Below are 104799 nucleotides of genomic sequence, written 5' to 3' on the forward strand. Positions count from 1 at the left end.
ATATCATAATGTACAGAATTTTTTTTTTAAATACAGAATGTAAGCATGAAGATAGATTTGAGGAAATCTCCCTTAAAATGTTGTCACAGGACTTTAATAGACTCCTGGTGTGTGTGTGTGTGTGTGTGTGTGTGTGTGTGTGTGTGAATTTGAGCAACATATTATAGGTAAATGGTAAGAGATATTAAAAATGGAGATGAAAATATATAAAGTATTCTTTTAATGTTTTCAAGATATTTGATTGTAAAAGGAAAAATTGTAAGTAATAACAAGAGAAAGGTATAGATTGAAAACAGATTTTATTAAAAGCCTATTCAAGGGGCTGGGCATATAGCTAACTTGGTAGAGTTCTTGCCTTCCATGTACAAGCCCTGAGTTTTAATCCCTAGCACCACAAAACAAAACAAAACAAAATAGCCTATTCGATACATAAAACTATCTTGGAGAGTAACATTTCACACAAACATGGACCTAAAACTATGCTTGATGTGAAGCCCAAACTCACAATTCTAGATTAAAATTATGTCACCTCGGCATTTTTTTTAAAGCACACATAATATGGCTGGGGGTTTATTTCAGTGATCAGTGATCAGGCAATTTGCTAGCAGGTGTGAGGCCCTGGGTTCAGTCCCAACACCACAAACACACACACACACCATCAAGAATATTTTATGTAAATAAACCAGATTAAGGTAGATTATTAGGTCTCCCCGACAATGGATGACATTCTTACCATATCACATGTTTGATCCCAGGATAAATTGTCCTTTATGGCTAATGGAGTTGTTACTAGGCAGGACTGCAAAAGGAAATTGAACACATTTAAGGGACTTAGCACAAAAATGTAATCTAGTTTGCAATTTATGATTAAACTTTTCTCAAGGATCTGCAAATGTTTGCCAATACAGATAAGAGAAAGTAGGTATGTACTATAGATCAACAATAAGTTTTCCTTCCAGTGTTCCTTCTGTCATCATAATAAGGAGAATTTTCTAGTGTACTTGTTTCTCACATAACTCTGAAGGTCAAAATGTTGCATAGTGTCTGGGAATATAAGAACTGATTTTTTTTTCTGCACTGGAGATTGAACCCAGGGCTATTCTACCACTGTGTCACAAAATTTTAAATGTATTGTATGACAGAAGAATGCATTATAATTCATATTACACATATAGAACACACTTTTTCATATCTCTAGTTGTATACAAAGTATATCACATCATTTGTGTCTTCATACATGTATTTAGGGAAATGATGTCCATCTCATCCCACCATCTTTTTTACACCCCTAGCCCCCTCCCTTCATTTCCCTCCACTTTGCCCTATCTAGATTTTTTTCTAATCTTCAAATGCTTCCCCTCCCAACCCCATTATGAATCAGCTTCCTTATATCAGAGAAAACATTCAGCATTTGGTTTTGGAGGATTGGCTAACTTCAATTAGCATTATATTCTCCAACTCCATCCATTTACCTGCAAGAATTAAAATCAAGAATTAATAAATGGCAAACTAAAAAGCTTCTTCTCAGCAAAAGAAACAATCAGAGAGGTGAATAGAGAGCCTACTGTAAGGCGCAAATTTTTTTCCACTTGCACATCAGACAGAGCACTAATTTTTAGGCTATATAAAGAACTCAAAAAGCTAAACACTAAAATAACAAATAACCCAATCAATAAATGGGCCAAGGACCTGAACAGACATTTCTTAGAAGATGATATACAAATCAATCAACAAATATATGAAAAAATGTTCAACATCTCTAGCTACTAGAGAAATGCAAATCAAAACTACTCTGAGACTTCATTTCACTCCAATCAGAATGGTAGCTATTAAGAATACAAACAACAATAAGTGTTGGCAAGGATGTGGGGGAAAAGGCACATTCATACATTGCTGGTGGGACTGTAAATTGGTGCAGCCAAATATGGAAAGCAGTATGGAGATTTCTTGGAAAATTGGGAATGGAACCACCATTTGACCCAGTTGTCCCTCTCCTCTGTCTATACCCAAAGGACTTAAAAACAGCATACTACAGGGACACAGCCACATCAATGTTTATTGCAGCACAGTTCACAATAGCTAAACTGTGGAATCAACCTAGATGCCAGACAGTAGATGAATGGATAGGGAAACTTTGGTATATATACACAATGGAACGTTACTCAGCATTAAAAGAGAATAAAATCATGGCATTTACAGGTAAATGGATGGAGTGTCACAAACTTTTTTATTTTTCCGTTTGAGATATGGTCTTGCCAAATTGCTGGGGCTGTCCTTGAACTTGATATCATCCTGCCTCAGCTTTCAAGTAACTGGAATTACCCGTATCTGCCACTGTGCCCAGCTGACTTAATTACTCTTGAGGGCTTTCATTCATTTATTTTTCATTTACTCCTATAATATAGTTATTGCATAACATTTAGGTAGTAGGTACTAAGAAGCAGAAATGGAATAAGCAAGAAGAAATGGGCCATGCTCTCTCAGAGTTAACCATCTACTGGGAGACACAAAAAATAAGCAATAAATTGCAATGCAGTCTGCTTACATTTCACTAGGCCAAGCAGCTCACCAGGCCACATCTATAGGCCAAGGGCATATAATCCCTGATGTATAGGAAGAAGCATCACAATAATATGATCTGAACTTGACAGAAAAAAAAAACATGGAACAATGGTATAAAGGGTGAGATGCAACAAATAATTTGTCATAACTTGAGACTTGAAATGAATTATTTCAATGTCTCTCAAGCTTACATGGGAGGTAGAGAGTGGTGAGGCCTGAAGCTGGGTCAGTAAACAAGAGCCAGGTCAAGGAAGTTCCACAGATCACTTTAAATTGGTAAGGCTTTACCATACGTGCCTTGGGTAGCCATTGATGCTGACTGTAAAATGAAAACCAGATTAAAGAAAGGCCAGGTTTGAGGAAAAGGGGTCAGTTAGGAAGCATAGGCTTTAATCTAAGTTAAAAATCATGTGGGCCTGACCTAGACAGAGATGGTACGGATGGAGAAAGCCAATGGGACTTAAAGGTGTTTAAAGGATTGTGAAATGCTGGGAGGTGGAGGGCCTAACAGTGAAGAAGGAAGGATGCAGTTCAGGTTTTGCTCTGTTGGTAAGGGGTGGGACCAGTCCCAAAGCCGACAACACTGATGGTGAGCAGGTGTGGGAAAAAGATGGCAAATTTCATTTGAAGCATTTGGAGTCCAGCATTCTAGTATAGGAGGGGTATCCTACAGGCCTAAAATTATGGAATAAGGGAAAGGTGAACTAGATATATCAATATGAGAATCATCAAATATAGGTTTTAAACGAAGCTGTGGAGTAACTAACTGCTAGGGTTTGGATATGTTTTGAGTGTGTCCCCCAATGTTCACAGGAAGGAAGTTTAGTTTCCAATGTAATTGAGAGGTAGTGAAACTTCAAGCAGTAGGGCCTAGTGGAAGGTGATTAAGTCATAGGCAGCACTGTCAGAAGGGATTAATGTGATTTTTGCAGGACTTTCTTCTTTACTCTCTCACTGTGTGATATCTAATGCACACTGCCACTATGTGATTCCAACCGTGTGCCATGTTGTGGCACAGTCAGAAAACTATCACCACAGGCCCATAGGATTGGGCTTTAATCTTTTACTTTATAAAACACCCAGTCTCAGGTATTTTGTTATTGCAACATAAAATGGGCTAAGACATCGATGGCATCCAGGGAGATTGTATGAAATGAGAAAAACAGAAAGGAGAAAAAAATTATCCTGAATAATACCCCAAATTTTCCCATGGAGAGATTTTCTGGAACTTTTATTAAGAACACAACAGCCTGTAAATTTATTACTGTCAGTAGAAGAAGAACATTTGTTCTTGAGGAAGGTCAGAGATTGTGCTTCCTCAAGACCTCCCACAGTTCTCAACATAAAGTGGTCAGAAGAACAATTAAGTAGTGAGTCAGACCGTTTGAGTTTTAGTTTCAGCTTAGTCTTATAGCAAAGTTGTGCCCTTGGAAAAAAAAATTCATCTTCTATGTATTAATTCTTTCATTTGTAAATCAAGGGTACAAATATCTCCGCTCCATACACAGGAAGTTTATGCTAAAACTGCATAATCTAGTTGAGAAATTCTTTGGAAACTGAAGAGTACTTTTAAAATACAAGTTAGTGTTATAATGTTCACGTTAGTGCAGGGGGGAATTCCTAAATCTATTTTGAGATCTCATAAAATATAAGGAAAATAGAAAGTCCTATGCCAAACCTCATAAAAGCAAAATTGACAACATTTTGGACATGACTCATTCTTCTTTTGAACACCAACTATCAGATAAGGGTCAACTCATTTTAAAAAGAAGCTTTCGGAAAATAAGACTTTGAAAAAAGCCTTTCTGGAGTCACACTTTTCCGTGTGGCTCATTTTGGGTGTGTCTATTATACATGAATTATACATGAATCTAGGTACTCCTAATCTTTATATTTTACTGCCATAAAATGCAGACACATTTTATGGTGGTAAAAATGATTAAAATTTCTAATTATATCACAACTATACAGTATTTCTTGTAGATCTCAGATTAAACAAAAGCTGAACATTGTTATGCTTACAGAAATATAAATTTCAGAAGACTTGTATAGACATAAGACACCAGGTATTATAGAGCTTACAATGCCAATGACCCTATTGAATGTATTCCCTATAATTGAGATTTCCAAACTATAATTATCATTTTCTTTTTGACAATTTTTAGTTATTTGAATGAGAGCCAAACTTCACTGTTACTGTGTATGTGTTTGAGTTCTTGTAACTCCAGTTTAAAAACTCTACTACTCAAGTAGTTTAAGGTAAATTTTTGACTCATGGTTGTATAGCAAGTCTTAGTTTAAAAATACTCTGCCAAGAATAGAACTTAGGTTTTCTATATCTCTTCATTTCCTTTGTACAATCAAAAAGTGTCCCAACGGTGAAAAAAAAAACAATAAAACAAACCCCAGAAAGCATCATGCACCACAGAAAGGAATAACTATGAATTAAAGAGAAATATTAATACAAATTTCACAACATATTTATATTTCTTTAGGTTGTATAGCATAAAATGTTAATTATGTATTAAAGAAAATACAAGGAATTGGATTTTTTTCTGTTCCATTAATTTCTAAGCTATATTTGATCCAGGCATAGTAAACATTAGATTCATGGGCCATCTTATGGTTTGGATAAATGTCCTCTAAAGACCCATGTGTTAAAGGCTTGATTCCAAACCTGTAGTGCTCTAAGGAGGTGTTGAAACCTTTAAGAAGCTGGGCCTAGTAGGAGGAAGTTAAATCATGGGGGAGGCATGAACAAGATATTGGAACCCCAGTCCCTTCTTCTCTCTTGCCTTCATCAAAAGGAGAGTAGCTGCTTTCACTTCATGCTCCCATACTTGATGGAGTATTCCATCACAGACCTAGAAGCAACAGAGCCAGCCCATCAATGACTGGGACCTCCAAAACTGTGAGCCCAAAGAAACCATTCAGTTTTTAAAATGGATTGGTCTCAGTATTCATGACATCAACAGTTAACTGACTAAAACAGGCCATTCCCACCTCAAACTTCAGTAACCTATCATCCACTTTTCCAATGAGCCCTCAGAATCATTCTGGACACAATGTTCCATGTAGTCACTTTCGATCGATTATAATTTTTGTCGGAGAAAAAACCTATTTACCACCTGGGAGGCCAACAGTCTGGATAGGTGATAAATAGCAAGAATCAAATGTATTTCTCCTCCTTTATCTACAATAGCTACATCTCGCAAGTAAATTTTATTTTTGAATATTAAAAAAAGCTTCCTGTAACTTATCATGTGCTACAATTACTTTAACACATAGGCTACTATCTCTTTTTCTATAGGTATTAACACTACTATGAGGTAATAATTGTTACCATCCTACAAGTACCCTATTTCTCTCTTTCACTCCTTACTACCATGCAAAATCGAGGAAGTGTTTACCAATTACTAAATGTTCATTTAGCAATTATCACTAGACATAATTTGAACAAACTGGTAATTTAGAGAGGTAAAAGTATGTCGGTTTTGAGATTCTATGCAAACCTTGTTTTATCACTTCCATGACTATAGACTATTTTTTTCAAAGTCTGCTAATCTTTTCATTACTGTGTGTAAAACAATAGCAAAGTGCATATTTATTATGCCCCTAATGTGGAAAATTATCATTATTCTTCCAGGATACATTCTTTTGACTCTTATTGGAAGGCATTTTTCTCTTTTTTATATTCCTCAAGAATCTTGTCCAATGAGACTGTACTAATTGCATTGTAAAGTCATACCTGGTAGCCTTTGAAATTATACAGATGTGTGTTGACAAAACAGATATTTCAAGTATTGTACATGGCCTTGAAAAAAGTGTCTTAATGACTAGGAATGGAGATCTGCTAAGGAAAACAAGTTGAGAATAAGCAGATGTTTCTGTTTTAAATGTTCCATCTGTTGGGCCACATTTAATGTCTGTTCCCTTTTTCAAGTCAAATCTTCAACAAATTCATTGTGGTCATTCTTCGTTTAATAGTAAATGTCTGGCAGTGTATAGTTTTGACATTTGTGATCACATGGTTGCTGAATGTCATATAATGCACACTACTCATATTTATTAGAACATATAGTTCTCATTTGACAGCATGAAATAGATGTTTAACTGCCATGGGTGGGGAAGATAATATTGCATTGCATCTCACACTATAATGTGTGATTTTACAAAATGAAGCTCTCTTAAACACCTGATGTGTTATTCAGCTTTTGGTTACTGCAATCAAAATATCTGACAAGAACAACATAAGAGGAGGGAAATTTTATTCCGGGCTCTTGGTTTCAGAGGTTCAGTCCATGTTCAGTGAACTCCAGTGCTCTGGGTCCAAGATAATGCAGAACATCATGGTGGAAAGGCATGGCAGAAGCACTGCTCTACTCATGAAAGGCAGGAAACAGAGGAAGTGGAGAAGGGGCTGCAGAAAAGATACATCCTTCTAGGTCATGCCCCCAGTGACCCACCCCTCTGGCGATGCCCCACCTGCATTTTATCTCTTAGCATTTCTGCACTGGGCACAGGAACTTTTTAGGGATACTTCACATCCAAACCATAAAGCCTGAGAATACTGGCATCTTCGGTGTTTTGTATCAGCATATAATCTCTCTTTTTATAACCGAGCCAATATCTGAAACTCACTTGGAGTTAACCTAATGAGTCCCTGCTATGAAAATCTTTTATGACTATCTATAAAATACCCCTCTGTAAGTAATAATAATTAATAATCAGTGTATTAAAACTTAATTGAATCAAAGTTTATTCATCTATGTAATTCTTCAGTTGACAAAATTAACTGAACAAATTAGCCTGCTGCCCAGTAACAGAGGAAGGAGAACCTCACTTATTCTACTGTAGAAAATATTCTGCCACCCACAAAGACTCAGAATCCCCAGCATTTTTAATCTCTCTTGAAAAGCCACATATCCCACTGGAGAATTAAAATGACTTATACTCTAATTGTGTGACATTGATGAACACCAGAGAACTAAAGAGGTTTAATTCCCATGAGTCAAGCATATTGTCTGGGAAAAATACAAGTTTCCCCTCTCAGAACCAGAAATCAATGACTTAATGGTTTCTAAATGAATTTTATGACATGCTATTAAGACTTCACTGGATAACAATAAAACTGGTGAAATGTCAGTACAAAACAATTATATGGGCAAAGAACCATTTTAAATTTTAGCAAAAAGTTTTAATATATTTACTGATGGATACAAATGAACTATAACCAATAATTTGATTTCTCCTCAAATAATAGTCTCCTCAATAAAATATAGAAAACAAATCTAATGAATGAATTCACAACTGTCTAGGAGTCCAGTATTCATACATCCATCATCAGTAACTTGACATCAACATACCACATAATAGCCTAGTAAAGGCCTTCAGAGCCCTTATGTGTAATGATGGGGTTAAACTTCACAAGTCAACAGCATATGTCACTAATTCTCCTGGGCTTGTGCAGTGTGCAATCAAGACAGCAATACATGGAATTCTGAGAGGCTGTAAGTGGTGTCATATTAATTTTTATTTTTTTATATATTTTTTTTGTACCAGAGATTGAACTCAGGGGCACTTGACCAATGAGCCACATCCCCAGCTCTATTTTGTATTTTATTTAGAGACAATATCTCACTGAGTTGCTTAGTGCCTCACTGTTGCTGAAGCTGGCTTTGAACTCCCAATCCTCCTGCCTCAACCTCCCGAGCAGAGCAGCTGAAATTACAGGCATATGCCACCATACCCGGCTCATATAAATATTTTGATTAAGAGTTTTGATGATAGAAATTATATTGTATGATCATGATGTGAGTCTCACTTTTATGTCAAGATTGGTTCTAAAATAAAATATCCTCTAACAATTTGGTAAGAGTTATTCCAATAGCAAATCTGCCCCAAAGTGCTTCTATTAAATGAGATAGAAGAAAAAAAAATGAGATAGAAGTTCTGAATTTTGTTGGCCACCATGTGTGAGGCTCTGGGTTCCATCTCCAATGCTATAAAAACACAATTTTATTTTGTCAAAATCAAACACATTTGAGAGATGTATGAAAAATATTACTAGCTTTAATAAAACTCTCAAGTATGTGAAAAAAATTTGCTTAAAGTACAGATTAGAAAGAATTCAAGGTTATCTACAAAAGTGTCACTGTTATTTGCATTTCAAAGTGTTTTCTTGAAGTTGAGAGAAGGAAGGACAGTCACAGCCATCACCTTGGGGGCTCTGCTAGCCTTGCTGTCTCTCACCTGTACCACAGTTCTTGTGGACACAGGGGAATGTGTGGAGCTCAGCAGTTTGTTTTCTATGTTCAGGGACAGGTACTCTGAGAATGGATTGAACTCCCACATGCAGAGTAGCCAGAGGACGTTCCTACTTCCATATGAAAATGGAAAAGTGAAAGAAACAACCCTGATACCCACAGGCACAGGCAGCACACGAGGCTTCTGGCCGGATGAAATGCCTCAGATGGCCACCTCTGGATGATGATAGCAAGATGAGACCACCTGCTAACTGGGCCACTCAGCTCAGATAAAGCCTAAAGGGAACAAATTCAACCTCTAAGTTTGGACTTTTGAGTGATCACATGACTTTCATTTATTTCCTTCCAATTAATATTTATTAATTGCTACTAAATAGTATATGATCCTTATCCTCATAAAGTTTAGAGTCAAGTAGTACAGATGGAAGTAAGCAAAATATGGCAATGAATCCTAAATACACACACACACACACACACACACACACACACACACACCAGACAAGAAATAAAATTTGTTTTTGTTCAAGGTGCACATATAGGAAGGGAGGAACTCACATTTGAGAGGAAGTGAGAGAAGACAGGTGGGATCCAGCAAAATGTCAATACCATCCTTGGATTCTTTTAGCTGTGGAGTATGAAAAGAGGAAATCTCCATACAAAGATCTGCATGGGCCTGGACTGGGCTTCCTTATAGCAGAGCAGCTTTATCTACATCCTGAAGGTGGCAGTGCCTTCTATGAAGAGTATAAGAATTTAGGGTATGACAGGGGTCCGGGGTGAGTGTGGTGATTATGAAAAGTGTCCTCCTGTTCCTTCCTGGACCACTGGACCTTACAAGGCAGAGCAGCACCAGAGAAGGCTGTTCTTTTCCGTGCCCAAGGCCATTCTTTTTCCCTGCAGATCCCACTCCAGCCACATTCATCTCCTCTCAGTTCTTCCAACATACTCGGTTCCCTTTCCTCATGGCTCTTGCATTTGCTGTTCCTTTGGTCAGGAACTTCTCTTCCCCAGCACTCCCTTCCATTCTCATGCACACTTCAAGTCTCAGCTTTGACTTCCATCTGCAGAGATCACCTTTGCCTTTAGAAGGTCTCTGTAGAATCTTTCCATAGAGCTGGGTGGCTATTTTTCATCATATGCCTAGTTTGGTTCCCTTCTCACAAACTATGGATCAGTGACCAAAATATGAACTGTTTTGTGCATCACTTCATATCTCCCACCTAGCAAAGAACCTAGCACGTAGTATGCGTTCAAACCATATTTGTTGATCAAATGAGTGAATGTGGACATTTATTCTCATTGTAGGAGAAATAAAGGAAAATGGGAGTATTTTTTAAACAAATTGTCATATTTTCTTAGTCTTCCTCCAGCTAATTCTACACACTGATTGGAAATTTGTTATCGATTTTTTTTCAAAAAAACATTTTTATCTTAGAATAGTTTTTAAATTACATATAATAGAGAGTTCCTATATCCCACTCACAGGTTCCCTTTGGTTGTTATTTGTTTTGTTTTGTTTGTCCCCCATGACTTACACTAACACCTTACACTAGTAGGGTATAAGGGTATATTTTTCACAACTGATTAATCAGTGCTGATACATCCCTATTAACTGAAGTTCATTCTTTATTAGAATTCCCTGTGTGTGAACCTAATGACCCTCTTCTGTTCCAGCATCCCAGGCAGAATCCATGTTACATTTCGTTCTTATGCCCCCTCAGGCTTCTCTTGACTGTGACAGGCTTCCTTTGCTTTTGCTAACCTTAATAATTTTGAGGAATATTATTCAGGTATTCTGTAGACTGTCCCGCAACTTGCATTCGTTGATGTCTTTCTGATAGTTAGATGGCAGTTTACAGGCTTTGGGGTGGAAGGCCACAGAAGAAAAGTGCCTTTCTCATCCTATCCAGGGTGCATACTACTGACATGACTTAACAGTGTCAATGTCAACGTTGACCCCTTGGTTGAAGTGGTGATTGCCACGCTTCTCCTCTGTAAAGTTCTCATATCTCTTCTTTCCGATTTTTCACATTTTGGAAGGAAGTTGCTATACATAGCCCATATTTAAGGGTAGGCATTATATTCTACCTCCTTCAGTGCTGAATATTTACATCATTTATTTAGGATTCTCCTCTATTGGACATTTGTCTACTGTCACTCATTTATATGTTTATCAGATTAATAATTTATATCTGCATGGACTCATGACTATTTTGTGCTTTGGGTTATAACCTAATATTAATTTTTAATTTTTTTTCAAAACTCTCCATGTTTGAACACTGTAAGATCTTTCAGATCACTCCTTTGACCTTCTGACATATGCCCACCATCTTCTTGTTTGAACACTTTCTCTTTGTGACCCTACAAGATGCTCCAGTCTAGAATATTCTCTGCCTTAGACCTAGCCACACTCTTTTCTCCATTGAGCTCTGGTTTGTTTTACTAGAGTGTCAGATTACAAATCCACATTTGGGCTCTAGATGAAGATTACTTTTTTAAAGACTAGTTTTAATTTCATCAAAACATTTTAATGTAAAAAGTCAATATTACAAAAATGTTTCCCTAATGTTGACATAAGATGGAGATGTTTGTATGTTTTGTTAACAAGTTTCTAGTCCCGGTCTTATTTCATAAATAAAGAGTATATGTTTCATTTATTTTTAAAGTTACTGTTGACATTCTCCTCTCTGGTTCTACTTTAGTGTAGCCTCCATTTATGAATCCCAATGGAAGATTCATACCAAATATGTTAGATCTGCCCCACTGTACCCTCAACACTATTTTCAAAAATCCAAAGTTGAAATATCTCTGCTTTTTAAAAATTAATTAATTATTTTTTTTGCATTACAATTCTTAATGCACCATTATATAATAATTTATCATATCTCTGATTATATATAAGGTATGTTGACACCAAATTCACATCTTCATACATGTATTTTGTATAATGATGAGGGTCTCCTTCCACCATCCATGCTATTCCCCTTCTCCCTCCTTTCCCTCCCACCCCTCTTCCCTATCTAGAGGTAATCTTCCTCCCTTGCTCTCCCTCCCAACCCCATTTTGAGTCATGGCCCCCCCTTATATCAGATAAGACATTCGGCATTTGTTTTTTGGGGGATTGGCTAACTTCACTTAGCATAATCTTTTTTTTAAGCATAAGATTTAGGGGCAGTGGTGGTGGGGGGACTTTAATATCAACTTTCTCATCTTTGCTGTTCTTTTGATTTATCTAACTTGGCAGAAATGAAAATTTTCTTCTGAGAAAGAAAAGACCTCTGAACCTTACGTCCTTCTAATGTGGGGCATAGGAAATTTCTCTTATAAACAGAGGAAGTCAGATGTTTCCTTTTTCCTAACTTCTAAGAAAATTATTATAGCTAACATCTACTCCCACCTAGCAATAAAAATAATTGAATACAAATCAAAGAAAACTCTTCATTTTAGAAGTTGATCTAATTTAGAGAAATAGACATTAAGCAATAGTATCATTAATGTGATGCAGAGATATTTCAACTTTGGATTTTTGAAAATAGTGTTGAGGGTAGTGTTGCCGATCATACCTAATACAGGCAAGTACACATTAATAGTTACAGAGTTTAATAATTAAGATATGATTGTATTAGAACACATTTAAATCTTGCAATGGTAACTAGGCAGTCTTTACAAATGGTTCAGAAGAAATTAAAGTCAAGCACTTATACAGGGAATTATAACTGTAGGTGTTTGATTCTTTCTGTAAAATTCATAGTTCAAATCAAACACTTTTAAGACACATTAATTCACAAGTCTGTACTAAATTCATTGAAATTGTATAATTCTAAGATGTATAATTATAAATTTTATAATTTCTAACTGAAAATCAACTACTTTTCTGGAAACCTTTCAGAGTACTAAACCTTGAAATCAGAAAGAGAGAAAAATTCAGAGGATCTCGGCCAGGATCTACTTACCATCAACAGAAGCCACTGGAGTTATAATCATGTAGGAACATTTAAAAATGGTAACTGATGAATTGCAGGAGGCTGAGTGTGGACTACAGTGAGAATAAGAAAGTCCTGGGAGTGACAGTTTTGTAAGGGTCCCCACACTTTAATGGATTTTTATCTCCAGGAATGTCATCAGATTTCATTATGAAGGTCCAAGAAAACTCCCCTCCTGGCTCTGGTAGGAGAAGGGAGATAGAAATCTTTGTGAAATAGCCACAGTGCTTTTTTTTTCTTTTTTTTTTTTTTCATAAGGAAAATTCTACTCTTAGTGAGAAAGGGTTTTCCAGAACCTGGTGGAAAAAGAAGAATGCTTTTCTTCTTTCTCCACCATTTCTGCTTCACCTAGGGAGAAATTAAAACTATGTCACAGTAGACAAACAAGATTATGGTGTTCTCTCCCACCTTCCACACCTTAACACCACACCAGCAGAGGTCCTGCACAATCATATTTGCTTGTGGTTGAAATTGCTGTAAGACATAGACTTTCACTGGGATGAGTATTTGGGGAAGCCCAGAGTCCAGGGGAGTGATAAATACAAGAACACTAAAGGGATTCGAAACCTCTGGAACATAAAGCTAAAGCAAACATCAAACACAACCAAAAACTTTCTTAACATAAATCCTCACACTAAATGACTATTTTCCTTAGTTCTTAATTACCCAATAAAACATGTCCAGATTTCACCAAAATTACAAGGCATGTCAAAACAGTAATAGAAAACACAGTCTGAAGAATAAAAGCAAGCATTAGGAGCAGACTCAGATGTAACACAGATGGTGGGGTCAAGAGATCTGAAATTTAAAGTAAACAAATTAATATGTTAGGGGCGCCAATGGAAAAAGTAGACAACATGCAAGAATGAATGGGTAATGCACACAGAGACATAAAAAGTTCCAAAGAATAATAAAAAGAAAATGGTAGAAACAAAAAAGACTGTAATAGAAATGAAGAATGCATTTGATTGACTCATTAGTAGACTAGTATATGAGCAATCAAATAATTGGGAAGTTTGAAGACATGGTGATGGAATCTTTTCAAACTACATATAAAGAGAAAAAAATAAAACTGGAAAAAATAGAACAGGACATTCAAGAACTGAGGTACAAATTTAAAAGGTATAACATATGTGTAATTGGGATTTTAGAAGGAGGGGAAAAAAGAGCAGAAGAATATATCTGAAGAAAAAAATATCTAATGTACAGGTTATGATTGTTCCCTAGTTATTGACAGATTCCAAACTGCAGAAAACACTAAGCGAGATAAATACCAAAAAAATATATACTTATGCATGTAATAGTCAAAATACAAATATAAAAAAAATCTTTAAAGTCTTTTTAAAAATCTGAGAAAGAGGAAGGACTATTATCAATATAAGATTAAGGTGATAATTATAGTGGTCTTCTCATGTGAATTCACGTGAGAAGAGCATGGTATAAAATGTTTAAAGCGTTTGCTTTGGTTTGCATAAGCAACCCCCTGTGTTAATCAGCTTTTTCACCTCTGTGACCGAAAGACCTCACAAGAACAAAGCTTGGCCTTTAGATTGGTACTGTTAGGAAATGGTGGAGCCTTTAAGTGGTGAGACTCAGTAGAAAAAAAAAAATCAGGTTATAAGGGACAAACACTTGCAGGTAATATTAGAACCCTACTCCTTCCTATTCTCTCTGCTTCTTGGCTGCTATGAAATAAGAAGGTATCCTCAACCACTTACTACCACAACTCTGTGCTGGCCTGACCGAAATGGGGTCAACTGAGCAGGGACCCAAATCCCCAAAACTTAGAGTTAAAACGAACTTCTGTGTCTCATAAATTATTTATCTCAGATATTTTATTACAGTAATGGAAAGCTTAAATTCCAACCTGGAATTCTATATTGCCAAAATTAATCTTAATGGGTGAAGGAAAAATAAAGACTTTTTAGACAAATGAAAACTGAACAATTTAGTTGCTAACAGATCTGTCTGCTAAAAACTGTGAAGTTATTTAGGGAGAAAGAAAATGACAGAAACTTGGATCTATATAAATAACATGTAAGAAATAGTATATGAAGGGCTTTTTTCTTTTTTTCTTGTTTTAATTGGTATAATAGAAAACTGCTTAAAGTAATAGTGTTAAGAGTTTAATGAGTGATTGTAACATGACCAGTGACATGAATGACATCAATGTCACATGGATGGGATGCAGGAATTGGCAATATTCTGTTGTAAGGTCAGTATACTACATGTGAAGTGATGTAGTGTTTTTTGACAATAAACAGATTAATTCAAAATGTATGTTGGAAACTTGAGGATAAATATTAAAAAATCTTTTAAAAATAAGTGTGATTGATAAGTTAATAAGAGGAGATCAGATGGAATCATGCCAAAGGCTTGTTAAAACTAGAAAAAGCAGAAAAAATGGGGACAACAATAATTAAGTGCAATATATATATATATATATATTGCACTTAATATATATATCTACAAATATGGTAAATATTAATCCAACTATCAATGAACACTTCAAATGTGTACTGTATAATACACTAATTAAAAGAGATTGTCAGAATGAATTTTTAAAAATACCCAGCTATGTAGTCTGCAAGAAATCCAGAAACACAGTATGAAGAAAAAGATAAGTTATAGTAAACTACAGAGTATGGTTCAGTAGAACATGTGCTCAGTATGTGCAATGCCCTAAGTTCAATACCAAGCAATCAATCAGTCAGTTAATAACAAACCTATGGATTAAGATAAATCATGTTAATACTAATAAAAAGAAAACTATAATAGCTGTATTAATCTCTGACAAATCAGACTTCAGTGTAGAGAACATTATCAAGGATGTAAAGACGCTTTAGATAATAAGAGGCTCAATTCTTCACAAAAGTTTATCAGTACTAGTGGTGAACATATGAATAAAATAGCAAAATATACAAGAATATGCTGTTAAAACCAAAAAGAAAAATAGACAATCCATTACTATTGCTGATAATTTTCAATGTCTCCATTTAAATAATTGCTATGTTCCCTCTAAAACTCATGTCAAATTTAAATCGCCTTTGTAACAGCATTGAGGAATGGGATCTTTAAGGGTTGCTGAAGATCCCCATCCTTGTGAATGAATTAATGCCTGTTTTATTCAGCTTTTTCACTGCTATGTCCAAAAGAGAGGACAATAATTGTAGGAAGAAAAGATTGCTCTGGGCCCAAGGTAAGGCAGAACATCATGGTGGAAGAGTGTGATGGGGCAAAGCAGCTCAGAACATGGAGCTAGGAAGTAGAGAAGGGCCGTTCCCCTCACCACAGACAGAATATAAATGCCAAAGACATGCTCCCAATGACCCTCGTCCTTTAGCCTCACCCCACCTGCCTGTAGTTAACACTCAGTTAATCCCTATGAGTGAATTAATGTACTGATTAGGTTAAAGTTCTCATAACCCTACCATGTCACTTCTGTAAGTTTTTGCATGGTTTCACACATGAGCTTTTTGGGGGACACCTCATCCAACCATAACAATGCCATTGTCACAGGAGTGGACTCCTGATAAAGGGGAAAGATAAGCCCAAATCTTCCCCATGTTGCGGGCATGCTCCCTCACCACATGGTGTCTGACCTCGGGTTATGACACAGCAAGAAGACTCTCAATGGATGTAGCCCTTCCACATCGAACTTCCCATCCTCTTGAACTGTACAAATAAATTTCTTTTATTTGTAAATTACCCAGTTTGTGGTACTCTGTTATAGCAGGAGAAAATGAATAAAGTCAGAAATTAATAGATTAAACAGGCAGAAAAATCAATGAAAATAGGCTTATCCTGAATAGGACTATTCATCAATTCAAAATTATTGTCACATATATAATAATCAACTCGTCTGAAGCCCCTGTGGACCATCCACTAACATAAAACACATTATTTGTCACAAAATGTACATTAACAGATTTAAAAGAATAGAAATCATAGAGCATATGTTCTTCTTAGACAACACAAAATTAGGAATAATAACAATGACAGCTTAAAACTTCCCTAAACATTTGTGAATTTTTTTGAGGGTTTGGGGTACCAGGGATTGAACTCAGGGGCACTCAACCATTGAGCGACATCCCCAGCCCTATTTTGTATTTTATTTAGAGACAGGGTCTCATTGAGTTACTTAGCACCTCACTTTTGCTGAAGATGGCAAAACTCTCAATTCTCCTGTCTCAGCCTCCTGAGCTGCTGGGATTATAGGCATGCACCACTGTGCCCACCCACATTTGGAAATTAAATAACACAATTCAAACTATGATGAGCCAAAGGAATTTAAAAATATATTGAACTAAATGAAAATCAAAATTTATCAAAGTTTATAAAAATTATATCAAAATGGTATGATGAAAGTATCCATAGAGGGAAATCTATAACATTAAACTCATATATTAGAAAAGAAAAATGATCTGCTAAAATAAATAACAGACTTCTATGCCAGGAGACTAGAGAAAGAACAATTTAAACTTAAATCAAAGGAAAAAAAATAAATGATAAAACTTAGGGCAGACATTGGTGAATTGACAAGGCAGCAATAGACAAAACCAACAAACTCAATAACCCATCTTCTGAAAGATAATTAAAATGGATAGAACCCTCTATCTAGTAAACCTAATGAAGACAAAAATGTAGAGATACAAATTACTAATATCAGGAAATAAAGATGTTTATTATTGATCCTCTGAGCATTCAAAACACTGAAGTACCATGAACAACTCTATATAGACAGCACATAACACACTTTTTGAAGAATTCATGTCTATGATATACTATTATTGCTTTTAATTTTTTATAAAATTGCCTATAATCTTCTTCAAAATAACCATCTATGATCTGAGTATAGGACTTTGTGAGCTAGTGCCTTTGAGCTTTGATAGGAGGATACCACTTACATTACAACTGAAGTAGGATACAAATTGTCTTTCAAATTCTTCTACATGTTAAAATGAAGTCTTTTTATTGCAGCAGGAGAAACATCACTATAAGGCAGAAAGGCAGAAGCCTTTTGCACAAAGTGATGGGCTGCTAAACCTCCCTCAGATCATTACAATGTAACTGCTAGTTGCAATGCTGCATTTAAAAACAAACAAACCAAAAACCTGGATTAGTTCAAATCCAGGTGTGACAGTGCAACAATAGGCATAAAGAGGAACTGTCCCAGGTAAAGTGGGCCATTTCTGGTAAACCTCTCATTGTTATCTCCCTATTCTTTAATTAGCTGAATGAGTTCTAGACATAGGCTGACACTAGCCATGTCAGCAGTATTCAAGCTATGAAAACTGGTTGAAATCTGATAGGTGCATTCTCTACTTTTGCTTGAGTAAACCCTAGTGTCTCCATGGTGGTGACTGAGTCTTGATCCCTAAATGGCTCTGTTTCCAACAGTGGGTAGAATTCTGGTTGCCTGAAGCTGACTATAATGGGAAGAGAATTCTTCTGCTAGAATATTTTGACATCTGCCACTAGTGAAACGGTAATGCCCAGTGTGGTTATATTATACATTCTAGGAGGGGAAAGGTAATCAAATTTAGAGGCTAGGTTATAAGAGCTGTTTTTGTGTTCTTTTGGTAATGAATATTTACACAATGAATACACAGTTTGTGTGACAAAATTCAAATGAGATTTGGTTTCATTATAATGTGCTAACGTTGTGAGGAAAAAAAAAGTTAAACCCCACCCACTTCAAGAAATAATTCAAGAGAGGAGTGGGAAAGAAATTTACAATAATGGTTTTTAAAGACATTTTCCATCTAAATAAATAACATTAAATGTATTAGAATATCTGAATGTGAGATTAATTTATTCAGCTGAACCTTAAAGAATGTGCTATAAAATGCCTTATATACATTTCCCAAATAGGATTACAAATATCATTAGAATAAAATCTCTTTTACTGATAATGTAGTGTTTTGAATCTTATATATAACTAAGCTCAGTAAAACACTACTTTAAATATGGCACAAAATCTCTACAATAGTAAAGTATAATTGGATATTCTTGAATCCTTGTCTAGAATTGTTTCACATTTTCCAAATATAGACAAGTATATGACTAATTCAAAAGGCTATAGGGTTTTTAAATGCTTAAAGTTTTAATTTTTTCCTCTTTTGAATACCTTTTATTCATGTTAACAATAGTAAATTTTTGGATGTCTTGTTAAAAGATAAATACAGGACCTCTTTAAAATAACTGTTTAATTAATAGTCTATAACATTCAAATTCTAAAATAATAAAACATTCAGAAGAGATCATAGTGCTAGACAAATATATTAGACAATTAATTGTATGGTTAACTAAAATACATTAGCTAAACATAAAGTCATCTTTATTTAAATGTTCAGTAAAAATTAAGTATCAATGATGAAGGCATTCATTACACTGAATTATTCATCTTTTAAGAACTGATATTGAGAAGTCCCATGGGAGATGTGATTTGGGTCTAATGCTATGTGTAATTTCTGAATGTATAGTTTTGGTATAGTCAGGTCTCCTTCACATCTAAAAAGGCAAGTTTTTAATGTATAAAAACCTCAGTTCTTCTGGGGTTTGTTATAGGTCCATTTAAAATTCTTCTGGTAGCATAAAACCAGTCTATTTTGGATGTTTAAACAAACTGGAAGGAAACCTATGTGGAACAAAGTTGACTTCAGGAAAAGTATTTTAAGGGATTCTTTGCTTCCCATTCAAAATTAAAATGACATTTTGGAGTCTCTAGGGAAGAATTACATTTTAATGGTACAGATTGCTTGTACTCGATTATATAATACCATTTTGTGGAGGAAATGTGTGCTGCTTTTAGCCAGACAACAAAATGTTAACTACTTACTCTCTTTTTGAGAAGAGGCCCCCATGACAACTTATTTTCTTATATATCCTTTATTGAGACTTTTAAAATTCACAAAAGTGATGTTACTAGCATCTTTTGATTTTTATCCTGGATGCAATCCTTCGCAATAGCTGTCATTACAGTTCCATTTTGTATATGGATAAACAAAATTTCAAATGGCTATGTAACTTTTTATGGAAACACTGCATGTTACGGTCCCTATTGATTTGGTGCTCTCTGCACCACATTCACTGAGTTCCAAACGCCAGACTCATTCTGGGGAAGAGAGATAAACAAAACATGTTACTGGATCCCCCAGCAATCTAGGTCTCCCTGTCTATAATTAAAGATATTTTTCATACTGGGCTTGAGCAGGAACAGACACGGGGCATTGTGTAAATAGGAATAACAGCAGCTCTTTCTGTGATGACCAGGTTGGGTGGCGGATGCCAGCTGGATCCTTCACCCTACCTAGTGCACAAGCACCTGCAGGAATACGGTAGGCCCATAACCCTTCCAGGTGGCCACTCCATTTCAACACCTTAGCCCTCCTCTGTAACCCCATGTATTTCATTAGACATCTCAAAGGTAAAGTGCCCCTGTGCTCAGTAGCTAGTGCCATCAAAAGAAAAAAAAAGGAAATAAATAAAAGGCCAATGGTTCTGTATACAAAGGCATCTGTTTGACTTAGACTTCTATGTAGAGTGCAAAGGAAAATGTTGGTAAGCCAAAAAAAAAAAAAAAAAAGTGAAAGAGAGAAAGGATAGGTCTTGCTGCCTGGTAATGTATTGGGAGAATAGGCTTAAAAAAAAAAAAACTGGTAAGAAAATTGTAAACCCCCCCCCACCACCACCAAAATCAAAGGTTACTTTGAGGAGACTAGCAGAAATATACATTTAAAAATAGGTGGCTGACCCAGGAGGATTGAAAGTTCAAGGCCAGCTTCTGGAACCCATTGAGACCCTATCTCAAAGTAAAAAATAAAAATAAGGTTGGGGAAATGACTCAGTGGTAAAGCACCCCTGGGTTTGATTCCCAGCACCAAATTAATGATGATAATAATTATAATGACAGCTTTTCTTAAAAGTTTATATTTTATTAGAGAAATAATAATTAATACAGATAAATACACAAATCTTTATACAGAAATATTTATATATGTCATATGTAAGGCTGTTATATATTATATGGAAATGATTATATATTTTTATATGTTGAATTATGTATAATATATAGTATGTGATATGTACATCGTAGGTGTTTACTACATGTCTTTTCTACATGGGGAAGAGAGAGAAAAATAATGCTCTGAGACAAAAAATTTTATTAGTGTGCAGTTTACAAAATATTATTTAATCTCAAATGAACACGGTATCATTAGTAAATTTGTATTATTTAAAGATCAGTAAATGTGACTACATACATATACATATCTACATCAATGCTTGAAAGAATATACCAATACAAGTGGGAATACAAGAATAAATTCAATTTTTTTCCTTTTTGGTACAGGAGATTGAGCATGCTAAACACATGCTCCAGCACTGAACCACATCTCCAGTTCCAATTTTCTTACACTTTCAAAAAGATTTCCCAGTTTAGTTTGCTAATTAGAATTTTAAAACTTTTTAAAAGAAGTTTCTGCCTAAAAGACATATGTAAGGCAATAATTTATTTTGAAATAATATAGAAAACAAAATATGCTGAAAAATAAAGCACAGACCCCAAATTTGATATTATTATAAATTTAAACAAAGCCACTTGAAAATACTATTACCTACTTTCCACGTTGAATATTTACTTTTGAATGAGAATTATAATAATTATTAAAATTAATACATTTTTGCTGTAGACAAAAAAAAAAATCTATTCCATGATCCTTTGTGTTGGGGTTCTCCATAGAAACTGAGCCAGTAGAATTTTTATGGAGATATATATATATATATATATATATATAAAGTTTTATTATAGGAATTGGCTCACATGTTTTGGAAGCTGAGAATTCTCACAATCTGTCAGCTGCAAAGTACAGAACCAGGAAAACTACTGGTGTAATTCAGTTCGAGTATAAATATGTGAGATGGAGGAGGGGTGGGCAGGGATGATGGTGTGAGCCCCCGTCAGAGTCTGAAAAGTCTCAGGAGCTCTGATATTCAGAGCAGGAGATGGCTGTCCCACTTCAAGCAGAGAGAGTGAGTTCACTCATACTGGGTGTGTTTGTTTATTTAGGCTCTCAAGGGATTGAATAATGACAGTCCACATTGGTGACAACAGTCTTTCTGACCAGCCCATTCAGATGCTAACCTCTTCCATAAACACACACACACACACACACACACACACACACACGATCATGGTTTAATTAATAATGGTTTACATTTGATGTGTAGAACTATTTTAGCCCCATTAAGTTGCCACATAAAATTAACCATTACAAGCTTCTTTATTTCATTAAAATGACGATGCTCTGTGAGATTAGGCTTACTGGGAAGATTATGAGCTTTTCAATAAAAATACAAACAATGTTAATAGAAGAGAAAAAAATAAATACCAGGTTTTGTTTCTGTTGTCCGTAAACAGCACAAAATGAAGGTCACATTTATGAGACCACACATGTTGCAAATGACATAATGGTCAGTGTGTTATGCAAGATAGTCCTGAAAACCCTCACTAACACTAATAGAATTTAAATAAAAACTGTGTCTGATTATTGGCAGCTCTGGTGTAGTATTTTGAATGGTGGCTGCCCCAAAATATGTTCATCTGGCACATCAGAATCTTACCTTATTTGGATGAGGACTTTTGCATTTGTAATTAAGATTAGACTCGGGAGATGACTCATCCTGGATTAGGGGAGGCATTACATTCTATGACTCTATAGTACACATAACAGGAGAAAATATGGAGACATAGAAGGGAAGCCCACTGGAAGCTACAGGCAGAGTAGGGAGTGATATGACTACAAGTCAAAGAACACCAAGCATTGCTGGAAGCAACTGAAGCCCCCGGAGAGGAATGGAGTGAATTCTCCCACAGTCCCTTTGAAAGAACCCAATCCTGCAGACACCTGGGATCCTGAACTGTGAGAAAGATGTTTCTATTGGCTTAAGCCATCAGATTTGTGGTAATGTGTTATGGTACCCAGTAATACATTTGTTACATATGGAAATTATTAGATGCATGGGGCGAATAGATGGCCTGTAGATTTAAGAATCTCTAGCACCTATTTTTGAGTGGCATGGAACATGAGTGAAGTTGAGTAGGCCTTATCTAGAAGGCCTACAGACATTGATCTTGTTTTCTTTTTAAATATGTAAAATGAGAGGCTGTTCTCAAGGAAATTTCCAATTATCTTGAGGCTAATGCTCATTTGATTAAATTTAGTTGACTGAGATGGATGTTGGGTATCTGGATGACTCAGTTTTGCTATCAGTACAGCTGAGCATTTGTATAATTTTGATATCTCCCATTTTGTTGGTAATGAGTTGACTTTGCCTCTCTTTTTGGTGGGACTTACGTCCTATGATTTGAAAAAGTTACAGCTCTCTGATCATCATAAGCTCAGCACCAAGCATTTACGTATCCTATATTATTTCCAATGTATTCATTGGAAATAATATATGTACCTTTGTGTTTTCACTATGAATTTCTGACTGTTAGAGAGGAAAACAGGAAACAAACCTGAGAACATTCAAAAAGATGAATAATGACCTTTCCTGAAATTAACAAAAAGCATTCTTTCTTTTCTGATAGCCATCAAAACATAAGTAGAAGAGAATTTCAAGGGTTTGTATGACTATTTAATTTACAAAGCAATTTAAAAAGCCCCAAGAGAATACAACTCTACAAAGGCATGATAATTTGGAAGGATTCATTCTATTTTGTTATGAAACAAAATCAGGCTTAAATTAAGCATGATCTAAAAATAAAGTTTATACAGAAAGAATAAAAATAAAATTTAGACTTAATTATAGATCCCATCTTAATTATTGTTTCACTAATTCAAGTTCAGAGTTGCCCCTTGTTTTAGTCAGGTTTTCATCACTGTGACCAAAAGACCTCATAAGGACAATTAGAAGGGGAAAAGTTTATTTTGATTCCCAGTTTCAGAGATTCAGTCCAAGGTTAGCTTACCCCACAGCTCTGGGCTCAAGGTGAGGCAGAACTTCATGGTGGAAGAGTATGATGGCGGAAAGCAGCTCAGGACACTACAGCCAGGCAGCAGCTATGGAGTGAAAGTCACAGGGACAGAATATAAACCAAAAAGGTACACCCCAGTGACCTGCTTGCTCCAGTCACACACTACCTTGCTTGTAGTTACCACAATTAATTCATATCAGTGGATTAACACCCTGATTGGGTTATATATCTCATAGACTAATCACCTCTGAAAATTCTTGCATTCTTTTACTGAAGTATATATTTAAAGGAAATGCAAAAGTAAATTTTAAACACGATTCTTCTTGGATTGGCTAATGTTCATAATTATCATGGTTATTTGGACTCTTCTTACTCCCATGAAAGAGCTGCATTAAAGATACACAGAGAGTATTTATTAAAGAATAATTAACTGCATGTGAAGAGATTGAATGATAATTTTTTTACTCCATCAATCCTTAATCATTTCCAAATTCTTTGAAACCCACATGGGAATTGGAGGTCCTATGTTCTATTTTAATGTTCATATAATAGAGTCTCTTATAAAATTTCCTTTAAAAAAGAAGAATTACTGTTAAATACTTCCAGTATTAAAGGGCTCTGCACTTTTTATGCAGGTTGAGTTCACTGACATGAGACCAATGATTAACAAATATGTTCATGATCAAAAAATTGGTAAATAAAATTTGCTTCTGGTGACAAAAGCATCGTTTACAAGTGAACAAATAAGATTTTCTGGAAAATATTTATATCCTCATATTTATAACTCAATATTTTGAAAATATTGAAATAAATATCTTATATAATAGGAGCATTGTTTACTTATTTTGGGGAACACAATTAAATTCAGAAGAAATGAACATTAAACTTGTTATCTTAACATTGGCGTAAATAATCTATTTTCTGGCCTAAACAAAAGGAACTGTTTATTCAGTACTGACCAGTTCTCAAAAGTGCATCAATGTTTTGTTGTTCATCTATCTGCTGAAGGTGTCTGTTTTCTGAAGTGTTGCCCTTTCTTCTTAGCCTAAATTTTATCCAAGGTTAAAACATCAGTAGGTAGCTGATTTTATGTTGCCCTACTCAGAAATTAAGTGACCAAAGTCTCTTAGTGACATCTGAACTTAGAGTTTCAAATTAACTCTAATATTTATACTCATATCCTTCATTTAATGGGTAACTTAATAAAGCCAAGATTTTTTTAATCTACTGACTGTACTTGCCTTGTTTTATTTCTCTGATATAAAAATTACAAGTTAGTGTTTATTACTAAGTATGTCAAATTATTTTACATGACAAATTATTTCTGTATTTCTGAGCTGATGGTGTTAAGATCCTTAAAATCAATTCCAGTTTATGGACAAAGATCATTTTGTGTGGTGGTAGGAAGGGAAAGTAAGATGTAACAACTCTACTTTATGATTTCTTTTTTAATCTATCTAACAAACAGTTGTTCTATAACATCGAATTTTATATCTTAGAATTACTTATATTTCATATCTTAATCATAATTTATATATTAATTATAATTATCTTAACTCTCAAAACAAAACAGAAATAATTTGTAGAAGAAAGCAGATAGATAATAGAATATAAATGTTCTCACTGCTCACGATGAATAGAATAGTTACGACCACTACACATCTTGTTAAAAGTGCCTAAACATTGTTATTTACTTTCCATGGCCTGTAAACCAAAAATTATTGTTTCATAAAAGGAATTAAAATAATTTAAAATCTAAGTTTTTATATTTTATCTTATATGCTTTAATTTAGATTACAAACACTGAGGAAAGCAGACATAAATTATTTAGGGAATCTTAATAATATTTGTTGAATTAATAAATAAAAAAACACAATTAAAGCTTTTGAATATACTTCTTGAATTTTCTTCAAATCTTTTCCCCTTTCTTCTGTTTTGTTTTGTGTTGTTTTGGTGGTGTTTATTTGTTTTGGTATTGGGGATTGAACTCGGAGACACTCAATTACTGTTTGCATTTTATTTAGAGACAGGGTCTCATTGAGTTGCTTAGCACCTTTTTTTTTTTTTTTTTTTTTTGCTGATGCTGGCAATCCTCCTGCCTCAGCCTCCTGAATCACTGGGATTACAGGAGTGCACCACCACACCTGGCTCCCCTTTTCCCTTAGTTTCCTTTTAAAAATTTAATTCTGAATTTAATTCTGTGTGACACTAAGCTGTTTTGTGTTTTGTTGTTTTTTACTGTTAGTATTGTTTGACATGTTCTTTCACAATAAGAATTTTACCTTCCTTCTCTTAAAATACATCTAGAGATTTAACAATAATATGAACCCATTATAAAGCATCTTATTTTCTGAAATTTAAAGATATACACTTTAGAAAACTTTAATGAAAACTAGAACACCCTCATATGCTTTTGTCTAGACATCAAATCACTCCTCACTCTTGCATTCACTTAACAAATTTTGATATTAAGAATTTCTATATCTTATCAGTTGTCACCAGCCAGTAGGGCTGGCAACTAAAAAAACACACAAACACAGAAATACCTTTTTGGGGGGTCAGAGATGGCTTTGAGACCTCAAGTGTCACCTCCCTTGCTGGAAGGCAAGGGGCACAAGGGAGGAGAGAGAGAGAGAACATACCTGAAACCCCCTCTTTAAGAGGAAAAGCTATTCATAGAATATTCCACCTCAATAAAGCAAGGGATTGGATTTCGAAGGGTAGAGTCTTGCTTGGTGATGTCTTGTGGTCAGCAGGTTGAATGACCTCTTGGAAAGCCATACCCATCTCAGGTGCTTTGGGGATCACAGGCAGATGGGGAGAAAAGTCACACATCTGGTCGCACAGCCCAAGAAGCACATAATACCAGAACAGTCGCCTCATATGCTCAAATGCGCATAGCTCACATACACAGCCCATGTATACAGTAGGAACATTATCCTGACAATCAGGCATCATGCTGGGCATTGCATAACTTGAAAAAGTTACTTAAGCTCTCTGAACTCCAAATTCCTGATCTTTACAATTGGAATAACAATTTGTACTTCAATTTGAAAAGTGACTAGGGAACCTTGAATTCTTCATTCAGTGATCTAAACTTTTCAAAATTACCCATGACCCTTCATGGTTTGCTAAGGAACCCTATGATTGTTTCTGTTTTATCATTTGTGTCATTGTATTGCAATTAATTTCCAATTTACCTTTCCTCCTCTAGACTTGAACTCCAGGAAAACCATGACTAGGTCACATATATTTATAATATTTAATATATTAATAAATGAAATGAAAAAAGAATGAATAAATAAAGGAATTAAAGCATATCATTAAAGGTGTATGTTCATATCATGAAAAGCTGAAATAAATGTTTAAATGTATAGAATACATAAATATGAAATATAATCAATTTAATTAGAGTTCATGCTACTCCTGAATTTTTTTAAACCTTACTTTATCTCCCTAACAACTCATAAAAGAAATAAAACTATCTTTCCCTTCAGTCTCATCTCTACTTCTCTACCTTATTCATCATTCAGCCTTTTCTTACCCTAATACCATCTCTCTATGCTCCAAATTTCTGGCTAATTAACTGAAAACCGGTGAATCTCTTTATGCTTCAATATCCTATAATAAACATGCCATATGGACTCGTTGGATAAAATTCAGTATACTATAAAGATACATTGTAGAGACTAGTTGGATAAAAGCAAACTTACGTTGTTTGCAGTAATAAATTCTTTTTCATGCTTTCTCATTGTATCAGATTATCTGTTATCAGCTCAGCCCCTTTCCTGCCCCTTTCTATGCTTGTTTTGCAAATAAGGCTGAGAGCATGGAAAAGGCAGCTCCTGGAATCCCTTGCCAACAAAGTGTCACTTAAATGGAAGAGAAAAGAAAAAGCACAATTCTACTTTGGCAGCAGTAGACACCAGCAGAGGAAAGGGGTTTTGAGGTTTCAGTCACCCAAGTGAATGCTGCAGGCAGCTGATGTCATCAGTGGTATTTTCCTCGCATCCCTGCATCCCTTTCCCAGGTCTTCTGATAGTTCTGTTAGCACCCATTTTTGTTTGAAATGCATGAAGTCATTTCTGCTTTTCTGAAGAAAAAGAAATCTGGCACAGGGATTATGTCAAAATATAAATAGTTTATACCAAAAAGATTTTAAAAAGTAACAACTTAATGATGGAACACATCCTACCTTACCATTCTCCTATCAATCATTCATCTTTGCTTATTTTTCTCGATACATCTATTTCCATCTGACATCCTGTCTTTTTAATTGTCTAGTGAAGGTGCCATGACAACAGGGATCCTTGTTTTTATTTTCCCCAGTTTCTAAAATCACATCTGGATGTAACTGTTATTCAATGAAAGAATTATAATGAATGAATTAATGTTTTAATACTCTCTTGTTCTATTTTTCTAATTAGTTATACATGACAGTATAATGCATTTTAACACATCAGACATAAATGGAGTATAACTTCTCATTCTTCTGATTGTACATGATGTAGAGTTACACAGGTCATGCCATCATGTAAGTGCCTAGGGCAATAATGTCTGATTCATTCATTAACTTACCACAGAGAATGTATTTTCCTTCTCTTTAAGTGTCAGTAGACAAATAGAAAAAGGACTCCAAGTGTGATAAGAAGAAGTACAGATGCATGTTTTCCTTTCCAATATTTTTTTCCTTATGTGATCAGTCCCCCATCTGTGTTCTTCCATTGTCCTATTCTGGTAGCCATAATATAAGTCTTTATTTAACTATCTGGAAGAGGTCAATAAGCCCTGCACTGAGCACTATGTTCTTTGATGATTTCTTCTTAATTCTCTTGTGATCTAAGGTTTGTTATAATATTAATTAAAAGAAATTCAATTTTGAGTTTCATTATTTTGATGTCTCAAGTAAATATTCTCAACATGTAAGATTTCCTTCAAATGAACTGGAAAAACACTACTACCTCAACAAGGGCAAAGGATATAAACTGATCATTCAAACAAATGTAAAAATAGCCAAGTAAGTGTATGAAATATTACAAGTCATTTATGGAATTGATATATTTTGAGATTTACTTTTCACAAAGTATAGCTAACATTAAGTAATTAAGAAAAAGAATAGCAAGCATGCAGTATAGTCTTTACACAAAACTGACAAGATTATAAACTGATCATTACTTATAAAGTGTTCTGGAAAGTGCTATCAGTCACCATGAAATAACTTATCTAAACTCTCAACTCCTGGGAATGTATCAAAGGAAATTATAAGGCACATGAACAAATCCATTTATTCATTTTAAGAAGTTAGCAAAGTTGGCTACCAGTCTAAAATATTCCCCTGTAGAGGAACTTACTTTTCTTGTTGTTTTTAAGAGTTCTTTTACCTTTGATTTTGTCACTTGGTCAAAAGAATTTATAAGTGGGTGTTTAAAACTTTAGTTACTCTTCTTGGAAATTGTTCAATTAACCTTAGGACGACTCAACTAAATTCTGGAAAATTCCAGCCTTGTCAGTTTGAATGTTGTCTTTTTCCTAAATTTCAATTCTCTCCTTCTACTTTCCTTCGTGCATCTTTACCTATCATCTATCTGTTTAAATTCTGGATTATTTTTTTAGAAGTATTTTCCAGGTCATTATTTTCTCTTAAGTTTTATGTAGTTTGTGATTTAGCTTATTCATGAGAATTTATTTTCAGTTATTGTATTTTCCATTTCCGGAAATTCATTTTGATTGTAGTTTCAGTCTGGTCAAGTTTTATGTACTGGAGCCTTTCTTATACTGTGAATATTATTTTACTTTAATTTTTTTTTTACTTTTAAATGTGATGTTTTAATTTTAAAGTATGTTATAGTATATGATATAATAATATGAGTAAAATAGTATAAAATATAGTACATATTTCTAAATATGCCATTTTAAAAATATTTTGAAGTATGCTTATTAATTCTCTTCTGAATGATGTCATTGTTTGCTTCTTGAGTATCCCCCAAAGGCCCATGTGTGAAAGGCTTAGTCTAGTCTTCAGTTTATTGTACCATTGAGAGATGGTAGAACTCTTAGAATGTGGGACCTAGTTCAAAGAAGTTATTGGAGATGTCCTGGGGGCATGGCCTTGAAGGAGATACTGGAACTCTAGCTCCTTCATCTCTCCTTTCTTATTTCCTAGCTGCCAAGAGGTCACTGATGGCTTTGCTCCACTACCTCTCCACCATGATATTGTGATCCTCCACAGGTCCCAACAATGGAGCCAGCAGACCATGAACCCAAACTTCTGAAACCATGAGACAAAATAAATCTTTCCTCCTTTTAAGTTGATTATCCAGATACTTTGCCAGACCAACAGCAGAAAGCTAACAGGTTCTACTTTGGAGGTCCTTGTAAATCTAACTTAATTTATTTAGTTTTACTTGTCTATCATTTAAGATGGCTCATGCCTTTATATATTTGGTAACTTTTTAATTACTGGTTCATTTTGCGTTGGACTTTATCTTTACAGATTATTTGAAACTTATCTTTAAAGTGAATTCCCCCAGTGAGGATTTGTGTTTTCTTTTTCCCAGGCTCCTGGGGCCTCTCCTCTACACATGACCACTTAAAAATACAGATTTAGCCTGAAGATTCTCCAGCTACATATTTAGTGTGAGTTTCCACCCCCAAACTGTGGAAGTACAGGCTGGTGATCAGGAATTCTCAAAAGAGACTTGCTTTCTCCCTGTTCCATTCTGAGCCAGTACCTAAAGACCAGTTATAGGCAATGACCTCAGGGAAATTGACAGCCATGGTGCTTGATCACCCCTGACTGTCTCATCTATCTCATTATTTTTCATCTCATCTTGTTACTTTTTCTGGACACTTCCTGGTTAAGCCATAAAAGCATGATTAAATTTTTATCTAGCTTTCCAGGCATTTGGTTTTGGAAATGTTTCTCTGTCCATCTTCCTTAGCCCTGGCATTAACTTTAAAATCAGACTGAAATAGAACACAGAGTAATAAGAAAGAGATTTTGTAAGACATTGTTTCCCTTAGGTAATACTGTCAACTGTTTAAACAAAGTATTTTATAAATATGAGAGTAGCAGCCATAACTGTCATTTTCTTAAAATGAGATCTCAACAAGTCTGCCTCTGCACAATTTCCATTTTCTTTATGTCAAAACAGAGTTCCCTTTACTTTGAAACTTAAATTGCTCTCTTCTTTAAAACCATGGCTCAAGATATGCCTTTGGCCCTATCTGACGAGACTTTTATTTAAGAGCATCTCTGTCTTCTTGGCTGCCTTTTCCTGCTGGGGATCTACGTGTATCCTGGAGAAGAAGCAAGTATTAAACACGTTGAAGAATGAGCTTCAAAAGAAACATCTTGGATTTTTAAGGAAACTGAGAATCAAAATTAATATTCATTCATTTGATATTTTTGAAACATTTGCATTATCTCAGTAATACAAAACATCCAAGATAGTGAGTGAGAGAATAAGTAAAATGACCAGATCTTACTCCCATTGGAGTAAGATCTACATCATTTTTTCATTAAAATTTTGCAGCATTGTTATGAAATATAATTGAAAGGCAGAAAAATCTTTTGTTTATTACAGAATTTAAAATGAGAGAAGACACTTTACTGCCCTAAGGGTACTTTTATTTTTATCATTTACTGTTACAAACTACTAATTGTAGGAGGATGACCTCTCCTTCCTACAAGACAGTAGATTCTGCTATTTTGGAATGTTTCTTGAAATTTAAGGGCTGGAGATATCATTCAGTGCTGGAATACTTGCTTAACATGTGAGGTTGATTTTGGGGGGGTTTGATTCCCAACACTGCAAAAATTTTTAAAAAAAATAAGGATTCATAATTCTTCATGTTAAAAATATTTCTAACTATGAGTCAATATGTCCTTCTAAAAGTGATATTCCATTAATGTTGGAATTTTTCTTTTAATTTTTTTGATTTGTTCTTTTTAGTTATATATGACTATATAATGTATTTTGACATATTATACATACATGGGATAAAATTTCCCATTCTTGTTATTGCACATGATGTGAAGTTACACTGGTCATGTATGCATATGTGAACATAGGAAAGTTATGTTCAATTTATTCTACTGTCATTCCCATTCCCCATCTCCCTTCCTTCCCCTCATTTTCCTCTGTCTAATCCAGTGTATCTCCACATTTCCCTCTCCCTCTGCCTAATGTGAGTCGGCATCTGCATATCCTAGAGAATATTCCATTTTTGTTTTGGGGTATTGGTCTATTTTACTTAGCATGATAGTCTCCAGTTCCATCCATTTACCAGCAAATGCCATAATATCATTCTTCTTTATGGCTGAGTAATATTTTGTTGGGCATATGTACCACATTTTCTTTATCCGTTCATCTATTGAATGGCATCCATAGCTTAGCTATTGTGAATTGAGCTGCTACAAACATTGATGCGGCTGTGTCACTATAGTATGCTAATTTTATGTCTTTGAGATATATACCAAAGAGTGGGATAACTGGGTCAAATGGTGGTTCCATTCCAAGTTTTCTGAGGAACCTCAATACTGCTTTCTCGAGTGGTTACACCAATTTGCTGTCCCACCAATGCTTGGACTTTTTAACTCTGTGGTAATTCAGCTATACAAGAATCCCCTGTAATAGCAGTAAGCCATGCTTCTAGAGGATGCCTGGAAACATCAATCTCAGGAGCTTTGGGGTTGTTTACATTCCAGTGTCCAAAAGTAAAAGATGTTCGAGAATGTACAACTCTCTTTAACAGGCATTACATTTAATCTATGATTATTTTTAAATAGACCTTGTCATGAAAGGAAGCAAGAATAAGACAACTTTTACGACATTTGAGAAATTGAGAGAAAGTATTCTATTATTTTCTTTGGTACTTCTTTTATATATAGCTTTATGGTCTATATTTATAATGCTTTGCCCATCTGCTTCTATAAACTAAACTAATTCCTTCCTTCCATCCATCCTTCCCTCCTTCTATAAAAGTATAGTTAGATAAAAACACACTGTCTGTATTAGTCAGTTTTCCATTACTGTAACAAAAACCGGAGATAATAAATTTTCAAAGAGAAAAGGTTTATTTTGGTTCATAGTTTTAGAGGTTTCAGTCTATGGTCATTCGGCCACGTTGCTTTGAGCAGGTGGTGGTACGACATGGTAGGAGGTAGTGGCAAAGCACAGCTGCTCACCTTATGATCAGGGTGTGAAAGAGAAGGGGCTGAATTTCTCACATCTTTCAAGGACACACCCCAATTACCTAAAGACCTCCCACTAGACCCCACCTCTTAAACATTCCACCATACCAAGTGGTCCCACACTTGGGATCAAGTCTTTACCACATGGACCTTTGGGAGAATCCAGACAATAGCACTGCCCTTATTTGGTAACCAACTTTATGCTGGTGCCAATAAACAGATTTTCAGAAGAATGATGAATGAGTTCTTTGCTGTGGTTCTAACACTTCAGTAGTCAAGAGAAAGTCATAATATTTGACACCATATGATGTTAATTTTGTGTTGGGCTCTGTTCTAGGCAATTTATATGCATTACATTATTTGTTTGCTTTAGAGATCCTTTGACATAAGATTTTGTATTAGTTTTGAGAAAACTGAGGTATAGGGAGATTTAGTTTCTTTCCAAAATCACACATGTAGCAAATAGGACTCAAACTTTGGCAGTCTAGCTCAACCTGGGGTGTTAGTAACTCTTATAATTCTAAGACGAGTTAGTGAGTTATTTCAATCCATTAGGAAATCAAGCTATCAAAATTCATGTTTTCTCCAATCAGTTGGTAGCTTAAACTAATGTCAAGCAAAGAAATCAAGAAAATAGAAACAGTTTGAATCATTTGTGTTGAGAACCAAAGCCTGTTACATAATGTCATCACCACTGTGTACCTGCCCCAGAACATACTCAATCATCAGCTTTACTACCTTGGAATTTCAGTGATTCTAAGTGTGATCTTCAACCATCAAAATGACCTAAGATATCTGTCACATTGCAGATTCTTGTAGCCTATCAGTAACCAAAGAATAGGATCTCATAACTGTAGACTGAGGATCTTTATGCTCATAATTCACAAGCTCTTTTCCAAATTTCAAAGGTGAGTATACCCCAGGGTGAGCTAAATTTCCTGATTTTGAGTCCCGATTTTACTACTTGGTAGCTGTGTGACTTTGGGAAAGACATTTAATCTCCTTATACTTCAATTTTCTAAAGGCTGATATAATAATAGCAGTTAAATCAAAGTGTCTCTAAGGAAAATAAATAATGTGAAACATGTAAAGTGCCTAGGACAGTGCCTCGCACAAAGTTTGCATCCTATAACATTGGCTATTATGATTGTCTCCTGAGAGCTGAAATATTAGAACCACATAAAAAAAAATCATTGGTCGTTCTTTGATTATATGTTTGTTGGCAACTGACATTAATTTCTTATATAGAAAAGAGAGTCAAAAACTCCTAAAACAGAATCTGACTTCAAATGGGCTATTACTTTGAAGAGAATAGAAAAACTGTAGAAGGGAGAAAAACTAAGAAAAGAAAAATCAATATTGAAAATTTTTGAACCATCTTAGAATGAAAGCTTGAACCAACTAGAATGAGGAACTCCCCTTCCTATTTTAACAGACATGTATCTTTGTTTGGCTGAATAATTCTTTCAAAACTGGTCAAATTATATTTGTGTGAGATATCTGTGTTGAAATATCTTGAGTCAAAAACACTCTCTAAACAAGTTTCACAATGGTTATTTTGTGGTATCCGTTAACATATTCATCTTACTTGTCTATAGGTCCCTGTACTTACTCCCTGCCCTTTCAATCTCCCAGTGTCAATGGATTCTAAATTCTCACTACAAGACAATATTTTTTAGCAGCATTAAATGTATCAGGGCCTGCAGGGTACCATTTTTATTTTCTTTTACAGTTCAAACAATTTATGGAACACTAAGCTTCTTAAAGATATCTGGCTAAATATTGATAACTCAAGAGAAATATTATTTTTACATAAATTAAAAATATAGATACCTCAAGAACTATGTTAAATAGAAGTAGTTAAAGATGGCATCCCTGTCTTGTTCCAGTTTTTAGAGGGAATACCTTCAAATATTTTTTCCGTTTAAAATGATGTTGGCCTGGAGCTTAGCACAGATGGCTTTTAATATGTTGAGATATGTTCCTGATATCCCTAGTTCTTCTAGTGTCTTGAACATGAAGGGGTGCTGTATTTTGTCACATCTATTGAGATGATTATATGAATTTTATCTTTGAGTCTATTGATGTGATGAATTACATGCAGTTATTTCCATATACTGAACCAAACTTGCATCCCTGGGATGAACCCTACATGATCATGGTGCGCTATATTTAAAAAAAAAATTTAAAAATATTCTTATGCATTTATTTTTATTATTTATTTTTATGTGGTGCTGAGGATCAAACCCAGTATCTTGCATGTGCTAGGCAAGTGCTCTACCTCTGAGCCCAAGCCCCAGCCCCATGGTGCACTATCTTTTTGTTTTTGTATTCGATTTGTCAACATTTTATTGATAAATTTTGAAACTCTAGCCAGAGAAATTAGATGAAAGAAATCAAAGGGATATGAATAGGAAAAGAAGAATTCAAATTATCACTATTTGCTGATGATATAATTCTATACCTAGAAGAACCAAAAAATTCCACCAGAAATCTTCTAAAACTAATAAAAGAATTCAGCAAAGTAGCAGGATATAAAATCAACATGGATAAATCAAAGGCCTTTCTGTGCATCAGTGACAAATCCTTAGAAAGATAAACTAGGAAAACCACCCCGTTTACAATAGCCTCAAAAAAATAAATAAATAAAATACTTGGGAATCCACTTAATGTAAAAGGTGAAAAACCTCTACAAAAGAAATGCTAAAGAAAGAAATTAAAGAAGACCTTAGAAGATGGAAAGAAAGATCTACCTTGTTCTTGGATAGGCAGAATTAATATTGTCAAATGACAACTTCAATTAAATACATAAGATCATTATTTTCACACATCTGGTATACAACTCAGCTATACTACCAAAAGCACTATACAGATTCAATCCAATATCAATGATATTCCTCATAGAAATAGAAAAAGCAGTCATGAAATTCATCTGGAAAAATAAGAGACCCAGAATAGCCAAAGCAGTCCTTAACAAGAAGAGTGAAGCTGGTGACATCACTATTCCAGATCTAAACTATACTACAGAGCAACAGTAACAAAAACAGTATGGTATTGGCACCAAAATAGACCTGTAGACCAATGATATAGAATAGAGGACACAGAGACAAACCCATTTAATTACAGTTATCACATATTAGACAAAAGTCTCAAAAACATATATTGGAGAAAAGAAAACATTTTCAACAAATGGTGCTGGGAAAACTGGAAATCCACATGTAACAAAATGAAATTAAACCCCTATCTCTCACCATGCACAAAACTTAACTCAAAGTGGATCAAGGATCTAGGAATTAAACCAGAGACCTTGCACCTAATCGAAGAAAAAGTAGGCCCAAATCTCCATTGTGTTAGATTAGGCCACACCTTCCTCAATAAGACTCCTATAGTGCAAGAATTAAAACCAAGAATCAATAAATGGGATGTATTCAAACTAAAAAGCTTCTTCTCAGCAAAAGAAATAATCAGTGAGGTGACTAGAGAGCCCACAGAATGGGAGCAAACCTTTACCACAAGCACATCAGATAGAGCACTAATCTCTAGGGTATATAAAACACTCAAAAACCTTTACACCAAAACAAAACAAAACAAAAACAAAAACCCAATCAATAAATGGGTCAAAGAATTGAACAGACACTTCTCAGAAGAGGATATACAATCAATCAACAAATATATGAAAAAATGTTCAACATCTCTAGCAATTAGAGAAATACAAATCAAAACCACACTAAGATTTCATTTCACTCCAGTCAGGATGGCAGCTATTAATAATACAAACAACAATAAATTTTAGCGAGGGTGTAGGGGAAAAAAGCACACTCATACATTGCTGGTGGGACTACAAATTGGTGTAGCCAATATGGAGATTCCTTCGAAAACTGGGAATGGAAGCACCATTTGACCCAGCTATCCCACTTCTCAGTCTATATCCAAAGGACTTAAAAACAGCATACTACATGGACACAACCACATCAATGTTTATAGTAGCACAATTCACAATAGCTAAATGGTAGAACTAACCTAGATGCCCTTCAGTGGACGAATGGATAAAGAAACTGTGGTACATATACACAATGGAATATTACTCAGCATTAAAAGAGAATAAAATCATGGCATTTGCAGGTAAATGGATAGAGTTGTAGAATTAATGCTAAGTGAAGGTAGCCAATCCCCCAAAATCAAATGCCGAATGTATTCTCTGATGTAAGGAGGCTGATTCATAGTGGGGTTGGGAGGGGGAGCATGGAGTATTAGATGAACTCTAAATAGGGCAAAAGGGTGGAAGGGGAAAGGAAGGAGATAGGGGTAGAAAAGATGGTGGAATGAGATGAACAGCATTACCCTAAGTACATGTATGAAGATGCAAATGGTGTGAATATACTTTATATAAAACCAGAGATATGAAAAATTGTGCTCTATATGTGTAATATGAATTGTAATGCATTCTACTGTCATATATATATATAATTGGAATAAAACTAAATAAATTAATTAAAAATTAAAATAAAAATATAGATATCTCTTGTGCCAATTCTCTTAACAGTCTTTGCAAATAAAACTTCTGAGTTCTGAATTGACAAATCTCAGTCTTATCAAAGTATACCAATAATAGGTTCATCAGAACAAAGGATAACGTAGCACATTCTGAGATTTAGACAGGCTGATTTCTCTAGTAAATAATTTCTGGTTCTATTTCGCTTAAACTGTTCTTCTTTAAATCTATTTCTTTCTCTTACACTTTACAATAAGTAGCAGGCCATGTCTTTAACACGTACATAGAAATCTCCTTTACTAAATACTCAAGATCATTATTTCCACACATCTGGTACACAACTCAGCTACAATTTCTATCACTATATGTCAAGGATATCCTTTCCTTTAAATTTTCAGTAATGTTTTATTCATTTCCATCTGGGTCCTCACCACCAGTAGTTTTAACATCTATACTTCTACTAGCCATCTGTCAATGATGATTTATAGCTTATCTAAATGATACAGGGTTTCTCTTCTATGATTCTTCTGAGGCCTCACTAACAGGATTCACATCTACATTTCTCTAAAAATTACTTTCAAGGAAATCAAGTCTTTTAAAAAGCTGGTTCTACAAAGTTCTAGCCTCTGCCATTGTCCAATTCCAAAGACACTTCCACACCTTTAGGTGCTTGTTACAGTAGCACGTTCTTTCTCTAGTTGTTTCCTTAGTGCTTATTCCTTAATGGGTTACTCCAATGAGAACTTAAAAATGCACAAATTATCCTACAATTGTGGAAGTCACAAGTCTGAAATGAGTCTCACTAGACTGAAACCACAGTGATGGCAGGACTGCTTTCTTTTCTGGACACTAAAAGAGAAATAATTTTCTATCCGTATCCAGCTCCAAGAAGTGACACATGTTCCTGGAAAAGCCCCTTTTTATCCTTTAAGTCTGCAATTGCTAGTTCAGTTTTTTTCACTTGTGCCACTGACTATTTGACTCTGTGTTTCTTGCCTCCATCTTTATTTTTTAATGACCTTTCTGATAACATTGGCTGCACATCCAGATAATCTGAGATAACTTCCCCCTCTTTCAAGATTCACTGATTATCAATTCTAATTCCTCTGCATCCTTTCTTTCCTCCTTTATCACATAGTACATGGCACATTTGCAAGTTCTGAAAATTATGCCATCAGAGTCTTTGGAAGGTCATTATTCTGCCTGCTAACAAACACCACCCTTCTGTCAAAATGTAATGGACAATAGGTCTGTCACCATCAGAATCTCTTTAAGTTCAGATTTTTTTTCAGGAATGTATGTAATAAGACTTGAAATTTATGAATTGTAACCAAAATGGTCTGCTATTTCTAACTAAAACTTCATATTCCAAAAGAGACATTTTCAAGTGCTAGCATGGTCTTAGTTATTGCTAACCACAGTGTAAAATTTATCAAATAAGATGTGTGAAAAACAGACTGAAAATAGTAATACTAAGAGGATAAAGAAAAACAGTAATGAAGAGGTAGAAGTTTATCTTATATTTCATGTTTGGTAAGTCATCTCAAATTGGTAAATAATATAGTTAGTGGTTTGTTTACTAAAAAATAAAAAGATCTCTCTTGATCTCTCAGCTCCGCTAGGTTTATAAACTTATTATGGTCTGTGGAATCAGTAGAAATGAACCTGTTATTCACATTACTTTATCTGAACAGATACAGCAATAGTAACCTAGAAAAAATGTAGACAGTAGCTTTAAAATCCCTGGATTTAGAAAAAAAAAAACATTTTGACCTTGAGCATACCTAATGAATTGATTTCAGGTCAGTGCTTCTCAGACTTTAATATGAATAAGATGAATAAGAAGCCCCTGAGGATTGTGTTAAAGTAATATTCTCATTCAGTTGGTTTAAAGTGGTGCCCAAGTTTCTGAATTTCTAACAAGATGTCAAGTCATGTTTGTATGTTGCTAATATACAAAATACACCTGGAGTAGTGAGGGCTTAAATCACATCTTTGGTGCCATTGTCACTTTATCTGCAAGTGTGAAAATATTCTTATACATTTGAATATTTTTGCAGTGCAGTCAGTTGTAGGTACAGGAAGAACAAAGAATCTTGAAAAGAGACACAAACCTACTGGGCTTTTGAGCCAGACCCAACAAAGCCATAGGACAGGGGTTTTACATTGAATAATTAATTGCCCTTCTTAACATATGTGTCAAGTAGTCATGATGACTTTTCTCTCTTTAGAAAGGCAAAGCTGGAAGGCTTTAACTACATGTCAATCATGACAGACAAATGGCTCTGGAAGAAGATGCAGTGTTCAAGTATTCATTTATGCCCTCAGTAGTCTTCATTGAATCGGCATTACAAATCATGTTCATTAATTAGTCTGTGAAGATGATTTCCCTAATATCAAGGAAATTTAGTTCTTAAAGTACTCAGATTTTAATGCAGAATTTGGATGACCCATAAATTTTGGCATCAAAAAGGCAGAAATGAATGGGTGAATCGAATAGTATTCCAGAATGAAAGTGATAATGACCACAGTAGTGAGTGACAACAGGGGAAGATAACAATTCCAAAGAGTCTTTATACAAATCCATAACTCATAACAATTGTAAGACAAACTGTTCCTTTTTCTTGTTTTAATATCAGGGATTGAACTCAGGGGTGCTTAATCACTGAACCATATCCTTAGCCCCTTATTTACATTTTTATTTAGAGGCAGGGTCTTGCTAAGTTACTTAGGGTCTAACTAAATTGTGGAGGCTGGCTTTGAATGCATGATCCTCCTACCTCAGCCTCCTGAGCCGCTAGATTTATAGGAGTGAACCACCACGCCTGGTCTTGTGTACTTTTTATTTTTACCAAATGGTATCACTCTCTATTTGCTGAGGATCAGTGCCAAGCCTACCAATCTTGCACTCTTTGCTCAGGAGTTTCCCTGTGCTAGAAAACAAAACAAAACAAAAAAACAGCTTCTATTTAATCTTTTGCCAAATATGAGCAAATATTCAGCATTAATGTTAATGCTAGTCCTTTGGAAACTATTTCCCCTCTCTGAAGATAGTTAGCTCATCTTCCTCTGATCATTCATATAATTTAACTTACTTAATAACATGATGATCCCTTTTATTTATGAATGTAATTCTTTATAATTTTCCTTTTAGGTCTTAAGTTTGTATTCCTCTAGATATGAATGGTCTACTGATCTAAGAAAGCATCATGGATTAAAGGTAAAGGAAGTTTCTGAGATGGCAGAAAACAAATAAAAAACAAACAAACAAAAATGCAGCCTGACAACTCTGAAATTTTGCCTGGTTCTAAAGCAAAAGTTTCTTCAGCTACCTGCTTTTGCATTGCTTTTAAAGCCTGTTCCTAACTTACTTAAATCCTTTTATTGTTTGATTCTGACTGATGTTTGCTATGGGGTGAGCATAGTAATCAAGACTAGGAGAAAACTGTATAAATGCCAAGAGCCTAAACCAGGACCAAACTAAATGACAGACTTGGGAAGCTCACAGAGGAGAAGGTAAACATGAACAATCTGTCTCATGGTTCCAAGGTTTGAAAACAGATCCCAAAGAGATCAGGATCAACTGTGACTTTACAATGAATAGCACCATTTTTTTTTTGTCAGAAAGGCAACTAATAAAAACATCCATAATAATAAAACAAATATGTGTGTATGTATGTATATATATGTGATATATATAATAGAATTAAATGTATTGAACCCAGCAGAAGCAGGACCTTCTCAAAAGAAGAAAAAATTTCTCCAAAGATACCAAAGTTTTGCACTATAGAATCACATTCACAAAGAAGTATGTTGGCTTCAAACTTGAAAACCAGGACAAGAAAACCATCCAAGTATGTATCAACTTCCCAGCAGAAATGGTGGAATTTTTAATTATGGAAAAGTACAATATTTCCGGACCAGTGCATAGTGGAGGAAATGTTTTTGTTTTTGTTTTTTAAGCGTGCCAAATGTTCCTGGAGCTCCCTCCCTCTTTTCCCCTTCTTTTCTCCTGTCTTTGGAGTCAGTCTCCCCAGGGTGATTTCTAGGATGGCGATTGGGCGGCTGCAGAGACCAGGACTCAGTTCCCCTGCCCTAGTCTGAGAATAGTGGGTGGGACTCAGCGCAGAGTCAAACCATCATCGGGTTCCTAGGCAGAGTTTTTCTACACTTTCCCTGCACTAGATCCTGAGGCAAAAACCAGCGAGCAGCCTGGGAAGGAACTCCTGGCAAAGGACACCTGCGAGGGAGTGTGTGCTGCCTGCGACTGAGTGACCCAGGTTTTGCGTGACTTCACCATGGTGGGTTTGGGCCCCCTCTTTTTCTTTTGAGGTCCTGTTGTGCAGAGAAAGAGAGGAGGCGGGGCAAGGTCTCAAAAGAAATAGAATGCTGTAGGGAAAAGAACCGCTAGGGATCCTTTGGGGTCAACAAAGAGAGCTACAGAGCGACATCAGGGGAAAGCAAAGGCGAGAGCGGGTTGTTTTAGAGCAACGTGAACCACCGTGTCTGCGGGACACGTCGCGTCCCTCCCAGCCTGTTGAGCAGGTTGAAGAAGTGAGTCCGAGCCTGAGCGCCGCGGCTGTTTGTGCGGTGCGTGCCCTCGCGCGGGGACTGACAGGTGCCATTGCAGGGACCCTCTGGCACCCACTGCCTCCCGCCTCTGACGCTCTTTTTCTCCGTTCACAGTGCGGATTTGCAAGGCGCGCCCCAGAGCTCCAGCAGATCTGGAAACACGGTCCCCAGGTCTGGGAAACCGCTAAGTAAGTGGTCGCGGGATTAACCCTGGGGGGTCGAGGCTTCGCGGGGAGGCTGCGGGTCTCCAGAGCCTCTGGCCTGGGCTCTTCCTTCTTCCCTTCCTGGGAAGATTTCCTTGCGTTCCCAGCTGCCCAGCCCCAGGGAGCCCGGGCCCCGTTCCCACGCTGGGGAGGAGCAAGGACGCAAAGGAGACGACGCCCGGGTGTCCGGCTCAGGGCCCCGGGGACCCGCGGCGCCCGAGGGAGGAGCAGTGACCGGGTGGGCGCGTGGCCGCGTCGGCGGCTGCGCTGGCGGGGCCGGGCCGTGAGAACGTGCGGAGCGCGCCAGGCAGCTGCTCTCCCACAGCCAGGGCGCCAGGCGGCTGAGCCATCCCGAGCCCCGGAACTCCCCGGCCTCCCGCTCCACGGGCGACCCCTAACAGCAGAGGGGCTTCTTCTGGACCTTAGAGCCCGCCGGGGCTGGGGACCGCGCTTGGGTTTCCCTTGGAGCCTGCAGGCTGCAGGGTGGGTAAGCGATTCGCCTTGCTCCTGGGCTGCATTCTGTGGTCATTGCATTGCCTCCAGAAAGCAGCCAGCAAACTTCCAAAGGGTTGCTCAAGGGCTCCACCAAAGTGTGTGTGTGTGTGTGTGTGTGTGTGTGTGTGTGTTTTACTGTCTCATTTCTGTTTTATTACGAAGGTGACACTGGAAAACGGTGGGCAGGGGGTCACCATCAACACTGCCTCTGTCTGTGTGGGCAGCCTGTACAGGATCTGCTGTGACATTTGTGTGAAGGGTCTGGCTTCTAAAGTGGTCATGTGATTTCAGAGTATGGATTTCATGCATCTTTCCTGTGCTCACTGGTTTTCACATGGCTGTTCCTTTATTTTACCTTTGATAAACATTTTACATCTTCTGAAACCAGAATATTGTACAACTTATGATGAGATGACTAGTTGGAGGTATCTTGGTTCTTAAGGTATTAAAACCCACTGAATTTTAAAGAGGAAAGATTTTGTTTTTCTCTTGAACTTCATTTATAGTGCATCCTTAGTGACTTTTTCTTAGGGATCAATCTTACAATAGTGATTTCATTAAATGTCTATCTACTTTATTAGAACTGGTCCTGGTATAAATATTGTTAGCATTTTCTTTACACACGGGTAAGTGTTGAAGCATGTGATGATAGTGATTTTTATATCTTGGTTCATAATGGAAAAATAATCTGTTGCTTTTTCTAAAATGGCTATATATATGCACATATATTTTTTTTCAGGAGTCATCACTTTATTTAACAGTGGTAGAAATCATGATAGGAACAATGGAACTCTAGCAGTGTCTACAATTCCAAAGCAAAACTTAATTTGTCCAAAAGCCATCTCAGCTATATTACTTTCTCCGTGCAGGTTGAGTTTCTTTGCTTTGTTCAGTTATTAGACATCTGGGTCTATGGATCTATTTCAAGCGGTCATGGAGTATTGGAAATTGTTCTCAAACATTTGAGTTGCTGTATTTTTAGAGAGATAGCACTAATTCCCAAAGGGAATTGTGACCCATTAGAAAAATAAGAAGCCTGAAGTTCAATCAGGAAGGCCATGCTGCTTCTTGTCAAAACAACAGACTTTACATAAAGATTGTGGTGGTAGACTAGTAGGAAAGAGTAAATGTTTCACATAAGATAGACTCATTTGTAAGTTTTAAAATACATCAGCAAACTTATTTCTGTTAACTTTATTAAGTAGGAATTTGTAATGAGGAAATGGGCATCTCCTGTTCCTTCTTGTACTGTAGGATCTTTCTAGTATATGTGGAAAATAAAAATGTTTTTCTCTCAAAATCCACCTGAATTCTAAAGTCCTCAGTTTGGTATGGTGCTTCATACTGCAAGAAAACTGAACAAGCCCTTAAAGATATTCTTTCTAGGTGTTCAGGTATAAAATAACATATATGAGAGAGTTTTCTGTCATTTGAGGAAAAGGCAGGAAACAAACTACTTTCTTTCTCTCTGGCAGCACACACACAAATAAGTGTGGAAACTTCTCAATGCTCTGTATTTTTATCTCATAAATATTCTTATTAGATGATTTTGTTTTAAAACATTTTGAAAAGTTGTTATAATTAATATGCTTCAGCATAAACGTAAGTGATAACATTACAATAAAATTTTAAGAATAATACATCAATAATATTTTCTGTATTTACTTTCAAGAATTTTGTCAGATTTTTTTCAAAAAAACATCAAAACATTTACACGTTCAGCTAACATCACTTATTGACACATTAAGGTATTATAAAATCTTGAATTTTGTCAGAAATAAAATTCAAAATAATTCACATTGAAAATAATACAAAAACAATCAAGGAGCTGGGGTGGTGGCTCAGTGGTAGAGCGCTTGCCTTGCACATGGGAGGCACTGAGTTCGATCCCCAGCAGACATAAAACTAAATAAACAAAATGAAGATATTGTGTCCATCTACAACTTACGAAAAAAAATTTAAATATTAATATTAAAAATATTTTTGTATTTACATTTTTTAACAATTTAATGACTGTGTGTGAGAGTAGAATATTCTTTCCTTTTTACAAGTTGGTTTAAGATAATATAGTAATATGGTATGTTACCCCAAAATCCCTGATTAATATTTCTTTAGAAGTAGATATCAAATTAGGTTAAGAATTAATCTCATAAGAGGAAATTGAAAGATAAAGCAGTATTTAGACAAAACATACTGACAAGTATGTTATTGATGGGGAAAAAATGTGATTCAGAACAACTTTCAACATGTCACTTTCACTAGGAAGTGGCTTGGCTTTTATTTGCTAAGATATTTAATTTTATGGCACTGTTTTTATCCCACTCAATTAGAAATATTTATCCAAGCAACTTTCCTTAAACATTCCTATTTATTACTTTCCTGTGCCTTTGTAGAAACAAATACTTTCCCTTCTAAAGCATCAGTAATTGCAAAAGTTTTTGTTTCTAGGCCTCTGGATTTCTTCTGTGTCAAGTGCCCTGTAATAGTTTCTTTGAGTGTCTCCATATCGACTTGATACAAGAAGAAACTTGGCAATCTTTAGTTCTTTTGTTGAATCAATTTATCTGCCTATAAACCATTTAAAAAAAAAAACTCATTGCTGGTGTAATCTTTTGGTCATCCTGAGTCACATATAATTCTTCTATTTTCTTTCAAAACAGTTTTGAACTAATGCACCTATTTCATATTTTTTCCCCTCTTGCCTGAGTCCAGGTTAGCAGGCTTCGTTCTACTATACCTGGGGGTAGGAGCTTATAGAAGCAAAGAATTATTTGGGTTCTCCCTCAGTCCCAGCCCACGTGAGGAAGAATACTACTTTTTAAACTTGAGTGGGTCTTGGGGCATGATTTCCTTTGCCTCAAAAAATGTGACTCTCACTGCTTGTAGTTGTAACTTCTTTTACCTGGCCTGCCCTCTGGCCATTAATAATCTTTTATGAACAGAACCCCTCCCTTTTATGAAACTGAAGCCAACTCAAATTAATTAATTCACATACCAACTCCTCTGTCTCACATGGTAAGAATTAGCAGGAAGTCAACACAAGACAATGGTACGAGCAGTGAACACCCTGGGGAAGGGAAGTCAGGCCAGCTCACTACTTAATCCTGAATTTTATTTTATTTTTTTTCTAGATCCAACTGATCTTTATATTCTCTCTTGTTATACCACAGTATATTGAAAATACTTTTTAAAAATGTCTTAATTTCCTACCAAACTCAAATTTGCCTCAGGATGACCATCCTTGGATTCACAGTGCTCGAAGAGTTCCATACTAAGTAACTCATGAGCTGAATGCACTCCTCATCATTATTTAATTAAGAATTTTTGTGTCTTAATGCTACAAGTAATTTTGTTCAGGAATACAATGTAAAGCACAGCATTTGTTTTGTGAGGACCTCACATAGAATATTATGGCCTTGGTCATGCAGAGACCCTTCTACATGCTTTGCAGTCTGTTAACTGCTTGTAAACCCACGGGCATTTTGTCACCACCCCTTGATTACTCTTTTCCTTTCTGAGTTTAGACCTTTCACTATTTTACTTTCTCCTCTTTGCCAGTGTGTATTGGCCTCTGAAACTTTCCACCTTCCTAGAGATCTAAAATAACCAAGGTTTTTCTACCTACACTGATCTGCTAGCATTTTCAGGATTCCATGCAGCAACTAGGTGTTTGATTTTGACTCCTTTGACTTTGACCTTAACTTGCTCTGCTTCCCTCTGGGGACCCTCTAACACACCCCAATCCCTGGGTCTTCTCATCATTTAATATTTCCCCAATTGAAAAATCTGAGCGTTCTGACCACAACCACCTATCCTTCCAAAAATTTTCCTCACTTGTCACCACCTACCACCTTCCTCTCATTTTTGCTTCCTGGAAAACTTTTATTGTTCTAATGTCTTCCTCTCATTATCACATGCATCTTGGAATAGCAATTTTAACTCTGCTCTAATCCTCAAATCTCTTCCAAGTAAACCTATCAGAACCTGCCTTCTAAATCTCAGCTTCAATTTAATGTCTGCTTTACCTTCCTTGCTGTGGATTTAGCTGGACGAAGTATGTGACTGTATCTTTTGTTCAACTACAAACTAATTCACTCCAATTTCAGTTTAAGGGAAGATTAACAGTACTATGAAATTATTTTATTCTTTCCTGGTTAATTGTTCATCAGATGTCCATAGTGAGTATTCTGGATTTTTAGAGGTTTTTTTTAGTTTACTCCAGTTATTCTCAATCTTCGTTAGAGTAGGAAACCATATTCCCTAATTCACAGAGACTGTTAAGGTAAATTTGGACAAATTTGGAAATTTTTTGGCCAGTTCTGAGTATAAGAACTATTTTCTTAAATTGAGTTATAATATTTATCTCCATAATATTCACATCCTACTTTTACCACTTTTAGTACTCATTCAGAAGTATTTTTCATATAGCAATGCTCAGACAATATTTAATTCTTTGAAACCATTCTTACTTAGTATGAGTTAAGAATCTCATTACCATCAGAGATTTTCTCCTTTGAGGTACTCCTATTTTTCTTAAAATGTGATCCCTGGTGTTGAACGGAGAACTGTCCTAATATCATCGAATATACTAGATTACCTCCTTTCCATAGTGCATAGTAGATCATCCTGAATTCTAATCTAACTTTTTCCCCATTTTTTTATATCTCTTCCCCACCCCATCTCTCTCTGTATTCATACTTCAGTGTTTAATTATACATTTTTGTTTGCATTCTTCTAAAATTACATTTCTTCCTGATTTTACATTTGACTACATCATTTGGGACTTTAAAAAATACTTCCTGTAATTAAATGTAACCTTTACCTTTAGATAGCTTATTGTTCTGGAAGGTCAAGATCTTTTTGAATTTGGATTCCATAAAGCAGATGACCCATTTCCCCAATTTAGAGGCATTTACACATCAGTACATAATTAGTATATTCATCCAAATAACTGTAAAATGCTGAACTGGAAAGACATTTGGTATGACCTTAGACACCTTCTTCCTGCTTCAGTTAGCCCATGAATTAGTCCACTTTATAAGGCTGCTCAACCAGTTGCATAGTTAAATAACTCTTCTTGAAGTTTACATTCCTTTGTGTGGCCCAAGAGTATACTGTGATGGACCTGGTCAAATTCCTTGCTGCAATGTTTCCACTTTCTGCACAATAGATATTAAGTAACCTTACTGAAGACAAAAGGAGCTAACACTAAGTTATGATGCTATGCCCCTGTGTTCTCCAGTGCTTTGTTGGTAACAGTACTTCACCTTCACCTTTTGTTGTTGTTGTTTTTTTTATGGTACCAGCGATGAAACCCAAGGGTCCTTTACTACCAAACAACATCTCCAGCCCTTTTTATTTTCTTATCTTGAGACAGGGTCTTTCTATGTTGCTTAGGGCCTTGGTACTTATTGAGGCTGGTCTTGAATTTATGTTTCTCCTACTTCAGCCTCCTGAGTTGCACACATTACAGGTGTGCACCGCTGTGCCTGGCAGCCCTTCACATTTTGAATGCTCACATACTATATTTAAGAACTAATTTAAATACTGCCTGAAATTAATATTAACTTCACTGGGCTGGATTTGGTAGAATCCACCTTCTATATATTTTGAAAATTAAAGTTCTGGCTAGATTCCTCATCTTCTGTCAATGCTTCTCTTTATAATATTTTTAAAGATGATTTTAATAATTCCCTTATTTTATTGACAAATACTTTCAGTGATCCATAGTATAATTTCTCCATATTAGTTGGTAGAAAATCAATTTAAATCATTTAGCATCATATTATAGCTTGATATGTGAATTTGCCATTTTAATTTTTTTTCTTTTTTAAAAAATCTACATGAATAGTACTTTCTTGAGGAATAGAGAGGAAACAAAACAAGGACAGCTTGTCTGATCATCTTCTAAGAAGTGGATTTCTTCATTCTCCAAATCCAGTATGCCTTTACTGTATCTAATAAAAATGCTATCATTACCACTTTATCTGGCCATCAGAACAGAAATTTAAAGGACTTTTTTGTTTTTGTAATTTTTAAAAACTCTAGCTTGTTTCATGTTTATCAGTTGATGATTCTCTTCTGACAATGTGCCACCCTTCAGTACTTCTATCAATAAATATTACACATTATGTTTATTACAGATTATGATTTTCACTGGGAGGAGATACAGACTACATTTATAACAGGGTTCCTGACTTAAAAAAATTTAAAGTCTGCACGTGACAGAAAATAAAAGCAAGACCTGGGCTCAGGATTATATGTGTCAGCACTTAACAATGAGCTTGACATGTGTCGGACAGTTTTAATAGGTTCTAAGGAATTCAGAAGGGAGGTGGTCCTTCAGGATAGGAACGCTGAGAAAAACTTTCCAGAGAGATCTAGGGCATAGTTGAGATTTTACAACAAGCCCAGAATAGGACCCTTATGATTTAAATTATAGAAAATAGAGGGTAGAGTATTTCAGGCATTAAAAAAAAAGAAAAAAAGTTAAGAGGCTCTGAAGGGAGCAAGGGAGTTGTGTGTGTATGTGGAGTGTGTGTGTGTGTGTGTGTGTGTGTGTGTGTGTGTGATCAAGGTACAGAGGCAGAAAGAGTAACACCAAACCTTTGTAATCCAGCTTTTTGAATACTCTTTATTATTGAACTTTATGATGATTGTATGCTGAATCATCTGTTTTCACCATTAGACTGATGCTATGTGGGAAGAGGAATTATTTTGGTTTAGTTCCCTATTCTATGCACAGACACCTAATAGAATTATTTGATGTCTCTCAGTAAGCACTCAATAAAAATGTGTGCTGTGATATGGACCTTCTTGGAGCAGTGAGATTATGTTGGGGAATATTTATTTGCACAAAGTATTTAAGATAAAAAGGAGTTAGATTACAAGAGGACAAAGATGTCAGGTTAGTCTTTTGCTTTATTAGGTAATGTGGAACCTATATTATGCTATTTTGAATTTTGGAGAACTAATATATGACAGATGTATTACTTTTAAGTAGATATGTTCAGACGATTTGGAGTTTGAAATGCATTTGTAGATTTAACTAGAAAATTATTTAGCATTTTTATCCTGTGTCTTAGTCCATTCAGAATGCCATAACAAATTACAGTATACTGTGCGGCCCATAAACAAAAGAGATTTCTTTCTCAAAATTCTGGTTTCTGGGAAGTCCAGGATCAAGATCCTGTCAGATCATTTGTGGGTGAGGGCCTACTAATGCATAGATGGACAGATGTCCATCATCTTCATAAGGTAGAGAGGACAAGGGATTTCTCCAGGGTACTTTTCATAAGGGCCAAATATCCATTCATGAAGGCTCTATCCTCATGCCCTGGTCATGTTCCAGAGGTGCCACCTCCAGATACTGTCACAATGAGGATTAGGTTACAAAATATAAACTTTCCAGGAAACGCAAACATTCTATATTATGGAACAGAGTATTCATCCTTCAAGTTGTGAAACCCTATGACTTTGATTTTATGTTTTTACTAGGAACTACTATTTAATTAGTTTGTTTATACATGCATGTATATATATATATATATATATATATATATATATATATTCATATTGAGTGGAATTATCTCCTTATCCCAATTGTCAATCATTTTACAGCTTCATATGTGCATTAAGTAGTTAAATTATATGTGCTTTTTATTACAATAATCCCCCTTATTCATGGTTTGTTTTCTGTGGTTTCAGTTCCCAGCAGTCAACTGCAGTCTGAAAATATTAAATAGAAAATTCCAGAGATTAACAACTCATAACTTTTAAATGTATCATTATAATTGTTTGAGTTCATTATTAGTTATTGCTGTTAATCAATATGCTGTTAATCTCTTAATCTCTAATTTGTAAATTCAACTTTGTTATAGGTATGTATGTATAGGAAAAAACCATAGTACATATTGTGTTTGGTACTATCACAGTTTCAGACATCCACAGAATATCTTGGAATTTATCCCCACAGATAAAGGGGAGGGGGTTGCTATTCTGCTCAATTAACAAAATAAAGGACAAGTAATATCAGTATTCCACCAGTATAATAAGAACTTTTAAGTTGCATATTTGTGAGCGTAAAGCTTACTCAATATAACCCTGTGCAAAGTATTTCGAAGGTTACAAATGTAGTAAGGAAGAAGAATTGGATAAGGACAATAAAACTGTCAATAATTGAGACGTCAAGGTTTAAGAGAAAAATCTTCTCACACTGGGTTGGAACTGTATAGTGGTTACCAAAAGACTGTCTTTCCAGTGGAAACTCTTAGGGTAAAATTCCATTTTTTTGCTGTTTAAAAATATTTACAGACACTAATTATAGTTAGCATTCCCCCCTTGTCCACCTCTATTCCAAATAATAATTTAAGATGCCAAAGCTTTTATTTCTGCTTCTTTTCTGCGGTGGCTGGCTCAGAGTGGTTCTGAAGCTCTTGCTATGTAGTCCCATGCTAAAATGTTCAGCAGGAGTTTGTAGGAGAGCTGCGGTTTTCCTCAATAAGAGTTTATATTTTGCTTGGAGAGGTACTTTTCTTTCCCCACCTTTTTCCTCTTCCCTTTGAAGGTAAGAGTTCACCTTGACTTAACCTGGTTACCACCTACAGCTCAACGGCTGCCTTGTTCAAGAAGATAAAGAAGGTCTCATTTGAGGGGTATCACCAAGTCACCTGCCACAAAAGTTTTCCCACTAGTATTGACCTGTGCCTGAACTTCTTTGGGTTGATTTAGTATTCTGGGTTGTATCTCTAGGATTCCATAGGATAGCTTTTTCATAAGAGTAGTACAACATTGTTTTCCCAGTAACAAAAGTTACTTTCACTATATTGCCTTCTGCCTTCCAATCAAGAGCATTGTACTTGGATATAGACTTTTAAATTTTTATTTATTTATTTTTTAAATTTTTTTTGGTACTAGAAATTGAATCCAGAGACAATTTACCACTGAGTCATATTCCCAGCTCTGCTTGCTTGTTTATTTATTTATTTATTTATTTATTTATTTATTTATTTATTTTTTATTTTTTTATTTTGAGACAGAGTTTCACCGAATTGCTTAGGGCCTTGCTAAGTTGATAAAGTTGATCTCTATCTTGAAATCCTCTTGCCTCATAGACTTTTTAAGTTAAGAAAGGAAGTCTCAGAAAGTGGGACATAGGTAAGAAAGTAGATCCACATAGGATCTATACGTATACAGCACTATGGTGCCCAAACAGGAAAAGGAAAGACAAAGAAACCAGAGAGGATAGTGAAAAGAGGTGTTTCATCATAGATTTGCTGCCTATTAGTTTTCTTCATAACTGTGGATGATTAGGACAATTTTCCACACCAACATGTCATGGCCTTAATTATCTATCTAAATCAAATCAGAGTTAAATCAGTTTAGTTCTTTTTATTGTGATATTGGATCTGTTTCAGTGCATAGTGAAAATTAGTAGCTGTGTTTGGCTATGATTTTTTAACTGTCTTTGATAAATGATAAGTGGTCAGGAAATACAGATCTCAATAATTTTTGCTGAATGCTATATATTAGGATCATTTTAAGTGGCTTATGAATCACACCAGTCATGCTGTGTTCATAACTCAGGCTGTTAATCTGACAGCCACACTGCAGCCTCTGATCTCTTTCTCAAATACTGCATTCAGCCAGTTGTTTTAGTTACAATGTGTAGTCAAATTCTTTTTAGTTTTCATGCCTTCATCTTTTGTACATATTTTTCTACTTCTGGAATACATTTACTTGTTTTCACTGTTTCCTACTTAATTCACCTTAATTATGACTCTTTTGGGAAATTGATTGACAATGTACTAGGAGAATTTAGATGCAGATTTTTGGTGTCTCCATCAAGACCTGTCATGACATCACAATGAATTGAATTTATTTCTCTACTCCAAGACTCGCTTGATATATTCCATAAGAATCTAGGATTGGCTTGTTCTTGAAAACCATTCCTTAAAATATAACAATAGGAACTTAATAAGTACATTTGAAGTATATGAATGAATGAATGTTTGAAAGGATTGATAACAGATTCTAAGATAAAAGCAGGTAGAGTCATTATCAAAGGAAGGTTCTAAAGAAAATATGATGTGATAAAGTCCAGATCAGAAACAATCTGTGAGGTGAATAGAGAGCCTATATCCTGGGAGCAAATTTTTACCCTTCACACATCAGACAGAGCATTAATCTCTAGGGTATATAAAGAACTCAAAAAGTTAAACACCAAAAACCAAATAACCCAATCAATAAATGGGCCAATGACCTGAACAGACACTTTACAGAAGAGGATATGCAATCAATCAAAAATATATGAAAAAATGTTCATCATCACTAGTAATTAAAGAAATGCAAATCAAAACCACTCTAAAATTTTATCTCACTTTAGTCAGAATGGCAGCTACTATGAAGACAAACAACAGTAAGTGTTGGTGAAGATGTGGAGGAAAAGGTACACTGATACACTGCTGGTGGGACTGCAAATTGTGCAGCCAATATGGAAAGCAGTGTGGAGATTTCTTGGAAAATTGGGAATGGAACCACCATTTGACCCAGTTGTCCCTCTCCTCTGTCTATACCCAAAGGACTTAAAAGCAGCATATTACAGGGACACAGTCACATCAATGTTTATATCAGCACAATTCACAATAGCTAAACTGTGGAACCAACCTAAATGTCCTTCAATAGATGAATGGATAAAAAAAGATGTGGCATATGTATACAATGGGATATTACTCAGCAATAAAAGAGAATAAAATCATGGTGTTTGCAGGTAAATGGATGGAGTTAGAGAAGATAATACTAAGTGAAGTTAGCCAATCCCAACTAGCCAAATGCCAAATGTTTTATTTGATATAAGGAGGCTGATTCATAGTGGAATAGGGATAGGAAGCATGGGAGGAATAGATGAACTCTAGATAGGGCAGAGGGGTTGGAGGGGAAGGGAGGGGGCATGAGTTTAGAAATGATGGTGGAATGTGATGACCATTATTATCCAAAGTACATGTATGAAGACATGAATTGGTGTGAATATACTTTGTATACAATCAGAGATATGAAAAATTGGGCTGTATATGTGTAATAAGAATTGTAATGCATTCCACTGTCATATTCCACTGTCATATATAAATTTTAAAAAATCTCTGCTCACAAAAAATAAATAAATAAAATCACAAAACCAGTCTTAAAAAAAGTTATTAAGTTGACGGTGAATGTATAAAAGTATAATTTTTTGAAAAATACTAATGTATCAAAGCAGTAAAAATGTTAACACTTGGAATTATTGAACGATATATATTAGGAGGCACCTTAAAATATGACCTCCTTGAAACTCATGACTTACTTTGACAGAGGGCCAGTTGTGTTATCACAGGAAGAAATCTAGGATTGGCATGGGAGCAAGAGATTTATGGAAAGTTCTTAGAAAGTTGTGGTGATCCTCACCTGTAATCCCAGGGCCTCCAGAGGCTGATGCAGGAAGGTTGCAAGTTCAAAGCCAGCCTAAGCAACTTAGGCCCTAAACAAATTAACAAGATCCTCTTTCAAAAGTAAAATAAATAAGTAAATAAACATATCTATGGATGTAACTCAGTGGTTAAACAACTTGGTTTTAAGTCCTGGTACCCTGTCCAAAATTTTTTCCATATTAAGGGCCTAAGTACATTTCAGCATTGTGCTAGCATGCTAAGATGATGATTTTTTAAGGATAGCAATTGGAGACATAGCAGAAAATACCATGGATTTTTCAAATAATTACTATTACTTGATATTAATTGATATTCAAGACACAGTAGATAAACTCAACTGTCAATTGCTTGAAATCAGTAGTTCTGGTAGCTGAATTTCTGAGATTGATAAATGGAGGAATATAGTTTACTACAAAAGAGTATTCTAGGGCTGAGGTTGTAACTCAGCAGAAGAGCATTTGCCTAGCGTGTGTGGATTTGATACTCAGCACTACATAAAAATAAATAAAATAAAGGTACTTAAAAAGAAAAAAAAAGTGTAAAGAGTCCTGTACAATATCGATGAGGCTGCATTGGTGGATATAGAAAGCAGTTACCCAAATTACTAGTGAGATATAAACTTAGAGCACAAAATTCTTGAGCAGTAACTAGGCATTTGGTAAAAGAATCCATCATCATATGATTCTTTGAAATATAAAATAATGTTTATGATGCTGAATAAATCCATGTTGTTTTGTTTGAAAGTACATGAGAGTATTCAGGTTCTTTGAAGAGATCCTTTATGCATGCATGATTTTTTTTACACTAATACATATTTAAAGAGAAGAATGGTATTATAGTGTATGTTATTAAAAAAAATTACCTACACTTTGGTATATCACCAAAATTGCAAAGTGATAATTTCTTGAAGTTTAACTTATAATGTGCAATACAAAACTATTTCTATCCATTGTTATTTTAGCTTCTTTGAATAGATCCTTTACGCATGCATGATTTTTTTACATCATGATCATGTAACATGATGGTCATTTGGCAAATATTTGTCCATTGAAATTTACAGATTTTCCAAATGGTGGCACAAATAGTATCAAAAATCACACTAATTAATTTCACCACTGACTTTGGAAATTTTAAGTATCACAAAGCCATCAGGCTCCTTGTGGTTTGAGAATGTTTTCCAGTTTCCTCTTTTGCAGCAAAAAACTCTCTTTAAATATAAGAAAAATAGAAATACATTTCCTTTAAAGTAATAATTAAGTTCTAAATTAATAGCAGTTCAAATGAAAAAAAAATCAAAACTTAGAAGAATTATAACAACTTAATGTTATTGCAGAACAAAACACGAAACTACAGTTAACTTATTTTTATATGTGAGTGCAAGAAAACTCAGGAGTTCAAAATATTGATTTGTTAGACAATAATGAGATTATAAATGCTGTAGCAACTATGGTGATAGCAAGGAAGAGCAAAACAGAAGTTCTGAGAGCAAACTTCATTAATCTCAAAAAATCTGCATTTACACTTTAAAAGTACTAATTTAGAAAATTCTGTAAAAACATAAATTCCATTAAGATGATTAAGTCATCACATGTCATATAGCCTTTTGAAAAACTCACTCTACTAAATTAGAGAATGAGGGTGAGAAAGCACACATTATCAGAGTTTTATTATGAAAATAGTTTTGACCCTGCAGATCCTCTGAAAAGGTCTCAGGGTATCTCCTAGAATTTTCAGACTACAGTGGAGAAATATGGCTACAGGTCTGCTATGTCCTGAACATGGTAATCATAAAGGTGCTGCAATCATTTTATATAAAATCTGGGTAATAATTAACATTTATGAAGCTCATAATATGTTCAAGCACTGACTCAATTTCATTACCTTAATCAAACCCCTAGAGAAATTCTGTTCTCATCACTGTTTTATGGAGGACCAAGTGAAAAAGTAACTTGCCTAAATGTCACACATTGCATCAGTGGAGGTACGAGTGTCCCTCCTGAGCCAAGGTCCATCCTTTTGATAACTGTGCTAGATAACTTTTCTGTCCGCTTGCAAGTTTTCCTGATGATTCAGAATTAGTAAAGTTTTACATATGAAGAATACCATTCAAAGTCTATCTACCCTTTCTAGCATATGACTTGTAGTTAGGTTTCAATGATTTGTGATGTTCTAAATAAAACACATAAAAGAAGAACAAAGTTAATACATCTGAAAGAACTTTGATAAAAATTCATTCGAGTTAAAATAAATAAATGATCTTCAAATTTCCTCCTTGTCTAATGCTCTTTAAAATTGAAATATTTGGGAAACTTTTTTTTTTGTCTTTTCATTTACTTGTTGAAGAGTATTTTATTGGGTGTGAAAGTTAAGGTAGAAAATTTTATTTTGTTTCTGTTTTAGAATAAATTACTTTGATAAGAACGCAGTAATATTTTTATCATTTTCTTTCTTTTCTTTCCTTCTCTGGTAAGTTTTAAAGTTTGTTTCTGTTATTGTTGTTTCAATCTTGGAGTTTCAAAGTTTCACTATGATTTTTCTGGGTTTGGTTTTCCCTGTATTTATTGTTTGCTTAGCTTCTTGGATTTTTAGAAATAATGGCGCCATCAAATACGTGCAATAAATTCCTAGCCACTATCTGTTTAAGTGTTTTTGTGTGTGTGTGTGCTTTTTTTCTGTTCGTCCTTCTCTTTTCTTGTTGTTATCTGCTGCGGAGGACATAATTTCCTGGTCTGTTTCTATTAACTGTTTCTTCTCTTGAATTCAGTATTCTTTTTCCTTCTCTGTTTATTCTTACCAGGCAGCAAACATTTAGTACTGAGTGCATCTGAGTCTGAGCTTTCTTGGAGCTTTACTTACATTCAGTCCATGCCTTCAAATGTTTTGAGGACAGGATTAAGACTTTCTCTTAAGCAGGGTTTAAGATTTGACATATCTGAAATCCTTGTATGCTCTGTGGACAACAGTCCGTTTTCTCTGGGTCTCTGGGGAGTTCTCTTCTCTTCTGTCATTATTCTATTGAGAGATCTTTCCTTGCCCTGCTATCCATCAGCAGCCACTGCCTTATACTTGCTGAGGCTTTGAATACCACTGTCTGCCTTACAGCCTTGAGCAATCCATTGAGTTGCTCTTGAGGAAAGTCTCACAGATCAGAGAATTTCTCAACTCTCCTCCTTTGCTTCCAACATTTGGCCTCCTGCCCTGGATGAAGGCCAGCATAGGTGGGGATGTCCAGCCTTTGGCATTTAGATGGGACTCCTCAAGATTCTCACATGTCCTTCTAGCCTGTAGAGGCCCAAAGTTTGATCAATATTTAGCTTTTCTTGTCTGTGGGAGATTCTGTCACCTTCCACCACTTCATCAGGGATGAACATGGCTATCAATCTCATGGTCCTTATGGCTTTTTATTTTATGGAATGTAGCTCAGTTTAATTTCTTTGCAATCTCAACTCTCTGAGTTCTTCATATTTAATAACTTGGCCATGGTAAAAAATAAAATACAAAAATCACATATATATTAAATATAGTTTATTGAGATTTGGCCAGATGTATAAACCTGTGAAACCACCACCACAATTGAGATACCAGACATTTTTATCACCTCACAGAGTGTCTCTTTGTCATCCCTCCCTCCTCCTATGATTCCAGGTAGCTACTGATTTGCTTTCTATTCTAATAGATTTATAGGTTTTCTATAAAAGCTGGTTTGTAGTATGCCTCTTGTGTGTGGAGGATCATTCAGCATGGAGATTTTGAAATTCATCTATCTTGCTGTTTGCATCCCCTGAAAGATATTCCTGTGCATGCTTGGCTCTACAGGACTTTGATTATAGGTTCATATGATGATTAGCACTTGAATTGTTTTCAGTTTTGTGCTATGGCAAATAAAGTTGCTATGAACATTCACACGCAGATCTGTATTAGATTATGTTTACATTTCTCTCAAATATCAGGTAAAAATGGCATAGCTGGGTGGTATGACAGAGAATGTTTAACATTTTAAGAAACCGTTAAACTTTTTCCCAAAGTGGTGGCACCTTTGTCCCATGAGCGGTGTACGCATTCCAGTTTTTGGAATAAAACATTGACAAAAACTCGACGTTCTCAAATTCTTAATTTTAGGCATACTAATAGAGTTTTTTCAATGATTAATGCTATACAAATAAAGGTATAGCATTAATTTGTATTTTGTAAATGTATAGCATTTATTTGTATTTTACATACAAATAAATGTTTATTGGCTAGTCATTTATCTTCTTTAGTAAATTATTTGTTCAGATCTTTTATTCATTTTCAAATCAAATTTTCTGTTTTCTTACTGACTTGTAAAATGTTATGTGCTGTTGATTCAACTGTCACTGATGCCTGTGTTGCAGATATCTTTGGAGCCTCGACTTTGTCATTTTGGTATTTGATGATAGTTTCCAAAGAACAAAAATTTTTCTTAAAATTTTGATGAAGTCCAGTTTATCATGTTCTTTTAAGTTTCATGCCTTTCTCCCCTATTGAAGCATCTGCACCTCATACATAGTCACAAAATATTTCTATTGTGCTTTCTTCTAAAAGTTTTATAGTTGTAACTTTTACATTTAAATTTGTGATTTATTTAAAATTAACTTTTATCTATGGTATGAAGTATGGGTAAAAGTTGACTTTATTCCTTATGATTATCCAACATGATTTATTTAAAAACATTTTTTTTCTTATTGTATCATATTATCTTGAAACTTTTGTTGGAGATCAATGACAATGAAATTTAGATTTGTTTTTGGATTCAATTCCATCAATCTCTATGTCACTCATTTTAAACCAATACCACAGTCTTCCCTCCCACCCCCCAACTCCAGAAAGTATTTCTCTGTGTTGCCCAGGCTTGTTTTCAACTCCTGTATTTAAGCCATCCTTGTACCTCATTCCTCTAAGTAGTAGGGATTATAAGTGTGTGCGACGTACCCAGCTGCAAACTTTTGATGACTGTAGCTTTAAGATAACTTTTAAATCAGATATGTGTGCTTCCTTTTGTGTTACTTTTCTTCTTTAATGTTGATTTGTCTATTCTGTATCTTCTTTTGTATCTTACCATCATTTTCTCAATTTCTACTAAAGATTTGAGTCAGATTTTGATTGGGATTGTACTGGATCTATAGACCAATTTAGGGAAAACTGATCTTAAGAACATTGACCTTAGCTGACCCAAGCTGACCTTAACAACAATTTGTCTCCACTTATCTGAGGCTTTACTTAAACTATCTCATCAATGTTTTTAATTTTCAGTGTAGCAACCTTACAATTATTTGGTCAGATTTATTTTTATGTTATTTTATATTTATCAGCACAATCATTAGTGAGTTTTAAAAATGATCATTTCCCAATATTTGCTGTTAGTATAGAAATAGCAGTGGACTTTTGTATGTAACCTTCTATTCTGAATTCTTGCTAAACTTATTTTGTTGCTCTGATAGCTTTTGTGAATCCCTGCATGAGAAATTATATACATATACAACAAGCAGCCAACCTTTTCCCCCTGTGTTTTATTTTCTTAAGTTTTTGCAATGGCTAGGGCCTAACTTCAGTACAGTGTTCATTAGACTGGGAAGAGCTTTGTTTCTGAAGAGAGCCTGAAAAGTGTTTCATTGTTAAGTATGACTTTGTAGTTTTTCATAGAAATTTTCTGATGGATTAAAAAAACTATGATTGATGATTTTCTGCATCTAAACCATGAATGAAAGACCCTGTACTATAACATTAATGAAATTAATTTTGTCCACTGTGTAGTGATTATTTCTATTGCTAGAAAACTACCAGTATAGATTAACAAAGCAAAAGAGATTCCCTATCCAGAAAATCCTTTCTTTCAAATTTATTATTCCTTAATCCATTGGTCTTAACATAATCTAAGCTCAATTATTGCATTGATCATACTCCTTATTTCTATTTCTTTTCACTTATTTCTTTTTCCTTTCACTCCATTATTGGTAGAGAATTTTCTCTCTTACAGGTCATCAATTCCCTTTACTCCAAAAATCAAATGGTATTCTCTCAGTCTCCCCTATCCTCCTGCAACATACACCTCTTCTTAAACTTGTCCTCTTCTGTGTTCATTCCTGTCATGCTTTTTAAATTGCTTCTTCTCTGTGTTAATCATAACATCCTTCTTCAATCTTTAAACGTGACTGTTCCTCACAGTACCAAATTTGGCCCTCTTCTTTGTATGCATGTTAACACTTTGACCTTGAACAGTCTAAATGAAGCCCGTTTTTACTTTTTCTATTTATATGACTATGAATTCATATCTGTAGCCTGCTGAATGCATCAGAATTGAAGATTCCAATATTCAAATACATCTTCTCTACATAGATGCCCCACTAACAGCTAAACACAAAATTCAATGTCCTTTTGGACCTACTGCTTGACTTCTGCTACCTCTTTCTAATAATGTCACTGTTATCATTGTAGACCAAACCTCAGAATCGTTGTGTGCCTCACATCTGTGAGTGGCCACCTCATATCAGCTGTAGTTTCATGATATCTCAAGCTCCCATCCTTTCCTGCCTCTTTCCCACAGTTTCCTTCATTACTTGCATTCTCTTGTGCTCTTCCCCATCTTTGGCATGCTCTTTTTGCAATGTCTTAATGTCTAAACCCCAGTCATTTTCAAAAACAAGCTTGAATTCTGTACTTTCCAAAAAGTCTTTGTCCTTCTGCTGCCACCACTGAAAATTAGTATTTCTTATTAACATTGTTAACTCTCTCTTTGCCTATTTTTTACTTTTTATTATAGCCACTTAAGAAAATTCATAGTGTGTGTGTGTGTGTGTGTGTGTGTGTATGTTTGTGCATGTGTTTATCCAGTATTTCACCTGGAAGAAAATTACAGAAAGAGATGGTTTTATTTTAAAGAGCTCAATCAATTTTGAGTGAAATATAAATGAATTTATTAACAGCCAACTTTAAAACGTGCTTCCAAGAAATAAAATAGAGTATAGGCTTTAATCCAGCTTCATTTTATTCATATGTCACAGTTTTGCTTGTCTGCACTTCACCCCATATATTGTTTATGGTTAATAGTCTAATATTGACATATTTTATTGGCCTTAGTTGCATTTGTTGGATTCCCAATGATGAAGAACCCTGTGAGGAAGCAATGAACTATAGGAAGCATGTGTGGATTTTCATTTAGATTCTTTCACGGTGGATGACAAGGAATGACACAAGCATCACTGACTTCATGAGCAACCGCCAATTTTAGGGACATCCATAAACTTCTATAAATAATGAGATTTCACCTTTTTAAAAGAAGTAAAAATCCAGACCTAAAACTGATAAAATAGAAAAGGAAAATATATATAAAGGAACAATTTTAAAATGTTTTTCTTCTCAAGTTGCCTAGCATTCATGTGTGCGTTCATATTTCATTTACAAAAAATCTAGGAAAAGTAAAGGGAAAAGACCAAATGATTTCAAGATTTAGGTCAACTATACTTACTCGGCGTTCATGCCAGATGACATGTAGCCAGTAGCTCTGTCTATTCATTTGAGCAGAAAAAAACTTACTGGCAGTCCAAGGTTGGATAAATGGTGATCCACTGGCAATGGCTGGCTAGATTCAGAGTGGAAACATAACTAACATTTGATTAAGTGACTAAGATAGGACAATAAGGTTATCTAGAAAACCCGTTTGCAGAATTGAAAAAGAGGCTAAACATAGCTTTTTGAGAAAATGCAATGGATGATGAGAAAATTATGAAAAAAAAAAAGGAATCTGGAAGAACTATTTTTGAAACTATAGCCAGCCAGAGCAATTTTGCAGTGCGCTCAATGTTATTGTCACATGTAGAAGAAATCCAGTCATCGGATTGGACTGAGATGAAGCATTTACAATAATGCTCATAAGTTACTAAGCAGAGACCTTAAATAAAACAAAACTAATTGGGGGCATGGGGTATCGCTCAGTGGGAGAGCGTTTGGTAGCATGTGCAGAGTTGTGGGCTTCATCCCTAGCACCACAAATAATAATAAGTAATAATAAGTAAACACATAAAAGAACTAAGTGTTAATTTTTTTCCAAGCTGTTCATACAGTGACTGTGGGCGTGTAGAAGGAGGAGAGTTTCTCTGCATTTCAGTTGAGGAGGTGATACCGATACATTAGGGTGAGCTATGGGGTTGTGTCAAATTTTCTGAATTCCTGTTTCACCTCTACATCCATTGAGCTTTGGGGTTGGGACCAAGTCACTAAAGTCTTCTGTCCTCTACAAAGAGGAGAGATTGCAAGAAGTAATTTCTACCATATATTCCAGTTTTAAACTTTTATTTTGTAATGTCTATGTTTCTACGTTAGCTTTTATGTAAGAGATACACACTGGAATCAGAGGAAAATGGTTTGCGGTTGACGGTCTGGGAGGTTTCTTTTAACTCATCCTATTTTGAATCAACTAGAGGGCATTTTAAAACTTGGTTTGTGGTTTTGGATTTAATGGGAAAACATTATCAACATGTTTTTTTGCAAATATACAGATATATACCTGCAAAATACATGGACAGAAGCCCCACATCATTTCCGGTAATAGTTTCTTTGAAACTAATCACTATGTTAACATTTATAATGAACTGAATTAAATTTATAATGAATCAAATGAAATACATTTTGGTGCATGTCTATTGGTAGCTTGGTTTCAACATAAGCATTAGGAAGCCTTGTCCCAGTTTCCCAGTGTTGGAGACAAAGGATCATTTGTCAAGAATCAGAAAGAGCCATTCTTATACCTGAAATCCTGAGAAGGTTCCTGACTACACATGGTGTCCAGCTACTGGGTGCCTATGCCCTAGTCACTCCCAGAGACACTTCCTCCCCTGGGTTTCCAGGACTCTAATCCACCTTCTCTACTGTCTCTGTCCACCACTGAAACACTTGTTCCTGTTATCCTCGGTTTTTCTTTTTAGCTCAACTCCTTGGTTAATTTGTTCTTAACTAAGTTGTATAAGATTCTATCTAATAATATATGGAACTCTTTCATGAACTCTTTTCATGATTTATTTAGCTTGTGATTCTTTTTGTCAAGAAACTTGGGAAAGGTTCAAATGGCTGCATTAGAAGAACCATAGACATCATTATTGTCTCTTATTCTAGAATCTTCTTTCCATATAGGACAGATTAGAACCCAAATAACTTGGCTTTACTGTTTGGTGAGTTCTATGCTAAGATCACCCTCACTTTCCCATCATGTATGAGATGGTCTTCATATCTCCCCAGTGTTTGAAATGCTAATACAAATGTCCTCAGGTGAGATCAATGGCAGAATCTTTTTACCCTGACCAGGAACACTTGCATCTCTTATTCTAATTGGATTCTCAGTCATTTCACAAATGCTGTAAAACGAACATGTCAATTTAATGTCCCATCTCTCCCTGGCCTTCACCTAAACCTTTCTATAAAATAAGCAAGTACTGAGCAAGTAAGTGTACAGAAAAGTTAATGCTGAATTGATATTGAGCACATCTTGTAAAAAGCAATGATTAGAGGCAACAGTTTTATAGCAAATATTAATCATTTTCAATCTAACATTCTAGGAAAAGAAAATCATAAAACACAGACACATACACTCACACATACACATATACATATACTTTCAAGAGCCTCAAAAAAGTCCTCTTTGAAGAAGAGCAAAAATAAGTGTATTTAAGTATGTGTTTATGTTGATATTTATGTATTATATATATTATATATATAATATATATATTGATGTCACCGATTTAAAGGGTATACTTCCAAGCCTTCCTGTCAGAGAAAAATTTAAAAGAAGAGAAAACGGAGAAGTTACAAAGTCTTATGATCATCCACTCATAATATCCCTTAAATGAAATGTATCAGTCAGACCAATTGTTTACTAATGAAGATTTTTTTTAATTAAATCACTGTCAAATCTGTGGGATTTTAGAAAATGGAACTGTATTGACTGTTTTTTCCAGATAGTTAAGTTGGCTTTTTGCCCTGCTTGCAAATGTAAGTCAAAATTGTTGAGGGTGGAGACATTTCTGCTGTAATGTGATATGTGTTCTTGGAAAATCTCAGATGCTGCAAAACTATGCACTAAAAATAAAAGGACTATGGGAAGAAAATGTTTTGGGTGAAACCTTTCAATATCTATGAGCACTAAGTAAAGTGATAACAATCCTAAAAATGGTATAAACTTAGTAGAAAGACAATTGAATTCTAATGAAGACTACAGTATAGTAGTAAGTACTTCCAAGATAGGGTGTCTGGTCAGATACAGCTCAGGCGATGAGTATGGGTGAAGGAGATCTAGCAAATGCCACTTCATACTGACATCATTTCCCTCTTTATAGTTGCATCTGAGCCAATTCACATTATAGAAATATATGATTCCCATTTGCAAATAGTTGAAAACAAAAAGGCTTTTGTAGGATTAAAAAAGGAATTATATTTCTTCTTAACTCATTTCAAAATAATTAGTACGTTTTTAGTAACTATATTTTTAAATGCCAAAGTATATGTAAAGAACTATCTTAGCAATATAACTATGATGAGAACCATAGCAAGGACCACAAGAGGTTGTTTTATATATTTTAGGAATAAAATATTGAAAAGTTTATCCAATTTCCTCAAAGCCTACATGATCCACCACAAATGGCAATAATATCTAATTCAAAGATGTATTAAGTATATGTATAAGTAATAATCACATTAGTTTAATAAACATATATAATTAGGATTCATACTTCCACAGGTTCTGATATTCAATTAGTTATAAAACATTCTGTAAACATTTTGATAACCAGACTAAAAACCAGAAAATGTTTTAGAGTTATCTCCTTATCATATAGTATACTAAATTCAAAGAGGTCAGAGGACGATGAAAAAGACTGAGGATCATACTCATCTTATTTTTAATGAAGAATTAATGTTGTTAATTAAACATAACTTGTGTTCACTAATGTAGTGTTAGCAAGGCAGATGCCATTGGACTGGGAGGGGACACCTGCTGCATTTGATCTTTGGAAGTGATGTCATTGACCTCTTTGTCTTGGAAGACTTCGTTAGTTTCAGAAATGCAATAGAGGTACCCTCCAGTCTTCTTAAAACTATCTGGAGACAGCTTCTAATTGAATACCGATATAGTCTATTGAAAATGTGAATGTTCTATCCAGTAACATAAATTGGAGTTTGTTTTCCCTTATGTTAACCTTTGAGGATACAGCAGAAATAACTTTCCAAAAAAAATTTTAACAGGAAAAATATAATACCTCCTTCAAGGTATTATATAATTTTGAAACCCCCAAATCTGGGCATGGTTACTATTTAATAACCAGGGTCATAGGGAATATACTATATTTTATCTTGAGTGTTAAAAATGGTCCCCCAATTTTTTCATGGCCTGTAGTATTGAGAAGTCAAGTGGCATGATGTGATTTCCTCTCCTTTGGAACCCATAGCCAGTTAGTAGGCAAGACCTATGGATTCTCTCAAAAATTTTTCTTTAGTTGGTCTGCTTTCTCATCCTCAGGGTCACCATTTCAGCCTGACACAAGTCTGCCATCTCTCCAACTTTGAATCATTTTTCATTATATATCTCAAAACATCTTTTGAAAATACAGCCTAAGTTATTCACAAACTTGCTTCTCACTTATTTAATTGATTGCCCATAAAATGGAGTTTCAACTTGTTTAATGTGGTTTTCAGAACCTTGCAAAATCCCAACCTCTACTTCTTTTATCTCTCACTCCTATCACTTTGTTCTCTCACACACTGTATTTCCATTAGCCTAGAATTATCTCATTTCATATTGCGGATTAGGTATTACTGGATCTGTCTTTATCTCCAAGCATGCAGTTCTTTCTGGAACTCTTCCCTGGCTTGGCTCTGATTTCTTATGGGAATAAATTTGGATGTCTGATTTGCATTCCTAGAGAACACTGTGTGCTTCCTCTTGTTGTGGCACATGCCACACTTGGGACTGATGTCCTAGAAATAGTTTTCCTACTGGGATGCAAACTTCTTTGAGAGCAGGGGAAGTCCCTTGTGCATCTCCCGCTGATACAGAATGCCTGGTACATAGCAGGGCATTGTAAATATTTATGAAATGAACTATATGAAGTAGGAGATAATCCAGTGATATCAAAGAATGTACTGGAGTCAAGATTATGAAAAAGAAAACACAAATGAATGGAGAATCCAAGTATATTAAAAGTCAAAAGATTCTTGAGTTTTAACTTTTAGGCATCATTGAATTTAACAAGGTGGTTTCAGTAACACACTGGAAGCAAAAGCCAGAGAGTTTTAGACTTAGGAATAAATATCAATTCAGGAATTGAACAGATTCCACAGGCATGATCTCTCAAGAAGTGTGACAATAAAACATAATTATAATGCTAGGAAGGAAGGACATGATAAAGGAGTCAGAATTGGGTTTGCTTTTTAAATTATTTTTTTAAACTTAGTATTGGAGAAACTTGGACACGTCCTCCAATTTTTCTACTACTTTGTGCTGCTTTCCTGATATAGCACAGAGAAAGTTCTGTAAACATTTCCTACTGCACAGTGAATTCTAAAAGACTTATTTTGGGGATTTTATTTATTTATTTTTTTCTTATTTGTGGGGGAGTCACCAGGAATTGAACTCAGAGGCACTTGACCACTAAGCCACATCCCCAGCCCTATTTTGTGTTAAATTAGAGACAGGGTCTCACTGAGTTGCTTAGCCCCTCACTTTTGCTGAGGCTGGCTTTGAACTTGTGATTCTCCTGCTTCAGCCTCCCAAGCTGCTGGGATTACAGGTGGGCGCCACCACACTTGGCATGTTTTTTTCAATACTTAAGGAAGGAAAACTTTCTAGAGTTTCAATCTACCTGAAAATTTAGCTCTTTTTTTCTCATGTTTGTTTATGAAAACAGGTGCTATGGTTTGTCCTGGTGTGTGCAAATTTTATCCTTACCAAAACAATTTGTTTGGTCTTGAGTTCTCCTATTGGCTACTATTAAATGTCCGGAATTTGAGATTTGATTGTAAAACATATTTTCTCTTTAGTCACATATTTGGCATATTCAGGATCTAGGTCTGATATTAAACATTGGATATAGTTACTTGCATTTACGATGGAGACTCAGTTCTTATGCTGTCCACCCATCACACCCTACCCCTCAAGCTCCATTTCTTCTTTCTTTTCTTTTCTTTTCTTTCTTTCTTTCTTTCTTTCTTTCTTTCTTTCTTTCTTTCTTTCTTTCTTTCTTTCTTTCTTTCTTTCTTTCTTTCTTTCCTTTTTTTTGGTGGTGGTACAGGTGATTAAATTCAAGGTTTCATGTGTACTAGGCAGATGTTCTACTACTGAGCTACATCCATAGACCTCTTAAAAATGTTTTATTTTGAGACAGGGTCTCAACAAATTATCCAGGCTGTTCTCAATCTTGCAATCCTCTTTTCTCAGTCTCCTGAATCACTGGTATTACAGGTTTGTGCCACAGCACCAAGCACCTATTTCTAATTTTGAAATCTGCTGCTAGAAAAGAGGCATTTAGTGTCAGAGTACCTAAATAGTGTTTTCCTCAGGTCCACATGATTTTGTTACATGAAGTAAACAAGGTGTTCATGGTTAATTAAAGTTTCAGTAGAGAGTCCCCCTATCTGAACAATAATGTCTCTGATTATGAGGATAAGGCTGGTAGCTGGGTCATTATTCCCAGCCCAACAAAGTTAGTCACTGACTAGTAAAGGTGAGAAAACATTCACTATATTTGGAAATGGTTTAATCTTCAACTTTTGGGATAGCAAGTACTTCTCTACGTTTCTGAGAACAAATGATCCTGCTGCTCATCAGTATCTTGTCATCAAATTTATTATTCTAATTTATTTTTCCCCTTAACATGTTACAACATCTCTATAATCCTCTGTGTTCTGAGTTCATCAACTCGGGGAACCATTTCTGAAGTTGTTGATGATGTTACTCATAAAAATCATCACTAGTTTAATGGAAGAATGCACTCTGTATTCCTGGTCGACAAACCAAGAAAACAAGGTGAACATAGGTTTCCTGTAAAGGTCCATGTGTAATTTCACCAGTAATTACAACCATGAAGAATGCTAATTTATTTGTTTATACACATGTGACTTAATGAGACTAAAAATTTAACTAATCTTGAAGTAACCACAACTCATTTCCTGTTGCCCTTTTTAAGTTGATTAAAAACAAAAAAAAAAAAACAGGGACATTTTCTGGAAATTAGGGTACTATGCAATACAGGAAAAGAAAGAATTTCAAGAGAGGTTGATTGGTCAGTTGTATACATCTAGAACCAGAATGAATAGACAGATAAGAATTAAAATGTTGAGTTTGGTTCCCAGAGTTGAAATCCAATGTGAATGAGAGATTAAGTTTAGTACAAGAGTTATCATAAGCTGTATTCTGCCAAACATCCAAGTCCAATACTAAAATTCTAATACGTATTAGAATAATTTATTTTAGAAAGAAGTTCCATATATTTTGTCAGATGCAGTCTATAATATTCTCTTTCTCATTGCCTTCATTTTTTGACTATCTTCTCTTGCTAGTCTTTGTAGTTATATTTTGAGATAATTGAAATTATGACATTCAGTTACCATTCTTTCTTGTTAGCATTGATGCAAATATTGGCATTTTTATTTTTTAGAATAAATAGGTATTTAAGATTATCCACCACAATCTGTTTGATTATTTTCAAGTTTTACAAAAAGTGGATCCATAGACCTGGTATGTAGCTTAGGGGAAGAGCATTTGCCAAGCATGCAGGAGTCCCCCCGAGTTTAGTCTCTCGCACTACAAACAACAAGAGTTAGATGCACATAGTTGCTTCTTTTGGAAAGAAAAAAAGCAGGAAATGAATATGAAAAAGTAACTCTGGCCTTATAGTCAGATCAAAATGTTTCATTTAAATTACTCAGTTTTTTACAACCAGGGGTCAGCAAATGATCAGATTTGCAGCCTGATTTTACAAATAAGATTTTAATGGAATGTATCCATGCTCACTCCTTTGTTTAGGGTCCATGGCTGTTTTCATGCTGCAACAGTAGAATTGAGTAGTTGCAAACAAGGCTGCATAACCTGCAAAGCTGGCCCTTTACAGAAAATGTTTACTCATTACAGATAAATCAAAATAGAAGTTAGTAAAAATAAAAAATAGAAGTTTAAAAGTCAGTAAACAATAATAGATAATATTAGCATTATGTTGAGATGTGATAAAAATGGAGATATGGATTTTTATTGAATGAAGGCTCAAAGGGAATGTGGCTGGAAACTTTAGACTTTTAAGTCTTTGAGAATTCATATAGCTGTTCCCCATCACTGTATGACCTTTGGGCTGCCTCAGTGAATGGTTGAGATAAACAGTTCCATTCCCTTTGAGCAGAATATATTTTCTGCTCTTGAACACATGGAATCTCCCTTTGTGCCCTATTGATTCATAAATTACATGTGATCACAGAATTGGGGTATAACTTTAAGTGACAGCCCATTCTGGAGCTTCTGGCAGCATCCATAGTGTCCCTGTATCTGATATGCATGACACCTCCTGGGTGTCCATTGTTGAATTTGGTTTTCTTATTTTTCTCCATTCAGAAAAATGAATTGTCCATTGTTCAAATATGATAAGGTAACTTACTTGTGACAATTTACATACATACTGTGAATATATTCAGGGCATTGGAAAACACAGAAAAGAAAAAGATCACATTCCAATACTAAAAATTGAAATATAAACTGTGTGTTGGATGATTTAGATACCATTATCCAAATGACAGAATATACAGATTTCTGATTGACTTTTAATATAAACTTGTAAGTCATGTTTTTTTTAGATAAACTTATCTTAGTTTATAAACTAAGCCTGATTATGTAGAAATTGGTCTCACTTGAAATTAGTCGGGGTAATAGCAAACAGGTTGGCTCAGAAGTCAGATAGACCTACAATTGCAACACTAGCCCTGTCAGTTTCTAGCTTTTCACACTTGCAAGAAAATGACCTGAGCTTTGGAGCCTCTGGCCCTTTGGGGATAATAATACCTGTGTCATATGGTTGCTGATAGGATTAGTTATAAATATAGAGTCCCAAAACTGTATCACACACATTGTAGGGAATTTGTAGCTGTGGGTTCTTTCCCATTATTCCTTGAGTTTTTCCATTATTCCTTGAGTTGGTGGATCCAGTCAAAGATCATTAGTGTTGTTAACGATGTGTTGAATTCAAACTAGACAGTTTTAGTGACAATTAACTAGCAATAATTGAGTTATGAATTATGTGGAGATTTACAACCATGACATTGACAAAAAAGTAGAAGGGAGAATATGCAGGAATGGAGATGTGTATGAGTTTAGTGGGCCTGGAAAGAGAATCTTTCTTGATTTATCCAAGTGTTCTCTATATATGGATCCTCAGACACCTGAAAATTCCATATGTTCTTAGTCATGAGGAGTTCTTTGAAGAGAAATTAATTTTATGATAATATTTTAAAGTTATTTTGCTATTTATAGTGATAAATGTTTTCATTTGCAGTAGTCATTTTTACTGATCTTGTTTTTCATCTGAAATTCCATATTCCAGGTCCAAAAACATAACATTGGGCATCATTATGTCTTTCCATATATACTTTCTTCTTTAGGTATTTTTTTAGGAGATATTGGTTTATACAATTCATATTTTTTTAGAAAGAAGAATGGAATAATGATGGAATGTAGTAATAAAAATAATAAAATATAGATTTAGACTTGAATTTTTGGCATGGTATTCCACTGTTAAGGAATCAAACTAGAGCAAATGGATTATAAAAATAAAAATTAGTAGTTTGTGTTAAGGACATTTTAGAAAAAAACGTTTTATTTGACAAATGTTAAAACACTAAAAGCAAGTATTTTACTATAGTAGTAGAGTTAAATGTGCACATATTAAATATCTTTGCCAGATGTTCTACTCATTTTGTAATTGGCACCTGCATTATATATATATATATATATATATATATATATATATATATATATATATATATTTAATTATTTACTTGAAAATGATATGATTCTATGGTCTTTATTTCCTGGCACCTGTCTTCCTCTTGTTTTCCTAAGTGTGAAAGGTCACTCCTCTTAGTTCTCTTTCTGTTCTCTTTGCCCATAGACACACCCGTCAACAGTGTTCTTGAATTGATAGTGGCTGTTGCTTATCAGGACAGCAGTTCAGCCAGCGGAAATCACAGCAGAGACAGCGCCAGCATCATGTTCTGCACAAAGCTCAAGGATCTCAAGATTACAGGGGAATGTCCTTTCTCCTTACTGGCCCCAGGTCAGGTTCCTAAAGATCCAGCAGAGGAGGTAGCAGGAGGTGCGGAGAGCTGCAGAGCAGCCCTGCCCATCTGTCAAGACATCCCTGAGAAGAACGTACAAGGAGCACATCCACAAAGAAAGACCAGTCGGAGCCGAGTCTATCTTCACACCTTGGCAGAGAGTATTTGCAAACTGATTTTCCCAGAGGTGAGTGAGTGCATATCCTTTAGAGAGGTTAATGATATTTTGAAATTGTAAATGCACACAAATACACACACACACACACACTCACATATGTTTAAGGAAAATGCTTAAACACTTGCTTTCTCACTTTTAAGGTTATACTAAATACAGAATATTTCCTTAAAACATACGAAAACATTTTTTAAGAAGAACCATGCTTCAAATTGTGTTTAGTCTTAAAACATTTAACATCTTGAATTATTTTCAAAAAAGATTATGAATTTTGACAAACTTTATCACTTTGGGCAACTGTTTAACTGCTGATAGCCTCAGTTTCCTCATCTGTGAAATGAAAATAATAATATTATTTAGTCCCTAGAATTTTATGAGTACTAAGTGGAATCATCCGTAGCTCTTGCCATACCATAAGTACTCAGTGGCTTTATCTATTGTTTTAAAATTGAATTATTTGAAGAATATTGTGCTTTCTGACAGGCTTTCCTGTCCTAATTCCAAAGAGTATCATTTATTCCCTGCCAACTTGCAGAAGTCTGGAAATCTCCTTTGTTTTATTGGCTCTGAATCTAAAAACTGTACAAATTAGATTTAACCCAGGCATTCCCTTGGGTCAGAGACATGAGCTTGTGATTTTCAGTGTCTCACTGTTGTTAACTCAGCAGTGATGATAAAGGAATACTTATGCACCCTTACTGGGATTGTAAATTAGTACAACCAATATAAAATCAATATATAGGTTTCTCAAAAGATTAGCAATGGAACCACCGTATGATCCAGTTATATAACACCTCAGTATTTATCCTCAAGTACTAAAGTTAGCATTTAAAGTGGTATATGTTTGTAGCAGCACAATTCACAATAGCCAAATATGGAATCAGCTTAGGAGTCTGTTAGCAGATGAATGAAAAAAGAATTGTGGTATATATATATATATATATATATATATATATATATATATATATATATATATATCCACACACATACACAATGGATTTTTAAGAAAAAATGAAACTATGTCATTTTCAGGAAAATGAAGGAACTTGAGAGCATTATATTAAGTGAAATAAGCCAAACTAGGAAGTCAATGTTTATATAAAGAGAAAAAGAGGAAAAAAGGATGGGATCTTATGAAACTAGAAGGGAGACTAATGGAGTAGAGGAAGGGGAACTAGGGAAGGAAGGATAGGAGGAAAGAGGTATTGATGAATGAAATTTACCAAATTATATTGTTGTATTGTGTGCATGTTCAAATATGTGATGATGATTTCCACCATTATATATAGTAATTATAATGCACCAATAAAATTTTTAAAATTTCTTTATATTAAAGAGAGAGAGTGAAAGGAAACTTTAGAACACGGTATTTACCAAAGGAAGTCAAATATTTTAAGCAACGGATGTGGAGAGCTCCTCTCTCCCTGCAGGGCTAAAGAGAAGAGCATTTGCAAATCCTTATGATATCTTCATCCCTTTTTGATATTCATAGGTTTATATAAACTCACTTTATTTATAAAGTTGGACATTGACATAGTCATAATTCAGCTATCATAAAATGTTGATAATTTTAATTAATAAAAAATCAACCTTTTACTGATGCAGAGCACCAAAGAACCCAGACTCACTGACATTTAGATATAAAAGGAATTTCAAAGAAAACTCCCTCCACCTGCAGGCAGGAAATATCAGAGAAATTTAGTGACTTAACCGAAATCAAGCAGCTTTCAGTGGTTAGAGCAGTAACTGATTTAAAAATAAGGGTAGAATGAGAAAGAGGAGACAAATTGATGCTTAATGGAAGATGCATCAGAACTAGAGGAAAGTTGAGGGAGCTTACTACAAATATTATATTATCACTATAGTATTTTGGCTTATTATCATTGAAATGGAAATATTTAATTATGTTCACTCCTCTTCAGTCATTAGACAACCAGCTTTGGCTAGGATGAGAAATATAGCCCTTCTCAGGGAGTGTTTGTATCATAGTCTGAGAAGTGGTTAATACTCTTATTTCTAAGCATAGAGTGAAATGCGCAGAGGTGAACAGATGGTGATTATGAGAAAATTGGATTGCTTCCATCCTTTCCCTGAGTTCTGTCACGTTAGCTTTAATATTTTGTTGGATAAATTTTGAAGTGCTACATTAAGAATATATACATGTTGGAATCTCTTTTTGAAACATTCTGATTCACTTGATAGTGTTCCAAAAGGCCCATAAATTCTCCTCATTCTTTTTCCTTTTTGATCTTCTAATGAGTAGTTTCAAATGACTTGTCTTTGAATTTGCAGATTCTTTTGCTCTATCAAATCTGCTACTAAAACTCTTTATTGAATTTGTCAGTTTAGTTAATATGTTATTGAACTCTGGAATTTCTGTTTGGTTCATTTTTTACATTTTCTACTCCTTTTCTATTATTCTCCGTTTGTTCACAAAATTTTCTTGACTTTGTCTATTTGTGCTATCTTATAGCTTACTGAGCAAACATTGTTATTTTGAATTTCTTGTCAAGTAATTCATAGTTCCTTGTTTCTTGATGGTAGGTTATTAAACATTTATTTTGTTCTTCAGTTGTGTCACATTTCCCTGGCTCTTTGTGTTCCTTATAGCTTTGTTAGGTGTCTATCATGTGAAGAAGCAATCATCATTTGAGTTTTTATAAGCTGGCTTTAAAGGGATTGGAAATACCTTCAACAACTGTCCAAGCTAGAGATTCTGTGGCCTTCTGAAATCTTTTCAATGGATGTGCGTGTTCCATTTCTCTCCCTCTCTCTTGGAGAAGTCATGGGATTGTGTGAATTCTGTTATTCTTTGAGACATGTGGGCCACTATAAACTGCCCTACTTTTTTTCCTAATGAAATGTTCTGAAATGCCAGGGTGGAATATTAAATATAAGTTATATTTTTGCTTTCTCTTTATTTAGAATAAACTGTGTTGTTTTTTCATGAACTCACAAAAATACTCAAAGAATTGACTAGTGTCGTGTAGCAGAGAGGACAAGGCTATAGGAATTATAGTAGGAAGAAGTATGACTCTTCTTCTCCATCTGAGGTCATTTGCCATATGACAGTAAATGCCCCATTGATGAAAACAGTTGAAAAGTGCACTAATCAATCTGAATTTCATCATTGGCTGTCCAAACCTCTGCTTGTCTTTGATATATACCTCTATTTTTCACTGTTTCTTTTTCAAATTGACAGATTTAATGTTCAGCCTGTTTTAGTTTCAGTTCTATCAATAATCCAAAGGAAGAAATTCAAAATAGTATTTGACATCATAGTGCTTATTTTAGGTAATCAGATTTAACTCTTTGATTACGTTTTTGTGAGGGATGGCAAGTTTTAAAATTCATTATCATTAGAAAATTTACAATGGGAGCTGTTCTTCCAGAGTAGTGGAATGTTTGAGTTTAAAAGGTCTTGATCATTACATCCAAATTTGTAATTTTTGTCTGAAAAAAAATGAAAGCACATAAAGTTAAAATACCAGTTTAAACTTAAAAAAACATAATTGGAGTCATGAAAAACTCTTTGAATCTCAATCATTTATTGGTCTTTTACTATTATATTGTTTATTTTTTTCATAGATGTTGCCCCCTGATAATCCTGTGAGCTCCTCAGGCATAGAGTCTAAGAAGCTTTAATGGAGTTTGAGCCTTAGTTGTAGAAAATCTGATCCGTTTTCTGAATTGAATCAATTACATTAGATATGCTCACATAAATGGTTTTACCCCATATCACAGATCTAGAGAAGAAGAGGATATGAAGAGAATCATGAGGTTCTACATATGTTCCAGAATATTGGGTTGTAAGGAGAAAAAAAAGGAGCAATGTTATAATTTACCCTTATGAATTAAAGTATACTTGGTCTATTAAAAATCGTAGACAAGTGAAAAACCAATTGAAGTAGTGACATCCAAAAACTATGACAATAAAATTCTGACCATCCAAAGTCAGAATTTCTGGTCATCCAAAGTCACATCCATGTTGCCTCAAATAGCAATTATTCATGAAAATTTCATTCAGAGTGCATTCATAACACAGGTACTAGTTCTACTGGTGGGACAGTAAATGAGGTTCATCATCCAGAGTGCTGAAAAAGCTGAATTTCTGAAGAGCAGAACATTACCTTGATATTACTAGTAACAAAGTGTTGAAATGGATATAAATCCATGAAATCATGGGCTTGAGTGATTTTTTTCTTTCTGCAAAATATATTAATATGGAAAAAGTTTCATAAATAATTCAGGGTTGCTGCCTTTGTGAATGAGGTCTCAGTTTTCCTTCATAGTGTTTGCTACTCATTTTTTTTTTAATTTTTATTACCTGTCTCTTCCACTGGGGTGAGTGTACAACCTAGAATAGCACTTGCTCATAGTAGATAGAATATACATATTTATTGAATGAATGAGTTACATTCCTTCTGTTCACTATTCAAAAGTCTTGAATGCTTAATCTGTAAAATTGTATTAGAGAAGTGTTATAGTCAAGTGTAGAATGTTACTCTTAGAATTTCTTACAAATTATTTCCAAACTAAACTAAGTTGAATTATCTTGTTTATATATGAATTGCTGCTCTGATCAAGAAGGTTTTTTGTTTGTTTTGTTCCTGGCACTGGGGATCAAACCCAGGCCCTTTCACTTGCTAGGTAAGCACTCTATCAATGAGCTACACCTATCCTGAATCAGAAACTCCTGATTATGGTTTTGAGGAGAGAAATGCAAACAATTCTGTCACCGGAATATTTTTTCTTCCTTTTCCTCAGGACTATCCCTTTGTGTCTTTCAGTCAAGACCCTTTTTGGTGTTTCATGATCTTCTCATTGCCAGCAGGGAATAAAAAATTGGTCATTTTCTTCTAACCTTTGCTGCCCTTATAAGAGAGGGAGGAGGAATGGTCCCTCTTCCTACTATAGCTGAGTTTGGTGAAGCAAGTGTATTCCAGCTTTTCCATTTTGGATCAGAACTCACTTTCCTAAAGAAGAAAGTATAAAAGTCCAATAAAAAACATTAGTAGTATACTGGAGAGACATAATGAGTTATGTGATGCTGTGGTTGAAGTAGTGGCAGGGCATCTAGGGGAATTTCCTGAACCAATGAGTGATGCCAATGGATTCTATAGAAGACTTGACATTACCAAACTGGAGGCTTCTGTTTAGATTCAGACTCAGCTTTATTGTCCTGTGGCTGTCAGTGATATCATAGCTAAAGAGGCAAAGCCTGTGTACAACCTCACAGCCAAACTCACATTAGTCTGAGCTCATTGTTTCTTCCCAAGTTAGAAGAACACATAGCAACCCAGTCCCAGCTTCCAAAGTGTAAACCCACTATATTAAATCATTCAGGCAAGAAAGTTTCTCCTTTTTTAGAAACCTTCAGAATGATTTTTTAAATCTGCATTTTTCAAATGAATTGTTAGGTAAGGAAATGTTTAAAACATTTCTTTTCAATTTCCAGTTTGAACGGCTGAACCTTGCACTTCAGAGAACATTGGCAAAGCATAAAATAAAAGAAAGCAGGTAAGTTGAACCACTTTAGTTCTGTGAACTCCCTGTTATAACTACTAATATGACTGAAAGTAGCCAGTACTTACTGCATGCATCAACCTTTATTGAATCATTATGATATGCCAGAAATGGGCTAAGTATTTTAGCAGCTACTAATTTGAAAGTAAGTGCATTTATTTTTCACATTTCATAGAAGACTAAATTAGGGTTTATGCAAAAGTTTTAGGATTTTACAACTATGTAGGAGTATGAAATTCAGCTTGGGTTTTTTTTTTTTTTTACAGCTCATGATTTTAACCATGTTTCCATATACTTCTACTTTCAACAAGCTCCCATAAGGTTTATACTTTCATATATACTAAGGGGTTATGTGTAAAATATTTAGGAAGTATTTAGCAAAATATTTGGTAAGGCATAGACAGAAAGAAATCAGAACAGAGGTCCAAGGAGTGTGCCAGCAGGCACTCTTACCCTAACACACATATTTCAAAATGTTCAACCTTTAGCAAATGTATCAGAGAAGGTAGAAGTATCAAGATGGTAAGAGGAAGGGGACCCAAGCTTGGGGAAGAAGCTAAGTTACTTACTAATTCTTAAGGAAGTTCTTCAGTATCAGCATTCTCATAACCAGTTTGGCTGCTCTGGTGAATATGATCATATTCTGTGTGTATGTGTGTACTCTCTTTTAAAATTTTCCTTGAAAAGATTTTGGAGGAGACTTAATGTAAGGTGACATTTCTTTTTTAAGCTGACATGTATCCATTTCTCAGCACCTTTATGGCTGGTGAATAATTTGATCAACCCTATTTCTGATACCTTGAAATTTCAAGGATAACTTAATTTGTCAATAATACAATAAATATTTGAGTTAGATTTGCAGAATTGAACACTGGAACGTTGCAAAGCAGTTACCATCATTGGGATATTTTATAAATGCATTCATATTATCTCCTACCCATGAGTGGATAATCTGTCCTGTGGATTATCTGGGCTTAATTTTCCTGGCTGACTGACTGGTCCCAGGCTACAGGCAGCAGAAATAAGCCAAGATGGGGTCAGGGAGAGGTTCAGAAGGAGAGAGTGTGAATCTATGTGTCTGACAGAAGCTTTGTTTACACGAGTGATATGAAAAGCATTCCAGGAGGCCTCTGACCTTAATTCTCAGTCAGACTGATAAGATAGCCACAAGTCATTCTTGCCCTGCTACTGTGTCTGTCTGCTTAAGTCCTTGGCAGCCAGTTCACTGGAAATTTATTCTTAGGGCTTTGCATCCTGAAATATTCTGACAACCACAGACAAATATGCAGAAAGGATGTGTTCCCAGGGCCATATCTCTTAAAATAAATCTCACAACTTAATAAACAACAATCATTTTATTTGGAAATCTTAAAAAACAGTTTACCACTTTCCCTATTTCTTACAGGACAAAAAGATAACTGTCCTTTTAAATGATATAATTGTCAATTGTTAACAATTGTTAATTGGATTGTTAATCCTAGGATTGCTTTGCGGATGAGCAAAATGGCTCTTCTTTGCTCTGCTTTTTTTTTTTTTTTTTAAGTTTTGTGCAGTCTCTTTTTGCTTCTGTTTCTCTCCTTCACTTGCTCATTGACAAGTCACATATCATTTTCACTGTTCTCTGTTTGCCAATGGATATACACAACTTAACCTTTTTTTATGTGGCTTATTATTGTCTGGAACTTGAAAAACAAACAAACAAACAACAACAAAAATACCCAATATATTAAACAGGAAATTGCCCTTGACTGAAGTTCTTCATCCCCCACCCCACTACCATTACCTTTCTCCTGTTTCAGAGAATGAGTTTTAGTGTGGTCATTATGTCACTCAGGTTGATTGCTCAGAGAGCTTTTGCTTTGTTTCTTCTTCTGGGATCTTCTAATCATAGCATCATTTATATGAATTCATGGGTAGGGTATGTATAGTGTGTGTGTGTGTGTGTGTGTGTGTGTTGCATACATGCATTTGCTGGTACACATGCAAGTGATTATGACTGCTTGTATTTTTTGAAGATGAATTTTGAAGAAATTCAGGTGCATGAATTGCACTATGTGCTCTTTGGACAACCTAACCTCTGTTCACATCTTGTATCATGGGTGCTAGGAAACGGCAGCATTGACAGCAGCTTGCTCCAGCAGTGGAGGCGGGAGATCGCAAGAGCAAAGCCAGCCTCAGCACCTTAGCAAGGCCCTGTCTCAAAATTAAAAAATAAATAAATTTAATTTAATTTAAAAAGGACTGGGGATGTGGCTCAATGGTTAAGTTCCCTGGGTTCAATCCCTGATACAAAAAATGAAGGAGGGAAGGAATGAAGGAGGGAAGGAAAGAAGGAAGAGAGGAAGGAAGGAAGGAAGGGAGAGCACAGGGTGAGGAAATCTGCTCTCATTCTTTATGAAAAAAAACAGAAGTTGCATAAATGAAGAAAAAATAATCCAAGAATTGATTAATATAGACAAATATCTAACAATATTTGGGGATCTCTAGATCCAAATTTCATATAATACATACACACATATTCATATATGTATATACATGCATACATAAATAAATCATAGGGTGATTTTCAACCCACTTAGATAAAATATTTTTACCTAGTATTGTAAATAGTTATAACTAGTATACCTTTATATGACAAATTACTGAACTGGCCAGTATCCCTCTTGAACATATTTCCTTGTGAAAACTTCTCAACATTATATTGAAATTATATTTAAAAATTTAAATTTACCTGATTGTAAACTTGATTCATCTAATGGCAAATTGAACCACAAATAGAACCTTGGGTGTCTTTTAATATGCTTCAGTAACTTACTAGATTTTGTTATAATCATATCATGGGTGTCAGAAATTCACCCTCCCCATGAATTCATACAAATGATGCTATGATTAGTTAGAAGATCCCAGAAGAAGAAACAAAGCAAAAGCACTCTGAGTAACCTACCTGAGTGACACAATGACCACACTAAAACTTAATAAATTGACAGGTTATCCTGTTGAAATTACTGAAATATTTTTTATTAATCAGAATGTCTGCTATTAGGTTATCAGTAATATAAAAATAAGTGCAATTTGATTAAATACTATATTTCTCAGTTACTAATTTTCTATACAAGAGTAAGAATGAAAGTATAATTTGATGATGTCTGAGATAAATATGTACAGCTCTAAACCCAAAAAGCAAAAATACTGTGTATTTGCTTAAGAAAAAAAACAGCAAAGCAACAGTGATACTTAAAAGTAAAATCCCTCGTTATGTGGATTTTTTTTTAGATAGATGATAAGAAAACTCTGAAGATTTATTACTATCTTTGTGTGGGAGGGCTGGGGTTACTGAACCCAGGGCCTTACACATGCTAAGCAAGCTTTTTACCACTCAGTCACATCTCAGCCCCCATTACCTCTTCTTGAGCAGGTCACACTCCTGGTTCTCTGCAAGTTCACATTTCCTTTAGTACTAGTCTATGTAAAATGAACATCAAAGGCAAATATGCTTCAGTAAGGATGAGGAAATACTCTATGTCATGTGCAGTTCACATACAGGTTGGACTTTCCCAACATTGCTTTGGACTGTACATGTCACTGCTCTGTTCCTGCAAAGTTGCTAGACAGAATTTGTTTCTGCAAAGCTATTACCTGTCATAATTTCTGTTTCCTATAATATGAATTTTTAGCATTCATGTATCATTTTATAATTTAAGATATTGAATTATTTCCAGGAGATTTTTAGAAAGAGAAGACTTTGAAAAAATAATTGCAGATCAAGCAATTGCAGCAGGTAATAGAAATATTTTCTTAAAAATACTTATATTTACTTGCGGATGAAGTGGTCAATATTTTACATTGTGTTAATGTAATGTGATGTATTATATGTTATTGTTTGACCTCAAACATGTCCTCTTTTTATCATCATTATTGACTGAGAAGTGGATAAGGCTATATGGGAAACTGACTTACAGACATCCACAGGCTTTGGTCTTGAGCCCAAGCATTTCTAATTTATACACAAGAAATTCTGCTCAACAAGGTAAAATAAAGAATGTTTTTAAAGGTTGAAATCAATCATGGGAGAAAGGGTTTTTAGTGTTCCCACGTTAATAACTAGCTTGGGGTAAAAAATAGACGAGTGACTATTGTACTTCCTTTTTCAAATTTGAATACATGGACCAAGAGGTTGCCTCTTTCTAAAAGTACAATTTGTACAGAATTATGATAATAATGGCTAATTTATATTGAGCCCCTCTTAGGAGCCAGATATTATTCTAAACATCATCTCCACATATCACAATAATGTCTTGAAGTGGTTAGTATTATTTTTTCCTACATCACAGAGGAGAAAATGTGGTACACAGAGGTTTTGGAAGTAGAAGCTATAAAAATTAAATAATATATTTCAAGCAAATATTCATCCAGGTAATATTAAATAACAAGGGTTCATTCTGCTCAGAGGGAAAAAAATGCTTTATAATTATCTCCACACAAAATTGAGTCTCACCGCCATTGATATTAAATTGATTCCAGTGTTTGACACACTACGGGAGGTCCTCTGAGAGGTGAGGCATTTCATAAGGTTTTTGTCATTAATGGAGAGATGGGAAGGCTTTTTCCTAAATGGACTTCATCCTGAGATTCTAATTGTTGTCTTATAGTTAAGAGAGATTAAAAGGTAGTTTATTACACTAAATTGGTCATTTAAAAAGATAATCTGAGGATTTTTACTCAGAATTTTAACCAGAATTTTAGAAGCTAAGCGGTATTGATAATTTGACTCTAGTTATTTGATTTTGGTTGGAGCTCTTATTAGAGGTAATAGATAAAGAGGAAACTGAATAAGCAAATGAAACCAGGTTGAAAATAGGAGTGACATGTGCTCTGTGTTGTCAGGGGTTCCAGCGGAGACCATCAGAGAATCCCTCGGTGAAGAGCTCTTTAAAATTTGCTATGAGGAAGACGAACACATACTCGGCGTGGTTGGAGGCACCCTGAAAGATTTTTTAAACAGCTTCAGCACCCTCCTGAAACAGAGCAGCCATTGCCAGGAAGCAGAAAAGAAGGGCAGGCTTGAAGACGCCTCCATTCTATGCCTGGATAAGGAGCATGATTTCTTAAATGTTTACTATTTCTTCCCCAAGAAAATCACATCCCTGATCCTTCCCGGTGTCATTAAGGCAGCTGCTCACACACTGTATGAGACCGAAGTGGACGTATCCTTGATGCCTCCCTGTTTCCGGAGTGATTGCACGGAATTCGTCAATCAGCCCTATTTGTTATACTCTGTCCACGTGAAAAGCACCAAACCGTCTCTGTCCCCCGGGAAACCCCAGTCCTCCCTGGTGATCCCCGCATCGCTCTTCTGTAAGACCTTCCCATTCCATTTCATGTTTGACAAAGATCTGACCATTCTGCAACTTGGCAATGGCATTAGAAGACTGATGAACAGGAGGGACTTTCAAGGAAAGCCAAATTTTGAAGAATACTTTGAAATTCTGACTCCCAAAATCAACCAAACCTTTAGTGGGATCATGACAATGTTGAATATGCAATTTGTCATACGAGTGAGGAGATGGGACAACTCTGTGAAGAAAGCTTCAAGGGTAAGGAAAGCACAATGTTATCGTTCATATAAATTGTTATTTCATATTTGAGTACTAAAAACCATTGCATCACCTCAAATGTTTTGATTACACATTTATGTCTAAAACAACTCCCTTCTGAGGCTGTAATGATTTCAAAATCCTTTCTGCATTCATTTATTTGCTTACTTGGTTCATTAATTCACAAGTATTTATTGAATATAATTTGCCTTTCAAAATCCTTATTGGGTATTTAAATTTAAATTAGATAAGTGTTTATATAAAATTATTTTAATTACCAAATAGTTAATTTAGTTTGAATGATAAAAATATTGTTTTATAATAAGTAAAGAAAAACCACATATTGTAAGAGGTAACTAAATGAATGTTTATTTATTTGTTTTTTGCAGTGTTGAGTATCTGACACAGAGCCTTGAACATGCTAAGCAAATGCTTTATGTCTCAGCTACATCCCCAACCACTAAATTGATTTTTAATCAATACTTAATAGATATGATTAATTGCTACAGAGAGTGTGGTAGGGGATGAGTTTTGACACATCATGATAGAGAACTTTGGTAATTATTTAGTTTCAGGAAAGAAAGTTTACAGTCATAGTTGATAGTGTAAACAAAAAGCTGAGAGGCTTTGCTTATAACCCCAGGACAACCACTGTTTCCAAAACTGAAACAGCTTTAATGTTAACTTTTATAGTAAAATTAACATATCTACATGTGTTTTTAAATGGCTAATACACAAAGATGTTCTTTACAGCAAAAATTTGAAAATATCAGTTATTTAAATTTTTGTTTACAGCAAAATTATTATTTCAAAGTTACTTTTTTGGCTAAACAATATGTTTTGGTCATCCTTTCATATTATTGGGTATAGATCTATTTCACTTTTTTGGAAATTGTGCTATTCCATTGGATGATCGTGTTCTACTTTATTTAACCAATCTCCCATTGAAGAATATTTGTGTTGCAAATAATTGCTTCAGTGGACACACATACATATTTGTGCACATGTGCACCAATTTTCTGTGGTCCAACTTGATCACCTCTTCCAACCCCCCATTGTGCTAGCTGGTTGGTACTCTGTTTTGTGTTTATAAAAGGCAGCATTGGTTAAGTGCTACAGGCAAAGTTGAAATAGGGACATTACTTTTTCTATAGGATCAGCTTTCTCCCAGTGAAGTCTCTGGGAGATAATGACTTATAAAAAATACCTTTGTGGGATTTCTCATGACAAATTCTTTCTTTAAAGGCAAAAATCTTACCTTTGAGGATTTTTAACTTCCATATCTACCAAATGGAATTAGTAGCTCATGATACAAGAGGAAGAGAAAAAAAAAGCATGCTAAAACAGATGGCAAAAAAATTTTAAAAAAAGGGTAGGGTAGGGAGAAAGGATAAGAAAAAGAAAAAGGGAGGGAGGAAAGAAGACTATGTTTTTCATGGATACCACAAATTATACAAAAAGCGCAACTCCAGATTAGCCAATAAATAACATCAAAAGTGTCAGGCATAGTGGTGCATGCTTGTAATCCCAGCAGCTCTGGAGGCTGAGGCAGGAGAATTGCAAGTTTGAAAACAGCCTCAGCAATTTAGGTAGGCCTAGCAATTTAGGTAGCCCAGGTTTAGTGAAATTATTTCTCGAAATAAAACATAAAAGGGGCTCAGGATGTGGGAGGTTCAATCACTTGTAGAGAGAAAGAGAGAGGGTGTGGGGAGAAGGAAGAAAGGAAGAGAGGGAGGGAGGGAGGAAGAAGGAAAAAGAAAGAAAGAAAGAAAGAAAGAAAGCAAGAAAGAAAGAAAGAAGGAAGGAAGGAAGGAAGGAAGGAAGGAAGGAAGGAAGGAAGGAAAGGAAAGGAAAGGAAAGGGAAGGAAGGAAGGAAGGAAGGAAGGAAGGAAGGAAGGAAGGAAGGAAGGAAGGAAGAAAGAACTGGAGTTGTGGCTCAGTGGTAGAGCACACACCTAGCACGTGTAAGGCCCTGGGTTCAATCCTCAGCACCACGTAAAAATAAATAAAATAAAAGTATTGTGTCCAACTATAACTAAAAATAAATAGATAAAAGAATAAAAAAGAAAGAAAGAGGAAGAAAGGAAGAAGGAAGGGAAATATTAAAAGAATATATTAGCAAAATTATCAGCATGCTTCTTGGTAAGAAAGCCTTGAAGCCAAAATGTTTTGAATTGTCCATTGGAAATCATAATTTTTGTGTAGTGCATACACCAAAATGTCCTTCAAATATCTGCAAGCATTTTAGAACTCATACCAAATTGGAACTTTTAGAAAGCATTTTGTTCTTTTGCTTTAGGTTAAAAAACAGAGTTTGAATGCCTAGTGATTATCCCTGTATGTACTTCCTCTCTTTTTGTCTCAGAAAGATGCTGCAAACTTGAATAAACCAAAACAATTGGGTTCTCCTTTGTTTTGCAGGTTATGGATCTCAAAGGCCAAATGATCTACATTGTTGAATCCAGTGCAATATTGTTCTTGGGGTCACCCTGTGTGGACAGATTGGAAGATTTTACAGGAAGAGGGCTCTACCTCTCAGACATCCCAATTCACAACGCACTGAGGGATGTGGTCTTGATAGGGGAACAAGCTCGAGCTCAAGATGGCCTGAAGAAGAGGCTGGGGAAGCTGAAGGCCACCCTTGAGCAAGCCCACCAAGCCCTGGAGGAAGAGAAGAAAAAGACAGTAGACCTTCTGTGCTCTATATTCCCCTCTGAGGTGGCTCAACAACTGTGGCAAGGGCAGGTGGTGCAAGCCAAGAAGTTCAGTAATGTCACCATGCTTTTCTCAGACATCGTTGGGTTCACTGCCATCTGCTCCCAGTGCTCACCACTGCAGGTCATCACCATGCTCAATGCCCTCTACACTCGTTTTGACCAACAGTGTGGAGAGCTGGATGTGTACAAGGTAAGGGTGGAGCAGGGGAATGGCCATTTACAGGCAAAAGTCACTGTGAAAAAAGTACTGTGCCTAGAATCTGAATTGTAATGTAAATGACAGGCTTTCTCTGCAGGGTCAGGAAAGCTATATCCTGGAACAGTCTTTGTATATCAATTATGTGGGTGTTCTCCAGCCCAAAATAGCTCTGGATCTGCACAGAAACAGAGCTAATTGTTCCAGAAAAGGACTGCCACATTGTCTTCTCAAAGAATAAGCATAGAATGGAGGAGGGAGGAAAGGCTGAATGGAAGACAGTAAAAAGGTAGAGTTTAAGAGTCAAGAGAGCAGCCACTTCACTGTGCAAACCGAGTTGAATTATGAAGCATGAGATATTTCAGGGTGTGACTCATACAGGAGAACTTTATCCTTTGTGTCTTTAAGAGTAAAAAAAACCATGATGATTATAAAAAATTCCCTTTAAATAGATTAATTCATGTAAACAGAGTTTACATGGTACTTTTCATAGCCAGTTAACAGAAATCAGAATTATCTATTTAAGGCATTTTTTTTGCAGCTTGGTCAAGGGTAGACATTTGAATAAGACAGATCTGTCTTCAAATTTGTTCTCTACCTTGCATACACAATAAACTGAGCAAGTGAAAAACCTTCTCTCACTTCGGCAACAGAGAAATATCCACCTCGAGTTTATATGCATGAGTAACACACTAACTACATCCCATAAACTTTGTGAACAAGACTGTTACAAAGGTTATCATAGAGAGAGTTATGGATCAGATATTCAGGATTTATTGAATGATTATAATTAACACTGAGGATACAACATTAACTGTCTCTGACACCTAATAAATTAGTTTTCAAAAAGTCTAACTATTGTTAGGAAGAGAGATAATGAAGAAATTTCACATTATGCTTGCTTCGTTAGAATTAAAAGTTTCATATTGGTTTAAATTATATTACCTGGGGTTTGGGATGTAACTCCAGGGTGGAGTGTTTGCCTATCATGTGCAAGGCCCTGGGTTCCATCCCCAGGACCACAAAAAAAAATAAAATAAAAAATAAAATATAAGTATCTGGCCTTGTTATGGATTTTGGCATTAAGAATAAAGCACTCATCTCATTTGTAAGTCTCAAATCATCTGCTTAATTTGCCACATAACAATCTGGCATTCCAGAGTTTGAACATGAAATAAATAAATTATTGAGGAGGAAACAAATTTTATTTATGGGAATACATAAACCCTTGTGTTGTTTTACTTGAGATGCTAGAAGCAAGAACTTCCTTTTTGAAATTTCTAACAGGAAATTCCAAACAGTACTATGATTCCCTTGGTGGTGGTAGGGAGTCCCTGTATAATTGCAGATAAAATAATTGGCTTCAGTTTAGTTAAGTTTGATGACCTCTTGTGGAATTTGCTATATTTATTTGTAGTCAGTTTCTGTCTTGAGAATGTCTCCTCTCCCCGAGCTGTGAGAAGGTGTCATTTTCTCCATTTAACCTGCTGTGATTGCTAGCAGAAGTAGCCCTCTTCTATTCTGATAATTCCTTTAAGGGTACAGAGTAGTCTCCAAATACCCAATCAAGAATTTTAGAAACTGTGCTCCTTCCTACAAGCACTGCAGCCATAGAGTTCCCTGGTTAGCCTAAATGCAGCTGGAGCTAGGTAATAAATCATCTGCTCTCCCAGGATTTCCTCCCCCCATTTCTAATTTTGCATGAAAATATCTGGAGAGAGCTGAAAGTAAACAAGGAAGGGTCATAGCCATCGGCTAAATTAAGATCTCCAAAATGCACAACCAAGGCTCACCTCCAAGTGCAATGACTCTAAGGAATAGCCAACCTTATTTATTGCCGGACTTAGTTGTACCAGGACTTTATGTAATTTCATTTTCTTTCTGTCTCAATCTTCCGATCATTGCCATGTGTACTCCTGCATCCCTTGGTCCATTGTTTTAGCAAAATTTTATTGGTTATACAGCGTCTTCCATTTTGGGTAGGCAATGAATACAAAGAAGGAGAAAACAAACCAGGGGGAGAAGGGTCCATATGTGGTGAGAGAGGGAGAAAAGAGCAAAGCTAACAAATGCCAGATTTCTACATGACGTGACAGATGCCAGATTCTACTCAGTAGGAATAAAATGCTACAAGAGAGACTGGAGGAAATGGTGGGGTTGGGGGGCAGTCAAATTTTATCTGCAGAGAGTTCGTTCCAGGAGAAGAAATGGGAAGTTGGAACACACTTGGTATGTTTAACGGATAACAGGAGGCCAGTGACATGGAAACAACTTGAGCAAGTGGCAGGATTGGAAGATTAGCAGAAAGGTTAAGAACAACTTTGGTGATGGCATGATAAGGCTTCTGAGTGTGTAGCAAATTACCAAAGGCAACGACAAAAAGCTTCTCTTTTGTCCCTTCTTCAACTTTATCCCTTCATTGAGGAGGCTTCGGAGTAATATGGTCTAATAGGTTATAATAAATATTTAGAGAAGAAGAAAATGCAACTACTAGAATTAGGGAAAATATTTATATATTTAAGTTAATATTTAGTTTTTTGTGGCCAGTATCACAGACAGATAAAAAAATCGCCAGTGTCAATGATAATGATGATGATGATGGTGGTGGTGGTACTTGGAATTTATATAACAGCTTGATTTCCAGTAGCTTACCAAGCATCATTACTTTTATCTTCTGATTTGACGTCTGCTTTCTATCTTTTGTGATTGATATGCACATATACTGTTAGTAATTGCTGTAAGAGCCCCAAAAGTAATTTAGGTAAAAAAAAAAAAGGACTCTTTTACTCTTAAGACTATTAGTGTCTTAGTTTTGCATTACACATTTTTACTACATTCATATGACATTTATTGAGGATGACTTCATCCTACACTGTTTTATGATGAGGGAGTTATAAAATGACTAAATATTTTTAAAGTTTTAGGCAATTTATTATAAAACTAATATACTTCATCTGTTTCTACACAAGCTGCTTTACATGGTGGGGAAAAAATAGGTTAAATGACTTAGCAAGTTAGTTGCAACTTTAGAATAGAAGCTGCCTGACACTGTATTTCACAGGATTCTGCAGTGCCCCAATGTAAGAGGTCTAATCCTTGTGAATTTCCTGAGAGGGGAAACTCTCTTCTGAGAGTATATGATTTACCCTGATTCTCCATAGGGCCTGAGCCTTGAGATTTCTGCTATTTTTTTGTGGGGGGAGCAGGGGTATACTGGGGATTGAACTCAGGGGCACTCAACCATTGAGACACATCTGCAGCCCTGTATTGTATTTTGTTTAGAGATGGGGTCTCACTGAGTTGCTTAGTGCCTTGCCATTGCTGAGGCTGGCTTTGAAATCGTGATCCTCCTGTCTCAGCCTCCCGAGCTGTTGGGATTACAGGCATGCGACCCCACACTTGGCAGATTTCTGCTATTTGATTCTTGATTTCTAATATGTAATATATGCCAGTGGGTCTTCCTGAGCTTTTATTTATAGTATGCAACATACCGTACATCTAGGTGGAGACCATTGGTGATGCATATTGTGTAGCAGGGGGATTACACAGGGAGACTGATACCCACGCCGTCCAGATAGCCCTGATGGCCCTAAAGATGATGGAGCTCTCTGACGAAGTCATGTCTCCCCATGGAGAACCTATCAAGGTAAGACAGATTATATATTGTTAACAGAATGTCATGAGACCAAAGGCTTAAGGGTTGGTTATCAAAGAATGGTGTATTTATTAGTCAGGGTTTATTGCAGACAGCAAAATCTTCTCTAACTTGTTTTAGCAGGAAGAAGTTTACTAAAGAACATTAAATGGCTTAACAATTATTGAGAGGACTTGAGAAGTCATTTATAATTTGGGCTTTGAAAAATTGACTCTCCCAAACAAACTTCAGGACTTTTTGTGTGTTTTCTGAGCTAAGGTCTCAGATCCTTTTTATTTTCATGGTCTGAAAGCTGATTCCAGAACAACTGTATCATAGCGACCATCAGGAAACTACTGTGTTCACAAAGCTGTTGTTTCTACTATTGGCTACAGAGCAAAAATGCACCTACTACAATATCACTCGGCAAGGTGAAAATTCTACATCATGACCATCACAAGATACTTGAATAGAAAATGGACTCTCTGCTAAGCATCTCATAGAAAACCAAAAGCTTCCACAACTGTGTTTGCACCTGGAAGCAAAAGAAACACAATCACAATGAAAATCTTGTCTTCCAAATCTTATGTAAATACATCTGATTCACCAACTTATCTACATCTAGAAGCTGCAAAGCTGTTTGGAAAATGTAGTTCTTAGTTGGATAGAACCTGCACCTGTAAGGAAGGACATTTTGTTACAATAAATGTTGATTATGCATCCACCAATATTTTCCAAGGCAGAAAACATTTCAAAAAATTTAGATGACCCGGATCTCAGAAATAATATCTTATTATAGAGAAGAAATAAAATCAGCAAGGTAGGTATTTGTTCAATAACATGAGTGGATCACATTCATTTTCCCCACTGACAGTGAATCTGCTGCTTAATTTTTATAGAATACTTCTCAATTTGAGACCTTTAGAAATGGCCCCTTAAAGTAATGTATAATCCCATCTGGTGTGCAATAAAACGTAAAAGAAAAAAATGAAAACCAGAACTGTAATAATTAGAGATTTAGCCTTGGTTTTCTTTAACCAAGCCATCTGCCCAAGCCTTCACCACTATTTTTGAAATCTTCTGCCATCCCATTTGTATGTTGCTGACTAACATACTTCCCTACACTTAGTGGTGTTAGACCAATATCTTATATTATGCATTGATTCTGTTTTCCAGGAATCTGGATAAGGCATGGGAACACTAGGTTGTCTTTGCTTAACAGGATCTGAGACCTTAGCTTGGAAAACACACAAGAAGTGGAGGATACCTGGAATACTTAGGATTGTATTGCTTGGAGCAGGTGGACCTATTCCAAGATGGTGCTTCACTTATGTACCTGGTTCCTTGGTGAGGATGGCAGACAGCCTGAGCTCTGCTGGGACCATCAGCCCAGATGTTACAACATGGCAGTCTCAGAGTAGCCACTTCTTAGGTGGTAACTTACTTGCTAGTTAACAAAATTGATGGAAGCTACATGACCTTTTATGATCCAGCCTTGGAAGATACACAATGAAAGTTCTGCTGAATACTGTTGATCAGAGTAATCATGTGGCTGCCCAGAGGAGAGCCAGCTTAGACATCATGTCTCAATAGAAGGAGCATGAAATTTGCATCTGTGTTTTAATTGCGTTTTTAGAGGAGAATTGTGCATTTCTTTCTATTTCTTTGTGAGTATTCATAGCAATAGAGTAAATATTAAAAATATTGAAATAGAAAATGGTGTTTTCCACATAAATGAATTTTATACTTAAGATGTGCTTTAGAGGGTGGGTTTAATGGCATGATTTTTATTATTTACCTAAATATTTGTATTTTTTAAATATTTTTTTAGTTTGATGGATTATTTATAAATAACTTTAACAAAGTTACCTGAGTAATAATAGATTAGATTTTCTGAGCTGTAAAGTGACACAGAAAACATATCATTTTATGTGTTCTTACTGGCAGTCCTGTGAAATATGTGAGTTTTAGAAAATGCATGTGAAACATTACAAAGCCAGAGTATAAAGCATTTTTAGAGGGAAGGGAACATAAATATGTATCAGAAAGGAGCACACTGTGGCTTAAACAGTGTCTCATTTGACCTTCAACATTAAGAAGAATAGGCCACAATTCACCGAGATGGACAAGAGTAAAATCTTTTATGAATTAGGAGCTGGAGTCAGGTCCATTTGGCTTCAAATCTCAAACTTCTACTTCTTACCTGGTTACCTCATGGAATGGACTTGAAATTAAAAAAAAAAAAATGAAAACTATTTTTTTTTCCTCCTTTTCAAACTCTGTGCTTTTTTCCAGCACATCCCATATGCAAATTATTCACTGATACAATTCCTGTTTACAGCTTCACTAACGTATATCCACTCCAGCTTAGATAAGTGCAGTGGACAGAAGATAGACTGAAGTGCTGAATGTCACAGTGAGAGTCTCTAAGTTAATGAACAAGGAAACAAACATTTGGTACTCCATCTTCCTATTCCCAGAAGCCTAGAATAAGTAATTAGTTAGGCCAAAAGTGGTCCCCAAATATGAAACTCTCCCAGTAGGTTCCCAATTCAGCTTTTAGTGGGAGACAGAAGTCTGTTAGTCTTCAATTGTTTCCATAGAAGTCTTTTTCCAGTGTAAAGATATGCATTCAGGGCATGATGTGCATTTTAAACTTTGGATCATTTTCTTGCTCATATATTTGGAAAGTTCTCTAAAAAAGCCGCTGGGGTTGATTTGAGAACTGGAAAAGGGGAGGAAGGGTGACAGGCATGGGAAGAATTCTCTGAGCTTTGGCTTTGGCTTTGAAGAGAATGTATTTACATATTATTTATGAAATAATAAGATTAAAATGCCATGGTATGTGTATCATATGAAAAGCTAGAGTAACTAAATAAACAGAGAAAAATTGGTTTGACCAAAAGAATCCCCAAGAGAGTGATAACTACTCAATCAATTGTGCTGAAGTCATGGTTTATATTTGTGGATAAAAGATAGGCTTTTATTTTTTTCAGATTTTTTAATTGTATCCATGTTACTGAATCCTTGGCTTTTGTTTAAAATGCATGTATCTAATAAAATGTTTTCAAATGGTCAACTACACATAGAATGTGAAAAAAATTTATATGATATCTGATTCTCATTTAAAATATATTAACTTTTACTGTTGTAGTGTTAAGAATTTGTACATCTTCTTAGATTATCAAATATTAGATATTTTAAAAGATTCCATTAAAAATATTCCATGTCACTGCATCCTTCAGTCATTCATATCTCTTCAACTTTTATGCCAACATATTACAGATTACATACTGACTTTTTTTCTAGATATGGCACAACTTTGGTGTTGCATGAATCTGAATTTTACTTTAGTGTGTATAGAATACATAGATTATAGTCCGTGTGATCTTATCTCTGGCAATTCTAATTTTTATTTTCTTGTGTCATTTTCTACTTAAATATTACAATTTATCTTCCATAGTTAGTCATTTTGATAATGGGATAACATTTGACATAAATTATTTTAAAATGAAACATCCTTAAAAAAACTTTTTTAGGAGTACAGCCACATTATGCTCCCCAGGTGCCTTGAAATCCCAAGCTCAAGTAATTCTCTTGCCTTCAGCCTCTGGAGGAGTTGGGACAATAGATGTGTGGTACTTTGCCAGGCTTTGAAAAATTCCATTTTTTTTTCTTTTGCCATTCTCTGTCACTATTTTGAGAAACAACTCCCAGAGTCCAGAATTTATATCTTTCTCACTTGATGGACAGAGCTTATTTACATAAACAGCCCACAGATTCCTTGTTACATGGCTGTAGTGACCATAAGGGTATGTGTGTTTCAGAAATTAAGGTAATAAACGTGGTCTGCCTAAGAAACCTAACCATATAAATGGAAGAGAGGTAAGGGGGAGACTACTGATTCCTCACTAATAATTTTTACTTGCATGTGAGAAATAGAAGGAAGTATTAAGGAAGGCAATGGTGTGGTCGGAGCTACTGGTAAAAATAATTTAGACAAGATATTCAAACAACACTGACAAGTAGGAAACAGTTTATCAGTGACAAGTAGGAAGTGGTTTACCAGAAACTGGGAACATTGTTATGTTTTTACTTTCAGATGCGAATTGGACTGCATTCTGGATCTGTTTTTGCTGGAGTTGTTGGAGTTAAAATGCCCCGTTACTGCCTTTTTGGAAATAATGTTACTCTGGCTAACAAATTTGAGTCCTGCAGTGTGCCACGAAAAATCAATGTTAGTCCAACAACCTACAGGTACTAATGGTGTTAAACACCTGAAATATATTGTTTTACTATATAAAATTGTCATTTTTATATAACTGATTTGATTAATTTTCCATAGCTCTCTTCTTGCACAGATAATATCAAAGGAAAAAGAGAAGCAATAGCTTCTAACCATGTTCACTTTAACTGATTTTATTTTGTAATTTTTTTGTTTGTTTTGTGTGGTGCTGGTGATCAAACCCAAGGTTTTGTCCATGCTAGGCAAGTGTTGTGCCACTGAGCTACACCCCAGCTCCCCTACCTTGTTTTAAAATCACTCATTAGCTTCATGAGATATTTGTGACTCAATTGTAATTCTTGACAGACATCACATCTTCCTTCATCACTGTTTTTTAAAAAGCATATATTAATATTCTCCAGTACATCAATAGGCATTTTCACAACAGTTGGGGTACTTCAGCACAATTCTGTGCTAACTACCCAAAATTAGCATAGACTCATGGTAGGACACAGTTCCCAATAATACTGTCTTTAAAAACCAGATGCCAGCCATACTTCAGGAGTCCTCAAGCTACCAGCACTTTTGACTGGCTACAAATTCCAGTGTTCCCAAGATCCCCTCAAGTCAAATAATTAGATCTTCACTATGGAGATTTCATGCCACCTTCCCATGGATTCAGGACACGTTACCCTCTTACCATATCATTGGGTTCACCAACCAAGATGCTCCACTAAGCTGTAGGCTTTGGTGTCAGGACTCGTTGGTTGCATTATGTAGACGTAATTGATTTACTCAATGGCATTGTAATTGAACTCAGTTTCCAAACACTCTTTCTTCTCCCCCAGTCTTTCAGTCTTCTAATCACCTACTTGTCTTCTCTGGAACTCTGCCCCCATTCAGAGTCATCTCCTTATCATAAACTCAGGTGTGATCCAAAGGCTCATGAAAAGCAAAAACATTCCTATAACTCAGGAAATCTTGGAAACGTGCTCCCTGCAATCAAGGACTGGCATCAATGCAATTCCCTAACTATAGCAGTGGACAGTTTCCCAGAGGAAAACTGGCAGGTCATTAAACATCTTCCAGGTATGCAGAGTCTTGTGGACAAGCAGCTAATGTTCACATAGTAAAAGATGAGCCACCTGTTATCTAGCACTAAGAGTACTTGTCTCCATGACAGCGTGCCCTGAACAACCTGAGTGAACAAAACCTGTCATTGTGGTATTTCTTATCCACCTTTTAACCAGAAAATAAACCATTCTGTACTGATAGAAATATATTGGTCCTGTGAATTTTGTCACACTCAAATAAAACATTATAATCAAAACTATTAAATAACAAAAACATTTTCCAGAACTATATGGTAGCTAAAACAGTAAGCAAATTGTTTTACTATTCTCAGAGATAATTCCTTTGGAGCATCATTTTTTTTTCTCCTGAAATCTCCAACAGTATTTGCTTTCCAACCCAGACTCCCCTGAAAACCTTGCTTCCTGTTTCTCAGCAGTTGGATGAGAACTCAACCATCCATCTTCATGCTGTCAAATCTATCCTCACCACCAGCTCAGTGCCCATGTCTTCAGCTCTTGTTCCTAGGGCACTGGGCCAGCTGCCTTGCTCCTGTTTAAATAGCTTTGCTTTGAATGTTATTCCTGTAACCTTCTCAAGAACTTTCCTGCTAGAAAATAACTGTCTTTTCTCCATGATGGATTTCTCTTGAATGAAATAATTATTCCCAACAGCCTTCAAACTTATCTTACTAATGAAGCTCTTGAAAACATAAAAACTCGCTCATTTTCAAGTTCGTCTCCTGCTACCATCTTGTATTTCTGCTCCTTACATAGTAAAACAAAAAAGAAGCCATCTGAATATAATTCTTCTATTAAAAGAGAGTAAAATTATGCTATTTGCAGGTAAATGGATGGAGTTGGAGAATATCCTGGTAAGCAAAATAAGCCAGTCTCAAAAAACCAAAGGCCGAATGCTTACTCTGATAAGTGTATGCTAATCCATGATGAGAGTATGCATGGGACAAGTGGAGGATTGGGAAAAGGGGAGGGAGGAGAAGAGAGGGCGAATGAGGAGACGAAAGACAGTGGAGTGAGACAGACATCGTTACCCTGGGAACATGTATGATTGCACAAATGGTGCAACCCTACTTCGTGTACAACTAGAGAAGTGAAAAATTATGCTCCATTGGTGTACAACGAATAGAAAAGCGTTCTGCTGCCATATATATAAAAGATTAGAAAAAATTAAAAAATAAATTTTAAAAAAAGGAGCCATCTATCCTCAGTCTCTCTATTTTGTCTTCTCTCTCTCTCTCTCTCTCTCTCTCTCTCTCTCTCTCTCTCTCTCTTGCAGCTCATTAACTCAGTCCCTTTTCAATGTTTGTCGCTTCTTCACTGGAATGGTTCTTATCTGATCCTCAGGGACATTGTTAAAATCATGGTCCATTTCTCTCTCCTTATGTTCCATATCATCTCAATAGCAATTGAATGGGCTTGGGGAGCATTCCCTTCTTTAAAAAGTTTATTCTGCACCTACCTGGTTTTCTTTTTACCACAGGGCTACACCATCTGAGTGTCTATTGTGTGTAGTCCTCCCCACCAGACTCTTAAATGTCACAGCATCAGACTCTGTCCCATCCCTCTTCTGTGTCTGAAAGTCTATGAATGACTCACTTTCTGGGTGCAGTGATGAAAGCCTGTAGTCCCCACTACTGGGAGTCGAAGGCAGGAAGACTGCTTAAGCCCTGGAGTTCAAGGCCAGCCTGGTCAGCACAATGAGAACCTAACTTAAGAAAAAAAAAATTAATTAATTAAATTTTAAAATGAACTTTTATGACTCTTATCTTTTTTTTTAAACTCTAGACCATTTCATAATTCTCCACTGAGCTACAGACTCATACATCCTATCCTGTATTTCCTCTTAGATGACTAATTGACATAGGAAAATAAACTTAACGGAGTGAGTTCCAATACACTATACCCTGATGAAATTCACTTCCCACCCAGCTAAACCTTACTAATCACCTTAAAAGGACACCACTCTACCTTTTTCACCAAGACACTAAACTATACAGTGGCTGTTACTTTCTTCTCCTTAAATCTCACCATGTCCACCTACAAACTACATCCTGAATACAGCTTTTCTCACCTTTCTCAGTGCTACCATCCAAGTCATGCCGCGATTCTCTCCCAAATGAGCTAGCCCACTTCAGCTTTACCACTCTCCCCACTTCCCTTTTTTTTTTTTTGTAGAAAAATAGAGTTAGCCTTTTTCTTTTCTCATTGATTGAATGATAATTGACTTTCACTTTATTCTTATAGAGGAAATACTTATATCCTATCCAAATAGTTAACGTTTTATTTGTGCAAGAAATAATGTGAGAGACATTTGACAATATTTTAAAATTCTGTTAGTGGTATTTCACTATTTTTCAATGTGACAGGAAAACTTAAAAAGAAATAGAAAATTGAAATCTCAATGAAATATTTATGCTTTGTGAAATTTGATTAATAATGGGTACACATTTAGTGTTAATCAAGACAAGCAGTAGACACTTACTGGATGCTATGCAAATATAAAATAGTGTTTAAGTTGGCTCCCAAGCCAATGCGATCCAAATCTAGCATGTCACTCTATGTGAATATTATGTGTTATAATATGTATTTTAGAGTGTAAGTAAGCCAGAATCTGTGTGCATGCTCTGTTATATAATATGTATTATATGATATGTATAAGCCAGTGTCTTTCTTCTACTCAAGTCATATTAGAGTATATTCATCAGATACTATGCCCTATAAATTACAGCCACTTTAAAATATTGATTTTATGATAAAAGCACAATTTTTATTAGTTTTCCTATCTTACATATGATATATTTATTGATGTACTGTAGCAGTTAATAGAATATTGGTGTGTTGTATTATACTAGACTCTTTCTTCAGACATGAAATCCAATTCAGTTGGGTTTTTCAGGGCACAGAAGAAAATCACTGCACTAAAATCTAATTCAGATTTCCTTAAGACCTGACACCACAGACGGGTGAATAAAAAACATAGCCATTTCTGTTAAGTAGAAATGGTAAATGATTTTCTGTAAGCATTACTTTAGGTCCCAGAACTATTCAATAAAGTTTATCCTTGGCCTGAATCATAAATTAGAGAGAATGATTAATGATTTTTGCATTTGATAGAAAGCTAGGGAAGCAAATGGGAAGCGAATTCAGTAACTTAATCAGTAAGGTTCTAATTTAAAATGAATTTAGCATAATGGACAAGTAACAAATAATAAGGCTTGGTAGAACTGATGGACTTAAGAGGAAAATACTATAAATACATACCAAATGGAAAGTACACAGTGAGTATGTTCAATGACATCTCATTTGAGTTCTACTAATCTGGAATTTATCAATTCACAGTTCATGAATTGATAAAGGGACCATGACTTAACACTTTTCATTTTAAGAATCCTTATTCAATAATATTTTAATTATGCTGTTATTAGATCTTTTTTTTAATACCGTGAATCACACTGTTATATAAATTGTATCTCAGAATATTTCACAATATTTTATTCATTTCTAATAAGAGTAAAATATATTAGTAGAATTTTCTTGTTATTTTGAATTTTATTTTTCATTGTATTTATTCAGTGAAGATGTCTGTTAACATCATGAAAATCTTTCTGTCAATTACACCTGAAATGGCTGGTTTAGTTATATTCATTTATTTATGTTGTCTTCTTTTCCTGGCTTGCCCAATATTATGTCAGCATTAACTCTTACTATATTTATTTTAACCTTTTCAGATTACTCAAAGACTGTCCTGGTTTTGTGTTTACCCCTCGATCAAGGGAGGAACTTCCACCAAACTTCCCCAGTGAAATTCCTGGAATCTGTCATTTTCTGGATTCTTATCAACAAGGAACAAATTCAAAACCGTGGTTCCAAAAGAAAGACGTTGAAGATGGCAATGCCAATTTCTTAGGCAAAGCATCAGGAATAGATTAGTGAGCTGTATGCTTGTTAGTCTTTGGGTCTGACTCCTTCAAGAATGTGTAGAGTTTCTGAAAGCACATTAGAATTGCAGAGACTCAAGAGCAGTATTAAAATTTCAGGAGCTAAGTCATAATCTACCCTTTCCCCATTTAACATGACAAAAATATATTCCTTTCAGTACTTCAGTTCTTCAAAGAGAAACCTCAATCAGTGACTTCTGAAGGTGTATTTCTGTAATATAACAATCACTTAACTGCCTGCACTCTGAATTCAGCACGCATTGTACATATATCAGGCAATTGTAGTCAACTGTACAAAGTGATGCAGTCACCTGAAATCTTGTGTCCTGGTGGTGCAATGTCATGGTTACTAAAGTGTATTTGTGATAGTGTTGCCTTAAAAAAATATTGAATAGAAATTACAGTCCTAAATATTGTAAGTTTTTTCAACCTTTCAAATTCTGCATTTTATTGCATTTTCTCATTTATCTGTTAGTGTATATAACAAAATAAGCTGAGCTTTTTTTTCTTTGTGCATCTCATATTTTTTGTGGTTGTTGTTCCTCTCTTTTTAGAAAATAAGCAGTCAGAAGCAATATGTAATAAAATAGTTCTGTAAGTATCAAAGAACAATTTTCATTTTTTGAAGTTAAAAATATTCTTCACAATACAATGTCATACAATAAATATTTTCTTTTTTTTTGACATTTTTATTCTACATATGGCAAAGGCTCTTTTAATTCACACTAGCAATTTAATTTCTATTAAATCATTAAGATTCTATCAAATTCTATTAAATCATTAAACTATTCAGAACATTTTTTTAAAAGGCTTTTAGTCTATATTAAGAGGCAATAATATTTTAATTTAATTTAGCCAGAAGTGATATGGGGTTCAAGTATGCACAATAATAAAACATTCAAAAAATATATATATATACACATACACACGTATGCACATATGCTTGGAATAATTTAGACCTTCTTTAGCAGAATCCTCTATTGACATGCTGAGCCAAAAAAGTTCCAAGAAGAAAACTCAAATTCAGAAGTGAAAAATAATACTTCATCATTTCTTTCAACAGCTTTCTTAAGTATTTGTGCTGAATATTTTAGTGTGTGTATATATACTATGAATCGAGTTTCCATCCTACTAAAAGTATGATTGTGAAAATTTTTTATTCTATTTGAAATAACTTGATTTCACTATCTTGATGATATTTTCTAAAAAGACTGGAAGTATTTATCAAGAAAATGATGCCATGATTTCATTGTGAAAATTTCAGAACAATTTTCTGAAATTTGAAGGTTTTTTGTTGTTTTATTTTGTTTGTGGTACCCAATGTCTTGTCTCTGCTAGACAAGTACTTTACCATGGAGTTATAAGCCCAACAATAGAGCTTAAACTTCTATTTTTAATTATGTCAGTTTAAATTCTCTGATGAAATGAAAAAATATGCACAATTTAGTTTGGGAAAAGGATTTTATTTTCAAAAGAGATCAACTTGAAACCAAGAGAAAAATGAACATTATAGATTTTAAGTCAGCATTAGCAGATCCATAGATACAGTTAACTCTTATTTGGATTTCCAAGAAGTAGTTCATTTTAAAAGCTCTTTAATTTTCACCATTAGTCCCCAGACTAGTCCATAGTAACATTAATAATAAAAGTCATTTCTGATTGGCCTCTACTATCCGAAGGGTACCACTATAGATAGTACAATGATTACTATTTATTCAATGAAACTTGATGTCTTTTAGGACTGGATGTGTCTCAATAAACACTTCTCCCTGGTATAGAGCAGTACTACAGGGTTTGGGAAAATATATTTACAATGTCACAATGATATGAAGTTGATGTAAATACACTTTTTCTTTCTGGACCTGAACCTTTATTGTAGAGAAAATAATAGGAGCTCCAAGAAATTAAAAAAAAAACCCATAAAATAGAATGCCATATTTATCATATACATAATACTTCATCATTTGTTTCAACAGCTTTCTTAAGTATTTGTGCTGAACATTTTAGTGTGTGTGTGTGTATATATATATATATATATATATATATATATATATATATTATGAATCAAGTTTCCATCCTACTAAAAATATGATTGTGAAAATTTTAATTCTATTTGAAATACCTTGATTTGACTATCTTGATAATATTTTCTAAAAAGACTGGAAGTATTTGCCAAGAAAATGATGTCATGATTTTATTGTGAAAATTTGTGCTCTAAAACTTTACAAGTTAATTAGAATTCAAAAGTGTCTTGTTTAGGGCTGGGGTTGTAGATCAGTGGTAGAGATCTTGTCTAGCATGTGCAAAGTACTAGGTTTGATCCCCAGTACTGAAAACAAAACAAAACAACAGCATAAAAGAAAGTATCTTTCGTGTGTGTGTGTATGATGTTGATATGTAAATGTACACACACACACACACACACACACACAGCATAAATGGGGGGAAACGTATATAACCTGGGTAAAAAACTGTATGACAATTCCTTGTTTTATTCCTGTAACTTTTCTATAATTTTGGCATTTTATCCAAATAAAAATTTACCAAAACATCTTTTTCCCAGAGAAATAATCTGTGGTAGTTTTCCCCAGGACAAACTAAAACATCCTGTTGATTATGGAAAGCAGTAAATAAAAGAAAAAAAAGGCAGGAAAGAAGATCCATGGACTCTGCTTTCCTCTCCAAGAGTTTTAAAGCTACTAGGACAAGGGAAATGTCAAATCTTAAGAAGGAGTATGGTTGGACCAGATATATGGATAAGAATATTTACCTGTACAGGGGAATACATGAACATTTTGTCTGTGTGTGTCTCATGCTGTAGCTGGGGTATTTTACCATAAATATAAACAGAAAGCCAGGATGTCTGGTATAACAATTTCATATCAATCTCAAGACCATTAGCTCATAAGATCCATTGCTAAGGAAAAAGAGCTGCTTTAGTATTTTCCTGTCTTCCAAATTTCTTCTCCTAATGTTACCAGTCACATCTAGGCAGACCCTGACCAGGCCTGTTTGGGGGTCAGGTCAGAGGAAAGTGAAGGATGTAATATGTTCTATGGGGAGCCTAGCAAATGAAGGAGAAGAATGAGCAGGAGAGTTTACTCCAAATATCAGCTGGGCATAGACCTGAACCTAGCTGGAAAACTGCCCAAACAGAGCTTCATAAGCAAAGCCCCAGTGAATTATAAGGTAATATAATTATTTTATTTTAAATGTTATTTTGTTTTTAATTGGTATATACATATGTGTATGCACACATGTACAGTGAATATGTACATGTATAGACATACATTTATATATATGTATGTCTATACATGTACATACATATATACTTGATATGTTTGTATCATGAAAATATAACTACACATGCGCGCACGCACACACACACACACACACACACACACACATATTTTTTTTCATTCAAGTCTCTGTTCAAGCAACTATTGTAGTCCCAAAGAGAATGGGTTAAGAAATTACTGCAACAGTTTTAGGTGTATGTATTTGAACTGTATAAATTATTATTATTATTAAGTAACATTATTAATATGTGTCTTTTTGATGCATACTCATTAGGGTTGCTTGATAGATCATGTATTAGCTTTCTGCTAATGTCTCAGATAATCAACTTTTGAAGAGAAAATGTTTATTTTGGCTCACATTTTAACACATTTTGTTCCTTATTGGGCAGACCTAATGCTTTCAGGCCTCTGGTGGAAGCAGGAAGCACATTTTGGTGGGAGCACAAGGCAGAGCAAACCATTCACCTCATGGCTGGGATGTGAAGAAGAGGTAGGGGCTGGGGGTTCCACAGTCTCCTTTAAGTACGAGCCCCCAATGACCTAAAGAAATTCCACAAGGGCCCATTTCTTAAAGGTTCCATCTCCTCTAACAGCACCAGGATGGAAACCAAACCTTTAACATGTGGGCCTTTGTGGGATGTTCAAGAACCAGACTAATACAGATCACTACCTTTTAGTGAACAAACACAGAAGTTTATTTCACCTAATCGTGCACTTTGGTGCTAATTCACTCTTCACATAGTAGGACCTCGACAGTTAAATGGAGAAAGATGTAAAGGATGTAGGGATGGGGGCATGACATGTGACGGGGAAAGAAACCACAGGGAGGTCTGAGCAAGACGCAATGCCATTCCTGTAAAGAGGGTCATACCATTTCCTCCATAACAAATCTAATGCAGCAGAGAAAACAAGGAATTATGATTCTCTTGTCTATATCCAAGTTAGAGGCTTGTCTTTCTTAGCCGAAAACACCAAAATGTCATTTTCAATCAAAATTTACAATATTATCATGTACAGTTTTGTTGCGATACATTTCAAGTTCTGGAACATCTTGATGTCCTTTAGTAAGAAGGGGGGAAAAACACTTCAGTTACGAAAGCCAAGAGCTTATGGTAATCTAAGCAATTAGTTTATTGTAACCTGTTGAGTTTAGATTCCATCTGATTTTAGCATGTCAGCTTCTAGATTTTTGATGAAGTGTTGCTCCCTTTTGAATGCTTCTTTTATTATCTTGATGATATGCATACATTTGGTATTCCTATTTTAAGCCACTCCAAACACTGTTCACTTTATGCCCATCTGCATTTTCCATGAAACAGTTTTGCTCTTAGCTACACCTGCATCTGTTTAACCTGAATAAACTGTGATTAACTGTTTTGTCCAGTCCACATAATCCACACATTATTTTTCATCCTAAATTATCCTCTTATCTTTCAGACTTTAAAAATTTTTAAGTACATAATATCATAAAATTAAATTACTATGCAAAAATCTTCCAACTTGTGAATACAATTGGCTGGCAGAAATTTATTTTGCATAATACCCAAATCCTAATGGATCTGCTAAGATATTTACTTAGTCTGAAATGCTGCTAGGTCATCTTTATTGAGAAAAGAACTATGAGGTATCTTCATAATAAACTAAAATGAAACAAAGCAAAAGAAAATTCTATTTTACAAATTGGACAGTCCAGTGTTAAGTAGGATTTACATGGAATAAGAGCAACAAAACTGGAGCTCTTTGGAAAGCTGTGGTCACCATAGTCATGGGATTTAGAACTATCATATCAGTTCCTAGAAAGTCTCTGACTTTGATTTATATGAGGCCATTTTTGAAATTTGAGGGAAAAGGGGAATTTGTTTTCTTGTCTCACTCTTTATAATGATCATGGGATTTCACATACAGATGGGATTTTCTTTTCAGCCAATATTCAACATACATCTCTACATCTGTTTCTAGCTTTGGGTAAATATGCATTGTATAGGTATCCTTTTTTTCCTGACTTGTTATTCTTGTAATTTTGCCTCTATGTAAAGGAAGATGGCTATTACACCTTGCACTGAAAATCTTTTTCATACTAACAATACTCCTTTTAGTATTATTTTTGCAGTTGCTTTAAATAACACATTTATTTTGGGTTTTGCTTCTGGAAGAGTTCTTAAGTCTCTCAAAATATTACTCTGTGTCTCAGAAGTTTGTTAGATACTGGTGTTATATAAACATGGTAATAAAATAGTTTAAATTAAAAAATCCTCTTAAAATTTGAAATGAGTTCTATTTAAAAAGAAAAATAAAAGTAAAAATAATATTGTTCCAAGTTATGCAAATAGATTTGTTCTCATGTAGATCTTGCTTCATGCGATAGCAGAATAAACCTCCAACACAACAGTGTGGACAAACAGATTAAGAACTTTAATGTCAGGCTATTGCTGTAAACATGTAAATGAATCTAAACTCCCTTCTCAGAAAATAAGTGATAAAAAGATACACATATAGTCAAAATGTATGCCTTTAGGGATGTAAATCTTTTCGTTTCAACAAAAGTCATTAAGTTTTTAAAATCACATATAAAATCAAATTTTAATAAAACTTAATTTAGAAATAAAATTGTCCCTGGCTTATACAAACATAATGGTGTTGTATTATAGCACAAGGCAGGATCAATTTGTCTTCATTATACTCTACTGAGACACAATTTTACATCAGTCCCTACCATTTTGTTAAAAAAAAAAAAAGGTATTGGCTATCTTAGTTCAAAAAATGTGTATTCCTAAACTCAGAATTTTTCTCCTATAAAGCAATGCACTGTGTTCATCAGTGTCACTTGTTCTCTTGACACTGTCCTGTGGACACTGGAACCTAGGAAATCAGTGCAA

The 104799-nt window shown here is 35.1% G+C and overlaps 1 protein-coding gene across 3 annotated transcripts; it reads left to right on the plus strand.

Moving 5' to 3' along the window:
• The first annotated feature begins 41605 nt into the window (after positions 1 to 41605).
• Positions 41606 to 101175, plus strand: Gucy1a1 (guanylate cyclase 1 soluble subunit alpha 1). 3 transcript variants are annotated; one of them, XM_026384704.2, is made up of 10 exons: positions 41606 to 41781; positions 42167 to 42240; positions 71363 to 71715; positions 77162 to 77223; positions 80949 to 81007; positions 82114 to 82823; positions 85245 to 85730; positions 89239 to 89382; positions 93473 to 93627; positions 98415 to 101175. In XM_026384704.2, the coding sequence occupies exons 3-10, from the start codon at positions 71461 to 71463 to the stop codon at positions 98614 to 98616; spliced, it is 2073 nt and encodes a 690-aa protein (XP_026240489.2). In that variant the 5' UTR covers positions 41606 to 41781; positions 42167 to 42240; positions 71363 to 71460; the 3' UTR covers positions 98617 to 101175. The 3 variants fall into 3 exon arrangements, with proteins under 3 accessions (XP_026240489.2, XP_077659270.1, XP_026240490.2); XM_077803144.1 differs by lacking the exon at positions 41606 to 41781 and having other exon boundaries at positions 42176 to 42240; positions 71528 to 71715; XM_026384705.2 differs by lacking the exons at positions 41606 to 41781; positions 42167 to 42240 and adding an exon at positions 42595 to 42738.
• Positions 101176 to 104799: the final 3624 nt, after the last annotated feature.

The sequence above is a fragment of the Urocitellus parryii genome, chromosome 10, assembly GCF_045843805.1.
Source record: "Urocitellus parryii isolate mUroPar1 chromosome 10, mUroPar1.hap1, whole genome shotgun sequence".
NCBI classification, from domain to species: Eukaryota; Metazoa; Chordata; class Mammalia; order Rodentia; family Sciuridae; genus Urocitellus; species Urocitellus parryii.

Excerpts from the sequence above, each read along its gene's own strand:
- Gucy1a1 (XM_026384704.2), top strand. The coding sequence starts at position 71,461 with ATGTTCTGCACAAAGCTCAAGGATCTCAAGATTACAGGGGAATGTCCT. Across the intron at positions 77,224-80,948 it reads CATAAAATAAAAGAAAGCAG|GAGATTTTTAGAAAGAGAAG; the intron begins GTAAGTTGAACC and ends AATTATTTCCAG. Across the intron at positions 81,008-82,113 it reads AGATCAAGCAATTGCAGCAG|GGGTTCCAGCGGAGACCATC; the intron begins GTAATAGAAATA and ends CTGTGTTGTCAG.